The sequence below is a fragment of the Monodelphis domestica genome, chromosome 5 (genome assembly GCF_027887165.1).
Source record: "Monodelphis domestica isolate mMonDom1 chromosome 5, mMonDom1.pri, whole genome shotgun sequence".
Taxonomy (NCBI): Eukaryota; Metazoa; Chordata; class Mammalia; order Didelphimorphia; family Didelphidae; genus Monodelphis; species Monodelphis domestica.
The window spans coordinates 86352883-86482630 of record NC_077231.1 but is presented as its reverse complement, the minus strand read 5'-3'; the positions used below and the strand labels follow the sequence as shown (position 1 = coordinate 86482630).

General features: G+C 39.2%; 1 protein-coding gene and 1 long non-coding RNA gene across 7 annotated transcripts; both read right to left on the bottom strand.

Moving 5' to 3' along the window:
- Nucleotides 1-14257: 14257 nt before the first annotated feature.
- LOC107650069 (uncharacterized) lies at nt 14258-33685 on the bottom strand. The gene is made up of 3 exons (XR_008912129.1): nt 30123-33685; nt 21372-21489; nt 14258-21243 (listed from the first exon to the last, which is right to left on the bottom strand). It is a non-coding gene; the product is annotated as an uncharacterized LOC107650069 (long non-coding RNA).
- A 143-nt stretch (nt 33686-33828) lies between these two features.
- Nucleotides 33829-69108, bottom strand: LOC100020001 (protein kinase C zeta type-like). 6 transcript variants are annotated; one of them, XM_056798705.1, is made up of 9 exons: nt 68344-69108; nt 67057-67155; nt 64165-65723; nt 62547-62660; nt 42896-43020; nt 42705-42772; nt 41446-41618; nt 40712-40747; nt 33829-37027 (listed from the first exon to the last, which is right to left on the bottom strand). In XM_056798705.1, exons 3-9 carry the CDS (start codon nt 64805-64807, stop codon nt 35583-35585), a joined length of 2604 nt encoding a protein of 867 aa, XP_056654683.1. In that variant the 5' UTR covers nt 64808-65723; nt 67057-67155; nt 68344-69108; the 3' UTR covers nt 33829-35582. The 6 variants fall into 6 exon arrangements, with proteins under 6 accessions (XP_056654683.1, XP_056654681.1, XP_056654679.1 ...); XM_056798703.1 differs by having other exon boundaries at nt 64165-66326; nt 67057-69108; XM_056798701.1 differs by having other exon boundaries at nt 67057-69108.
- Nucleotides 69109-129748: the final 60640 nt, after the last annotated feature.

The following is a 129748-nucleotide window of genomic DNA, read 5'->3' as shown; positions in this document are numbered from 1 at the left end:
TTTTACTGTTATAAAAATTCAAAGATTTTGATTCTGTTTGAGAAAAGATCTTCAAGAAAGAAGCTTGAAACTTTCATATCCAGAGAATGAACTGTTGCAGAAAGATGCTGAAAACCTCCACTTCATCAAGAAGATCAAGAAGGGGGGCAGCTGGGTAGCTCAGTGGATTGAGAGCCAGGCCTAGAGATGGGAGGTCCTAGGTTCAAATCTGGCCTCAGACACTTCCCAGCTGTGTTACCCTGGGCAAGTCACTTGACCCTCATTGCCTAACCCTTACCACTCTTCTGCCTTGGAGCCAATACATAGTATTGACTCCAGGAAGGAAGGTAAGGGTTATTAAAACAAAAAAAAAGAAGATCAAGAATTAACTTTGGATATGATTTGATTGGACTGGACTTTTGATTGAATATTTATTGTAATTGTACACATTTATGCCAAAGGGGACTGCCCCTAATTTGGCTTTCTGTCAATAGGCCTAGTTTTGCTTTCTTTTCTTTTCTATTTCCTCTCTCACTATTCTAATTTGTTTTAGAAAATTGAATATTGTGTATATCTTTAGTTAGAAGTGAATTTAGAACTACAAAATGATTATGTTAAATGATCAATGGGGAGACTAGTCTCCCAATAATCATCAGGGGGGGGGGTTGTAAACCTTAAAATTTCTTAGACTTATAAATGTTGGAAATTTCACCATTGGGAAATTTCATACTTGGAAAATTTCATACTGATAGTGGGAACTCTATTGGAATGTGAACCCCATTGGCAAGGGAGGTTCCTCCTCCTCCCTTCTTAAGATTACTTTAGGACAGGAACCTTTTGCTGAACAATGGAAAGGGCTGCAGCATAGATCAAAATTTAATTATTCCAATCTCCACCCTACTCAGGGTAACAGGATTTAGGAAGGGCTGCAGCAAAGGATCAAGATTTAATTATTTGAGAATATGACCTTCAACAGACATGTGCAAAGCCACAGACCTCTGGGTGTTCCTGGGTTAAGGTAGAGCCTCCATTGGCACAGGGAAGACATGGACAGTGATTGGTAAATGTGAGAACTGAGGGGAGGGAACTTGGATGGTTTCCTTAAAGATAGCGGGGTCTGAGGACTAGGAGTGGTTGGCTGGAGAGGTTGTGCTCTGAGAAGCTTGCTCTGAAGGAAGCTGGAGGTGGAGGCCCCTGAGACTCTTTCTCCATTTTGGTTACGTGAGTGATAGGGACTGATCTCTTTTCTTTGCCTCAGCTATCTAAGGGCTTGGGCCTTTGGCCCAGCCTAAACAGAAGGGGTATTTAAGCCCATTCCCTTCTCCCCTTTCTCTCTCCCTCTCTCTCTCTATCTCTAATTCCTTTCTTCCTCCTGTTTGTAATTAAACTCCTTAAAAGGTTGACTGCTGACTTGAGTTTTCATTTAGGAATTACATAGCTGAATTCCTTGGTGACCTAAAATTAATATATATGAGTCTTTTAAAGTGATTTCCTTGTCACAGTATCTACTAACCTGTATGGTTAAGGTCATGTTTTTAACCCTTACATTCTTCTGCCTTGGAAACAATACATACTATATGTACAAAAGAGTGGTAAGGACTAGGCGATGAGGGTTAAATGCCTTGTACAGGGTCACACAGTCAGGAGACATCTGAGGCCAGATTAGAACTGAGGGTGGCTGAGTGCTAGAAAGCTGTTTGTCAGTTGCTACAGGACCTTCTGCTGCTCTTGGGTTTAGCATTTGTGTGGTGCACACCACATCAGCTACTTTGTCTGCAGGAAGGAATGAGGGAGGGGTCCAGGGATCTGTCATGATTAACTCATAGTGTGCAAGGTAGCAAATGCATGGTACTCACTTCACAGCCTAAGATTGTATGCATTCTGTTATTAATATTTATTCTGACTCCAGGGAAAATCCAATTACAAAACTATATCTCAGATTTGGATATCCCAGGACCAATAGGACTATTCCGTTTTCACCAACAAGCAGTGGAGCCACACAGACCACTTAGGCAGGCTACCCTCCTATATAGTGATCTGAGGGAGACAAGACTGATTTAAGAGACATAACTTGGAAATCCAAGCTCCAAAGTAGCCCAAAATAGGCACCCAGAGAGGAAAAAGCCAGGGGAGAGATTTCACCCAGGAGACAACATGGTAAAATGGAAGGAGCTCAAGAAATAGAAGGTACTGTATACCTGGGTTCAATTCCTAACTTGGATACTTACTCCTGCTGTGACTTTGGGCAAACCTCATCTGTAAAATGGGGTCTTTGAACTAAATAATCTTGATATTCCCCTCCAGACTTATATATTTTCTAACCCTCTGATGTTCTGCAATGTATTATCTCCTGAAGGGCATTACAGAGTTAATATATATTTTAATTATATTATATAGTAATATAATATACATATAAATTATATATATATATAAAATATAGAGCTAATAATGATGTTTCAATAACACTGTATGACAACTACTGTGCTTTTAAAGACTACTATTACTTGATTATTTCATCTTATTTTTTCAGAAATTAACCCTAGGAAATATGTGCTATCCCCATATTATAGATGAGGAAACTGAGGCAGGCAGCAATTAAGGACCATTGATTTGATCAGGGTCATGCAGCTCTAATAAGAGTTTGAGGCTGAATGGAATACATTGCCTATAATAAGTAAATTTGTTTGTGCTCAAACTGATGCCAATAAACAGGTGGTATTCTGGTTGAAAACTCAAGTTATTATCCCAGGGGAAAATATAGAAAAGATATTCAATATTGATGTAATGGAAAAGAAATGGATACTCAAGGAATAGCAGGTAGATCCAACACACCAGTTGGAGAAGTAATCATCTATTCCGATGATCAAAAAACCCTTAGTGATGGATGAGCTACGATGTTGAATTCAAATATTAAGAGTCTTACTACAAAGCCTATACAGAGCATATACTGAAGAAGGCTTCTGAGAAAAACAAACTGTTTGTAATCTTCTTCCAGTGAACTCCGGTCCCTGTGATTAAAACTTTTAACAACCTTCTTCTTCTATCTATTTCATTCTAACATTTTGAAAAATAAAGAGACTTCAGACCACAAATTTTTCCTCCTACTATCTTCATTCAACTGTATCAACCATGTAATTAATATGAGATGAAGGAAAAGCAGTACAAATAATGGTGAAATGGAAAGCCCTTAAAAGAGGAAGGATGACCTGGGAGGAAAGAATTTCTGTCAAACAGAGAAGGCAAAAAGGAGGCTTCTACTGACCTGAAGTATTGTTGGCAGTCATTGTGGACACCAAGGAGTCATCTGATGGGGCGATGGTACCATCAGGCAAAGATGTGTCAAATTTTTTTCTTCCAGAAGCTAGTCTTCTGTTTAACTCTGTGGGAAAAGGAAGTCAGTCAGAAAGTCAATCAAATAACACTTATTAACATTTATTGACTTGAGTACCGTTATGAGGAAGGCAAAGTACAAAAATTACTTAGAAAGATTCAAAATTCAAAATATACTGCCTGTGTCTTCTCTCTCTCTCCTTTACTTCCTTATATTGGCCCCACAGGTCCTTCTTTCTCAAAGTCCATCGAATCACTTAAATCAATTGCCCAAAATAATGACAGTCAATTTGAGCCAATAGGAAGGGAGGAGTGGAGAAGGAGAAAAGATAAGACGAAAAAAGTAAGGAGGGGAAGAAGTTATTTTGAGTGCCAAATGACTCCCTTCCAGACAGTCTGAAAGGGAACTGGAGTGACCATGACAGAATATCGTAAAACCCCTGAAGTCAGGTCCACCAATACAGATTATGAAAGGAGAGAGTCAGGAGTGATTCCCATGGACTAACAAAATCCCCAGCAGGAGTTGATGCTTCCTTGTGAATCCACTGGAGGTGGTGGGAACAAGACCTGTCTGCAATGTGCTCTTACTCCCTCCTGGGCTCTAAAGACCACTTCCTCAAATCCTCTTCCTTTGAATGACTCCCCTTGGCAGACTAGTAAATGTCATCTACTGACAAATGTTCACTCTCCTCAAATAGCTTCCTAGACAAGCAGCCGGCAAACTCTTGTTTCTCCTACATCTTCCAAAGGATAAAAAGGCCATCTACTTTCAATCAAGAAAAATACTTAGGAGAAAGCTCCAAAGAGAGAAACTGAGGAAGAAAGAACAAAAATGTTCCCAGAAATGGAAATTCAAATGCAAATCACCAAGAACCAAGAATAGCACTGTAAATATCCATGAGATGGAGAACTCTCAGAAAGAGGAAACAGAAACTGGGTCCCATGTACATTTGTCCAGCAGAGTCAGCAGAGATTGACTCTTACAAACCTGAAGTACTAGCACTGGTAATGGGCACCAGGGACTCACTGGCTGGAGATATGGTATCTTCCTGTAAGGTTAGGTCTGCCAATGGCAGTGTTGAGACCTAGGCTGTTGCTCATACTTTTAAAAAAGAGAAGTCAGTCAAACCCTTATTCAGCACATACTTATTGAGAATTACTGTATACCAGGCAGAGCCCATTCAGATAAGGATGTTCTAAAGAAGTCCATACAAAAAATCTGAGTATAGTTGATCAATCTATCCCTTTTCTTAACTGCCCCAAGGCACTTACCACAGCCCAATTTTAACTCCTATGGAAAGGCTTTGACCAAAGTGAGGAAAGGAAGGATCATTTGAGGCTCAAGGAAGACAAGATGACATTGAAGAAGAGTAGGAGAAACTAAAGTGACCATTAGAATCCAAAATTCTCCAGGGGAGGCTCTATCAGAGAATGGAATGTCTTCATGTTAAATATATATAGTTTCTTCCTACCTTAAAGCAGAAAGTAATCAACCTCCCCAACTCAAACATGACCCTGATCTTCCAGAGAAGAAAAAGAGTTCATGAAGGACCATGAACTGAACCAAAGACGTTACCTGCTTTTTTCTTTTTCCTATGCATATGGGTGCACATTGCACCCATTGTTCAGGGGAGAAAATGAAAAAGGTTAAGGGTTGATGGGGACCTTAGTCCAAGGTAGCCCAACTGAGCTGAGTAAATCTTTTTATAGGGGCCTTCATTGTGATGTCACAATCAACTGAATGTGATGCCTTTGAAATGGGAACATTGCTCATAGAGACTGAGTCAGATGAAAATAGTAAATGTTCAGCTAATGCCTTTCCCTGAAGAAGAGATCTTTTTGTGGAAGCTGTTGAATGGACTAGTTTCAGGATATCTGGTAGTGTTAGGTTCCCACCCTGAAGTTGTGGCTTCACTAGGGGTGCCCATGGGGGAAAGAAAAAAGAGATCCCTTTTGGGCTGATGTCTGAGGAAGGATCAGAGTCTAGCATACCATTAGACTCAACTGATTTGGAATGATGTGGGAGAAAGTTAGTGTCCATAGACTCTCTTGAAGAAGCTTCAGTAGTTCTGGGGATGGGGTGGTCCTTAAAGAAAAGAAATGATTGTTTGGGGGTGCCTCTGGACATTGTATCCCTGTAGCACAATTCATAGTGGGAATTGGTAGACTGAGCAGAGAGCATTGTGAAATGTGAAATGGGGGTAATTTTGAGTGCATTAATTTGAAAAGATTTGGTAGAAATAAAATAAATTCTGTCAATATTAGAAGGAAAGCAGAAAATTGGGAAGACATTTTTATACACTTAAAATGTCAAACATATAGAGATCTTTGCTGTGTTTGTAAGAAAAACAGCCATCCCCAAATTGATAAATGGCCCAAAGTTATAAATAGACAAGTTTTAGATGGAGAAATCAAAGCCATATATAGTTATATCAAAAAAGTGCTCCAAGTCACTAGTTATTAGAGAAATGCCAACTTCTGAGATATTCTTTCATACACATCAGATTGGCTAAACTGACCAAAGGGCAATTATTGGAGGGGATGTGGGAGAAAAGAACAACTACATTGTTGGTGGAACTGTAAACCAGCCAATCCATCCATTGTGAAGAGTTATTCAGACCTACACATATAGTCATAAAATTGTATAGACTCAGGAATCCCATAACTGTGTCTGTTTTCCAAGATGATCAGAGGAAAGGGAAAAGAACTCATATGTTCTAAAAGATTTAAAGTAGCTCACTTTGTGGGGTCAAAGAATTGGCAACTGAAGGGATGCCCATTAATTGGGAATTGGCTATACCAATTGTGGTACATGATTGTGGTTGAACAGTACTATGCTGTAAGTAGTGATGAACCGGGAAATTTTTAAGGAACTGGGAAAGAACTACACAGGCTAATGAATAGTGAAATGAGTAGAACCAAGAGAACACTCTACACAATGACAGAATTAATACTAGAAGAATAAAATGTGAATGTTACCTCCAGCATGTAAACTGAAAGGTAAAAACATTAAAGATTTAAATTGTATAAACATACTGGTCTCCCATATAATACTTTCTTTGATGTAAATAGGGTGGGGAGGAGGAAGGATACTTGTGTTCAGAATTTATTATTTATATGTGAAGAAAAGTAAGTTAAACATAGCAGAGATTTGTAACTTCATTTATGTACAATCTTGTTCATTGTGTATAGATATGTTTGTTTTATTGAGTTTTTTAAACTATTGAATAAAATTTAAAAAAGAAAAGCAATGGGCAAAATATTGCTTCCCCTAATTCTTCCAAAGGAAGTGTCCGAATTCAAAATCACAAAGAATAGAAATTGGAAAAGGTTTTAAATAGAGAAATCGAGGAAGATAGAATTAAATTTTGTGAGGAATAAAAGTCTCTAAGGCCCAAGAATTATCCATGAAATCTAGACCTTCCAAAAAGAAAGAAAGAGAAACCAAACATTCATGAAGATTTAGCCAGTACATGGGGGACAGGAGAGACTTTTCCTAACTTGAAACACTGACAGTAGTGGTGGACACTAGGGCTGGCTGGCTGTTAACTTGGTATGTTCCTGTAAGGTTGACCCTGTAATGGGGGTGCCAGCACCCAAATTCTCATTGATGCTCGCAAAAAAGGGAATTGCTCAATCTATCCATCAGTATATATTTTCTGACTATTTGCTGTATGCCAGGCAGGGAGTCCCCTCAGATATGAAGCATCATAAAAAGACCTATGATCTCCCATAGGTTCATGCATAATCTCTGTGTCTTTGGTTATTTTGAAGTAAAGGAAAAAGTGCACAGGACCTCCAACCAATCTGATAAATTGCAAACATTTCAGCAGATAGCTGACCGTAGAGTGTTTCAGGACTGTTACAATATTTCAGAGAAATAACTAGCCATAAAGAGCTCTAGGATTTAAACAATCATCCAGGCTAAGTAATATTGTGAGGTATATTTGTAGGGTCCCAACTCTGGGAGGACAGAACTGCTTTGCTGAGCTTTCCCCTAGCATGCTAGTGATAGTGTGCTAGTAATAAAGGCTTTTCCTTGCTTGAATTGCATTGTCTTTGTGTGTTCCTTGGGTGGTCTGCAACTTGGACCCTAACATTTGGGGGCTCATCCCGGTGACCCCCTGAGGACCACCGTGACAAGGGAAGCTCTTTTTCCAGGCCCTGTGAAAATTCTCAAGAGGTGAGACTGGGGAAGTGTGAATGGTTGTATGAATGTGTATAGGGGGATTTGGACTCTGGTTGGACATAAGGCTTAGTGGACAAGAGATCCTGTACCCCCGGATTGTAGGGGTTGTCCTATGCCAAGCCCCCAGGGAAAAAATCCTAATCCTCTTGTTTCTGAGTGTGTACCACCAAGTATATGAATTTCCTGTTTTTCCACGAGGAACTACATAGGGAACGGTGGGAAGTGATTGCGGTGAGATGGATGGGGAGAATTGTCCGGTGTCTTGAAATCTCATCCTGAACATAAGGGGGTTTGAGTCCCTCTGCCCTGACATTGTGTCGGGGCACCAGGGTTCAAGTCTCTGGTGGTCCAGGGTGCAAGTCCCTGAGACTGGGGTTTGAGTCCCCAACAAAGTAAGTCTCCTAGTGGACGCACTAGGGCACAGATTAAGTGAATGGGCACTGTGCACTGCAGGCACAGGACAAGTAAAAGGAGGGAGTTGAAAGAGAATTCTTCATTGTCTGTTTGTCTCTTTTTCTGTCTTGTTCTCTTTGTTACTGAGCCACAGAAAAATCCTCTGTTTGGCACTCTGCTTAACCTTCTCTGTCTTGTTCTCTTCCTCTTCTTTTTTTGCCCTTGACCCTTTCCTCCATCCCAGTCATGGGCCAGGGGCAGTCAGTCCCCCTGGACTTGGTTCTGAGCCATTATCTGGACTTCAAAGCCCTTGTCCATAAATTGGGAATGAAGGTAAGGTGGGGAATGTAGTGGCTGTTCCTCCACTTCCCACACCTGCATCTCAATGGGCTAGGTTATGGGGGAGGGGCTGTGCTTGCTCTGGCAGCAAGCTCCTAAGCAGGAGAGAGAATCTGAATAGGAGGGGATTTAAAAGTTCCTTCCTTGAGAAAATCGAGCAGACTCAGGAAACAGCTCACTTCCAGCTCAACTGGCCAGATACTCCAAGAGCATTTTGTTAAGAAATCTCAGTCAAAAAGAGTCAGTTTTTTTTTATATAAGATCAGTTCAGAGAGAGAGAGGAAACAAGAAAGTCAGATCAGCCAATCAGATGGCTTAGCTCATCACAGCTTCCCCAAGTATGCTGAAACTATTTTAATGAATTTTTCTCCCTGCAAATATTTTTTTCTTAAGAATGGATCGTAAAAAGGCCTATTTTTTCCTCTCAAAGCATGCTTGTCACACCTTTGTATGTTACTGTTTTTCTTTGTCTTTTTCACTGTCTCTTCTCTATGTGAAAAGAAGGGTGGAGTTGCATGCTTGAGCTTTCCACTGTCAAAATTCCTTAGCAGAGGACAAAAGCAAATACGTGTTCAATTATATTTCCCTCTTTCTTCCCTTGGATGGTCCCCCAAAGGTGCGAAAGAGAGAAATTCTGAGCAGAAAAGGGAGATTTTTTACTCCACAGTTAGCAATTTGCATTTAAAATCAATTCTCAACTTGGGAGGATTGCTAATGATTTTGATATGGTGCAAATATAGTGTATTGTGGTGTTTGTCAGTACATGTGAAATGTTAGCCAGATTTTTTATTGAGCACAAAAAACTCATGGTTAGAGGGTTGTTTTGTTAGATATTGCAATGCATAATGGTTTCGGTGAATTTTTGAGGATTGTCCAAATGTGATTGCCTGACACAGAGAAGAAATGTTTTATTCTATGAGGACAGAAATCGTATGGCTACTTTATAGATGTAAAAGTCATCCAGAAGAAACTGTTATGTTGTTGAGAAGAACTTATTCTAGGATTTAAAATTGGGGATCTTTCAGATCAGTTTTATTTTAATGCATGTGCTGTAAGAACTAGAAATCATGTAACACAAGAAGTTTTCAAAGTGGGTAATCTGTGCTTAGGATGTAATAATACTAATACTGAGCTAAACAGTATTTTATTTGACTATGGTTATATGAATTATTTTAAAATGCATAGAAAGGAATTTCTGATCTAGAGATGAACATGTATTCAGCAAAAAATATGTGTGCATTTGTACTGTATTTGTTCCACCTAAAAAGGTTAAGGGCTTATGATATGCAAACTGTATGTCCTTAACAAGACAAATTTAAGCAGCCCTGAAATTGAGAGGGCTTGTCATGAGGATTAAATACAGTCTAGTTTCTTTCCTCTACTTACAATAATGGTACAGAAGAGAAGCCAGAAGAAATAATGAAGTAGTCTCCCAATAAGAGAAGACAATTAAATTGAAGTAGAAAAAGTAGATCTATCCCTTCCTACATTCTTCTCAGGAAACAAACCCATTCCCCTTCCCCCCCACCCCCAGGAGGTCAAGCAGGTTAGGCAGGCCAGGGAATGGACTATAATTAGCCAAAGGATAAGAATTAGGAGGGTCGGGGGGAAAAAAAGGAATTTCAGGAATATCAAAGAGGTCAGGCTGGAATGCCAGGTAACATGCAGCTAACTAGAGGAGAAGTGATTAAGTACATGTGAAAGTAACCAACCCCTGAGGACAAACCTAAGGACTGTCCACTCCTCACTTACCTCTAAGCATAACTACGTCTGTGATAAGGTTTGCTTGCTTGCCAAATAAGAACCTGTATGTGAAAGGAAATAACTTTATGTCTTATAACCTATCTATATAAGTTCATAATTGAATTTTGGGGGTGTCTGGATTCATTTTATGAAGTGCTCCACTTCAATAAGAGTAATGAATAGAGATACTAACTGATACTATGAATTCTGGTATGAAATAGATATAATTGGAATAATATTGATGGAATTTAATTAGGAATGCAGCAATATTTTGAGTTAAAAGAAAACTAAATTGAAGGTTCTATTCTACTTTGGACAGGTTTGAGAGAAGTACAGGAAAATGCTTCGCACTTCAGTCTGGTTACACTGAAACATCGCTAAAGGACATAATCAGAGTTATTTGGAAGTTGTGGGGTTCAAACTGAAATCTATTGAGAGTGAATCATTATGAAAAGGGGTTCAATGCATTCAAACTTTTAAATTATAGTGAGCTCACTGGCAAAGAAGGATGGGACAAGGTAGCTAAGTAATAAAATCTAAATCAAGCCAAACAGCCTTAGGATCAATTGCTCAGAAGCTATTAACCCCTTCCTTGCTCACAGGAAAGAGAAAGAGGTTCTTATAATAGTTCCACACTGATACTTAGGGCCTGAAATAGGGACGTCAAAAGGTTGACAATCACTGGTTGATAGAACTTGAAGATGAGTACATTTTAATTGTACATTTTGGAGGTTTTCAGGTGCTCCAGCAAGTGAATGTTGTCAGCCCTGTCTGACCAAGATGCTTGCTTGAAGCTGTGGGATGTTAATGCAAACATTCCATGTCCAGAGTGATAAAATGAGTTGGGTGATATGTAATTGGTGTTACCTCACACAAGTTTTGGGGATTTTTTGGCTGACATCTTGATTACATTTTTGATCTGTATAAAGACATTTGTGGCACATAGTAGCCAAAGAGTGGATAGGATGTTGAAAATGACATATATGTGAAAATGCTTGCTCAGAATTTTACAATTGTTATGGGAGTTGCTGCTAAAATATGTATTTTAAGTATTGTTTGGATGTAAACAAAAGCTCATTGTAAACCTGTGCCACAGATTTTGTTCAATACTCAGTGGTTACCTCAGTTTACCAATTTGTACTATGAACTGAAGTTTATAATGGATGAGCACTATGCTACAGACAGTGTTTCCATGATGTAATCCTTTAAATCAGAATTCGTTTGGGGTACTGATTAGAAATTGAAGTAATACCACCAATGTTTGTTTGATATGAGTTAGTCAGAGAAGGTGGGATAGTGTGTTGGATTTGAATTTAGAAGGAAGGGACTTTGATCTAAAGTCCATAAAGCTTCCTTAGAGAAATTCCTGACTGATCTTGTCTTAATTTCTTCAGATGGCCTAAGGTCAGGATTGGATCTGGCCCTGACTTGTGTTTACTGTAGAGCTCATGAGTTCAACATTCCTGTTCAGGTTTTGTGACTAAATTGTGATAAATTGATCATTGCCAAAATATACAAGAATAATTGCTATGTAGACTCATAGGCTTCAGGGAATCCTTAGAGAGGGCAAATGGTCAGAAAAGCTTGTTTGAAGGTATGGAAATTTGTTTCTGGACTGCGGATAAGCAGCAATTCTATGAAGCTGTAATGGGGTCAGACTTGTCCTTTCAGGAGAACAGAAGAAGGCTCCTGGGATCCAATGGCAAGTGCTCTAAGGAGAAAGACAGTCCTAGGATGGTTAGAGAAGGCAGCCCAAAGCTGACCTTGGACTGGACTTTCCTGACCATCTAGACTGCCAATTGAGTGAAACAATAATGGCAGTGACAGCCTTGCTTGGTACATGAAGTCACTCACTGTGTCCTTTGTGACATGAGGAGATATTTTCCCTTTTTGGGCCTTCTACCTTTGTGACATTCCCATAATCAGCACATAATACAAATTGGAAAATTAAAGTTTCCATTTCCCCAAACAACCTATTAGGTTAATACTTGAACATTCTCAAATTGTTAGGGAACATACTTTGAGAAGTAGGTGAAGTTTATTCATAGATGACTTGTATTTGAAGTCTTAATTTTACCACAGTTGAGGTTTGGATCTTGAGTTTGGAAATATAGCTCAAAGCTTTCTTGAATTTCCCCCGGAATCTGAGGTAAAGGAATACATCTGTAAAGTGTTGTTACTCAAGTGTTTATAGAGGTTATAGTTAATGAGTGTTTTGCAAAAGGATATTCTTTTAACAAAGACATCACATACAAGCTCTGCAAACAACTCAGGAATCCCATTTCCTAAAGGGATCTATTCCTGTCAGAAGATGATTTCTGAAAAAGTCTGTTGGCTAAGATCCGCAAAGACAAATGTGTAATCTCTGTTTCTCTCTGGTGTTCTAGTGTTTGCCCAGATTCCAATCTACCTAGGACCCAGGCACTCACTGAGGACATGTCCCTAAGACCCTGTGCCCACAGCCTTTCCCTCTCTGCAATCTTAACCCCTTTTACTTTAGCCTCTAACTTCGTGGCCATAACTATTTCTTTCCTTCAATTTTGGGTCTTTTTCTATGTTTTAAATCATGCATGCCCAGCCAGCTGGACATATAATTCTCTGATTCAGCTTGGAGAAGCAGCAGCCAAAGTGGGTCCCTCTAACTGTTGGGTCTCTATGTAGCACCCCCAAAGTGGAGAGAACCCCAGGCCTCTAGCCCAAGGTCTTAGTGCCTCTGAGGTATATTCAAGACCTGAGGCCTTAAGGAGATTAGCAACCACTCCATTTTTGTCTACTCCTCTGTGGGGAATGTGGACTTTGTATTTGTAACCCTGTCATCTCCCTAGTTGCTTCTAGGGTAAAAGCACTCATGGGAGTCACCCCAATGCCAGATGCCACCCTAACCAAGGCCACCATCCCAGCCTGAAGCTCTGGACGTGGCCTACAGTCAATACCTCTCTCTCTCCTAACATAGGCAGGGAATACTCTATGCCCATTCTCAGCTGTGAAGAAGTTACAGAAGACAGAGACCGCCATCCCTTTACCCTTACATATTAGGAGAGGGGGGAGATGACATGGGCATTGTACCCCAAGAAACTGGGGCTGACTATTGTCAGGGAAATTCCTTTGCTCCCTTACATCCTCGTGACTCTTAGCAACAGTAAATACCTTCTCCCACCCAAAGGCGCCCAATGGTTGTGCGCATCCTCAGGTTTGACCTCCTGTGTAGATAAAGACTCCATAGACTCAAAGGTCTTAACTGGAGAGGGCTAGATCTTCTATTCTCTGTGCTGCCCTTAGGGAGGGGTGTTGCTTCTACACAGACCATATTGGAGAGTTCCTGGCAGAACTTCAGAAGAGCCTACGTTCCTGCGACCAGGCTCTGTCCGAATCTGAGGCGTGGTACCTGCAAGTTTTTCAGACATCCCCCAGGCTCACGACTTTGATCTCAGCATTTGTAGGCCCCCTCCTAGTACTTCTCTTCCTCTTAACCTTTGGGCCCTGGATCTACCCATGGCTACAGAAGAGGGTTCCCCCGGGATGAGGCCTTTCCCATGAGGATGATTCCTCATGGCGGTCCCTGAAAAAAGTGAGGAATGAAGTAAAGGAAAAGGGACACAGGACCTCCAACCCATTTGATAAACACATCCTCCAGCTATGCTGCCCAGTTGCAAACATTTCAGCAGATAGCTGACGGTAGGGTGTTTCAGAACTGTTGCAACATTTCAGAGAAATAACTAGCCATAAAGTGCTCTAGGGTTTAAACAATCCTCCAGGTTAAGTAATATTGTGAGGTATATATGTAGAGTCCCAACTCTGGGAGGATGGAACTGCTTTGCTGAGCTGTGCCCTAGCATGGTAGTGATAGTGTGCTAGTAATAAAGGCTTTTCCTTGCTTGAATTGCATTGTCTTCGCGTGCTCCTTGGGTGGTCTGCCTCTCTGACCCTAACAATTTCATCCCTTCCTTAAAGAACCTTTAGGATTATACACATTGCACAGTCCAAATCTGTATCACATCAAAAGTATTTGATAAGAATGGAAAAGTGCAATTTTTACCCAATGGAGAGGGTCATTTTAACCCCAAAGACCACAAGGCTACTCTCATGACCAGTGTGGGGAACTAGAGGGCTCAACAGAGGTCAGGGATCTTGAGTGGATGGAAATAGAGAGCCTGAGGGGGAACTATCAAGGAGGGACATGGTTTCCTGTTAAAGACACAGGGATTCATCAAACATCAAGACACAAATGAATCCACCTCCCCCACCTCAAATCTGACCCTCCAGAAAGGAGGGGAGAGGGCACAAATACTCATGAATAGGGTTGAAATGAAAGCATCAAAGCCTGAAGCAGAGATTAGGGAGGGATGTCTGCTTGTGAGTGTGGACCCTGAGGGGGAAGAGGCAGATGTCCACTGGGTCTCCTTGTCAATTGAGGATGATGTAAATAACTAATTTCCTTTGTTCTCCTATCTCCCTTGTTCTGCTATCTATCCTTTGTTCTGCTCTGAGCCAGTGTGGGTAAAAAATGTTGTTGGGGCCCCAGAGAATGGGGTCATTCCAGGAGAAGAGGTGCTACTCTAGGATGTGGAGTGTGTGACAAGGAAATCACTTTAAAAGACTGATATATATTAATTTAAGGTCGCCAAGGAATTCAGCTATGTAATTCCTAAATGACTCAAGTCAGCCGTCAACCTTTTATAGAGTTTAATTACAAACAGGAGGAAGAAAGGAATTAGAGATAGAGAGAGAGAGGGAGAGAGAAAGGGGAGAGAAGGGAATAGGGCTTAAATACCCCTTCTCTTTAGGCTGGGCCAAAAGGCCCAAGCCCTTAGATAGCTGGGGCAAAGAAAGGAGATCAGTCCCTATTACTCACGTGACCAAAGTGGAGAAATAGTCTCAGAGGCCTCCAACTCCAGCTTCCTTCAGAGCAAGCTTCTCAGAGCACCTCTCCAACCACTCCCCTTCATCCTCAGACCCCTCTATCTTTAAGGAAACCATCCAAGTTCCCTCTCCTCAGTTCTCACATCTACCAATCACTGTCCATCATTTTCCCTGTGCCAATGGGGGCTCTAGAGGTCTGTGGCTTTGCACATGTCTGTTGAAGGTCATATTCTCAAATAATTAAATCTTGATCTTTTGCTACAGCCCTTCCTAAATCCTGTTACCCTGAGTAGGGTAGAGATTGGAATAATTAAATTTTGATCTATGCTGCAGCCCTTCCTAAATCCTGTTAGGACTGAGTAGGGTGGAGATTGCAATTTCCAAGACCTGGTTCTGTCATTCCAAGTATCTCCATTGTATCAATTCTAAAATCAATCATGACTCAAAGAAATTCCTGTTCTATGCTTAAGCATAGGTCACAGCCTTTTCCATTGTTCAGCAAAAGGTTTCTGTCCTAAAGTAATCTTAAGAAGGGAGGAGGAGGAACCTCCCATGCCAATGGGGTTCACATTCCAATAGAGTTCCACTATCAATAGGAAATTTTTCAAGTATGAAATTTCCCAATAGTGAAATTTCCAACAATTATAAGTTTAAGAAATTTTAAGGTTTACAATCCCCCCTGATGATCATTTTGAGACTAGTCTCCCCATTGATCATTTAACATAATCATTTTGTAGTTCTAAATTCACTTCTAACTAAAGATATACACAATATTCAATTTTCTAAGACAAATTAGAATAGTGAGAGAGGAAATAGAAAAGAAAAGAAAGCAAAACCAATGTTTGCTAGGCGCATTGACAGAAAGCCAAATTAGGGGCAGTCCCATTTGGCATAAATGTGTACAATTACAATAAATGTTCAATCAAAATTTCAGTCCAATCAATCACATCCAAAGTTCATTCTTGATCTTCTTGATGAAGTGTAGGTTTTCTGCATCTTTCTGCAACAGTTCATTCTCTGGATATAAAAATTTCAAGCTTTTTTCTTGAAGATCTTTTCTCTAACAGAATCAAAATCTTTGATTTTTATAACAGTAAAATCTTAAACAAAATTCAAAATTCTTGGGTTTTTATAAAAATACAATCTCAAACAAACAAAAAAAATTCAAAAAAAAAATTCTTAGATTTTAAATTAAAATACAATCCCCCTGAAGTAAGTATTTAAAAAAATATCAAGTTTAGCTCAGAATGCAATGTTCAGTTTTGGGGGTGTATGTGTCAATTATCAAAAGAATAGAAAAATAATCAAAAACATAAGAAAAATTCAAAATAGGTCTTGTATAGGTCCATTTTAAAGTAATTTTTATCCCACAAGTATGTAGGACAGAATGCAGTAATATTTCACTTAGCCATTTGTAATAAAGACTACAGGAAGTTGCCATAATATAAGAAGAAAAGAATTAGAATTCTATTTTGATGGGGAAATGTCATTCCCTTGTCTGATTTTTTCCATTCAGGGATATAGGGAGCCAGCATGATACTCAAGCTTTGTACTTGTTTGAGTACTTCATAAAGAGTGTAGATACAAGGAAGTCCTACGACTTAAACATAAGTTAAGCTTCGCAACCTCGAGTCTCACTTTAATATTTCTTGTGTGCTCTATTGGCACTATTCAGGTTTAGTCTGTGCTCATTGTTTTTATCCCTTTTCCTGGAATCAGACACAAACATTAATCACAGTCCTATAATATTTTGTCAATAAATGGCAGGTTCCTATAGTTTAAAGCTTTTAGGCATATATTGATATTATAGCAAGAGTATATATATTAACTTATATTACTGCAGGGAAAAATAATATTACTATTAATTATGTGTACCTTCAGTACAAAAAAATGAGAAAAAAAATCAAATATTCTGATCAAAAAATAAAAGAAAAGAAATAATAAAAATAAGAGAAAAAATCAGCAATTCAATATATTCTTGAAAAAAAAACAGCATCCATTTGTCTATGGATTATTATCTCCAATTCATATGATAAGATAGAGTCACAATTCATATGATAGGATGCAGTCAATCAGTCTCAGCAGAAGATGCTTTCTTCACATGTGAGCAGTGAATCCAAGAGTCCCTTTCTCCAATCTTTATAGATGTTGGAGTAGTTAATAATATTTGGAATGGTCCTTCCCATGAAGGTTGAGTTGCTCCAGTTTGCTTGAAATTCTTGATATAAACTTTATCTCCTGGGTTCAGGTCATGCAGAGAAAAGTCTAATGGTCCAGCTTGTACTGCAGCTCTGGATTCATGAAGTTCACGTAGTTTGTGCTGTAACTCCTGTATATAGGAAGCAATAGTAATATCTCCCCCTAATAGCGATGTATAAGCCGGGGAGAAAGGCTTAGCCTGTATAGGCGGATGTCCAAAAAGCATCTCAAATGGTGAAATATGTAAGTCTCCTCTAGGCCTGCTACTAAGATAAAATAGGGCCAGAGGGAGAATTTCAGGCCATTTTAAATGGGTCTCAGTGCATAATTTGCCAATCATAGTTTTAAGTTCTTTGTTCATTCTTTCCTACTATTTGGAGAGGAGAAAAAAAAACTGAAAAAGGTTAATTAATATCAACAAAATCAATACAATCTAAGAAGAATCATCTTCATTATATTAGGAAGTTCCTTGGGCACCCTCCTGAAGGGCACCTCTCTGAGGGTCATTAGCACCTCGAGTATGTTTTGGACAAGCTCCATTTCTCATATATTTTTGTGGAGTATTATCATTTTCTTCATTTTTAGCAATGTCATTATTTTCCCAATTCCTATTTCTATAATTCTGGTTTCTAAAATTCTTTGGAGTCTGAGGTCCCAGATCCAGCTTTTGCAGCTTTCCCCTGATGTCAGGGGCAGACTGCCCTATAAAGTGGAGCCTTAAATTAAGCGCCCCCTCATCAGTGTCTGGGTGGATGTTGGTATATTGCTTCCTGGTTTCCCCTAATCGGACAGGAAGAGGGCTGGATTCTCCTCCTTTCCCTGAGTGATTTCTTTGAACTTAGTGCAATTCACTCGCTTTTTAATCCCTTTCTGCATGGCCTCAAGGAGACAGTCTATCATATGGTCTCTCCTAAGTCTGTCCCTTTCATTCATATAGTCCCACCCAGGATCTTGCCCTGGGACTGTGGCGACACCAGGAACTCCTGCCCATGTGCCGGCTAGGGCCTTCTCATCACCTATTTCTACAGCCAAGTCCCAGATCCTTTTTTTCTCATCTGGGCTGCAACAGGTGGAGATAATATGCAGATCTGCCCAGGACAGGTCAAACTGCAGGGTCAGGGATTTAAAACCCTCAATGAATTTGGTATGGTTCTGAGTAGCGACCCAATTTCTCCTTCATCTGGGCTAGATCAGTCATAGAAAAGGGAACATGTACCTGAGCCAGCCCATCTGACGAGGGGACCTCTCTCATAGGGAGGAGGTGGGCCCAGTCGCCATAGCTCAGTCCGCTCCTGGTGTGGAGTGGGCTTGGTTGAGGAATGGGTGAGGTAACATTATCCTCAGGCAGTGGCGGGTACAAACGGATAAGTTGGGAGTAGAGAGAGGAGTGGTCTCTGGCTCTGAACCCCGAGAGTAAGGCAGAGGGTTTGGAGCCCAGGGTTGGGGAGAGGAACCAGGAGGATCTGGAGGGAATTCTGTAGTAGAGGTTAGTTTGGGGGAGGGGAAGGTCTTGACTGCTCCGCAGTCAGTGTAGGAGATGTTATCTCCCCACCCCTCACAGAAGCTAAATTGCTTGGGAGAGCTAGGTCATCCAGAACATCCTGTTGGGGACTTTCCCCAGAAGGGCTCAGTAAGGAGGTGGCAAGGCACATGCGACATAATCGTCTTAGCTCAGGATTCTGGCTGAGTTTAATGAAAGCGGAAATGTAGGGAATGGCTGTCCATTTCCCTACCTTCTGCAGAATAAATCCAATTGTCTGATGGTATCATAATGTAGGGTACCATGGATAGGCCATGATTCTTGATTACCAAGGATGTAACGTAGGCAGAAAACTTTACAAAAAGAAATTAATTGCTTTTTATTTAAGCTGTTTAGTGCCAATTTTTTCCAATTATTAAGTATACATCCCAAAGGGGAATCTCGTGGTAAGCTCTGCCCCATTTAGATGCAAAAGTGGACAATTCCACACTGAGGGTCAGCAACTGTGCGTCCACAGGTTGCCCAACCAAGCACTCAGTTCTAGCACTTAGGCAAGCACTCAGCTGAACACTGAGGCAGGAAGACGTTCCCACACAACTAAAACGTCTTCTAGTATACTGGGAAGCCGACAGATAGACCCGAAACTCCAGGGGCCAGGTTGACCTGGGGCCGATGGGAGAGAGAGCACGAAGGAGTTCCCACAGAGATATCACCCAAAAGATGGGGTTTCAGGAGTCAAAGAAAAGCTCCTTCCTACCTGAGAAGCTGTGTACTCGTGGATGATCTAGGGTACAAGCGTAGCTTTCAGGAGAGCCAAAAAACCATGTTGGAGCCAAAAATGTTATGGGCAGGAAGGATACCCTTTTTCAGGAAGGATGCCTTTGGCAAGCATGCAGTGACTCCAAAACTTAGCTGACAAACAAAAAGAGATTTATTAATTTGGAAATTAATGTTGAGAGTGGCCAGGAAGATAGCAATGTAAAACAGCAAAATGGGGAGCAGTTCCTTGGGAGGACAGCATAGAAGGAAAGGCTCTTTCCCCAGATGACGCCAGTTCTGGGGATTTTATACTTTTTTCACAACAGTTAGTCACTTAGGCATGAGGTGGGGTGATCATACTTGGGTCTTCCCGGGGACATAAAGATTCCTTAGTTTTAGGGGACAAACAGATGTCTGATAGGATCAAGGTGTGGCTTGAAGGTGCATCTTTCTGTCCATCTAGAGGACGATCAAAGGAAGATAGTCATCTCAGGATCCTAAAGGGGTCATTGGGTGTTTTAAATCTCAGAGTCAGGAAAAAAAACAAGCAAGTTACCCTGATAATAGTTTGCCTGGGTTTCTGGGGTACAGTGCCCATGTCACCTTTTGAGGTTGACAGCAATAGTTTAGTTAGTGAAATTTAGTTATTCAGAGAATATTTCATGAGAGAAGTGGCCTACTTTGAAAAAAAGGTTTGGAAAGAATTATAGATTTAGAGTTGAAAAGGACATGGAAGCCATCAGAACTAACCTTCCCATTTTAAAGATGAAGAAATTGAGGCTAAAGGCAGTTATGTGACTTGCTGAGAATCATACAACTGGTAAGTGTCTGAGAGAGAATTTTTAAATTAATTTTTATTTTAAAATATTTTTCACTGTTTCCATGCTTCATTTTCTTTCCCTCCCTTCTTCAATCTCCCCTCCCAGAGCCTACAAACCATTCCACTGGTTTGTACAAATTGTTATCACTTGATGCAGAAATTGTTATCACTTGATACCAATTTCCATGTTTTTCTTTTGCATTTCGACTTCCATAGTTCTTTTTCTCAATGTGGTTAGCATTCTTTCCCACAAGTCCTTCAAGAGTGTCCTGGATTCTTGAATTGCTACTAGTAGCAAAATCTATTACTCTGAATTGTTGCACAATGGTTTACTTTCTGTATACAATGTTCTCTTGGCTCTGCTCATTTCACTCTGCATCAGTTCATTGAGGTTGAGAGAATTTGCACTCAGGTCTTCCTGTTGGCAAGCCTAGCTCTCTCATCAGACACAGTGGAATTGGCAGGGCTGGGTGAATTCACTCATATCTATGTTTAGAAGTGTGTATGGGGTCTGATTATTTTCAGTAATTTCTTTAGAGTAGTGGAAAGATCATTGGATTTAAAGGCAAAGGGCCTGTGTTAAAATTCTGGATTTCACAGTATCTTTGACTCTAGAAAAGTCACTGGAAAAGTCACCCACTCCTTGGGTCTTCATTTTTCATCTGTAAATGAAGAAAGTCATCCAGATGACCTTGAAAGTCCCTTCCAACTTACAATCTATAATTCTCTGATTCTAGAGAAAAGTAATGTTGATATTTTCTAAGTAGTCCTTTACTAAGCACCACTTGGTTCTTCCTAAGGTATTCCTTGTATGTGGAATATAAAGAAAATGAAAAAAAAACAGTTGCAACATTGTCTTTGGAAAAGTTGTGGGGAAAGGAGTTTTTTTTTACAATTGAAAAAGGCTATAAGGAGCCCAAAATATTTCTGAATGCTTATTGGTTGGGGTATTTTACCCACCTCAGTTTGGGAAAGAAGGAATTACAACAGGGAAGTGGAGGAAGAACCAACCTGGACACCATCTAAGTCAGATGGGAATGTGCTAGTTCCTACTATTTGAACCATCAGCTCCCACGACTCTCACCTTAACAAAGTCAGCCTGCATCCAAAATAGTGAGGGCCAAAGCTGCTTTTTCTAAACAAGGAGTTGATCTAGAAAGAAAAGGAAAGGAAGAAACTGCTGAGTACATGGCTAATTAAATAGCAAGCCTGGATACCCAGGACTAAGGAAGAAAGCTTGGGAGAGAGGAGGTAGAGGACGAGTGGAGGTAGAGTCTCACAAGGGGTTGCAGGACATCCTCAGTGGAGTTGAATTTGCTGGAGCCATGTCTGTTGTGTAGAACAGGTTGATGGTGGTGAAGTTGAGCTTGAAAACCTTCAAGTAGGAACTCCCTGATGCTGTACAGGAGAGAAAGAGAATCCCATGTCTGAGCCTCAGAAATGTTACATGAATGAGATAAAATGCTTTGTTAACCTTCAAATTTGATTCAAATGTTGATTGTTATAATCATTATCATTATCATTACTCTGGCACTATAAAGAACTTGTGAATTTGGAGTCAGAAAACCTGGCTTCAAATCCTTACCCTCCCATGTCCTACTTTGAGCCTTAGTTTCCTCACATGTAAAATGAAGAGATTTGTCCACCTTCAAGGGTAAGAACACATTATTTGAAAAAAATTTCAAAGAAATCTGAAAATTAATCGGACAAATCTAGGGATGAACCGACATCTTGCCTGACTTAGAGAAATGAACTTCAAATTAGTAAGATATAAAGGGTGAAATGCTAAAAAAATGAGAGTAATGAGGAAAATGTTAACTTTCAAATTTATCAACAGGTGGACAGTTTATGATCACATGAGGGATAGAGGATAGATAGCAAGATAAAATGGACTATGTTGTTAAGATGAAATTTAAAATTCCCTCTCTCCCAAACAAAACAGCTTAGGTAAAAGAATTAGAAGGAATGAGGTAATAGGGTGGACCTTTGCTTTCAATTCTTCTGAAAAGTGTCTTCTTTCCAGGTTCCAGCAATTCAGATTTGTAAGAGGAAAAGCATAGCTTGGAGACAAGGTGATGGAGAAGGTTCAAATTCTCATATGATCTCTATCAAATTACCCTTCACAAAACTGATATAATACAAGTCATTTTCCATTTGAGGAATGGTCAAAGGATATGTAAAGGGAATTCTCAGGCAAACTAATTAAAGCTCTCTTTAGACATGTAACTCTAGATATGCAAAAATACTCTAAATCACTATTATTTAGAGAAATTCAAAGTACAACAAACCTGAAGTACCACCTTACAACCTATGAGATTTGCTCTTATGATAGAAAAGTAAAATGACAAAACATGGAGAGGATATGGAAAAGTTGAGACATTAATGCCTCATTGTGGGAGTTGTGAACTGATTCAACCATTCCAAAGAGTAGCTTGGTCTATGTCCAAAGGCCTATAACAGCACATACTCTTTGAGCTAGTAATGCAATTATTTGGTTATTATATCAAGGAGAAAAAAAAAGGGGGGGGGAAGTATTTGCATATACAAAAAATTTTAAACAGCTCTTTTGTGGGGGAAGGCAAAGAATTAGGAAGTGAGGGAATGGGGAAGAGTAAAGATGGTGTCTTAGAAGCAGCAAAAGTCAAATCCTCTATGAAAATCCATCCACAGCAATGAAAGACAAAGCTCTTTGAGGTGGTCAGAAAACCAAATACAACAACAGGACAGAGTTATGGTACCCTCCTACTTGATTCAACTTAAAAGGTACACAGAGAAGGTTGAATTCTTAGTTTAAGGAATAGAAAAAGGAAATTTCCAGGTCCCTTACACCACCTACTCTGCTGAGAAGGAGGTGGTTGCTGAGATCCCAGAGCAAGGGCTCCAGCTACCACTGCTACCCTAGGCTCAGGGTTATTACCACAGCTGGCAGAGAGGCAGTGCTGGAGGAGAAGGGCAGAGAGGAGGGAAGCCTGGTCATTGCCTTCCTTCACTCCTCCATCTGGGGCCCCTGCTTGACCTCAGAGCTCACTGAGCTCTGTAGGTCATCTAAACTGGCTTTATCCAATCTATAGATAATGAAGGAAAAAACTCCAGGAGACAGAAAAGCTCAACCTCCAACACTACTCCTCCACCACTCAGCACCTATTGTGCTGAGACCAGCAGTAAGAATCCTGCAGCTGGGGATCCCAAGGAGAAGGCTACAACCATGACAGAGTACCTTTGTACCACCACAGGAAGCTCAGGATTCTGACCAGGCAGCTGGAAGAAAGGAAGTGAGAAGGACAAGGATAACTACCTTCAGCCTCCACAGCTTCAATTTCACCTTCAGATTATGCTAGCAGCAGGGGAAGATCTGCTCTCAGGGATCATTAATACAACAGGTTAATTCCATCAGCCTAATCCAGTTAATCAGAAGATCAGAGGAGTCATCCCTTCATGGCAGAAAAGCCCAAACTCATAGATCCAGGAAATGAAGATAGCAGCAAGAATATAGCCAATAAGGAGTCAGAAAGAAGGAAAAAATAGAAGTGAAAAAGAAAAAAGTAATTACAAACAACAACTTCTATTCAGGTAATGAAGAAAGAACAAATGGAACAGAGGAGGACAAAAGAACATCAAGCAAAACCTCAGGAATTCCAGCAAATTGGACTCATGCTTTCAAAGAACTCAAAAAATAATTAAGAGGGGCTGAAGAAAATTTGGGGAAAAACCTTAAAAAGCAGAATAGACCATCTGGAAAGAGGCACATGAACTGAAACAAGAAAATAACAATCCTAAAAGTCATAATTAATCAGCTTGAAAACAAGGCAAAGAAAGTGAAAGGTGACCTATAAAAAAATAGATGAAACAGAAAAGGATGATAAAAAATTTAGGGATTAAATATAGTCTTTAAAAATAACCATTGAAAAACTGGAATCAAAATATTTCACAAGGCAGCAAGATTCTATAAAACAAAATCAAAAGAATGAAAAAAATTGAGGAAAATATGATACCATGCCTCATTGATAAAACAACAGACCAGGAAACAGATCCAGGAGAGACAATTTAAGAATTATTGGATTACTGGAAAATCAAGACAAAAGGAAAATTATCCAAGAAAACTTCCCTGATATTCTTAAACAAGAGAGTAAATTAGAGCCTGAAAATTCCACAGATCCACTCCTGCATTAAATCCTCAACTGACAACATCCAGAAATGGTATAGTCATGGAACATGATTTTCAGAAAGGTAATAGAGCTGGGTCTTCAACCAAGAATCAGCTATCCAGCAAAACTGACTATATACTTCCAAGGGAAAGTATGGGCATTCAACAAAATAGAAGATTTCCAACTTTTTGCAAAGAAAAGACCAGAGCTCTTTGGAAAGTTCGATATTGAAAAACAAAGAGCATAGAATACCTGAAAAGGTAAAGATGATGGAAAGGGAAAAGGAGAAAATTGTTATCTTTTCATTTATTCAAACTCTCTTCTATAAGGACTATATTTATATCAATCTATATATATATTAATATATGGAAAATGTAATGTGAAAATAGGGGGAAAAGAAAAATCAAATAGAATAATCTTTCTCACAAAAAGATTCACACGGGAAGGGGAGGGGAAGAAAAGTCCTATAAGAAGGAGAGGAAGAGAGTTTTTACTTAAACCTTACTCTCAGGGAAATCAACTCTGAGAGGGAAAAACATCCAGATCCATTGGGATCTTGAATTCTATCTTACCCAACAAGGGGAGGGAGAAGGGAAAACCAAGGGGGGGAGGGAAAAAAAAGGGGAGGGAAGGAGAGGGGGAAGGGGGAGGGAACAAAAAGGGAGGGGGTTGAAAGGGAAACATATCAAGGGAGGTGACAAGGGGGACTGTTTTAAAGTAAATCACTGGATTAAAAGGTTACAGCTAAAGAAGAAAGGTTAGAATTAGGGAAGGATATCAAAATGCCAGAGAATTCAAAATTCACAAGCATAACTTTGAATGTGAATGGGATGAACTCACCCATAAAATGTAGACAAATCGCAGAATGGGTTAGATTCCAAAACCCTACCATATGTTGTCTTCAAGAAACACACATGAGGCGGGTAGACACCCACAAGGTCAGAATTAAAGGATGGAGTAAGACCTTCTGGGCCTCAACTGATAGAAAGAAGGCAGGAGTTGCAATCATGATATCTGATAAAGCCAAAGCAAAAATAGACCTGATTAAAAGGGATAGGGAAGGTAATTATATTTTGTTAAAAGAGACTTTAGATAATGAGGAAATATCACTAATCAACATGTATGCACCAAATAATATAGCACCCAAATTTCTAATGGAGAAACTAGGAGAATTGAAGGAAGAAATAGACAGCAAAACAATATTAGTGGGAGATTTGAACCAACCATTATCAAAATTAGATAAATCAAATCAAAAAATAAATAAGAAAGAGGTAAAAGAAGTGAATGGAATCTTAGAAAAATTAGAGTTCATAGACATATGGAGAAAAGTAAATAGGGACAAAAAGGAATACACCTTCTTCTCAGCACCATGTGGCACATTCACAAAGATTGACCATACAGTAGGTCATAGAAACATGGCATACAAATGCGGAAAAGCAGAAATAATAAATGCAGCCTTTTCAGATTACAAGGCAATAAAAATAATGATCAATAACAGTATGTGGAAAACCAAATCAAAAATTAATTGGAAATTAAACAATATGATACTCTAAAATTGTTTAGTTAGAGAAGAAATCACAGAAACAATTAATAATTTCATCTAGGAAAATGACAAAGGAGAGACATCCTTTCAAATTTTTTGGGATGCAGCCAAAGTGGTAATCTGAGGTAAATTCCTATCCCTGAGTGCATATATTGTTATAATTAAAATGTTTGTGAGCCAGGGAAATATATAACAATTATGACCTCTGAAATATGTTTCCTACAGTGTCTTGTTTTAATTAATATAAGATGGTCACCAGGGAATATATTACCAAATTATGAATATGTCCAAGCCAACTGGGTTTTATAGAGAAATTTAATTCATAATACACTGATTAATCAATAGAAAAAGAGAGAAAGTAAGAAAGGAATAAGTATGAAGGGCCTCAAGCCAATAAGGCCTAGACCTCAGTCCTAAGAGAGAAATCAGTCAGTTTGTTTTATCACTCACCCAAGATCTGTCTAGGTAAAGGTTCTAATGACACCAGGCCAGTGTCCTTCCTCAAAGAGAGAGTCTCCCCAAATCCTTCTCCCAAGACCAACAGAGTCTCCAAGAGCTCCTCCAAGAAACTTCAAGCGAGCCTCCTTCCAGAGAATCTCCTCCTGACTCCTCCTGAGTTCTCCTTCCAGCCTCTCTCCTTCCAGCCTCTCTCCCTGAGTTCTCTGTCAAGCTCCTCCAGAGAAAGACTCCTTCAAGCCTCCCCCTCCTGGCTCAGACCCTGCTATCTTTAAAGGAAAAATCTAAGTTCCCTCCCCTCAGTTCTCACATCTACTAATCACTGTAGATATTTAAAAAAGACAGCCCATTTGAATTCACAGCTGAGTAGATTCAGTCTCTTCAATTGATCTGAACCCTAGAAAACATTCTTGGGTTGTCTTAATTTCATCAAGAGGAAGACTCTGATTAAATCTTTTCCTTTTTTGGTTTAAGCAAGTTTACAAGTTGCCCCACCTTTATAGATACTTAGTATCCCATTGTATCAATCATGACTCAAAAAACTTCCTGTTCTATCCATAAGCATAGGTCAAAGACCTTTCCATTGTTTAGCAAAAGGTTTCTGTCCTAAAGTAGTCTAAAGTAGGGAGGAGAAGAATCCTCCCATATCAAGGAGTTTCACATTCCAATAGAGTTCTTACTATCAGTAGGTAATTTTTCAAGTATAAGATTCCCCAATGGGGGAAATTTCCAACATTCATAAGTCTAAGAAATTTTAAGGTTTACAATATTAACAAACTAGGGAGAACAGAAATCAATCAATTGGAAATGCAAATAAAAAAACTCGAAAGCGATCAAATTTAAACCCCCCAGCAGAAAACCAAACTAGAAATCTGAAAAATTAAGGGAGAAATTAATAAAATAGAATGTGATAGAACTATTGATTTAATAAATAAGACTAGAAGCTGGTATTTTGAAAAAACAAACAAAATCGACAAAGTACTGGTCAATCTAATTTAAAAAAGGAAAGAAGAAAAGCAAATTAACAGGATCTAAGATGAAAAGGGGGACCTCACCTCCAATGAAGAGGAAATCAAGGCAATCATTAAAAATTACTTTACTCAATTATATGGCAATAAATACAGCAATCTATGTGATATGGATGAATATATACAAAAATACAAACTGCCTAGACTAACAGAAGAAGAAATAGAATTCTTAAATAATCCCATATCAGAAAATGAAATCCAACAGGCCATCAAAGAACTCCCTAAGAAAAAATCCTGAGGGCCCGACGGATTCACAAGTGAATTCTATCAAACATTCAGAGAACAGTTAACCCCAATATTATACAAACTATTTGACATAATAAGCAAAGAGGAAATTCTACTAAATTCCTTTTGTGACACAAACATGGTACTGATTCCAAAACCAGGCAGGTCAAAAACAGAGAAAGAAAATTATAGATCAATCTCCCTAATGAATATAGATGCAAAAATCTTAAAGAGGATACTAGTAAAAAGACTCCAGCAAGAGATCAGAAGGGTCATCCACCATGATCAAGTAGGATTTATACCAGGGATGCAGGGCTGGTTCAATATTAGGAAAACCATCCACATAATCGACCATATCAACAAGCAAACCAACAAAAATCACATGATTATTTCAATAGACGCAGAAAAAGCCTTTGATAAAATCCAACATCCATTCCTATTGAAAACACTAGAAAGCATAGGAAAAGGAGGGTTGTTCCTAAAAATAATAAACAGTATATATCTAAAACCATCAGCCAATATCATCTGCAATGGGGATAAACTAAATGCATTCCCAATAAGATCAGGAGTGAAACAAGGATGCCCATTATCACCTCTACTATTTGACATTGTACTAGAAACACTAGCAGAAGTAATTAGAGAAGATAAAGAAATGGAAGGCATCAAAATAGGCAAGGAGGAGACTAAGCTATCGCTCTTTGCAGATGACATGATGGTCTACATAAAGAATCCTAGAGATTCAACCAAAAAGCTAATTGAAATAATCAACACTTTTAGCAAATTTGCAGGATACATAATAAACCCACATAAGTCATCAGCATTTCTATACATCTCCAACATAGTTCAGCAGCAAAAACTAGAAAGAGAAATCCCATTCAAAATCACCTTAGACAAAATAAAATACCTAGGTATCTATCTCCCGAGACAAACAGAGGAATGATAGGAACACAACTACAAAACACTCTCCACACAATTAAAACTAGACTTGAGCAATTGGAAAAACATGAACTGCTCATGGGTAGGAGGAGCGAATATAGTAAAAATGACCATCCTACCCAAACTTATCTATCTATTTAGTGCCATACCCATAGAACTTCCAAAAAATTTCTTTCCTGATTTAGAAAAAACCATAATAAAGTTCATTTGGAAGAAAAAAGGATCAATGATATCCAGGGAAATAATGAAAAAAAAATACAAAGAAAAGGGGCCTTGCAGTCCCAGATCTCAAACTATATTACATAGCAGTAGTCATCAAAACAATTTGGTACCGGCTAAGAGACAGAAAGGAGGATCAGTAGAATAGACTTGGGGCAAGTGACCTCAGCAAGACAATATATGATAAACCCAAAGATCCCAGCTTTTGGGTCAAAAATCCACTACTCGATAAAAACTGTTGGGATAACTGGAAGACAGTGTGGGAGAGATTACGATTAGATCAACACCTCACACCCTACACCAAGATAAATTCAAAATGGGTGACTGACATGAACATAAAGGAGGACACTATAAGTAAATTAGGTAAATACAGAATAGTATAAATGTCAGACCTTTGGGAAGGGAAAGACTTTAAAACCAAGAAAGACATAGAAAGAGTCACAAAATGTAAAATAAATAATTTTGACTACATCAAATTAAAAACCTTTTGTAAAACCAAAACCAATGTAACTAAAATTAGAAGGGTAGCAACAAAGTGTGAAACAATCTTCATAGAAACCTCTGACAAAGGTTTAATTACTCATATTTATAATGAGATATATCAATTGTACAAAAAATCAAGCCATTCTCCAATTGATAAATGGGCAATGGAAATGGATAGGCAGTTCTCAGATAAAGAAATCAAAACTATTAACACCACATGAAGAAGTGCTCTAAATCTCTTATAATCAGAGAGATGCAAATCAAAACAACTCTGAGGTATCACCTCACACCTAGCAGATTGGCTAACATGACAGCTATGGAAAGTAATGACTGCTGGACGGGATGCGGCAAAGTAGGGACACTAATTCATTGCTGGTGGAGTTGTGAATTGATCCAACCATTCTGGAGGGCAATTTGGAATTATGTCCAAAGGGCGATAAAAGACTTTCTGCCCATGACCTTGGGTTGGTGTGATTGGCACCACAACAGCATCACCACTTACAGGAAGAGAAGAGGGGACAATACAGAGTTCAGTCAAATCATTATTAGTGGACTCTCAAAGGAAAGTACATTGTTACCACTAACTGCTGAGACCAAAAATACATGGCTTCTCTGACTTTCCCCCACAGGATGAATAAAAAAAAATTCCCCTTCAAAGCACTGACTCAGTGATGGATAATCCCTACATAAGTTAGACTGAGTGGAATCAGAATCCCATCAATAAGAAGAGGAGAATCACTTTAACACAAGGATTGTGAATCTGCCCTTGCAAGGAGAAAAAAAAAAGCCTAGAGAGAGGACACTAATTCAATAGATATGGCAGTAATGATAGGTCCCTCCAGTAGTTCAATGGAAGGTAAAAGAGAGGAAGGACCTGGGAGGAGTCCCTTCACCTTAGAAAGACACAAACCAATCCTCCCTGGACAGATATTCCCCATTTCCTCCAATGCCATACCCCAGTTCCCTCCCTGGGAAGCTTATTTAAAATATGCTTACTTGGGAAGAGGCTGGAAGTGGAAGGTACTCGATCAGAAACAGAGGCTGTCCCCACCTTGACACTGCTGCCCTCTGTGGTTGTGTCAGTAGCACTGGGAGATGCTGTTGTGCAAACTTCTTGTGTGCTGGCTGGAGGCAGGATGATAGCTGGAGTTGGTGTTTCCTCTGGGTTTCTCTATGACTCTGGAGTGTAACAGTTAAAATTTAGGAATTTGAGGCAGGTAGAAATTAGTTTCTCTCTGCAAGGAGTATTATATTTTATGAGGTTTATTAAAGATTAAGGATTAAAAAAAATACAGGATAAGAAAACACATGTCTAGGCCTCTTGCCTAGACACCTCACCTACATTATGAAAAGAGCCACCTCTGCTCCAAAAAGGAAGTCCAAAAGACCCCTCAGTAGGCAGAGAACTCCTTTAAATAATCAATTGTATTCTCAACAAGGCGAGAATTCAGTGTGATTACAAAGCACTCTGGGGAAGTCGAGCAAAGGATTCTAGGGAAAGGAGTCCTGAATTTGAGTCTATTTTTACATACCCCCATTTGATTGTCATTGGGGAGAGAAGTTTCCCCAAAAAGGATCGTGAAAACATAATCAACTTAAACATTACAGTAATTTGAGGATAAGAGAAAAAAAACAAAATCAATAATTGCTGGATGCATTGCCAATGAGGGGGCAGTCGAGTTAGTTAGGGGACAGTCCCCTTTGGCATGAAAGTATACATACAAATAAATGTTCAATCAACCACACCCAAAGTTCAATTTTGTGCAGTTTGTGGTCTGGAGGCTTCTTCATTGTGTTTTCTCCAATAGTTCAGTTCTGGATTCAGAGAGGTAGCATCTTTCCTTACCTAAAATTCTTCTCAAAAGGAATTTAAAATTTGCAATTTAAATAATGATTTTTTTTACATTCCCCCCATTAAGAGGGTGATTAAAAAAAAAAAACAGGATCACTTAGGGATGCATGGTTGAGGTATCAGGTATATGAACCAATTGGTAAGAGATATTTAAAAGATATCAGAAAATCCAAATTAAAAATAAAAAATTCTGGGTGAAAATATAGATTATCAAAATCTTATGTGAAAAAATTCTACGTAAAAGAAAAATAAATCTATAACAGTTCCTTGAATCAGGGCCCAATCAAAATGATCTAAGCAATGATGCATTTACCCAGTCAGTAGCCAGGACTACAGAAAGGTACCACACTATGAGAGGCAGAAAAGGGCACCAGATTATCAGAGCCAAGGTTTTGAGGATACTTGTCTGTGAGTATCTTCAGAGTGAGTGTGGACACAAGGAAGGCCTACATCTTAACATGAGTCAAGTGTCGCACCCCCAAGTATCACACTAGGTTAAAAACCTTTGTATTGGCCTAGAAGTGCATCTATCCATCCTGGATTGGCTTTTCTTTGGCCCTTTGCAATGGCTCTCGTGTGTATCTCTTTTCCTGGAATCAGACAGAATCATTAAGCAAAGTCACATCATTTATTTAAATAATTAGTGGCATTGTTTTTATAGTCACAAGCTTTTTAAGGCATGCATTAGCTAATGTATCTTAAACTTATAGTACTGAAAAATCAAAAGGTTAAAGAAAATCTTAATACTGGTGACATGTGCTTCAAATATAAAGAAGAGAGAAAAAAATAAAAAAAACTGAAAAAAATAAAAGAGTTTTAAAAAAATTAAAAAATGTAGCTTATAATCATTGACACGGTGTCAGAAAAGAAAATATATAATACAAGGCTTTCTCAGCAAAAATGAGATCAATTTCCTCTTTATATCTGGCCATGTTCCACTTTGAGTATAAGGCAAATGAATTGAACAAGGTAACATTTTTTTAAAATAAAGAATAGTAGTATAAGTATGTAGATATCAATATCCCCAAAATTCTCAATAGCCCAATTAATTACAATAGTAAACAAACACACTTTCCTATTTCACATAAGTTACTGTATGGCATTTTAAAACCTATGAACTGATGGATATTTGTCACAAGTTTTTACAAAAGTAGCAATCTTTCAACCTTGGTAATAAACATATTTTTAAACAAAGTAAAACTCATCTTGGGTTAAGAACATAATCAAGAAATCTATATATCATTCTGGTGGAAGTAAAGTAGTGAGCTGAAGAGTATAAATGAGAGGTGCTCCTTTTTTGGAGGCTTTTTAGGGGTACAAATTCCCTGAGATTAACTGCCCCTACTTCCATTCACATATTTAGAAATGCGGAAAGATTGGGGGTTATAAAATGTATTTCACTTCAGCTACTAGAAGGGGCCTTACCTCATGGTAGGGGCAGGCAAAAATGACCAGAGATTGTTAAGAAAAATTCCAAAAATCATGTTTAAAAAATCCCTTAAAATCAGTTGAGATATTTAGCACATTAAATTTTCCAAAGGTTCTTATACAATTATAACCAGTTCTGCTGAAGTCTATCTATCCTCTATATGACAATTTGCAAAGGCAAAAATAGAAAAAAAACTTTTTTTCACATATCGGCTTATTCAATAATATTTGTTTAGCACAGTTATAGGGGGAAAACAACAGAATATAACAGTAGTCAAAACTCAGTACATTAAATGAACAGTATAACAATAATATTGACTCCAGTAATATATGAACTTAAAATCACCAAGTTAAACCTTAAACAAAAAATGCAATAGAATAGAGATTTTTATAAATCATTGGAGAGTCTGAAATGCCTTAAAACATAGCCTTTAGTCTCTTCAAAGTTCTTTGGTATTTAGTTGGTATTTGATGTAGACACCCAGGTCTAGATACATCACAGCATGTTGTAATACTTGGGTGAAAAATAGGTTGAATAGTTAGGAGCAAGGACACAGCCTTGTTTCACGCCATTGGAGATGTTGAAGCGATTGGAAGTCTCTCCACCAGATAGGACTTCCCCTGTCATGTAGACATGAAAGAGCTGGATCAGTTTGACGAATTTTGCTGGGCAACTGAGCTTGCTAAGGATCACCCACAATGCTTCCCTGAAAACACCCAGGAATGTTATAGCCAAATTCAAAAACTATCATACCAAAGACAGTATATTACAAGCTGCCAAGAAGAAGTCATTCAGATACCATGGAACCACAGTGAGGATAATGCAGGATCTGGCTGCATCTACACTGAAGTACCGAAAGGCATGGAATATGATATTCTGGACAGCAAGGGAACTAGGTCTACAACCAAGAATCAATTACCCAGCAAAACTGACTATATTCTTACAGGGGAAAGTATCATCATTCAAAAAAATAGAAGAATTCCAAGAATTTTCAAAGAAAAGACCAGACCTGAACAGAAAATTTGATGTCCAAGCACAGAACTCAAGAGTATCATCAAAATATAATTAAAAAAGAGGGAAAAAGAAAAACAAAACAGAACAACAACAAAAAACCCCTGTTTTAAGAGACTCAATGAGTTAAAATGATATATATATCCCTATAAGACAAGAGGTCATTGGTAATCTTAAAAAGTGTTGTTATCTACTTGGAAGCTAGATGAACTACACTTTGAGGGAACAGTGACAAACTGTATAGGATGAAATAACAAGATATAAATAGGTATATATATATATATATATACATAAATACATATACATGTGTATATATATATACAAAATTATAGCTAAAAAGAGATTAATAATAAAAAAAATTGGAAAAGAAACAAAAGGGAATAAACTTATTTGTCACAAAGAAGCTCATGGTGGGAGAAGGGAAAACATCAACACACTAGAAAGGTAAAAATGTTGGTGATAGAAAATACTCAAATCTCACGTGCATTGAAATTGACCTAAAGAGGGAAGAACAATCCAATCCATTGGGCCAGAGAATAGATTCGTGCCCTATAGGGGCATAGAAGGGCAACAAATGGACTGGTTGGGAGGGAAGCAGTATAAGGAAGGGAGAGGGTGAGAGATAATTTTAAAAATACTGTAATGAAAATAAGGGGGGAATAAGAAGGGAGGGGGGTAGAAAGGGAAGTATATTAAGGGTGGGAACTAATGGGACTAATTAAAAAAAAAGATTGGTGTAGAAGGAAATAGTGAATGAAGAAAAGGCAGAGCTAGAAGTAGAAATCAAAATGCTGGGAAATACACAGCTGATTATCATACCTCTGAATGTGAATGGAATGAACTCACCCATAAAACACAAGCTAATAGCAGAGTGGATAATAATCCAAAACGCTACCATATGCTGTCTCCAAGAAATACTCATGAAGAAAGTAGATTCACATAGGGTGAAAGTAAGAGGATGGATCCAAATCTATTGGGCATCAACTGATAAAAAGAAGGCAGGAGTCGCAATCATAATATCTGACAAAGCCAAAGTAAGAATAAATTAAATCTAGTTAAAAGAGATAGGGAAGGTACTTACTTTCTGATAAAGGGAATGTAGATAATGAGGAAAATATCAATACTCAACATGTATGCACCAAATTGCACAGTATCCAAATTTCTAAAGGAGAAACTAGTGGAGCTCAAGGATGAAATAGATAGAAAAACTATACTAGTGGGAGACCTGAACCATCCTCTATCAGAACTAGATGAATCAAACCAAAAAATAAATAAGAAAGAGGTAAGAGAAATAAATGAAATCTGTAGATGTGTGGAGAAAAATAAATAGGGACAAAAAATACACCTTCTTTTCAGCAGCACATGGTACATTAACAAAAATTGACCATGTATTAGGGAATAAAAACATTGTAAACAAGTGCAAAAGAGCAGAAATAATAAATGGAACCTTCTCAGATCACAATGCAATGAAGATAATAATTAGTAAGGGTACATGGAGAGGTAAATAAAAAATTAATTGGAAATTAAACAATATGATTCTCCAAAACTGATTAGTCAAAGAACAAATCATAGAAACAATAATTTCAGTGAAGAAAATGACAATGATGAGACATCCTTTCAAAACCTATGGGATGCAGCCAAAGCAGTACTCAGGGGGAAATGTATATCCTTGAGTTCATACATTAACAAATTAGTAAGAGCAGAGATCAATGAATTGGACATGCAAATTAAAATTAATTTTTTTTGAGGTTCAACACCACTGTAACATTTTATTCTTTAGGATATTACACAAATTTTCTTGAAATTGTTGGCCATTGCATCAAGTTTTGTTCTGCAGAAAGTGTGCACCTTCAAAGTCGTTTGAACATTCCTTTCCCGAGGATGTAACAAACATGAGATTCTTCGGGGAAGCAAGCACATGTGCACATTCCCTCAGAAAAGAAGCCAATCATGTCAGTGCCCCAAACTGAAAACTAGTATTACGTAGAGGAAGATACCCACCAAAATCTATTCTCTTCTTTGATTTTCAGCAGCAATTTTTTAAAAAATCATTGGTCTCCACTCAAAACCTTACAGTTCCCCAGCCTTGCATGCATATACTGTAGTTATGGATAAATTTAATAGTTCATTCACATTATTTATCCACAGTGGAGATGCCATTTCTTCACACTGACTCTTCTGTAGAAAGCAACAGAGGATTGATGTATTCAAATCCTTCAAATCCTGACTGGTCTATTCTTTTTATTACATTCTCATCATCTGGGGTTAGCTGCACAGGTTTGCTGGTGAACTGTGTATCGAAGTTATCCAGACCATAATCATCAGTTATCTGAGGCTGAAATGGAGGGAGGGCTTGCTTCTTCTCCAGCAGATCCCAGTCTATGCTACGGAAGAACGTATGAGATTTGATATCTGAAAATCCCGTTTGTGGTTGGCAACCAAGCCTCCCTTTGGGATCCTTATTTAAAAATCCTTTTAAAACATGGGAAGCTTTGACAGAGAGAAATCTGGGGATTTGAATAGGCTTCTCAAGGATAACTTGGAAGAGGTCATCTTCAGTGTCCATGTCCAATTTGTCTGTGATTATATCAAATGGCGATCTTCCTACCATCATCTCAAACATCAGGACACCAAGAGCCCACCAGTCCACACTGAACCCGTATTCTTCTCCCCTTAGGATTTCTGGGGCAATATAATTTGGTGTCCCACAGAAAGTCCTTGTTGTGTCACCTGGGCCCAAACCTTCCTTGCAAATGCCATAATCTGTTAATTTGATGTGACCTTCAGAATCTAGGAGGACATTATCTAGTTTTAAGTCCCTGTAGATAATTCCTCGTTCGTGGAGAAAGTTTAGAGCAATACATATTTCAGCAGCATAAAACCTGGTTTGTTCCTCCGGAAGCTTATTTTTCCTTTGCATATGAAACAGAAGATCCCCTCCATTCACATACTCGATGACAAGGAATAAGTGACTTCTTGTTTGGAAGCAGGAGTGCAGGCCAACAAGGAAAGGGTTACTGGAGGCCTGTTCAAATACATGCTTCTCTGTCTGCACCCAGTTGGTGTTTTCATGATCATGGACGAACTTCTTTTTGACTACCTTCATGGCATAAATCTGGTCATTCTTTTTCAATCGCACTAAGAGAACTTTGGCATAACTCCCCCGTCCAATAACTCTGATTAAATCAAAGTCCTGTAGCCCGAGCCCCTGAGATATTTTAATTCCATCCATCCCATCGATAACTGGCTTAATGTCCCCAGAATCATCTTTAAGGCTGTCATGTTTCCAGGTTGAGGGAACATAAGCGAGTCCATCATTTTCTTCGGAGGGAAGGTCAACTTTATCATTTTTATCCTCTACTTGAGGTTCTTGGGATGGCATCACCAAATTCATATGCCTTTTGCAGGTCCGTGGTACAAGAATATGACAACCTTTATGGACCAGTAATTTGCACTTGATACACTTGTAGCCTTGCCTTCCGAGACACCATATCCTTTCACTGCACTGGCCACAGTAGGCTCTTCTGTTAAAACATTTGGATTGAAACAGATGCCCATTCATTCGGTAGAGTTTCCTCCATCTTCTGGTCCCATGGTGGTAGACTGATTCTAGAAAGGATATAAAGACAGAAAGGAGGATCAGTGGAATAGAGTAGAGGAAAATAACCTCAGCAAAACAATCTATGATAAGCCCAAAGATCCCAGTTTTGGGGACGAAAACCCACTATTTGATAAAACTACTGGGCAAATTGGAAGACAGTATGGGAGAGATTAGGTTTGGATCAACATCTCACACCCTACACCAAGATAAACTCAGAATGGGTGAATGACCTGAATGTAAAGAAGGAAACTATAAGCAAATTAGGTGAAGACACAGTAGTATACTTCTCAGAACTTTGGGAAAGGAAAGACTTTTAAAACCAAGCAAGAGCTAGAAAAAATCACAAAATGTAAAATCAATCATTTTGATTACCTCAAATTACAGTTTTTATGCAAACAAAGCGAATGCAACCAAAATTAGAAGGGAAGCAACTAATTGGGAAACAATCTTCATTACAAAAACCTCTGACAAAGGTCTAATTACACAAAGTTATTTTTTATTATTTTTAACATCATTTTATTTGGTCATTTCCAAACATTATTCATTGGAAACAAAGATCATTTTCTTTTCTTCCCTCCCCCACCCTCCCATCACCTCTCCCATAGCCGACGCATGATTCCACTGGGTATTTACATGTGTTCTTGATTCGAACCCATTTCCATGTTGGTATTTGCATTAGAGTGTTCATTTAGAGTCTCTCCTCAGTCATATCCCCTCCACCACTATAGTCAAGCAGTTGTTTTTCATCGCTGTTTTTACTCCCACAGTTTATCCTCTGCTTGAGGATAGTGTTTTTTAGATCCCTGCAGATTGTTCAGAGACATTGCATTGACACTAATGGAGAAGTCCATTACCTTCGATTGTACCACAGTGTATCAGTCTCTGTGTACAATGTTTTCCTGGTTCTGCTCCTTTCGCTCTGCATCACTACCTGGAGGTTGTTCCAGTCCCCGTAGAATTCCTCCACTTTATTATTCCTTTTAGCACAATAGCATTCCATCACCAACATATACCACAATTTGTTCAGCCATTCCCCAATTGAAGGGCATCCCCTCATTTTCCAATTTTGGCCACCACAAAGAGTGCTGCTATGAATATTCTTGTACAAGTCTTTTTCCTTATAATCTCTTTGGGGTACAAACCCAGCAGTGCCATGGCTGGATCAAGGGCAGACAGACTTTTATCGCCCTTTGAGCATAGTTCCAAATTGCCCTCCAGAATGGTTGGATCAATTCACAACTCCACCAGCAATGAATTAGTGTCCCTACTTTGCCACATCCCCTCCAGCATTCATTACTTTCCATAGCTGTCATGTTAGCCAATCTGCTAGGTGTGAGATGATACCTCAGAGTTGTTTTGATTTGCATCTCTCTGATTATAAGAGATGTAGAACACTTTTTCATGTGTTTATTAATAGTTCTGATTTCTTTGGCTGAGAACTACCTGTTCATGTCCCTTGCCCATTTATCAGTTGGAGAATGGCTTGATTTTTTGTACAATTGATTTAGCTCTTTGTAAATTTGAGTAATTAAACCTTTGTCAGAAGTTTTTATGAAGATTGTCTCCCAATTTGTTGCTTCCCTTCTGAATTTAGTTACACTGGTTTTGTTTGTACAAAAACTTTTTAATTTGATATAGTCAAAATTATTTATTTTATATTTTGTGACTCTTTCTAAGTCTTGCTTGGTTTTAAAGTCTTTCCCTTCCCAAAGGTCTGACATGTATACTATTCTGTGTTCACCTAATTTACTTATAGTTTCCTTCTTTATGTTCAAGTCATTCACCCATTCTGAATATGAGGTGTTGATCCAAACCTAATCTCTCCCACACTGTCTCTCAATTTTCCCAGCAGTTTTTATCAAATAGTGGATTTTTGTCCCAAAAGCTGGGGACTTTGGGTTTGTTATAAACTGTCTTGATGAGATCATTTATGCCAAGTCTATTCCACTGATCCTCCTTTCTGTCTCTTAGCCAGTAGCAAATTGTTTTGATAACCACTGCTTTATAGTATAGTTTGAGATCTGGGACTGCAAGTCCTCCTTCCTTTGCATTTTCTTTTCATGATTTCCCTGCATCTTTTGTTCTTCCAAATGAAATTAGTTATGTTTTTTTCTAATTCAGTATAGAAGTTTTTGGTAGTTCAATGGGTATGGCACTAAATAAGTGCCATAAATGCCAAATTAATTTGGGTAGGATTGTCATTTTTATTATGTTAGTTCATCCCACCCATTAGCAATCAAAGTTTTTCCAAGTGTTTAGATCGAGTTTTAACTTTGTGGAAAGTGTTTCGTAGTTGTGTTCATAGAGTTCCTGTGTTTGTCTAATTACACAAATTTATAAAGAGCTAAACCAATCATACAAAAAATCAAGCCATTCTCCAATTGATAAATGGGCAAGGGATATGAATAGGCAGTTCTCAGCCAAAGAAATCAAAACTATTAATAAACACATGAAAAAGTGCTTTAAATCTCTAATAATCAGAGAAATGCAAATCAAAACAACTCTCAAGGTATCACCTCACACCTAGCAGATTGGCTAACATGACAGCTGGAGGAGGTGTTGGCAAAGAATGGATATTATTGCATTGCTGGTGAAGTTGTGAATTGATCCAACCATTCTGGAGTGCAATTTGGAACTATGCCCACAAAGGGCACTTTCTGCCCTTGGATCCACCCATAGCACTGCTGTGTTTGTATCCCAAAGTGATAATAAGGAAAAAGGCTTGTACAAGAATATTCATAGCAGCGCTCTTTGTGGTGGCCAAAATTGGAAAATGAGGGGATGCCCTTCAATTGGGGAATGGCTGAAGAAATTATGGCATATGTTGGTGATGGAATACTATTGTGCTCAAAGGAATAACAATAAAGTTGAAGAATTCCATGGGGACTGGAACAACTTCCAGGAATTGATGCAGAATGAGAGGAGCAGAAACAGGAAAATATTGTACACAGAGCCTGACACTGTGGTACAATCAAATGTAATGGACTACTCCATTAGTGTCAATTCAATGGCCCTGAACAACTCTGAGGAACCTACGAGGAAAACCAGTATCCAGATTCAGAGGAAACACTGTGGGAGTAAAAACACGAAAGAAAAAGAACTGCTTTAAATACATGGGTCGAAGGGATATGGTTGGGGATGTAGAATCTAAATGAACATCCTAATGCAAACAAGGACATGGAAATAAGTTCTGATCAAGGACACAAGTAATACCGAATGAAATTGCAATTCGGCTGCTGGAAAAGGGTGGTTGGAGGGAGGGAGGGAAATAAAGTGAGTATTGCAACAACAAAAAAATTGAATTAAATAAAAAAAAAGAAAACCATTGGCCAACATTACTGAATGAAGATCATAGAGGACGGGCACAAGTCTCCCTGAAATACTTGAAGATGCCTTCTTTGTACCAGGGTTACCAAGACCACAAGGTTTAACTAAATATTGAATGAGAAGGGGATGGGGTAACCTGCTTTCCACGTCCTATTGGATTAATTTTTACCCTTTTGAACAATTTGTATATGGTTTGAGTAGCAAAATAATCCACATAGATATATGAAGTAAAGAAGGGCTCTACATTGGCCATTTCTAACAGTACACTTCATTCTGAACCCCCCAAACCCATTTCCCCTCTTCCCTATTCCCCTCCTTCCAAAAGGAGGTCAAAATATAGAGAAATTAATAAATTGAAAACTCACCTTTTGTGGAGGGGGGTGGCATCTGAGGGTTATACCCTATAGTTGGGAAGGGGAGAAGAAAAAGAGGAGGAAGAAATTCAGAGGGAAGGAGAGAAGGAGAGATTCGGGGGAGGGAAGAGAAGAAGGGAGGGAAAGTAGGCAGGGAAACGGAGTTCAAAGGAGGGGAGAGGAGAGGAGAAGGGGACAAAATGGAAGAGAATTGGACAGAAGGGAAGTGAAGACAAGAGGAGAGGGGAAATACAGAAAAGAGAAGAATAAAAAAAGGGAGAAAAGATGAAGGAGAAATGAAATGAGGAGGAAAAGTAATGGTTGAGGGAAGAGGAGAGAGAGGAGCAGGGAGGATGGGAGAGAGTAAACATTAATGTTTCAGTAGGGTATCTGGGCAAACATTGAAGGAAGCAATGGAGAGATGTTCTGGGGCCCACAGGGTTGGTAAAATGGCACTTTATCATTCAAGGCACCACCTCAATCAAGAGGAACGGAGATTGATGGCATACATCTTTGTTAAAGGAGCCTAAGAAAAATCCAGCCACTTATGATCTTTAGAAGTAAACCCCCATATCTCTATATTTTGTCACCACTTTGAGGGCCAGCATCCCAGGAGGGATAGAAAAAAAAACATGAAAATAAGGGTGGTCTAAAAAGGTAAGAAGAATTTGGGGTAGGTGGGTTGTTTTCTGGAAATGGAAACACCTAGAGAAATAAAAATGTATGTCCCAATTTGGGCTACTCACCATCCACATAGAGGCTTTTCTTATCTAGAATATAATGTCCAAGCCTTGTTATTCCATTAGTCTCTTGACTCAGCTCTTGGTAAATCTTCTTCTTGTCCAAGACGGGGACAGAGAAAACTTCCTTATAAAAACATATAACCTCCACTCCTGTTGCTGCCCCATTTTTCATAGACCTAGAAATTGATGATTTAGACAAGAGATATCAAACATGGCCCTTCCTGAAAATCACTTGAACAAGACTATAGTGTAGTACTGTTCCTCTATAATTTTAATGTGTTGATGATGGAATATATAAATATGCATAATTTTCTGAGTCAACATGCAGGGGACAGGGATGTTGTTTCCTTTTGAGTTTGACACCTTTGGTTTAATTAATGAAATTTAATTATTCAGAAAACACTCTTGAAAGAAGTGACCCACTTTGAACAATGATTTGGAGAGAATAATAGTTTGAGAGTTGAAAAGGACATTGGAAGGCATCAAAACCAACCGTATCATTTTAAAGATGAAGGAATTGAGGCTAAGACAAATGATGTGACTTGCTGAGGGTCACACAGCTGCTAAGAGTCTCAGAGAGAATTTGAACTAAGGTCTTCCTGATTGCAAGGTCAGCACTCTGATCTGCTGCAATGAATTTGGCAGTGCTGTGTAAATTCACTCACATCTATGTTTACAAGTGTGTATGGGATCAGATTATTTTCAGTAGTTTCTTTAGAGTAGTAGAAAGACCACTGGATTTAAAATCAAATGGCCTGTGTTCAAATTCTGGATCTGACAGTATCTTTGATCTTGGAAAAGTCACTGGAATCTCTTTGGGTCTTCATTTTTTCATCTGTAAATGAAGAGAGTGGTCCATATGGCCTCTACTATCTCTTTAAGCTTCCATTCTATAATCCTATGATTCTAGAGACAGTGAATGTTGATATGTTCTAATGAATTATTTTCTAAGCACTCTATTGGTGCCTCCTATGTTATTTCTTTCACATGGAGTTATAAAGTTCAAGTGATTAAAGTTACAACCTTGTCTTTGGAAGACTTGTGGAAAAAGAAGTTTTTCTCCACCAGGGAAAAGGTAGAAGGTGCCCACAATATTTCTAATGGCTTGTTGGTTGGGGGGGTGGGGTGGTGGTGGTGAATCCATTACAGCTTGTGAAAGAAGGAATTGCTATTGGGAAGCAGCAGCAGCCTGTGTGTGATCTTTGTCAAATGGGAATGTTATGGTCCCTGCTATTTGAGCTCATGGCTTTCAAGATTCTCACCTCAGCAAGGTCACATTGCATCCACAATACTGAGAGCCAAGGCTGCTTCTTTCAAACAATACCTTGAACTGGAAACAAAAAGAGAGAAGGGAACTTCTGAGTACCTGGCTAGAGGAAGTCTGTATATCCAGGGATGAGGAAGGAAGCATGGATGCAAGGAGGAAGAGGAGTGTGGAGGGGAAGAGTCTCACCATGCGCTGCAGGAAACATTCAGGAAGACGGAATGTGCTGGAATCCCTTTGAGCCATCTTGGTTGTATAAAACATGTTGGTGATGGTGAAGTTAAGGATGAAGCTCTTCCAGTTGTATCTCCCTGCTGCTGTACAGAAGGGAAAGATACCCAATTGTCTGAGCCTTACAAATGTTATTCAAATGAGAGAAAATGCTTTGTAAATCTTAAAGATCTCTCTAAATGCTAGTTATTGTGGTGACCATTATCATGATCATGACCATTATTCTAGGTGGCACTATTCTAGTCCTTCCTCAGAGGAAAACTGAGGATACCTCTACTATACTTTTTTCTGGCAGTATTAAAAATTGTGGACTTGGGAGTCAGAAGACCTGGATTCAATTCATGGTTCTGCCATATCCTATGTTTTTGCTTTTAGTTTCCTCACACGTAAAATGAGGAGGTTAATCCAGTTTCAAGAGTAAGAACTCATTACTTAACAAAAATTGCTTGTAATACTGAAAATTAGTCCAGGAGAACTAGGGATAGACCGATATTCTTGCTTGACATAACAAAGTAAACTCAAATGGGTATATGAGCAAGCTACCTAAAAGTTGATGTAAAAAAATGAGTTATCAGGAAAATTGGATCTTTCATTTTAATGGACAGAGGGACAGTTCATGTGCACATGAGGGATAGATAGGACAGCAAGATAAGATGGAGAGTGTTGCTAACTTAAAATTGGGTTTTCCTCCAGAACAAGACCAATGTAGGTAAAATGAGAAGGGAATTGGCTAACTGGAGAGAAAAAATCTTTGCTTCATATTCTTCTGATAAGGGTCTCATTTCCAATTTCCAATAATTCAAATGTATAAGAATAGAAGCCAAGGGCAGAGTCTCACCAAGTTGGTGGAGAAGATACACATCCCCCATCTGATCTCTATCAAATTACCACCCCAAAACCTGATACAATGTCCTAAAGTGAATTCTGGAGGAGTATATCACAAAAAAAGAGAAACAAATCATTTTCCAGCACAAAACGACTTTGAAGACCTGCAGGACAGATGATGTGTACAGAGGTGGAGGTGGAAGTAAAGCAGTGTACCAGGCCAGACCCCATCATGCCAAAATGACTTGTCCACAACTGAAGCAACAGGAAAGGCTTCTGGAGCATTCATCCCCAGTCAATAAGGGGTTGAGGGATCAGAGAGTGGCTCAGAAAGAGATTACAGGAATCCCTTTGCTGACAGTGAAGGCAATTCTCCTGCTGCATTGTTCATATTCAGAAAGGGACCCTAATCTGTGGGGGAGATCTCAAGGTGGAGGAGTGCGAGCAGACAGGAGTACTTGTAGCCACGGGGGTGGGGGGTGGCAGCAGACTCTCCCTGGTTACATTTCAAAGTGGGGGGAAATGGCTGTGGTTACTCAGAAACCAGAATTTAGATCAGAAGGCCATTAAAAACACCTTTGTTTGCATGATACCACATTTGAAGAACTGAAAGAAGATAGATCCCCAGAGAGTATACTGTAGCTGCACAAAGAATCTGAAACTGAGAACAGCGCTCCATTCACCACAGGTACAGATTCCAAGTTTAACTGTCTCTTTTTATTTTTTATATTTAATTTAATTAGTTAATTTAGAATATTTTTCCCTGGTTACATGAATCACGTTCTTTCCCTCACCTCCCTCACTCCACCCCCTTACCCCCCCACCCCACGCCCCGGAGCCAGTGTGAAATTCCACTGGGTTTTATAGGTGTCCTTGATCAAAATCTATTTCCATATTATTGATGTTTATAATACTAGGGTGATAATTTAGAGTCTACATCCCCAATCATATCCCCAGTGACCCATATGGTCAAATAATTGTTTTGCTTCTGTGTTTCTGCTCCCAGAGTTTTTCCTCTGAATGTGCATAGTGTTTTTTTCTAATAAATCCCTCCGAATTGTTCTAGATCATTTCATTGCGACTAATAGAGTGGTCCATTATATTTGATTTTACCACAGTGTATCAGTCTCCTGGTTCTGTACAATGTTCTCCTGGTTCTGTTCCCATCCCTCTACATCAATCCTGGAGGCTGTACCAGTTCACATGGAATTCCTCCAGTTCACTATACCTTTGAGCACAATAGCTCATCTTCTTTGCCTTGTTTTCCAGCTGAATAATTTTGGCTTTCAAGACACTGTTTTCTGTTTCCAGATGACTTATCTTGCTATTAAAATTGTCATCAGCCTCTCTTAATTGTGTTTTGAATTGCATTTTGAGTTCTTCCAAAGCCTGTATCCAATTCGCTGGGATTTCTGATTTATCGATTGTTGATCCCTCCCCCTCTGCTCCATTCGCTGTGTAGAAGCTGTCTACTGTAATTTCTTTCTTCTTTTTCTGTTCTTTGCTCATATTCACCCCTTCTTTGCTCCCTATATTTGTCTGTGATCTTGATCCTCTCATTTTGGGGGGATTTTGGGGCTTCTGTCAGTCTCCCCTTTTGGAGCTGTGACAGAAGATCTCTTGGTGCAGTCTGTTGGGGAGGGTTGTTGGGGGTTTGAGCTTCCCTGTCCTCTGGAGGGTTTTGATTGGATTAAAGTCCAGCAGTCAATGAGGAAGGGGTGTGGAGCCTGGAATTCCCTGAATTCTGAAGACTTTTGATGGGATTAAGTTCAGATTAGTTGGGCTGGTTGTGCTCTGAGGCCAACACCTCCTGTAAGGCTGGAGCAAATATGGAGGATCTCCACAGCTCTGGCCAGGCTGCCAGCTGCCAGTTCCCTCTCTAGCTCCTTCTCTGCTGTCTGTTCATATATTAAGAAATTAAGAAGGGCAGAGGGTCAATGAATTGGGCATGCAAATTAAAAAAACTAGAAAAGCAAACAAATTAAAAATCCTCAGATGAAGACTAAATTCGAGATCCAAAAAATCAAAGCAGAAATTAATAAAATTGAAAGTCAAAGAACTATTGATTTAATAAATAAGACTAGAAGCTGGTACTTTGAAAAAAACTAATAAAATATGCAAAGTACTAGTCAGTCTAATTAAAAAAAAGGAAAGAAAAAAACCAAATTGACAGTATCCAATATGAAAAGGGAGACCTCACCACAAATGAAGAGGGGAGGGAGGGAAATAATGTGATTACTGTAACCAAGGACTAATGTTCTAAATTGACTAAATAAACTTATTCAAATGGGGGGGGGGGATCACAATAGACAAAGTGGTAAAAGTTGCATAAAAATTCAAAGAAGAGAACTCTTTTGAAAAGCAGAATTGGCTATATGGAACAAGATATACAAAAATGCACTGAAGAAGAACTTCTAGAAAGGCAAAATTGGAGCTATATAAAAAAGTGGCATAAGAACTCACTGATGAAAACAACACTTTAATTTCTTTGTATTTTCAAAAAGAATAATATCCTAGATAATTTAGCAAAAGAAATAAAAGATCTGACACTTAAGTTAAAAACTAATGAAGTGCAAGATTAAGTAGTGGAGTATTACAGACCACCTAGAATAGCATATTATAAATTCTAGAGATGTAGACGAACCCTTCACTGCTATTTTGTAATAGACCTGGTCACCTAATGAAAGTCTGTCATTTTAAGGGACAGGTTTTTAGACGGAATTCAAGAAATTATAATGGGGGAAAGCAAGGCAACAGATTTGATGGGTTCAATGGTTGTGGAAACTTTGGTTTTAAAAATGGGTTTAGCACTGGGTATTATAGTGGGTATCTGTATGCAAAACCTAATTACTCCAACCACTATGATGATAGATATTTCAATGGGTCAGCACAAGCCCCAGACTTAAGGGCAAAGCAAGATTTTATCAAAGTGGGTACACATCCTATATACTCAAAAGTTGTTGGTGATGTTTACAGAAAATTAGCAGGATCAAGAGCAATGCTACAAATCAGGAGCAGGAAATCCTGCAGGGCAGAAGAGCAAAATTCATGAACTCTGGAGAAGTGACAGGCAGTTTCTTCTTCTGGGAGGTACTGTTAAGCAGCCAGGAGAGTAATCTCTGTCTGGATTTTCTGGGGAAGACCTAGAGAGCCCTATATTCTCTATCCTGTGACTTTTTTGTGATTGTGTCTATCCCAGTGAATCCTACTGCTGCTGAGAATGATTTCCAACAGAGCTATAAAAGACTGAAAAAGACTACTGTCAGTGAGATCCTTCCTTTGAACCTTCTTCTGTTACCTTCAATTTCCTTCCCATTTTATATATTAAGTAACGGTGGTTAATTTAACTAGTTGTAGGAAGTAGATTTATAGGTAGAAATGTATAAGATACTATCAATTTACAAGGTGATTTTGATTATAGATAGTTTATTTTAAGGGAAGGGGATTGGGATATGATCTATAATTTTAATAGCTTGTATGTATATATATATATATATACATATATATATTATTTTAGGTTACTTATTTCATTGAGAACCCCACAAAAGATGTAAATGCAGAAGGGACAACATGGGGCAGCTGCATTAAGAAGCGGTGCAGAGTGAACTACAGTTGAAAATATTGTGGATGAATACAAAATAAAATCACATATGAAACATAGAAATTAGTGAATTGGCAAAATGATATAAAGGAAGTGAATGAATAAATAGTGAGTGGAGGACAGGAACAAGAATTTAGTTTTCCTGATCCTGCTGCATTAGCAGCAATTTTAGCAGTGCATTCCCCTTGGAATAGCACAGAATCCCATGTTACCCTCAAGTTGTGAGGCCATTTATGTTTGCCTACTTGACACTGGCGCTGCAAAATCTATCTCACAAAAATCCCCAGATGAGTGTGAAGCAGTGGGAACAAAAGAAGTTGTGGGAATGAAAGGAAAACCCCAAGTTGTAAAAAATGGCAACCAAGAAAGGTGTCATTGGAACCTCTTAGATTGAAACATTCCGTTTTGCTCATGCCATATTCCCCATTGAATTTAGTGGGTCCAGACCTTTTATATAAGCTCAGGGAAATTATAGTATGTACCCCTACTGGAGATATTTCACTAGAACTACCTGAAAAATCCCTAAATTTTTTCTAGTGTTGTTTCTAGATGCAATAGATTCAGAGGATAAAGGAAATCACATCAATGAAATTTCACCCGATATCCCTGAAAGTTTGTGGGCCACCAGTTCTATAGATGTAGGGTAATTGAAATCAGCAGTCCCTGTTAAGATAATAACTAAAGAAGGTTCACCACAAGAAATCCCACAATACCCACTAAGCAAAGAAGCAATTGATGACATAACCCCATAATAGAGTCCCGATTACAGCGAGGTATTACTATTACCCTGTATCTCCAAATACAACACCCCCATATTACCTGTGAAAAAGCCTAAGTTAGATGCAAATGGCAATGTGGTCTATATATTTGTTCAAGATCTGAGAGTAGTCAATGACCATATGATAAAAAACCACTGTGTTGTACCAAGTCCTGCAATGATCGTTTATGCAATTCCCACTCATGCAAAATGTTTCACAGTAGTTGATTTATGTACTGCAGTTGTCTCCATCCCAATACACAAGGAATCCCATAATATTGTTGCATTCATGTGAAAAGGAATCCAGCTGACCTCTTGCTGCCTGCCCTAACGGTTCTGTGAAAGTTCGTTATTATTTTCCCAAATTTTGATAGACCTTACAAACATGCACTATAAGGAAAGTAGATTGATATATTTTGTGCATGACTTGCTTCTAATCTCACCAACAGCCAGAGCATATCAGCTTGATAGTTAAACACCTTTTGGTAGTATTATACAAGAAGGAACACAAAATATCAAAATTGAAAGTACAATGGCTTTTGTCCAATGTGGAATATCTTGGGTTTCTGTTATCTGAGACGACAAGAAACATTTCCCCCCAAAGAAGACAGCAAACATACAGAACTCGAGTCCACCTAAGACCAAATGACTGCTCAAGGTGATCATAGGTACCATGGGATTTTGCAGACAGTAGATCCCTGGATATAAACCTCTGACACTTTTAATAAGACATACTGAGACAGAGCCACTGAAATTAAAACCAGAGAATTTGTAAGTGATTACAAAGCTGAAAAAGGGAATTTTATCAGCCTCAGCTCTAGGTATCCCTGATTATCCCAAGACATTCACACTCTGTGTATGAGCATAAGGGTGTAGCTTCAGGTGTTTTGACACAGAGTTTGGGACAGCATCACTGACCTGTAGCTTATTACTCTGGCCAAGTATATCCCATAGCTGCAGGTGCTCAGCCACGAATTGGAGTGTGGCAGAGACAGCAATGCTAATTACCAAAGATGCAGACCTGGTGCTAGGATGCCTACTCAGAATTATTTTGTCCACATGAACTCAAACACTCATGTTTTATAAAACACAGCACACAAAATCACATCATTATCCCAATACATGCAGAAAAAGTCTTTGACAAAATACAATACCCATTTCTACTTAAAAAAGTCACTAGTACATAAAGGAATAGAAGGGACTTTCCTCAAAATAATAAACAGTATTTGTTTATAACCATCAACAGGTATCATCTGAAATTGGGATAAGTTATGAGCCTTCCCAATAAATTTAGGAGTGAAGCAGGGATGCCCATCATCACCACCATTTTTTAATATCATATTAGAAAGTGCTAGCTGCATCAATTAGAGGAGAAAAAAGAAGTAAAAAGGAGTAGGCTGTGAGGAAACTAAATTATCACTCTTTGCAAATGTTATGAGGGTATACTTAGAGAACCCAAGAAAATCAATTAAAAACCCAGTGGAAATGATAATTTTAGTAAAGTTGCAGGATACGAAATAAAGCACATAAATCATCATCATTTCTTTTTATATCAAAAAATTCAGCAGTAAGAATTAGAAAGAGAAATTCTATTAAAAATCACTCTAGGACTTCTGGGTAAACATGGCTGCAATCGGGACGTGAATCACTTCCTCTCCCTGGCTCCTAACACAATAGACTACCTCAAAGAGCATAAAAATCACCTTTGGAAGAATGGAGGAACTCTCCAGTATCCCACAGAAAGCAAGGTACATGGGGTTTGAACATTTCCACACTATAAGAAGGAGGATAAGCTTGCACAAAAATGTGAACTGAGCTGCCCCCCCCATATCCCCCACCAAACCAGAGTACGGTATCAAAGTGCTCATTGGGACAATGAGTGAGTGAGGAATGTCTCTGTATGGGGGGGGGGCACACCAGGGTCCTTGGGATCTAAAGACTGCTAGGAAATGACATCTCAGGGTGGTTTCACGGGAGAATCCTGCACTGAGTAAAGGGGTGGCCACGCTGAACACAGGGGTGGTTGCGCTGAGCATAGGGGCCTGTGCTCTAAGAAACCTCAGAGGCTGGGAAGAACTAGTCTGAGGCAACCTAAATTCACAGAAAACCTGCCCATACCACCCAGACCCCAAACCAAAAAGGAAAGGGGAATAAAACCACCAAAGAAATGGCTCACACGGCCCAAAATCAAGCCTCCAAGAAGAACGGGGAAAAAATGACTATTGAAAACTTTTATGGCGGGAGTACCCAAGGAAAAGAAGAGAAAGAGTATGAAATCCAAACAAAATCAAAGCATGCCTCCCAAAATGGAAACTATCCACAAGCTCTGGAAGAACTCAAATTGGAGCTTATCCAAAACACGGAAACCTTCTGGAAAGAAAAATGGGAGAAAGAGATCAGCAGTATGATAGAGAAGACTTCACAATCAGAGAAAGAGCTGGAAGCATCTAATAGAAGGGCAGACAAAGCTGGAAAGCAAAAATCAGTCCCTAAGGACCAGAATTAAGCTACTGGAAGACAGTGAGCTTGAAAAACAGCAAGAATTAATGAAACAAAGCAAAAAAAAAATTAATTAATTAAAAGAAGACATAAAATACCTCACTGAAAAGGTTACAGACCAGGAAAACAGAGGAAGAAGAGACAACATGAGAATTATTGGTCTACCTGAAAAACCAGAGATAAACAAAAACCTAGATGCTATACTACAGGAGATTATAGAAGAAAATTTCCCACATGTTCTGGTGCAAGTGGGCAAAATAGAAATAGAAAGGGATCATAGAACACCCTCTATACCAAATCCCCACAAGACAACCCCCAGGAATGTAATCGCCAAATTCAAGAGCTTCCAAGAAAAGGAGAAAATCCTACAAGAAGCCAAGAAGAGGAGCTTCAGATATAGAGGGACCCCAATAAGGATCACACGTGACTTAGCGGCTAACACACTAAGAGACTGCAAAGAATGGAACAAGATATTTAGAAAGGCAAGAGAGCTGGGTCTCCAACCGGGAATCGACTACCCATCAAAACTGACTAAATACTTCCAGGGGAAAGTATGGGCATTCAACAATATAGAAGATTTCCAAGTATTTGCTAAGAAAAGACCAGAACTTAGTGGAAAATTTGATATCCAATCACAGAAAGCAAGAGAAACATGAAAAGGTAAATATGAAAGAAAGGGAAAAGGAGAAAAACCTCATCTTTTTCTTTAAGTCAAACTCTCTTCTATAAGGACTACACTTACATCAAATTATATATATTAATATGTGGGGAGAAGGTATTGTGTAACTCTTAAAAATTGTATGCATCATAAGAGTAGTTAGAAGAATCATGCATAGGGAAAAATTGGGGCATCAAGAAGATTTGGTGAAAGGGGGGGGCAAAGTAAGAAAAAGGGAGGGGGAATCATCAATAATACTAAGATACATTAATATACAAAAAAATGGTGGGGGGGACCTAAATAGAATAATCTTTCCCATACAAAGATACACATGGGAAGGGGAGGGGAGGAAGTCTCATATGAGAAGGAGAGGAAGAGAGCGTAAAGTGGTATTAAGTGAACCTTACTCTCAGTGAAATCAACTCTGAGAGGGAAGAACAACTAGATCCAGTGGGATCCAGAAATCTATCTTATCCAACAAAGTAAGAAAGAAAGGAAAATTAAGGAGGGGGAGGGGGAAGGGAGTATAAAAAGGAGGGAAAGAGAAGGGGTAGGGGAAGGGAGCATAAAAAGGGAGGGGCTAGAAAGGGGAGCATATCAAGGGAGGTGACTATGGGGACTGACCTAAAGTAAATCACTCGTTCAAAAGGATATAGCTAAAGAAGAAAGGTCAGAACTAGGGGAAGATATCAAAATGCCAGGGAATCCACAAGTGACAATCATAACTTTGAACATGAATGGGATGAACTCACCCATAAAACATAGACAAATAGCACATTGGATTGGAACCCAAAACCCTACCATATGTTGTCTTCAAGAAACACATATGAGGCGGGTTGATACTCACAAGGTTAGAATTAAAGGATGGAGTAAGACCTTTTGAGACTCAACTGATAGAAAGAAGGCAGGAGTTGCAATCATGATATCTGACAAAGCCAAAGCACAAATAGACCTGATCAAAAGGCGTAGGGAAGGTAAATATATTCTGTTAAAAGGGAGTATAGACAATGAGGAAATATCACTAATCAACACATATGCACCAAATGGTATAGCATCCAAATTTCTAATGGAGAAACTAGGAGAATTGAAGGAGAAAATAGACAGTAAAACCATATTTGTGGGAGACTTGAACCAAACACTATAAAATTTAGATAAATCAAACCAAAAAATGAATAAATAAGAGGTAAAAGATGTGAATGAAATCCTAGGAAAATTAGAGTTAGTAGATTTATGGAAAAAAATAAATACGGACAAAAAGGAATACACCTTCTTCTCAGCACCACATGGCACATTCACAAAAATGGATCATAGGTCACAGAAACATGGCACTCAAATGCAGAAAAGCAGAAATAATAAATGCAACCTTTTCATATCATAAAGCAATAAAAAGATTGATCAGTAAGTGTACATGGAGACCCAAATCAAAAATTAATTGGAAATTAAATAATATGATACTCTAAAATCTGTTAGAGAAGAAATCATAGAAACAATTAATAATTTCATTGAGGAAAATGACAATGGTGAGACATCCTTTCAAACCTTATGGGATGCAGCCAAAGCAGTACTTAGAGGAAAATTTATATCCTTGAGTGCATATATTAACAAATTGGGGAGGGCAGAGATAAATGAATTGGAAATGCAAATCAAAAAACTTGAGAGCAAACAAATTAAAAACCCCCAGAAGAAAACCAAACTAGAAATCCTAAAAATTAAGGGAGAAATTAATAAAATCGAAAGTGATAGAACTATTGCACTAATAAATAAGACTAGAAGCTGGTACTTTGAAAAAACAGACAAAACAAACAAAGTACTGGTCAATCTAACTAAAAAATGGAAAGAAGAAAGGCAAATTAACAGCATCAAGGATGAAAAGGGGGACCTTACCTCCAATGAAGAGGAAATTAAGGCAATCACTAAAAACTACTTTGCCCAACTATATGGCAATAAATATACCAACCTAGGTGATATGGATGAATATTTACAAAAATATAAATTGCCTAGACTAACAGAAGAAGAAATAGATTTCTTAAATAATCCCATATCAGAAATAGAAATCCAACAGGCAATCAAAGAACTTCCTAAGAAAAAATCCCCAGGGCCTGATGGATTCACCAGTGAATTCTATCAAACATTTAAAGAACAGCTAACTCCAATATTATACAAACTATTTGACATAATAAGCAAAGAGGGAGTTCTACCAAATTCCTTTTATGACACAAACATAGTACTGATTCCAAAGCCAGGCAGGCCAAAAACAGAGGAAGAAAATTATAGACCAATCTCCCTAATGAATATAGATGCAAAAATCTTAAATAGGATACTAGCAAAAAGACTCCAGCAAGTGATCAGAAGAGTCATTCACCGTGATCAAGTAGGATTTATACCAGGGATGCAGGGCTGGTTCAATATTAGGACAACCATCCACATAATTGACCACTTCAACAAGTAAACCAACAAAAGTCACATGATTATTTCAATAGACGCAAAAAAAAGCCTTTGATAAAATACAACACCCATTCCTATTAAAAACACTAGAAAGCATAGGAATAGAAGGGTCTTTCCTAAAAATAATAAACAGTATATATCTAAAACCATCAACTAATATCATCTGCAATGGGGATAAACTAGATGCATTCCCATTAAGATCAGGAGTGAAAGAAGGATGCCCATTATAACCTCTATTATTTGACATTGTACTAGAAACATAGCAGTAGCAATTAGAGAAGAAAAAGTAATTGCAGGCATTAAAACTGGCAATGAGGAGACCAAGTTATCACTCTTTGAGGATGACATGATGGTCTACTTAAAGAATCCTAGAGATTCAACCAAAAAGCTAATCGAAATAATCAACAACTTTAGCAAAGTTGCAGGATACAAAATAAACCCACATAAGTCATCAGCATTTCTACATATTTCCAACACAGCTCAGCAGCAAGAACTAGAAAGAGAAATCCCATTTAAAATCACCTTAGACAAAATAGAATACTTAGGAGTCTATCTCCCGAAACAAACACAGGACCTATATGAACACAACTACCAAACACTCTCCACACAACTAAAACTAGACTTGAGCATTTGGAAAAACATTAACTGCTCATGGGTAGGATGAGCCAATATAATAAAAATGACCATCCTACCCAAAATCATTTATCTATTTAGTGCCATACCCATTGAACTTGCAAATTTTTTTTTTACTGATTTAGAAAAAACTATAACAAATTTCATTTGGAAGAACAAAGGATCAAGGATATCCAAGGAAATAATGAAAAAATACAAAGGAAGGGGGCTTTGCAGTCCCAGATCTCAGACTATATTATGAAGCAGTGGTCATCAAAACAATTTGGTACTGGCTAAGAGACAGAAAGGAGGATCAGTGGAATAGACTCACGGTAAGTGACTTCAGCAGGAATGTATACGACAAATCCAGAGAACCCAGCTTTTGGGACAAAAATCCACTATTTCCTAAAAACTGCTGGGAAAATTGGAAGACAGTGTGGGAAAGATTAAGTTTAGATCAACACCTCACATCCTACACCAAGATAAATTCAAAATGGGTGAATGACTTGAACATAAAGAAGTAAACTATAAAAAAAATTAGGCGAACACAGAATAGTATACCTGTCAGACTTTTGGGAGGGGAAAGATTTTAAAACCAAGCAAGACTTAGAATGAGGCAAAAAATTCAAAATAAGTAATTTAGAATACATCAAATTAAAAAGTTTTTGTACAAACAAAACCAATGTAACTAAAATTGGAAGGAAAGCAACAAATTGGGAAGCAATCTTCATAAAAACCTCTGACAATGGTTTAATTACTCAAATTTACAAAGAGCTAATTCAATTGTACAAAAAATCAAGCCATTCTCCAATTGATAAATAGGCAAGAGACATAAATAGGCAGTTCTCAGCCAATGAAATCAAAACTATTAATAAGCACATGAAAAAGTGCTCTACATCTTTTATAATCAGAGAGATGCAAATCAAAACAACTCTGAGGTATCACCTCACACCTAGCAGATTGGCTAACATGACAGCAAAGGAAAGTAATGAATGCTGGAGCAGATGTGGCAAAGTGGGGACCCTAATTCATTTCTGGTGGAGTTGTTAATTGATCCAACCATTCTGGAGGACAATTTGGAACTATATTCAAATGGCGATAAAAGACTATCAGCCCTTTGATCCAGCCATGGCACTGCTGGGTTTGTACCCCAAAAAGGTAATTAGGAAAAAGACTTGTACAAGAATATTCATAGCTGCACTCTTTGTGGTGGCCAAAAATTGGAAAATGATGGAATGCCCTTCAATTGGAGAATGGCTGAACAAATTGTGGTATATGTTGGTGATTGAATACTATTGTGCTAAAAGGAATAATAAAGTGAAGGAATTCCATGGAGTCTGGAACAACCTCCAGGAAGTGATGCAGAGTGAAAGGAGCAGAACCAGGAAGTCATTATACACAGAGATTGATAACATTGCAGTACAATGGAAGGTAATGGACTTCTCCATTAGGGCCAATGCAATGTCTCTAAACAATCTGCAGGGATCTAAAAAACACTATCCATAAGCAGAGGATAAACTGTGGGAGTAAAAACACCGAGGAAAAGCAACTGCTTGACTACAGGGTTGGAGAGAATATGACTGAGGAGAGACTCTAAATGAACACTCTAATGCAAATACCAACAACACAGAAATGGGTTCGAATCAAGAACACATGTGATACCCAGTGGAATCATGCGTCGGCAATGGGAGAGGTGGGGGAGGAAAAAAAATGATCTTTGTTTCCAATGAATAATGTTTGCAAATAACCAAATAAAATAATGTTTTAAAAAATCACTCTAGATAATATAAAATATTTGGGAATGTATCTACCAAGATAAACTCAAGAATTAAACAAAAAACAACTAAAAAACATTTTATACACAATTAAAACTAGATCTAAACAATTGCAAAAATATTTATTGTTATAAGATAATATAGTAAAATGACTATTCCATCAAAACTAATTTACTTATTCAGTGCCATAGCTATCAATCTATCAAAAATAATTTTATAGAATCAGAAAAAATTATAACGAAGTTCATTTCTAAGAACAAAAGATCACTAATATCAAGGGAACAAATGAAAAAAATGTGAAGGATGGAGTCCTAGCAGTACCAGATCTTAAACTGTATTATAAAGTGGTGGTCATCAAATATAGTACTGCCTAAGAGATAAAAGGGGATCAATGGAATAGACTTGGGGTAAATGACCTCAGGAAAAAAGTTTTTGATGAACCCAATGATCCCAGGTTTTGAGATAAGAATACACTATTTGATAAAAAGTGCTGGGAAAATTGGAAAACAATATGAGACAGATTAGTGTGAGATGAATATCTCATACCCTATACCAAGATAATTTCCAAAAGGAAGGAAATTATAAGTAAATTAGGTGAACACCAAATAGTATATCTGTTAGATCTGTGAGAACGTGAATTTAAGACCAAGCAAAACATAGAGAACATTACAAAATGTAAAATGAATAATTTTGATTACTTCAAATTAAAAAGATTTTGTACAAATAAAACCAATTCAAACAAAATTAAAAGGGAAGCTATAAATTTGGGGGGAATTTTACAACAAAATTCTCTGACAATAGTCTAATTTCTTAAAGTTATGAGGAGCTAAGTCAATTGTAAAAAAAGAAAAAAAAGTCATTCCTCAATTGACAAATGGTCAAGTGACACAAATAGATTTAAGATAAAGAAGTCAAAACTATCAATAAATACATGGAAAAGAGTTTATAATCCCACATAATTAGAGAAATGCAAATCAAAACAATGATGAGGTATGTCATACCTAACAGTTTGGCCAATATGACAGTAAAGGAAAATGTTAAATGTTGGTGGGGATGTGGCAAAATTGGGACATTAATGCACTGCTGGTAGAGTTGTGAATTGATCAAACCATTCTAGAAAGCAATTTAGCAATACACACTACTAGAATCGTACCCTAAAGAGATAATAATGAAAAATATTTGTGCAAAAGTATTCATAGTTGTGCTCTTTGTGGTGGCAAATAATTGTAAAATGGGGGATAACGTGTCCCTCAGTTGGGAAATGGCTGAACAAATTGTGGTTTATGATGGTGATAGAATACTACACTGTACTGTAAGGAATGGTGAACCAAAGGAATTCTATATCAACTGGAAGAACTCCAGGAACTGATGCAGAGTGAAGTGAACTGAATCAAAAGAACATTATACACAGAAAGTGAAACATTGTGAAATAATCCAATATAAAGGGCTTTGCTATTACAAGACAATCCCAATTCCCCTCTACATCAAGAGAAAGTACTGTGGGAGTAGAAACCCAGAAAAAAAAAACAAATGACAATCATTTGTTTATATAGATATATGATTGGAGGTTTGTATTTTAAAAGAGTACTTTATTCCAAAAATGAATAATATGGAAGTGGTATCAGTGATAACATATATATAATCCAGTAGAAGTGCTTATTGGATTTGGGATGGGGAAAGGAAGAGGGGAAGGAAAGAAAATGAAATATGTAAACAGGGAAATATTTTTAAAATAAAATTAATTTGAAAAATTGAAAAAGTATCTACTTATAACTAAAAATGATTTTTATAAATTAAAGTTTATGGCAGGAACTAGGTATTGCCCAATATCTTACATCCTATAGCAAGATAAGATCCAATGAGTATATATGATTTATATATAATGAGTGATACCATAACTAAATTCGGGGAACATAGAATAGGTTATCTTCCAGATCTATGAAGAAGATAAGAATTTAAGACTGTAAGAGTAACTTGCAAAGGATGAGAAATGGAATGTTGAAGAAGACATGATTGATGGGTAAAGACAGTTGAAAGCAGAGGAGCATGGCTGTAGAACAGGAACAGGGAAGAATGCCAGGGAAAGAATGGGGTTTTTGAGACTTGATCTTGAGGTGAGAAGAGGTTTTCTTGCCTTGCTGGAGATCAGCCAAGAGCCAGGTAAAAGATATCCAGGAGTATCAGCCTTGGGACTTCTCAAGAAGAAATTTATACCTGCCTGACAGCTGAAGAGAGATTCAGATCCCATTGGACCTGTAGGGGCCTCAGACTCAACAGCCCCCCCCCCCCCCCGCCCCACAGTTTAATAGCACCTGCCTTATCTTGCCTTAATCCCAAGATATTCTATCCCAAGACACTGGGAAGGGGAGGTGAATTTCTGGTTTGCCCAAGGCATCCGTAAAGAAGGACCATTTGGGCTTTAGATATAGGGACACCACTAATCTAAACCTGGACTGTCCACTTCCAGATATCTTGTGTTTATTAAACCAATTTAAACCACAGTCATAATTGAAGAAAGGGATTTATTCAAGGATCCTGGAGGAAGCTAATTCACTGAGGTTAGTGATCAGCCATTGCAAAAAAAAATGCTGGTCAGGACTCCCCACTGAGTCATGAACTGAGGAGAGGCTTACAATTCTAAAAGACTGTGCCTATTAATTCTGGGGTAACCCTCCTATCACTCAATAGGGAAAACCTTCCCCTAACTTACACTACCCACATCACTCTGGATCACCATTTCCCAGAGATATTCCTCAACTATCATAGACCAGGAGAAGAGAGTGAGAGAGTACAACAAGAGCCATTCCACCTTGACTACTACCTTTCCTCACTCATCTATCTTTAACAGCTCTCTTCAGATCAATAATTACTAAGCAGACAATAACCATGATAAGACCAAACAAGAAACAGCGAGTACTATAAGATATAACATGAATAATTTTGAATTGAATTTAAAGGGGAGCATGCTTTGATCTGCTTTTGATCAACTGTGAAAATTGTAGCTACTCTCAGAAAGACAGCAATCTGGAACAGTTCTGAAGGACTTTTGACCAAGAATGTTTTATGCCTCTAGAGAAAGAAATGTGGAGTCAGCTGCAGATCAAAGCATATTCTCTTTCACATTATTTTATGTAGTTTATGTGGCTCTGGTTTTATGTGAGCATTCTCTTTTTTTTTTCCTTTTTAAACCCTTACCTTCCATCTTGGAGTCAATACTGTGTATTGGCTCCAAGGCAGAAGACTGGTAAGGACTAGGCAATGGAGGTCAAGTGACTTGCCCAGGGTCACACAGCTGGGAAGTGTCTGAGGCCAGATTTGAACCTAGGACCTCCCGTCTCTAGGGCTGGTTCTCAATCCACTGAGCTACCCAGCTGCCCCCTTTGAGCATTCTCTTATAAAAATGACCAATATGGAATTATGTTTTACATGAAAATACATGTATAATCCATTTCAAATTACTTACCATCTCTCCAAGAGGGGGACAGAAGGGAAGGGGGAAGACAATTTACAATTTGGACCTAATAATTTCAGAAAGCATATATTGAAAATTGTTACTAGATTTAATTGGGAAAATATAATATCTTTACATAAAATTATTTTAATTAAAGTCAAATTTTAAAAGATAAAAAGCATCAGAGACTATTAAGCAACATGCTAATCAGATATGGTTTGATTTCTCATCAGCTATGCTGAATGACATACAGCTTCTCTAATAGCATAGGTAATTTTCTATTGGAAATAGATGTCTGAACAAGGATTATTAACAAAAGCAATAAATAGAGAGGAATATCAGTCACAATTTAATAAAAGGATGCTTTAGGGATTTTATGGTACATGGGACACACTCCCCTTCCTTGAAGTTTCTTATCCAGAAAATGGCTTGATGGTCTGCCTCCAATCCTCACCTAAAATCATCTAGAGCAGTGGTTCTCTACCTTTCTAATGCCATGACCCCTCAATATAATTCCTCATGTTGCAGTGACCCCAAACCAAAAAATTACTTTGGTGGCTACTTCAAAACTGTAATTTTGCTACAGTTATGATTCAGAATGCAAATACCTGATATGCATTATGTATTCTCATTGCTACATATTGAGAGGTTGAGAACCACTGATCTAGAGACACATGTCTCCTCATCTTCATCTCCATCACACCTAGAACTCCAAACTTGACCTTATCCACCAGGCTGATGGGCTGCCAGGAGCCATGTGGAGACAATGACATCAGAGAGGTCCAGTTTTTCAGTTCTGACCTCTGACCAATTCTAGGATCTCCTGGCTACAGAAGTTCCTGGAAACACTCAGAGGCCATAGTAGAGTAGGACCAGGTCACAGGAATCACAGAGCTAATGTGTAGGAATCAATCCATAAACTAGTGACCAAGAGGCATCCCTGGTTGAAGAACAATGTAGTAGTCCACCCCTAGCTATGGGCAAGGGGAACAGTTGGTATGTACAGATTGCCTTAGAAGAGATCATGCTCAGTCTTGAGCATGTTCAGTATTGCACATGGCTGGGAAAGCCTCTGACCCTTGACCCCAGCTTCCCCCAGGTTAGGCAGGAACACAGGTTTCTTTGTGCTCACCTGGTTAAGAGAAATCACACCTATACCTTGTCATTAACCAATGAGAATCATCCCTATGTACTGTGTATATTTGAATATCAAAGATTATATATGGCCCAGCAAGCTCCGCCTCTCTCTCTCTCTCTCTCTCTCTCTCTCTCTCTCTCTCTCTCTCTCTCTCTCTCTCTCTCTCTCTCTTTCAGGCTAACTGATGGCTGTCCTTGCTGGAGCCTGGTCTTAGGCCAGGCTCCATTTCTAATCTTTCTCTTTCATCTCTCCGACCTGTGTGGTATTAAATGTGGGTCTCTGGACTGGTAAAAGCCTTCGGAAGGGTCCTTTGATCAGAGCTTGGCTGTGGCTTATTGATAATTAATAAAGACTCATTCCTGCCACCCCATATCTCTAATTTGACTCCTTCATCCCCCTCATGGTATCTAAAACTTCTATCCTGTCTCTATCTTCCTACCTTAAAGCTTCTCTCCCCTCTGAGGAAGCTTTAAATAATGTCTCAGAAAGGACAAAACTTAGAGGCAAATTCTTGGGATTCAGTATTAAATGGGTGGGCCAAGTGCAATCAATCACCAAAGGTCCAAGTGAATTATTAAGCTAAGATTAGGGAGGTGGTAATGAAATCATACCTAAAAGGGAAGGTCCCAGAACCATTCTTTTCCTCTTTGGCAAGTCAAGGCTGATAGAAATAAAGTGATTTGCCCATATCTGCATCATTCACCTTCCCCAAGTTCACTGCTAAAGAGCAGAGCTTTTGGATCTGTCTCCATTCCTGACTCTTGAAACCGAAAACTCTGTGGCTCGGACCATAGAAGTAATTAGGTGGCATAGTGGAGATAGTGCTGAGCCTGGAGTCAGGAAGACCTGAGTTCAAATCTGACCTAAGAACTCATTAGCTGTATGACCCTGGGAAAGTCAAGCAGTCATTGCTTGCCTGTTTTTCTCATCTGAAAAATGGAGCTAACTATAAAACCCAATACGTAGGGTTGTTATGTGGATCAAATGAGATACTATTTCTATAAAAAATGCTTAGTCACAGTGCCTGGCACATAGTAGGCATTATATAATTGCTTATTCCATTCCCCTTCACTTTTCCATAGGCAAGTTCAATACGTAGGTGTATAAGATACGTATTGAAGACAATTTTTTTTAATAAACTGAATCTCACAAATCTACACATTAGATCAAAGCAATCAATTAGTTGCCATTGACTAAGTGTTTATTATGTGTTCAGCCCTATCCTAAATACTGAAGATGTAAATAAAAATTTAAAAACACATTCTCTACCCTTGGAGAGTTCAAAGAAGGAACATTCCCCAAAGTGGAAGCCATTCAATGTGAGGTAAAAGGGCTAACTTCTCCTCTTGACCTTGAAATACAGCATAATAGAGTCCTGCGTTCAAATCTCACCTCTGATGCTTTCTACTTTTGTGTCATAGGGCATGTCACTTAACTTCTCTCCACCCCAATTTTCCAATATGTAAAAAGATGGGATCCAGCTAGATGATCTTTAAGGGTCCCTCTTCCAGTCATATCCAGTCACCCTGAGCTAATTACTTTATTTCTCTAAACCTCAGTATCCACATCAGTAAAATGAGAGGCTATCCATAATACCTGATAGTTCAAAGTTTCCTTCCAACTTTATACCTATGGTTGATTATATAAAAGACCTTAGCAGTGGGAATCTCACTCCTACCTCTAAAACTCTTCTTCTCCAGGCTGTACATAGAAAGGAATCAGAGGTTCAGAAGAGTTCTTGAGGATTGATCTCTAAAATAATTTCATGTTTCCTCTGTAAGATTGGGAAACAAGGCCCTAAAAAGGATAAACCTCCAACACAGAGACAGAGAGGAGGTACCTACTTACCTGAGGGAATAATAGTAGACACAGGGGTCAGGGGGCTCCTTATTGGTGTTACTGTGCTTCCTGGTACATCATGGCCTTGGGCATGTGTGACTGGCACCACACCAGCATCACCTCCTACAGGATGAGAGGAGGGGAGAAACCAGAGCTCAGTCAAGTCTTTATTAGTGGACTCCCAAAGGAAAGTACATTGTTGCTACTAACTGCTGAGATCAAAAATACATGGCTTCTCTGACTTTTCCCCACAGGATAAATAATCAAATTTTCCCCTTCAAAGCATGGACTCACTGATGGACAATCCCCATCTATGTTAATTCATGAGGTTCCACTAAATCAAGTGGAATCAGAATCCCATCAATAAGAAGAGGAGAATCACTTTAGCACAGGGACTGTGAAATTATCCTTGCATGGAGTTGAGGAAGCCTGGAGAGATGACACTAATTCAACAGATATGGAACCAAGAAAATGTCCCTACAGTGGCTCAATGGAAGGTGTAAACCTCAAAATTTCTTAGACTTATAAATGTTGGAAATTTCACCATGGGGAAATTTCATACTTGAAAAATTTCCTATTGATAGTGGGTCTTGACTATTGGAATGTGAACCCCATTGGCATGGGAGGATCCTCCTCCTCCCTTCTTAAGATTACTTTAGGACAGAAACCTTTTGCTGAACAATGGAAAGGACTTTGACCTATGCTTACGCATAGAACAGGAAGTTCTTTGAGTCATGATTGATTTTAGAATTGATACAATGGAGATACTTGGAATCAATCTCCACCCTATTCAGTCCTAACAGGATTGAGTAAGGGCTACAACCTAGATCAAAATTTAATTATTCCAATCTCTACCCTACTCAGGTTAACAGGATTTAGAAAGGGCTGTAGCAAAGGATCAAAGATTTAATTATTTGAAAATATGACCTTCAACAGACATGTGCAAAGCCAGAGACCTCTGGGCAGTCCTGGGTTAAGCTAGAGCCTCCATTGGCACAGGGAAATTGATGGAGAGTGATTGGTAGATATGAGAACTGAGGAGAGGGAACTTGGATGGTTTCCTTAAAGAGAGAGGGGTCTGAAGACTCAGAGGTGGTGGAGGAGTTTGTCGGAGTGGTTGCGGTGTGCTCTGAGAAGCTTGCACTGAAGGAAGCTGAAGGTGGGGGCCCCGGAGACTGTTTCTCCATTTTTGGTCACGTGAGTAATAGGGACTGATCTCCTTTCATTGCCCCAGCTATCTAAGGGCTTGGGCCTTTTGGCCCAGCCTAAACAGAAGGGGTATTTAAGCCCTATTCCCTTCTCTCCCCTTTCTCTCTTCCTCTATCTCTCTATCTCTAATTCCTTTCTTCCTCCTGTTTGTAATTAAAACTCCATAAAAGGTTGACGGCTGACTTGAGTTTTCATTAAGGAATTACATAGCTGAATTCCTTGGCGACCTTAAATTAATATATATCAGTCTTTTAAAAGTGATTTCCTTGTCACAAAGGCTAAAGAGAGGAAGGACCTGGGAGGAAGACCCTTCCCCTTAGAAAGGCACAAACTAACCCTCCCTGGACAGACACTCTCCATTCCCTCCAAGACCACACCCCAATTCCCTCCCTGGGAAGTTTATTTAAAATATGCTTACTTGGGAAGAGGCTGGAAGTGGAAGGCACCTGATCAGAAACAGAGGCTGTCCCTGCCTGGACACTGCTGCCCTCTGTGTTTGTGTCAGGAGGACTGGGAGATGCTGTTGTGCAAACTTCCTGTGTGCTGGCTGGAGGCAGGGTGATAGCTGGAGTTGGTGTTGCCTGTGGGTTTCTCTCAGTCTCTGGAGTCAGGCAGGCTGGCCCTTGGTCCTCCAATGAAGTAGCAGGCTCAAGGGAAGCTGTTCTTGTGCAGGCTGTGGGAGTACTTAAGGCAGGAAAGGAGCCTGTTCTTGGGCTCAGAGATTCGTGGATGGCATTGTGAGGTTCTGTTCCCAGAGAGGGTTCATCTCCTGTGGTGGCAACCAGATTAGGAGGACTGACTTCTACTTGTGATGAGGAGCTGGCTGTCCAGGAAGCTAATCCTGACACCATTTCTGTGTCTTCATCCATGCTGCTAGAAGCAATGGTGCTCAGTAGTGGAGAGTTAAAGGTCACAGCAGAGGCCAAGCTAGTCTGTAAAAGTCCACTTTCCCTGCTGCTAAATTCAGGCACTGGTCCAACACAGAGTGAACCCTCAGCAGGGGTGGGCTTCTTGGGCTCCGGAGTGAGAGGTTCAGCTGGGCTTGTCCAGACTCCAATCATGGCAGTGGTTTTCCTCCTTTCTAAAGAGGGTGAGGGGACAGTTCTGGAGTAACTGGTCCCTTCACGAAAATTGGGCAGAGAAGTAGAGGCCCTGCCAGGTTGAAAAGTTACTCCAGGACCTCTGAAGAAGTGCTCCCGTTGAGTGATACCAGGGGTGTCTGCATTTGCTGGGAAGGTGCTGGACACTGTTTTATCTTCTGTTGGTCCTTCTATAGACAACAATGGGGTGTTTGTGTCTTCTCCAGACGGTGTTGGAATGATGTGGGGAGCAGTGAAAGTTAGGGCAGCTGAGCCTGGCTCTAGTGTGGTAGGTCTCACTGACAAATCTGGATTTGGTATGGTTTCTGTGGCACTTGAGGCTCTTGGAATTGATGATAGAGGCACAATGGAGGTTATTTCAGTTCCTGGGGCTGAGACAGCAATAGTCAAAAAATCAACTGGAGTGGGCCATGGAGACAGGGGGATACTGGAACTCTCTCCAATAGTTATTTCAGCTACAGGTATGTCTGCAAGGGGTATAAAAAAATTGTCCCCAATAGGCTGATGTTTAAGGGAGCACTGGAGCCGGGGCTAGCTGTGATTTCTACTGGAGTCATGGAGAGTGAGGTCCTTGCAATGGCAATGGTGACTCCAGAGGATATCTCAGATGGAGCTGAGGTTTCGGTGGGAGAGGACACAGTTCTCCTGTGCATCCCAGGGATGAGGTCACCTGTTCCAGTGGGCACAGTGAGAAGTGGGTCTTGAGTGGCTGTGGCTCTTGGAGTTGTCTCCATGACACGTATGTCCGTTTCAGTGTCAGCAATGGAATCTCTCCCGATAAAGCCAGTCATAGGGATACTGGTGGAGTCTGTTGGTTCTCTTCCCTGGTCAGATCCACTCACTTTCTTCAGTGTCCCTGAAGTCTCAGTGGAGAATCCTGTGACCAAAGCAGTTAGTTGAAGTATGCCTAAGGGTTGATGGGGGAAGTTTGGAGCCATTTGGACAGAGATCCCCAGAGCCTGTGAGGATTTTGAACTTCCTGAGAAGAGCAACCAATCCCCAACCCCTCACATTAGCACCTTCTCCCTGACAAGCCCTTTCAAAACAAAAAAGTCGGTGACAGAGATTAAGATCTACTGCTCTAGGGTGCATGGCCACCATGAGAAAGTATTAAATAAGAAGAGACTGATATCTACATATCATCATCTACATGGATCTGTCCTGTCATCTTACCCTCAGATGAGATAGGGATCCTGGCTCAGACAAACTGCCTGATAGATATCTGCTCAGGTTAAATGGAAAATGAAGCAGTAATCATTTGTTAAGAATCAGGTACCCCATTCAGGGTTTTAGGTGCTGGGCATAGAAAAGCCTGTCCTCCAGTAGCTGACTTTTATCCTAGTAAATTATATGTATACACACAAACTAACACAAGAAATGGACAAGCCAGTCATAGGGATACTGGTGGAGTTTGTTGGTTCTCTTCCCTGGTCAGATCCACTCACTTTCTTCAGTGTCCCTGAAGTCTCAGTAGAGAATCCTGTGACCAAAGCAGTTAGTTGAAGTGTGCCTAAGGGTTGATGGGGGAAGTTTGGAGTCATTTGGACAGAGATCCCCAGAGCCTGTGAGGATTTTGAACTTCCTGAGAAGAGCAACCAATCCCCAACCCCTCACATTAGCACCTTCTCCCTGACAAGCACTTTCAAAACAAAAAGACTGTGACAGGAATTAGGATCTACTTGTGCTCTAGGGTGCATGGCCACCATGAGAAAGTATTAAATAAGCTGAGACTGATATATAGATGGATCTGTCCTGTCATCTTGCCCTCAGATGAGATAAGGCGCGTGGCTCAGATAAACTTCCTGATAGATATCTCTGCTCAGGTTAAATGGAAAATGAAGCAGTAATCATTTGTTAAGAATCAGGTACCCCATTCAGGGTTTTAGGTGCTGGGCATAGAAAAGCCTGTCCTCCAGTAGCTGACTTTTATCCTAGTAAATTATATATATACACACAAACTAACACAAGAAATGGACAAAATCCTCCATGAGCTCTTCATCCAAAGGCTGGCATCACAGTATACATCTGGGCAGACAGTAATGGGACAGAGGAAGTTGCCAGGTCTTACAACCTAATCACAAACTCCCCCATCAGTGAGCCTCCTGTTCTCAGACTATGAAGATGAGTCCATATCATATCTCAAACCTGGAAAACAAGGGCCCAGAGCAAGGATGAATACCAATATAATAGAAAAAGAAATCTTTTCTTACCCATGGCACATACAGTAGATTCACTGGTCACTGATGTCATGTCTCCTGCTGCTCCATGGTCTGGGATATGGGTGAAGGGCCCTACACCAATCTCACTCACTAGAAGAATAAATGAGAACATAAATCTCAGCCACAGGACTTGGGGTAGAAAGGACAATATGTTGTTCCCTTATATTTTGAAGGAACCTCCAAAATATGTGCTCTTTTTTCTTCATCATTCATCGAGCAGAGAATCTCTCTAGTATTCCCATTGTTTCATTTTGTTTTCAAACTCTCCTCATCTACTGGCAGCTTTCCTTCAACCCCAAATGAAAAACAGCCTTCATTTTATCCATCTATCCCTGATAGCTATCATTTCCTATCTCTCTCTTCCCTTTGGGATTGAAATTTTTGAAAATGCTATCTATAAAAGGTGCTTCTACTTCCCTTCTTCCTACTCTTTTTTTTGAACTACAGTCTGGTTTTCAACTTCATCATTCAAATGAAATTGCAAAAATCTCTTAATGGCCTTCTTCTTAATCCTCATTCTTCTTAAGATCTCTGCACTCCTTGATACCCAAATTCTCTAATTTTCATAACAAAACTCTCCTGGTTGTCCTAGGACTTCTCTGATTATCCTGTTTTAGTCTCCTTTGCTGGATTCTTACTTAATTAAGTCCTTCATGTAGGTGCCCTACAAGGTTTTGAACTAGGCTCTTCTTCTCTTCTTATATGGGATTTCACTCAGTGCTCATAAACTCACATAAATTTATCTATCATCTCTTTTCTGATGAGTCTCAAATCTGAGAGCAACCGAGCAAGACACTGGTTTGAGAGAGTGTAGTTATTGAAGGAGCAGAGAATAAAAACATTATTAATGAAAATTATTGGGCAACTTTGGTGAATGAAGAATATAAGGGAGAGCCACAAGTCTCTCTGGAATGTTGGGAGATCCCCTCAATGTATCAGAAGATTACAAAGACTACAAGGTCTGACTCTTAATTTTGAACAAGAAAGAGATAGGGACAGCCTGCTTTCCCAGGCCCATGGGATAATTTTCCCTTTTGAACTATTTATATATATTTTGAGTAGCAAAAAGAGAATAGACAAATGAGTAAATGAAGTCTAAACTTTGGCCATATCTAATAGTGTATCTAATTCTAAGAATCCCTAACACCACTTTTAATCCTCTGCCCTACATTAATCCCTTCCAAAAAGATAAAAAAAAAATCTTTCATTGTAGTGTCTCATTAAAGAAAATGATATAAATATAGATACAAACAGACAATAAAGAAATCTAAAACTTACTCTTTGTGGATCTGATTCCTGGCAGCTTATGTTGATACCCTGTAGTTTGAGAAGGGAAAAGAAAAGAAGAAAAATTCAGAGGGAACAAGTTTTGGAGAGAAGGTGAGGGCAGGGAAGGACGAGGCAAGGGACAGCAGATGAAAGGAGGGAAGACAAGAAGAGAATAGCGGAGGAAAAAAAGAGAATGGGACAGAAGAGACATAAACACAAGATTTTGGGAAAGGTACAGAAAAGAAGGCCAAAAAAGAAAGAGAAAAGAGAGGGAGAAAAGATAGAAGAAATAAAGAAAGTTGAGAGACAGAGAGATAGAGAGAGACAGAGAGACAGAGAGAGAGAGAGAGAGAGAGAGAGAGAGAGAGAGAGAGAGAGAGAGAGAGAGAGAGAGAGAAGGAGAGAGAGTAAGAAGTAGAGAGAAGGATCATTTGAGGCTCAAGGAAGACAAGATGACATTGAAGAAGAGTAGGAGAAACTAAAGTGACCATTAGAATCCAAAATTCTCCAGGGGAGGCTCTATCAGAGAATGGAATGTCTTCATGTTAAATATATATAGTTTCTTCCTACCTTAAAGCAGAAAGTAATCAACCTCCCCAACTCAAACATGACCCTGATCTTCCAGAGAAGAAAAAGAGTTCATGAAGGACCATGAACTGAACCAAAGACTTTACCTGCTTTTTTCTTTTTCCTATGCATATGGGTGCACATTGCACCCATTGTTCAGGGGAGAAAATGAAAAAGGTAAGGGTTGATGGGGACCTTAGTCCAAGGTAGCCCAACTGAGCTGAGTAAATCTTTTTATAAGGGCCTTTATTGTGATGTCACAATCAACTGAATGTGATGCCTTTGAAATGGGAACATTGCTCATAGAGACTGAGTCAGATGAAAATAGTAAATGTTCAGCTAATGCCTTTCCCTGAAGAAGAGATCTTTTTGTGGAAGCAGTTGAATGGACTAGTTTCAGGATATCTGCTAGTGATAGGTTCCCACCCTGAAGTTGTGGCTTCACTAGGGGTGCCCATGGGGGAAAGAAAAAAGAGATCCCTTTTGGGCTGATGTCTGAGGAAGGATCAGAGTCTAGCATACCTTTAGACTCAACTGATGTGTAATGATGTGGGAGAAAGTTAGTGTCCATAGACTCTCTTGAAGAAGATTCAGTAGTTCTGGGGATGGGGTGGTCCTTAAAGAAAAGAAATTATTGTTTGGGGTGCCGCTGGACATTGTTTCCCTGTAGCACAATTCATAGTGGGAGTTGGTGGACTGAGGAGAGAGCATTGTGAAATATGAGATGGGTAATTTTGAGTACATTAATTTGAAAAGATTTTGTAGAAATAAAATAAATTCTGTCAAGATTAGAAGGAAAGCAGAAAATTGGGAAGACATTTTTATACACTCAAATGTCAAACATATAGAGATCTTTGCTGTGTGTTTATAAGAAAAACAGCCATCCCCAAATTGATAAATGGCCCAAAGTTATAAATAGACAGTGTTTTAGATGGAGAAATCAAAGCCATATATAGTTATATGAAAAAAGTGCTCCAAGTCACTAGTGATTAGAGAAATGCCAACTTCTGAGATATTATTTCATATTCATCAGATTGGCTAAACTGACCAAAGGGCAATTATTGGAGGGGATGTAGAAAAAAAGAACACAAATACACTGTTGGTGGAGCTGTAAACCAGCCAATCCATCCATCGTGAAGAGTTATTCCTGACCTACACATACAGAGTTATAAAATTGTATAGACTCAGGAATCCCATAACTGTGTCTGTTTTCCAAGATGATCAGAGGAAAGGGAAAAGAATTCATATATTCTAAAAGATTTATAGTAGCTCACTTTGTGGTGTCAAAGAATCGGCAACTGTAGGGATGCCCATTAATTGGGAATTGGCTATAGCATTTGTGGTACATGAGTATGATTGAACACTTCTATGCTGTAAGTAGTGATGAACTGGCAAACTTCTAAGGAACTGGGAAAGAACTACACAGGCTAATGAACAGTGAAATGAGTATGTAGAACCAAGAGAACACTATACACAACGACAGAATTAATACTAGAGGAATAAATTGTGAATGTTACCTCCAGTGTGTAAACTGAAATGTGAAAACATTAAAGAATTAAATTGTATGGACATACTGGTCTCCCATATAATATTTTCTGTGATACAGATAGGGTGGGGAAGAGCAGGGATACTTGTATTCAGAATTTATTATTTAGATGTGAAGCAAAGTAAGTTAAACATAGCAGAGATTTGTAACTTCGTTTATGTGCAATCTTGTTCGTTGTGTATAGATATGTTTGTTTTATTGAGTTTTTTAGACTATTGAAATAAAATTTAAAAAAGAAAAACAATGGGCAAAATATTGCTTCTTCTGCATCTTCCAAAGGAAGAGTCCAAATTCACAATCTCAAAGGAATAGAAATTGGAAAAGGTTTCAAATAGAGAAATCGAGGAAGACAGAATTAAATATTGTGAGGAATAAATTTTCCGAAGGCCCAAGAATCATCCATGAAATTGAGACGTTCCAAAAGAAGGAAAGAGAAACCAAGCCTTCATGAAGATTTGTCCAGTACAGGGCGGGACAGAAGAGACTTTTCCTAACTCGAAACACTGACAGTAGTGGAGGGCACTAGGGCTGATTGGCTGTTAACTTGGTATCTTCATGTAAAGTTAAGCCTGTAATGGGCGTGCCAGCACCCAACTTCTAATTGATGCTCCCAAAAAAGGGATTTGCTCAATCCATCCATCAGTATATATTTTCTGAGTATTTACTGTATGCCAGGCAGGGAGTCCTCTCAGATATGAAGCAGCATAAAACGACCTATGATCTCCCACAGGTTCATGCATAATCTCTGTGTCTTTGGTTATTTCATCCCTTCCCAAAAGAACCTCCAGGATTACACTCATTACACAGTCCAATTCTACATCTCACCAAAGTATTTGACCAGAATGTAAAATTGCAATTTCTGCCCAAAGGAGAGGGTCATTTTTAACCCCAAAGACCAAAGGCTACTCTCATGACCAGTGTGGGGAACTAGAGTGCTCAACAGAGGTCAGGGATCTTGAATGGATGGAAATACAGGGCCTGAGGGGGAACTATCAAGGAAGGACATGGTTTCCTGTTAAAGACACAGGGATTCTTCAAACCTCAAGACAGAAATGAATCAACCTCCCCCATCTCAAATCTGACCCTCCAGAAAGGATGGGGGAGGTCACAAATACTCATGAATAGGGCTGAAATGGAAGCATCAAGGCCTGAAGCAGAGATGAGGGAGGGAAGCCTGCTTGTGAGTGTGGACCCTGAGGGGGAAGAGGCAGATGTCCACTGGGTCTCCTTGTCAATTGAGGATGATGTAAATAACTAATTTCCTTTGTTCTCCTATCTCCCTTGTTCTGCTTTCTATCCTTTGTTCTGCTCTGAGCCAGTGTGGGTAAAAAATGTTGTTGGGGCCCCAGAGAATGGGGTCATCCCAGGAGAAGAGGTGCTACTCTAGGATGTGGAGTGGTTGAACATAGGAGAAGAGTCTAAGGTGAGGTTGGACAGCAAATGCAGATTGCCAGAGGTACCTGCCTCTAGGGAATAAACAAAGAAAAGGCTAGCTGCCTTAGTCAAGGTGGTGACCAGGATGAGAATGCTGTTGTCTGATGTCATTAGATACCTGAGCATAAATCTAGATAAACTTGTTCATGAGTCAGTATGTGTGTGGAAGAAAACTAGAGTCTCTTGACAGGGGAGAGCTGAAGGGCAGGCCAGTGACTGATGGTTGTCCTCTAGCCTTGGGGCGTCTGCCTCAGTAGCTGAGCCAATGAAGTTTGGCAGTCTGGTGGGCAGAGGGGCAGTTGACCTGGAATCAATTTCCCATTTGCTCTTCCCTGGGAAGGTGAACACAACACTCTGAACTGGTGGTGGACCTAGAGATTGAGACATCTGTCCTGAGATTCATGGGGCCTGGAGATATGGTCTTGTGAGAAGATCCACTTTGCTTCTCAGATGTAAGCATGGGGAAAATGAAAGAAGAGCTGACCCCCATCCCTGGGGAAAGAGTAGAATCTGACCTGGCATCTCCTATTCTGACTGTAGGAATTAAATATTAATACTTTGACTAAAACATATGAAAATTATAAATAATATAGTGGTCACCAATTTAAAGTAGTATTGCTCAAAGTTGAAATGACTTTTAATAGCTTTTATTCACAAAAGAGGTTGAGTGAAAGTAAAGAAATACAGAAAGGTAGAGAAGACATTTAGCCTATCTATCTGAATATTACTCCAGTGTTTGACTCAGCCAGGACTTGTTGACCTTTGGCTGGGATAAAACCCTCTCCAGAAGGCAGGAAATGAAAACCAGCTATTCACTCACCCAAGTTCCCTCCAAGAAGAGGGTCAAGACCAAGAAATGAACAAAATCTCCACTATTGTCCTAATAGTGTTTACTGCTGGTTCTAAGAAGACAGGAGACAGGGAGATCTTATTCTTCCTTCGGACAATGGATGGTCACATTTTTCCAAGTGTAATGTCACTTCTGAGAGAGCCAAGACAATCTCAAGGCTCCATTAAGGGAGCTTGTATGCTACAAGGTCAGAACTCAAAAGGGAGAAAAGTTTTGGGGAGGCAGCAGACTTGGGGATTCCTGCTCTTGGAGGAAGGTCAGGCTAGTCAGCATATGGACCTCCTTCTAATTCTTCCCATTCAGTTCCCATCTCAGAATGAGAGCCCAGATCTATATCCACAAGCAGAGAAGGTAGTTACATTAGGTCAACTTAGGTGGTGAGAGGTTCCATTCTTTCCTTTGCTCTAGTGGGAAATGAACTCTGGGTTTAGAGCTGGAAGGGGCATTGTGGTTTATCTAGTTAAACTCTCTCATTTGATAGAATAAGAAACTAAGGATGTGAGTAAATAACATTCCCAAGTTCACTTAGGTAGTAAGAGAGTCAAGATATGAATCCATTTCTTCTGATTCTAAATACAATATTCCTTACACTCCCCTTGTAATTCCAGTTTCTCAATTCTACTGTCACAGTGTTCAGAATCAGTTTCATGAATGCTTAAGGTCTTCCTTGAGTCCATCCCATAACAAGAGTCCTTTCCCCATCTTGGTTCGCTTATCACCATGCCCAGCTTCCTGTGAGAGGGACCTGGTTACTTTTCTCCTATTTGTGCTTTGTGCAAATTTGTAACTAAATACAGTTCTTTAGTTCTACAAATATGGCTCTCTGTCTCATTCCAACAGTTAAACTATGGTCCAGCAGAACTGAACTTATGTCTAGAAGAAGGGTTTTTAACACAGTCCATTGGGTTTAAGGGGTCTATTGACCCTTATATAGATTTCAGGCAGGCAAGAATATCAACTTGAATGGGAAAAAAATAAAAAAAAAATTTATTACTATGTAATCTCTTGGCTTTTGAGAATCCTTTGGTAATGGTATTTTTTTTCTTTTATGCACTTAAAAACATTATTCTGTTTGAATGCTAGAAGGGTCTATAACACAAAAAAGGTGAGGAGTAGAAATAGCCTCTCATATCCAGTATTGTGAATACAAGTATTTAACAAATGATTGTTGAGCAAATAAATACGTTAAGTAAAGCTTCCTCCCCTCTCCAGCAACTAGAAAGTATTCTCCATTACTTAAAAGTTGGACTAGATGCCTTCTGAGTTCCCTTTCATTTTTATTATTCTTTGTGAACTGGGACTTGGAGTTAGAGACCCCATAATCTATTTCTGACATTTGCTAGCTGAGTGATCTTGAAAGTAAGTCCTTCCCCTATTTGAGTCTCAGTTTGTTCTCTGAGAAATTTAATAGGTCCCTTCTGAAGGTCCCTACCAATTCAAAGCACTGTAGACTGCCACTTGGCCAGGAATTTCCAAAAGAGAAAACTTTAACTAAACTTCCTAACAGTAGATCCTTGGCAATCAGCTGATGCAGAGGATAAGACTGCTAGACTGGTAGTCAGGGAAACCTGTGATCAAATCCTGTTTCCCTGGGATAAATACTTAAATTTTCTCACTTTCCTCATCTGTAAAATATATATAACAGCCCCTGCAGTGAACATCTTTATGGGAATTGAACAAACTAAATTAGAGATTTTTGATGAGCTGACAAGTGGTCAAGAATGGATTCTGGGATACAGGGCTTATGCCTGTTGGGCATCCTGTCTTTAAAGAAGATATGAGGTCGAGATGGCGGCCTAGAAGGAGCAGAAGTTCAGACTTCTGTATACCCTTCCTGACCAATCACAAACTGAATGCTCCCAGAGGACTGAAAACCTAACCTAACCTAACAACAAGACAGAGCCACGAAACCCTCCTGCTGGACTTAATTCAAAAGGTACACCCCCCAAAAAAAAAAACAGAATCTGAGAACACTTGGGTTTAAGGGGAAGACAGAAGGAAGGTCCCAGGACCCATCCACCCTCCCACGCAGACCACTGAGATTCCAGTGGCAGCGGGAACTTCTGGGCGGTCAAAGGTGCTGGTCTGGAGGGCATACCCTGTGAGCAGGGCTGTACCAAGTTCAGAGCGTCCAACACAGACAATGGAGAAGGAGCTAGAGAGGGAGCACAGACCTGGCAGCCTGGCCAGAGCTGTGGAGATCCTCCAGGAAATTTTGGACTCAGAGCACACCCAGCCCAACTAAGCTGAACTTAATCCCATCAAAAGTCTCCAGAACTCAGGGAAGCCCAGGATCCACACCCATCCTCATTGACTGCTGGACTTTAATCTAATCAAAAGCCTCCAGAGGACAGGGAAGCTCAAATCCCAATAAATGTCCACCAGAGACTACACCAAGAGATCTCCTGTTAAAGGTCCAAGAGGGGAGATAGACAGAAGCCCCCAAAACTAAAAAAAATGAGAGGAACAAGTGCACAAACAAATATGGGGAGTAAAGAAGGGATGAATTTTAGCAAACAACAGAAAAGGAAGAAAGAAACTATAATAGACAGCTTCTACTCAGCAAATGGAACAGAGGAGGAGAGATCAGCAAATGATAAATCAGAAATCCCAGCAAATTGGATACAGGCTGTGAAGAACTCAAAACACAAGTAAGGGAGCCTGAAGACAATTGGGAAAAGAACTTAAAAATTAAGACGAGTAATCAGGAAACAGAGGCACTTGAACTAAAACAAGAAAATTGTGTCTTGAAAGCCAAAATCAACCAGCTGGAAAATGAGGCAAAGGAGATGAGAGATGAGGTAAAGAGGATGACAGATGACCTTTAAAGAAAGTCAGACCAGAAGGAAAAGGATGTCCAAAAAAACCAGGGATGACATCCAGTCTTTAAGAACCAGAATACAAAAACTGGAATTAAGTGACCTCACAAGGCAGCAGGGCACTATAAAACAAAACTAAAAGAATTACAAAATTGAGAAAAACATGAAGCATCTCATTCACAAAACAGATGATTTAGAAAATCATTCAAGAAGATACAATTTAAGAATAATTGTTCTACCAGAAGACCATGACAAAAGAAAAAGCCTGGACATAATACTACAGGAAATTATTCAGGAAAACAGCCCCAATATCCTAGAACAAGAGGGGAAAGTGGAGATTGCAAGAATGCACAGATCACCTCCTGTATTTAATCCTCAACTGATAACACCCAGGAATATTATAGCCAAATTCAAAAACTATCAGACCAAAGACAAAATATTACAAGCTGCCAAGAAGAACCCATTCAGATACCATGGAAACACAGTGAGGATAACACAGGATCTGCCTGCATATGCACAGAAGGACCGAAAGGCAAGGGATATGATATTCTGGAATGAAAGGGACCTAGGTCTACAACCATGAATCAAATACCCATCAAAACTGACTATATTCTTACAGGGGAAAGTATTGCCATTCAACACAATAGAAGAATTCCAAGCATTTGTAAAGAAAAGGCCAGACCTGAACAGAAAATTTGATGTCCAAGCACAGAACTCAAGAGAATCATCAAAAGGTAATTAAAAAAGAGGGGGAAAAGAAAAACAAAACAAAACAACAACAAAAAATTTTAAGAGACTCAATAAGTAAAAATGATATGTAGCTCTATCAGAAAAAAAGGTCATTGGTAACTCTTAAAAACTGTTGCTATCAACTGGGCAGCTAGAAGAATTACACTTAGAGGGAACAGTGACAAACTGTATAGGATGAAAGGACAAGACATAAATAGGTATATAGATATATGCATGCATAAATACATATGCATGTGTCTGTGCATACATATATATACAACCAGAGCTGAAAAAAAAGGTTAATACTAAAAGAAATGGGAAAAGAAATAATTGGAGGAAAATTTATATGTCACAAAGAAGCTCATGGCGGGAGGGGGAGAACATCGATACACTAGAAGGGTAAAGAGGTTGAAGATAGGAAATACTCAACTCTTATGTGCTTTGAAACTGACCCAAAGAGCGAAGAACAATCCAATCCATTGGGGCAGAGAATAGATTTGCACCCTATAGAGGAGTAGAAGGGTAAAAAATGGACTTATGGGGATGGAAGCAGTACTAGGGAGGGAGAAGTTGGGGGGGAACTTTAGAAAGAACAGAGGGGAAAATAAAGGGGGGAATAAGAAGGGATGGGGTAGAAAGGGAAGTAAAATAAGGGAGAGAACTAGGGGGACTGATTATAAACAAACATTGGTGTAGAAGGAAATAGTGAAAGAAGAAAAGGCAGGACCACACAGCTAGTAATCATAACTCTGAATGTGAATGGAATGAACTCACCCATAAAAAGCAAGCGAATAGCAGAGTGCATTAGAATCCAAAACCCTACCATATGCTGTCTGCAAGAAACACAAGTAAAGAAGAAGATAGATACACATAGAGTGAAAGTAAGAGGATGGAACCAAATCTATTAGGCATCAACTGATAAAAAGAAGGCAGGAGTCACAATCATGATATCTGACAAAGCCAAAGTAAAAATAAATCTAGTTAAAAGAGATAGGGAAGGTAATTACATCCTGATAAAAGGCAGTATAGACAATGAGGAAATATCTGTACTCAATATATATGCACCAAATGGCATGGCATCCAAATTTCTGAAGGAGAAACTAGAGGAGCTCAAGGATGAAATAGATAGAAAAACTATTCTAGTGGGAGATCTGAACCTTCCTCATTCAGAACTAGATAAATCAAACCAAAATATAAATAAGAAAGAGGTGAGAGAAGCGAATGGCTCCAGCTCCTGGCCCTGCTGCTTGACTGCATTCCTGTCCCAGCCCTGCTCACCCCTGTGTTCTCTCTCGCCCACCCAGTCCCACCCAGATTTCGACCACCTGGTGACCTGTCTGCCCAACAAACTCTAGCCTTGAAGCAGATCCGCTCATCACTCAAGACTCATTTCTTCCAGCTGGTAACAAATGGGTATTGGCTCCTCGTGGGTGGATTGGGCTCCACATGGGCGGATCAGAGTGTAGGAGGGAGAGAGACAAGAGGGACAGAAGAAAGGTTTTTGCAAGCAGGAACTTAAAAACATGGCTATTTTACAAGGATGCCTTTTGATTGCATTGATCCTTTTATTGACTTCATCTGTGTGTCAGAAAAAAATATTTAGCTCCCTACAACCATTTAGCTAACTATGGGGAAAAAACTCTGTGACTCAGAGAACTGAAAGTCAGGCCTAGAGATGGGAGGTTCTCAGTTAAAGTCTGGCCCAAGACACTTCATGGCCATGTGGCCCTGGGCATATTGCTTGGACCTCATTGCTTACCCCTGATCAATTTGCCTTCGGACAATAGACATTTAAATGGATAATTAATAATTTAAAAAAACACACCTTAGGAACTTTAAAGACTGGAGGTTATATATTTTAAGGCATTTCAGACTCCAATGGTTTATAAAAAAAAATAACTCTGTATTTCTATTGCATTTTCCTGATTGTTTTGTTTAAGATATACCTTTGTGATTTTAAGTTCATATATTACTGGATTCAATATTATTCTGTTATATTGTTCATTTAATGTACTGAGTTTTAAAATTCTGTTGCTTTTCCTCTATAACCATATATTGAAAAATATCATTGGAATTAAGCCCATAAGTGAAAAAAACAGCCTTTCTATTTTTGCCTGTGTAAATTGTCACATAGACGATAGATGGACTTCATCAGAACTGGTTACAATTGCTATAACAATCTTTGGAGAATTTAATGTGCTAAATATCTCAAAAGATTTTAAGGGTTTTTTAAACATGATTTTTGGAATTTTTTTTAAAAACCTCTGGTTATTTTTGCCTGCCCTTACCATGAGGTAAGGCCCATTCCAGTAGCTGAAGTGAAATACAATTATAACCCCCAACCTTCCCACATTTCTAAATATGTAAATGGAAGTTGGGACAGTTAATCTCAGGGAATTTGTACCCCTAAAAAAGCCTCCAAAAAAGGAGCATCTCTCATTTATACTCTTCAGCTCACTATTTTACTTCCACCAGAATGATATATAGATTTCTTGATTATGTTCTTAACCCAAGATGAGTTTTTCTTTGTTTCAAAATTTTGTTTATTACCAAGGTTGAAAGATTGCTATGTTTGTAAAAAAAAAACTTGTGACAAATATCCATCAATTCATAGGCTTTTTAAAAATGCCATACAACAACTTATGTGAAATATGATAGTGTGTTTGTTTGCTATTGTAATTAATTGGGCTATTGAGAATTTTGGGGATATTGATAACTACATCTTTGTAATACTGTTCTTTAAAAATGAAAAATGTTACCTTGTTCAATTCATTTCCCTTCTACTCACAGTGGATCATGGCCAGACATGAAGAGGAAATGGATCTCATTTTTGGTGAGAAAGACTTGCATTCTATATTTTCTTAGCTGACACAGAGTGTAAATGATTATAAGCTACATTTTTATTTTTAAAGCTCTCTTATTATTATATTTTTCTTGCATGTGCAATATACTATTTCAGTATATTTGAAGCATGTCACCAGCATTATGATTTTCTTTAACTTTTTGATTTTGCAGTAATATAAGTTTAAGATACATTTGCTAATGCATGCCCAAAAGCTAGAAGACTATAAAAATGATGCCACTAATTATTTTTAAAAAATTATGGGACTTTGCTTAATGATTCTGTCTGATTCCAAGACAAGATATACATACAAGAGCCATTTCACAGAGCCAAAGAAAAGCCAATCCAGGATGGATTGATGCCCTTCTAAGCCAATACAAAGGTCTTGAATCTAGTGTGAAGGTTACTGTGTTTAACATTTGTTACGACATAGGCTTTCCTTGTGTCCACACTCACTCTGAAAATACTCACAGATGAGTATCCCCAAAACCTTGGCTCATATAATCTGGTCCCTTTTCTGTCTTTCATAGTGTGGTACCTTTCTGTAGTCCTGGCTACTGACTGGGTAAATGCATCATTGCTTCAGTCGTTTTAATTGGGCCCTGATTCAAGGACCTGTTATAGATTTATTTTTCTTTTTACTTGGAATTTTTACACATAAGACTTTTATAGTCTATATTTTCATCCAGAAAATTTTCTTTTTATTTGGATTTTTCTGATGTCTTTTTAATTTCTCTTACCAATTGATTCATATACCTCATACCTCTGCCATGCATCACTAAGTGATCCTGTGTTTTTTCAATCACCCTCTTAACAGGGGAATGTAAAAAATATCATTATTTAAATTGCAAAATTTAAATTTCCTTTTGAGAAGAATTTTAGGTAAAGAAAGATGATACCTCTCTTAATCCAGAAACTGAACTGTTGGAGAAGACAACATGAAGATGCCTCCAGATCACAAGCTGCACAAAAAAGAAATCCAAATTGAACTTTGGGTGTAGTTGATTGAACATTTATTTGTATGTATACTTTCATGCCAAAGGGGACTGCCCCCTAATTGGATTTTTGTCAATTATTGTTTTGGGTGGTTTTTTCCCCCTCATCCTCAAATTGTTCTAATCTTTAAATTGATTATGTTTTTATGATCCTTTGGTGAAGTCCTTTTTCCTAGAGGATCAAATGAGGGTATGTAAAAATAGACTTGAATCCAGGATTCAATCTCCAGAAGTCCTTGTTCCACTTCCCCAGAATGCTCTGTAATCTCACTGAATTCTCACCTGGACCAAGAGCAAAATCATTATTTAAAGGGTCTCTGTCCATGGCAGGGTCTCTTCTCTTTCTGGCTCCACTGTCAAAGAGACACGTCTCATGATGTGAGTGAAATTTGGGTGAGCCTTATGGCCCACCTAGCACGTGCTTCTCTTGCTTGTATTTTTTTTAACCCTTGACCTTTAATAAACTTCATAAAAATAATACTCCTTGCAGAGAGAAACTAATTTCTATCGTGCCTCAGATTCCCCAAAATTTTAATCTTTACATATATCAAATTAAAAAGTTTTTGTACAAACAAAACCAATATAACTAAAATTAGAAGGGAAGCAACAAATTGGGAAACAATCTTCATAACAGAAAACTCTAACAAAGGTCTAATTACTCAAATTTATAATGAGCTAAACCATTTGTACAAAAAAATCGAGCCATTCTCCAATTGATAAATGGGCAAGGGACATGAATAGGCAGTTTTCAGATAAAGAAATCAAAACTATTAATAAGCACATGAAAAAGTGTTCTAAATCTCTTATAATCAGAGAGATGCAAATCAAAACAACTCTGAGGTATCACCTCACCCTAGCAGATTGGCCAACATGACAGCAAAGGAAAGTAATGAATGCTGGAGGGGATGTGGCAAAGTGGGGACACTTGACAATGAATATGAATGACAATGAATATTACTGATGGAGTTGTGAATTGATCCAACCATTCTGGATGGCAATCTGGAACTATACTCAAATGGTAATAAAAGATTGTCTGCCCTTTGATCCAGCCATAGCACTGCTGGATTTGTACCCCAAAGAGATAATAAGGAAAAAGACTTGTACAAGAATATTCATAGCTGCCCTCTTTGTGGTGGTCAAAAATTGGAAAATGAAACCTCCAGGAAGTGATGCAGAGCGAAAGGAGCAGAACCAGGAAAACATTGTACACAGAGACTGATACACTGTGGTACAATCGAAGGTAATGGACTTCTCCATTAGGGTCAATGCAATGTCCCTGAATAATCTGCAGGGATCTAAAAAAAATACTATCCACAAGCAGAGGATAAACTGTGGGAGTAAAAACACCGATGAAAAGCAACTGCTTGACTACAGGGGTTGAGGGAATATGACTGAGGAGAGACTCTAAATGAACACTCTAATGCAAATACCAACAACAGGGAAATGGGTTCGAGTCAAGAACACATGTGATAACCAGTGGAATCATACATCAGCTATGGGAGAGGAAAGGTGGGGGTGGGTGGGGAGGAAAAGAAAATGATCTTTGTTTCCAGTAAATAATGTTTGGAAATGACCAAATAAAATAATGTTTAAAATTTAAAAAAAAAATGGAAAATGAAGGGATTCCCTTCAATTGGGGAATGGCTGAACAAATTATGGTAAATATTGGTGATGGAATACTATTGTGCTCAAAGGAATAATAAAGTGGAGGAATTCCATGGAGACTGGAACAACCTCCAAGAAGTGATGCAGAATGAAAGGAGCAGACCAGGAGAACATTGTACACAGAGACTGAGGCACTGTGATACAATCGAACATAATGGACTTCTCCATTAATGGCAATGCAATGTCCCTGAACAATCTGCAGGGATCTATGAGAAAAAAAAAAAACACTAATCTCAAGCAGAGGACAAAATGTGGGAGTAAAAACACGGAGGAAAAGCAACAACTTGACTACAGGGGTGGAGGGGATATGATTGAGGAGAGACTCTAAATGAGCACCCTAATGCAAATACCAACAACAAGGAAATGGGTTCGGAGCAAGGATACATGTGATACCCAGTGGAATCACGTGTCGGCTAGGGGAGGGGTGGCAGGGGGTGGGGGATGAAAAGAAAGTTATTTCTGTTTCCAATGAATAATGTATGAAAATCACCAAATAAAATAATGCTTAAAAATTAAAAAAATAATAAAGGAGACAAGAATCTCTCCCAGGTTGGTGCTGGGTGAGTCTCTTAACCTAATTTAACTTCCTAGTGCAATAAGATTTTTGGTGTGCCCTATATAAGCTAGACATCTCCAAACCACCCAGGAGAATGATCATAAAGAAGGCTCCTGCTTCTCCATAGTGCTTACTTGTGGATACCCAGAAGCTTCTAGATGCCACCTGGTATGGAATGTGGGTGACAGTCACCACACTAGCATCAATGCCTGAAAAGAAGGTTAAAAGATAGACCTGTGTCTCAGTCATGTCAGAAGCAGAAAGAGGGCAACAAGTCAGAGGTACACCATACTCACTCCTTTGATTCAGAACAGTGATAGGGTATTGCCTTGGGAATCAGTATCAGTGGATTTCTCTCATATTCTTCTTCCTCCTGAACCTCTGTCTCTCCACAGAGTCATCTGTTCTCCCTACTTGCCAGAGCTAGAAATGGTCAACACCCCTAGCCACCTTCCAGAAGGATTGCTTCTACCTCATCCCTGTCCCATAGCTCCTCATTTCGGGCTTTGGATGTCAGCTGCGTAGAACATGTCCAAATCACTTGTCCTTAATGATTACACAGAAGGAATTACTTCCAAACATACTGATATAAAAGAGGCTGCCAACTATCTTAGGAGGGGTCCTAGGAGGCTCCCAAAGTCCAGGGCCCATACCTAATCAATAGACAAAGCACATCTTCACAGAAGAAAAAAAAAGGCTATTAGTTAACATTTATTAAGTACTATGTAGCAGTACTATGTAGTGGGGTGTATGGGGTGCTCAGGGAGGGGTAATATCTCTGGTATGGAGGGCTTGTCGTGCCCTCCTAGGGCAGCTCTCCAGCCTCTGACCCTCACCTGACACCCAGCTCTCACTTGTGGCTCCCAGTAGCTGCTAGCATGTGGCAGCAGCCACACCCCAGGCAACGGCTTCAACAGGCCGGCCAACCTTGTGAGGGTAGCCATCGGGTCATCGACCCCTGGTGAACCAGGGTCTTGTTCACCCAGCATGTGAAGACTATTTCAGCTGAACGGACGGAAGAAACCAATAAGAAGGTTCAACAGCTGAGAGGGTGATGCAGCAAGGCACTGTGCAGTGCTTAGGGCATGTTGGAGCACAAAGGACAACACAGCCATCCAATGCAGCTGAGGAAGTCTCCAGGTGTAACGACTTTTCGTGCCACTGGACCCAGGCTTCCAATGCTGAGAGAGTGGGACTGTCTCTGTGCATCGACTTTTCCACTTGAATCTCCTTCACGTACAAGTGTCTTTGTGCACACTCATCTATACTAGATGAAAATGCAAAGACAATCGTCATCCTCGGTTACCGAGAGACTACTGCCATGTAGCAGGCACTATACCAGGCACTGGAGGTATAAAGCCAAAAAGACAGTGCCTAACATCAAGGAGGCTACATTTAAGCAGGATAGAACACAAGTGAGTAGAAAGTATGGGTAAGAAGTAAAAAAGAACAGTCCAAGAAGTGAGAATTAAGTTGTTAGAAATTATGGTGTAAGAAATGTGTAACTGAAGAGGCAATCTTCCAAAATTTTAAGAAATGGCTTTTGCCCTAGAGAAGGGGAAGAAAAGTTTTAGGCAGGCCGAGTACCCATCCAGCTGAGAAAGGGGGAAAGGGAGTTTCTGCTTCCTCCAGTACTGATGGTGGCCATCTACTCTCTGTGGGGGTTGGGGTTCCTACAGGTGATGCAGGAGCAGGAATATTCTTGGTGGGTACCAGAATGAAGGAGAGGGAGGGAAGTTGGGATCATTCTTGTCAGATGGCTAAAGGCAATGATGGAGAACCCACTGTAGTCAAAGGTTCCAACTGGGCAGCTAGCACTTTTGTCACTCAAAAGTTCCCTGTCACAAACTATGAGCCAGAGTTCACCCCTGATGCTGAAAGACACTGCTATGAGAGAGGGAGTCTATCAAGAGACTCCTACTGAGCCCTCCTCAATATGCTCTCAGTCACTTTTCAACCCTACAGACCATTTCCTCAGATTCACTTCCTCTGGAGGACCCCCTGGTAGACCTGGAGATGTCATCTGCTCAGAAGTGTGGATGGGCTTATAACAGACCCCCACACAACCAGTATACAAGTCCCGGTGTGCCTTACCCCATCCAAAAGAAATGAGCTTATTTTTGATCATCTAGAAACTGAGGGAAAGACTTGCAAGGAGAAATCAATGAAGGCAAAGTGAAAATGTTGCCCAAATGGGAAGCCCTGTGGGAAATGGCCCAGACCGAAGAATCAGGAAGCAAATACCTAGGAGATGGAGAGCTCCGGAAAGCAGCACACAGAACCCGAGGAGGCATGAAGGTTTGTCCTGCAGAACAAGGTAAGGTGACTCTTACTGGCCTGAAGCACGTACATCTCAAGCACTCGCCTCTGTCAGCTCCCGCAGCAGCTTGGCGCCTCCAGCATCAGTGTCCTGCACAAGCAGGGCAGCAAGGTAGCAGGAGCACTTGCTGCCGTGCTCACTCCAGCCATCTTGGCGGCTGGTGATGAGGGCTTGCGCTCTACAATTCGCTGCGGGTAAGATGGCTTCCAGTGGGCTTAGCCGTTGAATTGGCTCAACAGCGTGCTGGGTATCCGGGTCCCCTGCCGTCCCCTCTGCCTCGTCATTTACGTCGTTGTCGTCGCCATAGCTGTCTGGCTCTGACCATGGCGTGAACAGCACGGGAGGCTGAGACTCTTCAGGGCCTCAGATGGGCAGGTGGTTCCCCAGCATGGCTGCAGCTGACCGCTGTTCTCTCCAGTCCCTTCACTCCCTTTTTTTCTTTAATATTTAGAAATTTGCCCTCACTCAGCTCGCACGGATCCAGCAGATGCCTTCAGTGTCTTTCAGTGGTGGGTAGACAAATGGCTTCCAATGAAGCTGTCGGAGCACTGCGGGACATGGTGACGCTGTCTTACTTGTTGCTTTCCTGGGATACAGCTTCTCCCCAGTGTCTGAGACAAGCTGTCCAGAGTACCACCATGATGCACCTCCTCTAGCATCACCTGGCCTCTCCTGAAGGCAAATGTTTCATTAAGAATCTATTCAAGTGGTGAGGAAAAAGCCTCAAGTCCTCATCCACAGGATGGAAGAGGGTCTCCTGGGCATCCTCTTCATTGGCACAGCTGTGGATAATCATGTCCCAGCAAGGCTGGCACCCTCCATTCTGGGACATGGTAGCCAGTAGTCCTCAAGAGGTAGCTCTACCTGCAGGTCTTCCCAGTACAGGAACTCCACCTGAAAGAGCAGGGAGGAGTCTTTCAGGTACTTGTGGAAAAGTACTCTCAGGAACTTTCAGCCTCCTGAGAGAACCCCAAATAGGACACAACTTTGGACAGCTTCCTGTGCCCATGTCCTGGCTTAGCACTAGGGAATAGGTACTTTTCTCGACCAAATATGATCATCTTCTTGATGGAACCGTGACAGTCACACCTGAGGTGGTAGACAAAATCATGCAGCCTGGGCTGAAGCAATAACATCATACTATTGGTCAGGGTGACTATTTCTGAACTTCTGCTTTTCCCCAGGTATTGACCACTTGGCTCTTGTTTTGTTAACAGCTGATAACCCACAGCTCTGGTCTGGCAGCTGGAATCTGGAGGACTCCAGGGGGGTGGAACAAGTCACCTGAAGTACTCACGTATGCCTGACTGTGTCTAGGTCCCAACCTGCTATGTTGGCTACACTAAGGGTGGCTTTGGGGGAAAAGAAGAGCACCAAATCCAAAGCAAACCCTTTCATCCCTCAAAGTAGCTTTCCCCAGAAAATGAGTCAGACCTCACTTTGCATGCGGAAATATACTACTGTAGAGAGGGGAGAGACTGAGAATCTATCAATAGGCTTATCTTGACCCCTCTTCAGTATGATCTCAGGCATTTCTCAGCTCCACAGTTAACATCCTCAAATCCACAACCTCTCAAAGATCCTCAGCAAGCTGGCAGATAATACCTACTTGAATGTGTGAACTCTACTAAAATAGACTCCTAGACAAACCATGGGGAAATCTTTGTTTCCCATATGAGTCTGTATTTTCAATCCCAAAGAAATAGAACCTGAGGGAAAGACTTTAAAGAGAGAAAACAAGGAAGACAGAATTTAAATGTTTCCAACAATGGAAAAAACATATGGGAAGTCCCCCAAACCCAAGAATACCATGTCAAACATGCACCATATGTAGAGTTCCCCAAACCAGGAAACTGAAAAAAAATAAGAAAAGCACAGCAAAATACTTCTATGGAATAGGAAGTGGAGGGGGAAGACTCTTTTACCTGAAGTGCTGACAGTGGTGGTAGCCACTAGGGATTTGCTGGCTGGAGATGTGGTGCCTTCATGTGAAGCGAGGTCTGCAATAGGGGTGCTGGCACTTGGGCTCTTGCTAATGCCTGTGAAAAAGGAAAGTCAGTCAATCTCTCAGTCAGCCACTTGGATTGAGGCTTTACTGCACACCAGGCAGAGAGTCTTCTCAGAGACGAACAAGTATGAAAAGACTAAGCATGAACAGACTAAAAAAAAGATTAAGTTCTCCTTGAACTTCATACAAATAATCTGTATGTCTTTTGTCACTCCATGCCTTCCCTACCCAGACTCCAGAGTTCCCATTTGCCATAACCCAAGTCTGCAACACATCTAAAGCGTTTGACCAGAATGTGGACATGCAAAGAGTGCTGGAAGGGTCATTTCATCTCCAAGGATGACAAGACTGTCAGCAACGACAATGTGGGATATGAGAGGGACAACCAGAACTCAAGGCTCTACAGTGTACAGAAATAGAGGCCCTGAAGGGTCACTATCTTGGCAGGGAATGCCTTTCAGTTGAAGATATTTGAGTTTTACAAACCTTTATGCTTGATGCCCTCCATTCAAACATAACCCTCCAGAGAGGGAGAAAGAGTTCTCACTTAATTGTGAGCAGGGCTCAAGTGGAAAACCAGGACCTGAACCAAAGACTTTACCTGATGGGGAAGGAATGTCTCTTGTAAATGCGAACCCTGAGGGGGAAAGGCAGATGTCTTTTTCTATGATAATGGAAGAAGGCAAGAATATCCTTTTTCTTGTATGTTCTTCTCTGACTCAGTTATAGTAGATAACATTGGTGGAGATGCAGAGTATGGTGCCATCCCAGGGAAAAATGTGTTGGTCCACAATGTGGAATGGGTGACCACAGGCAAGGGGACTGGGTTGAGGTTTGACAGCCCATGGAGCTTGATAGGAGTAGCTATGTAGTCAATGTTGAGCCAATAAGAAGTGATGGGTAGGAAGGAGAAGAGAAAAGAATAAAGTTGCCAAAACCTAAGAATAATACCACAAATATTCATGAGATGAAGAACTCCTAGAAAAAGTAAACAGGGAGTGAGTGCACATGTAGGTTTGTCCAGGAGAGGAAGCAGAGGGGAGATTCTTACAGACCAGAAGCACTAACACTGGTAGAGGGCAGGAAGGGTTCCCTGTCTGGAGATATAGTTCCATCATGCCAGGATAGGTGTACAGTGGTAGTGCTGAGACTCAGGTTCCTGCTGATGCCTCACAAAAAGGAAAGTCAGTCAATCTCGTATTCATCATGCATTTATTGAGCATTTATTGCACATCAGGCAGAGAGTCTTTTCACATAAGAAGCAACATGTAAAGATGTAAGGTCTCCCAGAAGTTAATCTTTGGTATCCCCTTCCCTTTTTTAACTGCCTCAAAGGTTTCCACTTGCCACAGTCCAATTTTACTACATACCTAAAGCATCTGACCATGATAAGGAAAGGAAGGGTCATTTCAGTCCCAAGGATGACAAGGCTACTCTCAAGAAGATTGTGGGAAACTAAAGAGACTGTGAAAATCGGAGTCTCCAGAAGACAGAAACAGAGACCATGAGGGGCAATTGCTAGAGAATGGAATGTCTTCATGTTAAATACATATGATTCCTTCCCATCTTAAAGCAGAAATGAATCAACCTCCCTGACTCAAACATGACTCATCTTCCAGAGAAGAAAAAGCGTTCATGAAGGACCATGGACTGAACTAAAAACAGTACCTGGTTTTTTTCCTTTTTTATGAGGATGGGTATACTTTGCCTCCATGATGGGGGAACAAATGAGAAGAAGAGGGCTATGGTAAAATGGGACCTTATTTCAAGATAGCCCAGCTGAGATAGGTTCATTCCTTTTATATGGGCTTTCATTGAATTGGCAGGATCCACTGTGTGTGTTGTCATGGAAATGGGAACTTTGCTAGTAGAGATTGAGTCAGATGAAGACAGCAAATGGTGGGCTGATGACTTCCTCTGAAGGAAATAACCCTAGTATGAAAAGACTTACCTGGACTTGTTTCAGGATGTCTAGTAGTATTATATTCCCGCCCTGTTGTTGTGCCTTCTCTAATTGCTGCCATGTGGGAAAAGGGGAAAAAGGTCCCTTTGGAGCTGATGTCTAAGAAAGAAGTAGAGTCTAGCATGCCCTTGGACTCAACTGTTGTGGAACCATGTGGGAGAGAGCCAGTGCCCATAGATACTCTTGAAGAAACTTTGGTTGGAGTAGGAGGGAGGGTCATTCCAGAGAAGAAATGGTTGTCTGAGTTGTCTCTGGACATTGTTTCCCTGCAGCAGAATTCACAGGCAGGACTGATCAGAGCCTAGGCCATAAGAGGTCTCTTCTAGTATCTTTAAACTGGGAGGTTCCAAATCTATGTATCCAACTTCAAAAAGACTGGTTGGCCATGCCCTCTCAGCTAGCCAGGGATAGACCCCTGGGAACTGTTATCTTTGTGTACTTGCTGGATAATCCTGTGTCTAAAAGAGATGATTTGAGGTAGAGCTAAGATGGTGGAATAGAAGCAGGGAAAGCTCCAATTGCTCTGAGAATCCTCTCCAACCACTCTAAATAACACTTCAAAATGAATTTTGGAGTGATTAAATATCGAAATTCACCTGGAAGAACAAAAGAGTAAGAATTTTAATGAAGGGAATTAATGACAAAATGAAGGAATATGGCCTAGCAGTACCAGATCTCAAACTGACCTATAAAGCTGAATCATCAAAACAATATAGTCCTGGCTAAAAAGTGACAAGATTCAAGCTTTGGGGATAAGAACTCACTGTTGAATAAAAACTGCTGTGTAAACTGTTAAACAATGTGGCAGAAATGAGTTAGAGACCAATATCTCATACCTTATGCCAAGATAAAGTCAAAATGGGTATATGGTTTAGAAATAAAGGGTGATGCTATAATATAACAAGGGAGGGTAGAATGGTTTCTTGTCAGGTCTATGCAAAAGAAATTTATGACCAAACAAGAGATAGAAAACATTACAAAATAGAAAATGAATAATTTTGATTTCATTAATTTTTGTGTACATTAATCCAATATAACCAAGACTAGAAGTGAAACAATAAAATGGGGGGGGTATAAAAATTTCTCTAATAAAGGTCTTGTTTATCAAATTTGTAGAGAACTAAGTCAACTTTATAAGAATACAAGCCATTCCCAAATTGACAAATGGTCAAAGGATATAAACTAGCAGTTTTCAGATGAAGGAATTAAAGGTATAAATAATTTTATTAAAAAGGTCTAAATTAATCTTCATTAGACTTATAGCAGTACACCCCTAGCTATGGGCAAGTTGGTATGTACAGATTGCCTTAGAAGAGAGCATGCTCAGTCTTGAGCAGGCTCAATATTGCACATGGCTAGGAAAGCCTCTGACCCTTGACCCCAGCTTCCCCCAGGTTAGGCGGGAACACAGGTTTCTTTGTGCTCACCTGGTTAAGAGAAACCACACCTATACCTTGTCATTAACCAATGAGAATCATCCCTATGTACTGTGTATATTTGCATATCAAAGATTATATATAGCCCAGCAAGCTCCGCCACTACCTCTCTCTCTTTCAGGCTAGCTGATGGCTGTCCTTCCTGGAGCCTGGCCTTGGGCCAGGCTCCATTTCTAATCTTTCTCTATCATCTCACTGACCTGTGTGGTATTAAATGTGGATCTCTGGACTGGTAAAAGCCTTCGGAAGGGTCCTTTGATCAGAGCTTAGCTGTGGCTCATGGAAAATTAATAAAGACTCATTCCTGCCACCTCATATCTCTAATTTGACTCCATCGTCCCCCTCGTGGTATCTAAAACTTCTATCCTGTCTCTATCTTCCTACCTTAAAGCTTCTCTCCCCTCTGGGGATGTTTTATATGGTGCCTCAACATGACTAGGACTCACACCTGGCACTTTCTCATGGCATTCAACCCTTTTATTTCGCACAGCTGGTGAGAGGACACGTCCCTTCACATGAGGGTGAGTAGGCTTGGTGATGGCGACAGTCTGAGGGAGTTTTCCGGTTCTCTTGGCCAAGAACAGTAAGTCTTCCTCTGCTCGAGGTGGTTGATTGGTTCCTCTAAACCCTGCTTGACTCTTAATGTCGTTGCTTGACGGGGGAGGAAGGGAAGTCTCAAGAGCTTAACTGCCTGAGACTAAGATTGGAAAAATATCAGGATGAGGAAAGCACGTGGTCAGTCAGAGCATGATTCTCAAACTATCTCTGAGGGGAAGTGCCGTTTCCCTCCTCCACTGGGGCCTGCTGGTACAATGCTATGCCGTGGCTGCCTCTCCCCTACCTGGATTTCCGGATGTTAAGAGAAAACTTGAGGAGAGGTCTGAGGGGGAGGGGGAGATCAAAAATCTCTCACCAGGGGAGATTGGTAACTTGGGAAATCTCGGTCTGAAATAGACAGTTGCTAGAGCATAGTGAATTTCAAAAGGAGCAACTGGGAAAAGAAGAAGCAGGAGTTAAGATTTCACCAGGAAAGTGCAAAGTCAAATTTACTGGCTTCTGAGACAAAAGCTTGGAGAGCCAGGCTTCTATTCATAGGCAAAAACAGGCAGTTTAGCCCAAGTGGGAAAAACTAGTGAAAAGAAGCAAGGAGCAAGTTAATCTTCACAGGAAAATCCCTGTGCCTTTTCAGAAGAGGTCTAACTTGGATGCATTTGAAAGGCTTAGCAGGAAGTGGTTGCTTTGACTCAAAGCAGGGCACTTAAAGGATTGGAATCACTTGGCAAAAGGGATAATTAAAAAAAAACTTTTTCTAATAAAACCACAGGTCTCAGCAAAATTAATGAATCAAGGTAATAATCCTGAATTAGGTTAAATTCAGAACAGCCTACGTTGTAAAGCTATATTGCCATTCTGTAACCAAAGGGCAGAAGATTAAAAAAAAAAAAGCAAGCCTCTACACTTGTTTAGCATTTGAAAAAGGTCCTAGGAACTCTTTTGTTTGAGGTCAGGCCAGGTAAATGCAGGCTTTACCTGGGTGATTGCAAATGACAAGAAGTACAGTGAGGTGAGATCTGGGAATTTGAATCATTTTAATTTGGGTTGGATATAAGCAAAATTATAAAGGAATGTCTGCTTATATTTCTTGATAGAGGAACTTAAAAAAGAGAATTAAAAATCTTTCTCTGACTTTGTTATATGCCACAGAATATCAGGACTAGAAATGTTTTATCTGTAGAGAAATTTTGGTATAAATCACGAGGTAATTAAAGTGCAAACAGAAAAATTTTAAGGTTTGGGCTTACGTCTGAAGCTGCATGAATTTTTTCTCTCTGCCGGCCACGTGGCTTGAGCCATGTGGAAGATAGCATCATAGCAACTGAGGTTCCAAGTTTTATCACTAATGCTGTAATTGGCTAGAAGGAAAATTTAATACTAAGATATAATAAGCATGAATTGGAATATGATTTAAAGGAATTTCTAAGGCTTTCTAATTTTAACTATGGAGGAAGTATTAACACTTTTCTAAGCAGGACATAAAGCAACAAGATAAATATTGAGCAGAGATTATTCAAACAGCCTGTATGCAGTTCAGAAACTTTTTAGTAGGCATATTAATATACCTGTTTCCAGAAAGCAAATGATTTATAACTAGAATAGCTTTTACTATGGAAAAATAAGACACGTGCTCAGCAGAGTAAAAGAATGGTTAGAAGGATTCAATCTGTTTACCAGTGGTTAATTATTAAAGTTATCAAGTACTTTATTAATTCAGTACAGTGATTTATTAAGGATTTGAAAGAGGCAATACTATCATTTATTCAAATTACAGATATTGAAGCTGATCATGACATTGAAAAGGGACCTATGATAATAATGCAAATTCAAAGATTACTGGCACAATTTGATTTATTTCTGCAGGGAAGATTTGCAGGATTAGCAGATGAAAGTAATGATTTTAGTCACAGTATTAAGATCTTTTCAGTTATGAAGTTAATTGCAGTAGTTCAGAAATAACAACTCCTGTGCAACTGTTTGATAATTCTGTGCATATTTTTACAGCATAAGACAATACTATAATTTTAATAACTGCACAATTTGAATTTTTTCAAAAAGCAAAAATTGTGTGAAGGCAGATAAAGGCTTGAGATACCAGCACACATGGGTCAAATCATAAGTGATTTATGGTATGATGTTTTTATGATTATGGGTTTGAAAAAGCACATATTTAAGCATCTATACATGCTGTTTTGCAAAGTCAAAGGTAAAACTGCTATTTTGAGCAAACAGCTGCTGGCATTCTCTGCTCTAGCAGAGGGCCAAATCTATTCTATATCTATATCCTGTACAAGCATGTGATATTGCTTATCAATGCTAACTGTTGTGGATTAATTTCACCCCTGATAGATATCCACTGTATATTTTGGAGCAAAGGATGCATTTCAACATGCTCCTGGCATAAAGGTTGAACTATGAAAAGTGATGGGAGATACTTATTCTCCTGGTTTATGGGTTCAAGCTCAAATGAAGAAGTGAGCAAAGTGATTACAGATTCTATAAATAACTGTGCACTACTGTCTATTCCAAACAGCTTGGAATAGCAGGGCTTTTAACAGCAATGCAAGGGCTAAATTGCATAGCCCATGGCTTACATGCAAGCTATGGTGAATAGAGCTCAAAGGAATTCATGAGCCCCAAGGTTCAAAAAATGGAGGTATATATGTTCTGTCACTTTCTAACTTTCTAAGACCCAATGAGGCTTTCATTTGGGGTCAAGGATTTCTGTTTATTTTCTCAGATACATGAAGTCCATGGAAGATGACCAAGAGCATCTGAGGGCAAGAAAATCTGCCCAGAAGAAGGACAGATGGCAGAGGTGTCTGGCACAGGACACCAGAAATGCAGCACATGCACTGTAAAGGCAATAACATAGCCTTATAGGCAGGTCTGACACACTATCCACACAAATGTACTTGTATGAAAAACAATTTACATGCAGAAGAATATCATTAAGTCACTGACAGATATTCTGTTCCATGAATATATGGGTATTTGGTAAAAGATCTAACTTTATTACATGCCTGAAAATTTTGAATGATATTGGTACAATATATAACTTGCAATCATTTTATTTGAATTGTTCCATGTTAGCCAAATTTGATCAAATACCAAAGGGTACAACTGGGAATGTTATGACAGTATAAGGAATGCTGTCCACTTGCAGCACAAAAGGGTATTACTATCCAAAATGTAATTATGATTATTGGCTTAAGGGGTACATTATATTTGCAAACAACATGTCTTTATGAGAATCAGACTTATCTAGAAGTCAATTTTGTTAAGCTGTGACTGTTCCACTTTCATAAGAAAAAAAGGGTGGATATGGTATCACTAATCATCTATCTCTTCTACACCCCAGAAGGAATATAAGTTGAAAGCTATGCAATAATCAGTATTGAATGTAATGATAAAGATTACATGGTATGATATACTTGAATTGGGTTGAATATCATCAAGATATTAAGACTGTAAGGGACCCAAGGGGATGATAACGTTGGGTTGAGGTCTTGTTTGTATGTTCACAGATAATGAAAACATCTGGTCATCCACGTCATGCTTCATGCCAGCTGATACAGACCAGGAAGAGAAGCAGATGGACGGTGATGGTATCAGCTATCTACATGCCATCCACAATCCAGGCACGCTAGAAGGACACTTCTTTTGATGACTAATATCACTCTAGAACAATGACATTACACTATTAGAGACATTTGCTATTACACCACTGATGGACACTTGCCATGCTGACATCCATTGAGATGTGGTACCCAGAGCAACATCAAGTATGCTAACTCAGAAGGACTAAATCACACTTGTGTCTGTACAAGACATCAAATATATCCCACACTCCACACAAAGACTTTACTATGGGATTGAAATGAAATAGCTACAATTGCCTAGCTACTAATGTATACCTTGTATTTTGTATATGATACTGTCAAAAGGAATGTATATTGTATGCATTGTAAATCTACCACTTGTATTGTAAGAAATGCTACTATCACCGAGGGTATAGACATTGGTATGACTCTCCAAAGAATAGGAGACAGACAACTTTCATTCATGGCATAGATCTGATACCTCTGACAACAAACATGAGGTGCTAAGCAGAAAATGCTGCACAGGCATGTCTAATGGACAGATGATACTGATGTTACTCTCAAGAAAGGATGAGAGATCAGGGAAAAGACACTATGAAATCTTTAATCAGGAACCTGAGTTATTGTAAGAGATCATTGACATCCAGGCAAAGATTATGTTCCTGACAATACCAGGATGGACATTACGTACTGACTACCATAGATGTAGTTAAGTGTTACTATCATTGTTGACCATTACTCCTGATACCCTGTCTTTGTGGGTAATATCTTAATAGGAAAAATTTCTTGCTCTCTCCCAACAGTCCCAGAATTCAGATGGCCGCTGGATTCGGGGTCTATTGGCTTCCCTTTCATATACTGGAAGACGTTCTGGTATATGGAAGTAAGACCTCAGGAGCAAACTGAGGACTCTAGGTTTGACAATTTCTGTGGACGCGCAGCCATTGTCTCTCCTAGGTGGAAAAAATTATTACACAAATGCATGGAGCAAGGGCAAATTATAATCTAAGTTCCACCGTTTTGGAGTATGGATTGAAAACATGACACAATAGGCACAGATAAGCTTGTAGAAAAAGCACATTGAATATTATACACTGACAACTAGGAATGAAAAAGCTATGTCAAATTCTATAGGTACAAGAAACTGTAGACATTGTTTCTACGTGAAAAACAACTTCTATTTACCCAAACATTGGTTTGGTAGAATGAATTTTGCAAATATTGGTAATGGTATATGCTTGGTTATCATATTGATGGGTTTCTTTGTACAAACAGAGATTTAAATAAGGATGAGATAAGAAATATGCAGTCAGAACTTGAAATATTACTTCATTATCACCATCATGGTTATTTAAGCTACAAATCAGAATGTAAAGTGAATGGGAATATTGGTATTTGTTAAAAATTTCACTATGATGTATTGATATTTTTGCAAGGCCTGTAATGGCGCAAAATTAGGTTCATATACAAGGCAAATTTTGATCTATTTAGATCAGGAATTAGAAATCATTTGGAATATAAGTTCTGATATTTCACATTGGCTCAGTTTCAAAGATATCACATAGACAGTGAGCCAAGAGAATTTTGTATTAATTTTGGGATCAGGTTCCCAGGATCATTTTCTAAGATCATTTGACATGTGATAACATGATCCTCCAGAATTGTTCAGAGAGGATGTTTTTCTTTGAAGGGATCTCTCCCAACACACAAACAAAAAGAAAAGGGAGAGGAATCTTATAGATATCAGTATGTTCATTTTAGAGAACACTTTTGACTAAGACTGTTGCATTGATCTTGAAATGCAGACAGGCAGATAGAAAGATCAGTTTGGGATTTTTAAGATTGATCACTGAATCAGTTTATGCGGATGTCCACACATCATATTTATGCATCATGAACCTGGACAATTCTCTTTATTTCTGTATGCCTCAGTTTTCTCATCTTAAATTCAACATATCCAAAGACAAATTCATCCATTCCCCTAACCAATGCTCTTCTAATTTTCCTGTTATTTTAGGAAGAAATAACCTCTTAGTCTCTCAGGCTAACAATTGTGAGTATTTTTCTCATTCTGTATTAGTTCCTATGAATTAGAATTGCTTATTCCTCTGGGATCTGGGTCAGAGATATCATCTAGTCTAATTTTTACATTTTTTGTGTCCTAATGAATCCCAAGGAATATATTCTTTCTAATAGAATTTGGTTAATGTGTGACTTAGCCTAACTGACTCACCACCTGTGGGGATAAAAATGGTGAATAGATTAGTCTATCACTTCTTAATGAGCTCTTAACCAGTTTAAGATATCTTGGGATGGTCAATGGATAGGCTGAGAATGAGCTCCTAAAAATCTATTAGATTGAGACAACTCAGGTCTTCCCATGGTAGTGAGAGAACCCTAGAAACATTATTGGCTATGATGCTGACCTAATGAAAAAAAGGATATAATTCTTAGCCCAGAATAAACCTATGAAAGAATTTTAAATCGGAACAGTTGTGGTAGCTACTGAATTCCCGTTTTGCTTACCAGGTAAGTTTCAAATACTGGGCCCATGTGGGAGCTTTTCTTCCACAAAGCAATGCTTTTTCCAATGAGTATAAGGTAGAGCAAATTCATCTCTAATACTTAAAATTGGTTGCCAAATATAATAGCTAAAAATTTGGTTTGACAAAAATAATGGTTAAAAAGGATTGTTGTGGTTGCCATTTATTAAAGGTAAAGACAAACTATGAGTCAATAGGCTATTAGTAGCTCTTAGAAATTTAATATAAATATAGTAAAAGGAGGGAAATGTATGAGGGAAGTAGAACATATTTCCTAGCCTAGCACCCTAAAGCTCCTATCTGAAGAAATTCAGCTTGCTCGCTGACAAAGTTCTCATCTCCAGGTTGAAGTCAGGTAGCCTCTTCAACAAGGGTCTCCTAAGCATAAGCTTCTTCCTTCACCTTGAGTTACATTGCCAGATCTATGTAGCACAAAATGATTCTTCAGCCAAACTCACCAATGATGAATATCAATACAATACTGAGACAATACAATACAATACAGTGGTGATGGAGTTGTGAACTGATCCAACCATTCTGGATGGAAATTTGGAACTATACCCAAAGGGATAGAAAACTGTACATACCTTTGATCCTGCAATAGTACTACTCAGTATTCATCCCAAAGAGAACATTTTAATGAGGGAAAGGACCTATTTTTACAAAAATACTTAAAGCAGCTCTTCTTGTGATGGTAAAGAATTGGAAAATGAGCATTTCCAACAGTTGGGGAATGGCTGAACAAATTATGCTACACATTGGTGAAGGAATACTATTGTGCTATAAGAAATAATAAACAAGATGATTTCAGAAAAAGCTGGAAAGATCAGCATGAACTGATGCAGGGCAAAATATATACTTACTCCCACAGTACAAGCAATATTCTAGGATCATCGATTGTGAAAAACTTGGCTACTCTCAGCAATTCAATGATCTGGGACAACCCTAAAAGGCGTATAACCTGGAATATGAGCTGCATCCAAAGAAAGAATTGTTATAATCAGAGGAGACTATGCTGCTGAAGCCTGTAGGACAGAACTGTGAAAATTGCTGAATGAGACTTTTGAACCAAACTTTTTTCCTGGGAACACTGCTGAAATACATCTCAAAGTTTATGTTAACTGTTGTCTGTTTTTGTAACTGTGTTGTGATGTATGTGCCTCAAGGGAGGTAGGGAAGAAGCAACTATGTGATTGGCGAGGTAACGTTATCTCTCCCCCATTATTCTCTTTTCTTATTTTTTTAGAGTTGAAAATTTTTATTTCATTAATTTAGAATATTTTTTCCATGGTTATAATTCATATTCTTTAACTCCCCTTCCTCTGGCCCTCCGATAACCAATGAGTAATGCTACTGGGTTTTACATATGTCATGGATCAATAATAATAATATTTGCATTAGAGTGATTGCTTAGAGTGTACATCCCCAATCGTGTCCCCATAGAACAATATGATCAAGCAGTTGTTTTTCTTCTGTGTTTCAACTTACACAGTTCTTTCTCTGGAGGTGAATAGCGTTCTTTCTCATAAGTCCCTCAGAATTATCCTGGATTTTTGCATTACTGCTACTAGAGAAGTCCATTATATTCGATTGTGCCACAGTGTATCACTCTCTGTGTATGTGTGTGTGTGTGTGTGTGTGTGTGTGTGTGTGTGTGTGTGTCTGTGTCTGTGTATAGTTCCCCTGGTTCTGCTCATTTCACTCTCCATCAATTCCTGGAGGTCATTCCAGTTCACATGGAATTCCTCCAGTTCATTATTCCTTAGAGTACAATAGTATTCCATCACCAACAGATACAACAATTTATTCAGTCATTCCCCAATCAAAGGGCTTCTCCTTATTTTCCAATTTTTTGCCACCACAAAGAGCATGGCTACAAATGTTTTTTTTTTTTTTTTTACAAATCTTTTTCCTTATGATCTCTTTGGGGTATAAACCCAGCAGTGGTATGGCTGGATTAAAGGGCAGACAGTCTTTGGATTCACTTTAAGCATTGTTCCAAACTGTCATCCGGAATGGTTGAATAAATTCACAACTCCACCAGCAATGTAGTAATATACAAATTTTGCAACAACCCCTCCAATATTTATTATTTTCCTTTGATGTCATGTTAACCAATCTGTTAGGTGTGAGGTGATACCTCAGAATTGTTTTGATTTGCATTTCTCTAACTTTAAGATACTTAGAACACTTTTTCACATGCTTATTGATAGTTTTATTTGTTTATCTGAAAATTGCCTAAACATATCCCGTGTCCATTTATCAATTGGGGAATGGCTTGATTTTTTGCACAATTTTGTACAATTTGTACAATTTTGTACAGTTTATCTTATCGCCTTATATATTTAAGTAATTAGATCTTTGTCAGACTTTTTTGTTATAAAGATTTTTTACCAATTAGTTGCTTCCCTTGGAATTTTGGTTGCATTGGTTTTGTTTGTACAAAAACTTTTTAATTTAGTGTAATCAAAATTATTTATTTTGTACTTTATAATTTTTTTCTAACCCTTGATTGGTATCTTTCCTTTCCCAAAAATCTAACAAGTATACTACTCTGTGTTCACCTAATTTACTTATAGTTTCCTTCTTTATATTCAAGTCATTCACCCATTCTGAATTTATCTTGGTGTAGGGCATTGATCTAAACCTAATCTCTCCCATGCTTTTTTTCCTATTTTCCCAGCAGTTTTTGTCAAATAGTGGGTTTTTGTCCCAAAAGCCTGTGGGTTTATATACACTGTCTTGCTGACATTATTTTCCCCTAGTCTATTCCACTGACCTTCCCTTCTGTCTCTTAACCAGTACCAAATTGTTTTGATGACCACTGTTTTATAGTACAATTTTAGATCTCCTATTACTAGCCCCCCATCCTTCACATTTTTTTTCATTTTTCCTTTCATATTCTTGATCTTTTATTCTTCCAAATGAACTTTCTTATAATTTTTTTTCTAATTCAGTAAAAAAGGTTCCTTGTAGTTTGATAGGTATTCCACTGAATAAGTAAATTAATTTGGTAGGATTTTCATTTTTATTACATAAGCTCATCCTACCCATTAGCAATTAATATTTTTCCAATTGTTTAGATCTAGTTTTAATTGTGTGGAAAGTGATTAGTTCTTGTATTGATACAATACTTGTGTTTGTCTGGGCAGATAGAATCCCAAGTATTTTATATTGTCTAGGGTAATTTTAAATGGCATTTCTCTTTCTAACTTTTGCTACCAGGTTGTGATAGAAATATTTAGGAATGTTGATGATTTAAGTGTTTTTATTTTGCATCCTGCAACTTTGCTAAAGTTGTTGATTATTCCCACTAGCTTTTTAGTGGATTCTCTAGGATTCTTTAAGTAGAACATCATATCATAGGTAAAGAGTGATAGCTTGGTCTCCTCACTGCCTATTTTAATACCTTCAATTTCTTTTTCTTCTCTAACTGCTACTGCTAGTGCTTCTATTACAATGTTCAAAGATAGAGGTGATAATGGGCACATCCTTACTTCACTTTTCTTTACTATTGGTAATGCTTCTAATTGATCTCCTTTGCAGACGATGCTGGCTGATGGTTTTAAATGTATAATCTTTGTTATTTTTAGGAAAGGCTCTTCTATTCCTATACTTTCTTATGTTTTTAATAGGAATAAGTATTATATTTTGTCAAAGGCTTTTTCTGCATCTATTGAGATAATCATGTGATTTTTGTTGGTTTGCTTGTTGATATGGTCAGTTATGTGAATTGTTTCCTAATATTGAACCATCCTTGCATTCCTGGTGTAAATGCTACCATATCATAATGAACAACACTCATAATCACTTTTGGAGTTTTTTTCTAGTATTCTATTTAAGATTTTTACTTCTAGTTCATTATGGAGATTAGTCTGTAGTTTTCTTCCTCTGATTTTGGTCTATATAACTTTGGAATCAGTACCATATTTGTGTCATAAAAGGAATTTTGTAGAACTTCTTTGCTTATTCTGTCAAATAGTTTCTATAGTATTGGGATTAATTGTTCTTTGAATGTATCATAGAATTTACTTATGAATCTATCTAGTCCTGCTTATTTTTTCTTAGGGAGTTTTTGATGGCTTGTTCAATTTCTTTTTCTGATATTGGATTATTTAAGTATTCTATTTCTTCTTCTCTTAAACTAGGCAATTTATATTTTGTAAATATTCATCCATATCACCTAGATTGCCATATTTATTGCCGTATTATTTGGAAAAACACTTTTTAGTGATAGCCTTAATTTCCTCTCCATCAGAGGTGACATCTCCCTTTTCATTTTTATTATTGTTGATTTGGTTTTCTTCTTTCCTTTTTTTTACTAACTTGACCAGTACTTTATCAATTTTATTTGTTTTGTCAGAGTACCAGCTTCTAGTCTTCTTTATTAATTCAATAGTTCTTTTACTTTCATTTTGATTAATTTCTCATTTAATTTTTAGGATCTCTAATTTAGTTTTCATCTGGGTATTTTTCATTTGTTCACTTTTTAGTTTTTTATTTTGCCTGCCTAATTCATGGACCTCTGCCCTCCCAAATTTGCACAAACATGCACTCAAGGATATAAATTTCCTCCTGAGCACTACTTTGGCTGCATCCCATAGATTTTTAAAGTATGTCTCATCATTGTCATTCTCTTCAATGAAAGTATTAATTGTTTCTATGATATTTTCTTTAACCAATTTTAGAGAATCCTATTATTTAATTTCCACTTAATTTTTCATTTGCATCTCCATGTACTCTTAATAATTATTATTTTTTGTTGCTTTTTGATCTGAAAAGCTGGCATTTATTATTTCTGCTCTTTTGCACTTGTTTGTCATGTGTGTTTGTTTTTTTTTGCCCTAGTACATGGCAAATCTTTCTGAATGTACCATGTGCTGATGAAAAGAAGGCTTATTTATCTTTGTCCCTATTTTTCTCCACATAACTATTAACTCTAACTTTTCTAAGATTTCATTCACATCTCTTACCTCTTTCTCATTTATTTTTTGGTTTGATTTATCTAGATCTGATAGAAGAAGGTTCAGGTCTCCCATTAGTATAATTTTACTATCTATTTCCTCTTTGAGCTCCACCAATATCTCCTTTAGAAATGTGGATGCTATACTATTTGATGCACACCTGTTGAGCACTGCTATCACCTCATTGTCTAACCTGCCTTTTATCAGGATGTAATTGCATTCCCTATGTCTTTTAACTAGATCTATGTTTAATTTGGCTTTGTCAGATATCATGAATGTTGCCCATTGCTTCTTTTCCTCAGTGGTTGCCCAATAGATTTTGCTCCAGTCTTTTAACTTTACTCTGTGTGTGTCTACATGTCTTATGTGCATTTCTTGTAGAAAACATATGGTAGGATTTTGGTTTCTAATCCATGTAATGTAATGTAATGTATTCCATTCCATTTAATGGATGAGTTCAAACCAATCTAGTCAGCATTATGATTACTACCTGTATATTCCCCATTTTTATTTCATCTGCTTCTCCTGCCATTTCTTCCATTCACTCTTTCCTTCTGTACAATTGTTTTGTTTTTATTCAGTCCCCATAATCCTCAACCTTATTTTAGTTCCTTTTCTTTACCTCCCTTCTTATTCCCTCTTCAATTTTCTTCAGAGTATTTTAAAGGTACCCCCACACACACTCTTCCACCTTAGTATTGATTCCTTCCCAAATTTCTCTTTCCCTCCCTTTTTATTCCCCTTTTATATTTTAGAGTCTATTAAATTCCCTCCTTCCTCTCTTTCCCTCCCTACTCTACTCCCTACCTCTCTCCCCCACCTAGTTTTCCCCCTCTCAACTTCCATATAGGGGAAGATAGACTTTGATCCTCCAATAGATCTAGATGCTCTTCCCTCTCAGAATTGATTCCACTGAGAGTAAGGTTTGAGTGTTAACCTATTAGCACTTCTGGGTTTTGTCTTTTGAGGATTTAAAATAGAGGGTGATCTATGGACTCTTCAATGTCTATTTTGCTCTCTTATTGAAGAACATCAGGGCAGTTTTCTTGGAAATTTTTTGTAGTAAAATGTCAAGTTTCCTGTTTATTTACATGGTTTAAGGGAGACCTATAATTCTCAAATTTTCTCTCCTAGGTCTCTGTTCCAAGTCAAAAACCATCTCGAGATATTTTGTTTCCTTCTAATCTGTCAGTCTTTTGACTTTGCTTTATTAATTCTTGCTGTCTTGTGAGATCATTGGTTTCTACTTGCCCAATTCTAGTTTTTAATGACTGGCTTTCAGCTAAGATCTTTTGATTTTTCTTATCAGTTTGACCTATCCTGCTTTTCATGGATTCCACCAGGTCATTTCTGGTCTTCAGTTTACTTATTATTTCCTTTGATTTCTGGGCTTCATTTTCCAAGTGGGATATTAATTGCCTTTTAAATTGTTATTTTCTTTTTGAATTATTTCCCACTTTTCTTGTCAAAACTTTTTCATCTTTATCATAATCTCAGGTTTGAACTCTTCAAGAACTTGTGACTGATTTCTATTTTTTTTTTTGGAGGGTTTGGGCGTATTTTCTTGTTTGTCTTCTTCCAACATCTCCACTTTAGTCAGTATTTTTCTGCATGAATATTATCAAGAGTTGAGTGTTTTCTTTCTTTTGTTCTTTCTTTCTTCCTTTTTTTTTTGGTGGTTGTGGATTGTAGTTCTTGGGAATTGGTGGCCATTTCTCGGTTCCCTCCTGTTCAGAATTCTAATTGAGAAAGGTGGGCAATCTTTGTATTGAGCTCCAGAGAGGTTGTTTCCCTGAGGCTATTTTTCAAGTTTCTGCAGCAGTGTCTGCTATAAGCAGCTCTGTGCAATCTCTTTTCCCAAGCTCAGTATTCCTCAGCCTCCTGGGGACCTAGGTCTCAATGCTTTTAGGGGAACATCTAGCCCCTGACAACTTAAAAACTGCCTCATAGACATCTGGGTGTGGAGTGTAGACAATTCTCTATATTGAGTTGTGGAATGGTTTTTACCCAGAGGCTTTTCTTAGAATCTCTGCAGGGTCTGCTATGAGCCACCCCTTCTCTGCCCAGCCTCCATTCCCTATCTCCACTTTTTCTCAGCCTTCTGGGGTCCCAAGTCTCATTTCTCTTATGGGTACGTCTGTGTTGACCTCAACCAGTCACCCTCTGTGAACCCAGAAGTTTCCCAGTGCCGGCTCCAACTCTGGTGCCGTAGGTAGAATGGGGTAGGAGTGATGAATTCATCCCTTGGGGGGAGTGAATTTTCCCCCTTTTAGTGAGGAAATGCCCACATTTTGCCTTCCGTCTGTTCTGTACCCTATGGTGGAGCTCCTTCACTTGTCTGACTTTGGTTTTCTCCTTTCGAGGTTCTGTATCTTGGTTGGGGGTGAGGAGAAGAAGAGCCATGCTTCTACTCTGGGACCATCTTAACCTGGAAATCCTCTCCCCAATTATTCTTGAACATGAGGAAGTTGAAAGATAAGAGAATGAGTTAAAAGATTCAAGAAGAAGGCACTTAGATGTGAATTTTGATTTTCTTGAATTCAAAGTTAGCTTAACTAAGTGACAAGGGATTTTGCCCTACAACTGGAAAAAGATCTGTCAGATGCTTCCTCCTTTCCTCTATGCTGGACACAGAAGGGGAAGGTGGAAGGACATAAAATGATATTGGATCTCCATTAGATTTTTAAGTAGAGTTAATTTCAAGGTCGATGTATGCACTCTTGGAAAAATCACAAGTGATCCTGAAATAGGCTCATGGAACCGAGTGAAAAGAATATAAAGGTGATTTATTGTTGAGAATTGTCTGTTCTCACTGAGATTTAAAGGGAGCAATGGTTCAATGATGTAAATTGGGAATTGATTAATGTCAATGTAATAAGTAAGGAGTCTGATGGGCAGATGGAGTTTTCTTTTAAGAAAGAGATGAGAAGCAAACTCCTAGAAACTGCTGGCTGTTGTTTAATGAAGTGTATGAGAATTTAATACCAGCTTTTTAGAAGATGTGATGAAACACTAAGATTTTGTATAATCTGAGCTTTAGTGCTCATAAGTGAAAATGTTATATGCAGTGAAGAAGTTTTAATCTGTAAATATGAAATGAAATATGTATCAAGATTTTGGAATATTGTTAAATAATATATGATATATGAATTTTACCAAAATATGTACTTTGGGCAAGAATGGCTAAATCCCACAAAGCCAAGACTAATTTGTATTAGAGTAAGGTGACATTGAGACCCAAAATCCCATTTCTGATAATCTCCATAGCTGCCACTAGGTAATATTAATCAAGAAGGGATGGTGAATTAGGGGAATAGGTATGAGTAGAGTCTATCTTACTCAGTTGGCTAAACAAGAGAAGGATGAGAGAAAAATTTCTAGAGGAAACCAGGGCCTGCATAGAGTGAAGACAAGAAGTTAAAGATGACAATATTAGGATTGTACAAAGATGGGTTGGAGGAAAGACAAGAATGGTTCACCACCAGAGCAGGGTTACTCACCATTGAGGTAGAGACTATTCTTGTCCAAGGTCCAGGGGTCAAGCTTAGAAATAACTTTTGTCAGGTTGCTCAGCTCCCAGTAAACCCTTTTTCTTCCCCAAATGGGGATACTATGTTGTCTCCAGTGGAGGCATACAGCTTCCACTCCTTTTGCCAGTCCTTCTTTCTTGGAACTAAGAAATGTTGATAGAGATCTCTGAGATAGCTGCAGGGACATCTAGTGGATTTCACAGATATGAAGGCAATGAAATAGGCATGCCTCATGCACCATGCGAAAAGGTGGCAGTGTCCCTGGGAGGACTGATGAGCTTCCATATCTACAGTAGGGATAGGAATGCTGAGCAACCACAGAACTTCATCAAAGAGCACTAGAGAATTTGTTCTAAATCAAGTTTTAGGAGAATCATTGTTACAAGTACCCAAACCAGAGTGGTGGAGATGAAGAAATTTGGGGAACTGGAAAATGGAAGAAGTATGTGGATAAGTTGCCTTTGTTGTCTGGTCAACTTCTACTGTTTGACTGGAATTCAAGAATATGTACCCTCAACCAAACAACTATCAGCCCCTGGAGTCTCACCCCAAAGATATCACTCTGCATCCAGAATAGAGAGAGCAAATACTGCTTTTTCTGAGTAGAGGTTCAAGCTGATAAAGGAAAGAAAAGGGGACAATAATTAGAGTCAATACTTTAAGGTGGAAAAGTACTGAACATTATCTCATTCTTGCTCACAACAACCCTATGAAATCAGTACTGTCTGAGAAAAGCTGAATGACTTGACCAAAGTCACATATCTAGTATCTAAAGTGGGATTTTAACTTTGCTCTTCCTGCCTCAAAGTCAAACACTCTATTTAGACTGAAGCAACTAGGTGATTCCAGTGGAGACAGGCTAGGATCTGGCAACAAGAAGGCCTGAGTTCAACTACAACCTCAGAAATTTATTAGCCGTGTGATCCTGGACAAGTCATTTCTCATCTGTCTTCAACTACTTAATCTATAAAATAGGGATGATAATAACAGCACTTACCTCTTAGGGTTATTGTGAAGATCAAATGAGAATACATGTATAGTGCCTTGCAAATTTTAAAGTGCTATATAAATGCTAGCTCGTTTAGCTATTATCCTTTAAGACAACTTTATATTATATATATTGTTAATTTAAAATTAGTTTCTCTGCTAAAAGTATTATATCTTTATGAGGTTTATTAAAGATTTAAGAAATAAAAAAATACAAAATAGGAAAGCACGTGCCTAGGCACAGAGCCCATTCACAACCACTTACTCTACATCTTGCCTGCTATGTAGAAAGCTGCATATGCTTTCTAAGTGGAGGCAGAGAGACCAAGTAGACAGTACAGTCAGTTTAAATACCCATTTTGTTCTGGGCCCATGTGAGCACTCAGGTGAGATTTTAGGGAATTCTAGGAACTACCAAGGACTTCTGTGAATTGAAGTCTGGGGTTCAAATCTCCATTTTTAAATACCCCCATTTGATTCTATTGGGAAGAGTTCCCTCAAAAAGATCATGAAAACATAATCAACTTAAAGATTACAATAATTTGAGGTTAAGAGGAAAAAAGAACAAAACCAATAATTGCTAGACGCATTGACAAAAAGCCAATAAGGGGGCAGTTTCCTTTGGCATGAAAGTATAGGTACAAATAAATGTTCAATCGACCACACCCAAAGTTCATTCTTGATCTTCTCATGCAGCTTGTGATCTCAAGGCATCTTCTCCAAACAGTTCAGTTTCTGGATTCAGAAAGGTAGCATATTCCTAACCTAAAATTCTTCTCAAAAGGAATTTAAACTTTGCAATTTAAAATAATAATATTTTTACATTCCCCCTTGAAGAGGGTGATTGAAAAACTCAGGGATCATTTAGGGTTGCATAGCTGAGTTATGAGGTATATGAATCAATTGGCAAGAGAAATTAAAAAGACATCAGAAAATCCAAATAAAAAATCAAATTTCTGGATGAAAATATAGACTATCAAAGTCTTATGTGTAAAAATACCAAGTAAAGGAAAAATAAATCTATAACATGTCCTTGAATTATGGACCAATTAAAATCATCTAAGCCCCACTTGTGGGGCTTCCAGGCCTAATGGTCCTAAAGAGGTTGCAGATGAGGAGGCAGTCACTGATCCTAGAGCTGTTGAAATAAATGTCACAAGAGAACCTGGTGGACCACAGGAAAGTATAAGGAATGTGAATATGGATTGTGGCCACATTTGAATGAATTCAGGGCTTTGTACCTAGGTGGTGCCCAATCTTTACTCAACAGATAACTGAAAGTATATAATTACATTTCTCTGATGGCTACCCTCAAATAGGATCCTATCACATGATTACCAGGGAAGGTGTACTATCAGTGAATATTTTATGTGTATGTCAGGAGAAGGAAAAGGAAATTCAGGACTTCATGGTATAACCCATGCTTTGGAAACGATATTCTCTCCCACAGATTTGAAACCTCGTAGTCTTCTTGACCTCCCTATTTGGAAAGCTTGACTAGTAACCATTTTCTAATATATGAGCAAGGGATTTGAGAGTAGAGATCATGATTTGGGGTCTCTTAGGCTTTTCCCTTCCAAAGTCCTGAGACTTCAAATTTTGAAGGGCTCTCAGAGGACACCTGATCTAAAGAAAACATCTACAGCATCCCAGATAAGAGGTCACAGAGCCTCTATTTGATGATCTCCAAGAGATGGGGCACTTACTACTTCTACACATAGTCATTCCACTGCAGAGATATATTTCTCATTGTGCCTCAGGGTCCCATTAAGTCAAGTACTGTAATAAATATAAGCATCTTACAGAACTTCTTTGGAGCTCTTATGCTAGGGAGCCAGTATCAAGATTGCAAGATAATCTAGAACTCAAAGGGAATTTGGATGCTCCAAAGCTTATTAGTATTGTCTTGAACTAAAATGTGTTCATCCTAACCTAGAAAACCAGAACATGGAAAATGAAGGGAAAGAGCTCACTCTCCAAAGAGAGAAGGATGAGATATGATTTGAGAAGTTAAGAGTGAGGAGGATGGCTGAGTTCAAATGCCTCAATTTGAGGTCTCATGACACCTGAAGCATGGGCTGCTTGAAGGGGGAGAGAGGAGAATTTTCCTATTCTCTTCCCAGCTCTTTTTCATGAGGACCAAGGTTGGAGGCTAAATGAAGGAAACTTACAACTGTTAGCAGGGACATTCAGGGTGGTGAAAACTGAATGTAGATCTTGAATGAATACCCATTTGCCATACCTTGGTCTTAGGAAACATAGCAGAGAGCAAACTCTGCTTCATAATCCTGGTTTGCCTCTAGGCTCCTATTCTCAGCCCTTCAGTTTACAGAAGTATTCAGCACACTAAGAGCAGGGAAAACCTGGAATGTTGTCTTTTCTCTTTCTCCCAGTTTCTTCTCTCCCACTCAGGAATGTCCATGTCTTCATCTATAAAATGGAGCTAATATTAGCACCTACCTCCCACAATTGTTTTGAAGATCAAATGAAATACCATTTGTAAAATGCTTGTTAAAATTTTAAAGTGTTACATAAGAATATGTGCATTGGCAGTCTAGCCACTATTCCAGAGCCTGGGATCAATCACAATGCAGTTGTTTGTTGGGACAAAGAGAGAAAAACCTGACTCTCTCTGCTGACTCTCCTCGTGGGATTTTCTCAATCCCAAACTATAGGGACTGGCATTCGGTCACAGGAAAAGGAGAAAAGGACTTGGATATAGAGGATGCTTAGACTGTAAGCTGCTTAGACTGTAAGTGGCTCCATTCAATCAATTATAAACTCCTTTTAAGTAGGCATTGCTACATTCTTTATATTTTTCCCAAGATTTTAGAATGGTGCCTGTTATATATAACAACTATAACAATACTGTACATGGATTTGTTTGTTGACGATTAACAGTCCATCAAACCTATTTTCCTTGGACCATTCTTTTGAGGGGGCCACTCTTCTTTCCAATTTGCATGGAGATTAGTTTTAAGGAAGGACCCACTTATTCCTATGTTTTCTAGTGTTTTTAATAGGAATCATGTTGTAAATTCTCAAAGGATTTTTCTGCATCTTTTGAGATGATCATGTGATTTGTTAGTTTAATTATTGATATGGTCAATCATGCCAACAGTTTTCTTCATATTAAACCAGTTCTTCATGCCTGTTGTAAATCCCATGTGCTCAGAGTAAATGAGGCTTGTGATATATTGCTGTATTCTCCTTACTAGTATGTTATTTAAAATGTTTTCATTTATATTCATTAATGAAATCAGACTATAATTTTTCTCTGTTTTTGTTGTTCCTGGCTTAGGTAAGAGTACCATATTGGGAAAAAAGAATTTGGTAGGATTCCTTCTCTGCCTATTTTCCCAAATAGTTTATATATTATTGGAATTAATTGTTCCTTTAGTATTCGATAGAATTCATTTGTAAATCCATCTGGCCCCAGGGGTTTTAACTTAGGAAGTTCATTGATGATTTGTTCCTTTTTCTGATATGGGATTGTTTGTAGAGAATGCAAAAGGTTATGTTCTCTTTGCCTTGTTCCTGTTCCCTCTGGCATTCTTGAGCTAGATCAGACTGGGAGTACTATCTCAGAGAAAAGAGCAAGTTTTGAGACAGAGAGACTGAGCCCAACAAGGACATTACTCCAGGTGTCTGGTTACTGCTGGAGGAAAGACAAGGAGTTCCCAGAATTCTGAGGAGATAACATTTCTCTGGATCTACTTTGGTGACTGTCTCATTTCTTATGCTAGGTAGGCTTGACTTTTCCATCAGTAAAAACTATAACTTGTATACTATAGCAATTGGTGGTACTTAATTTATTAGAGAGTGTGTGGATTAAAGATGGACCACTGAACATCAGAGGCATGATTTTGTCATATCTCACCCTATTCTTTCCAGAACCCCTGCAGCACTCCACGCTCCCTCCTATCAACATGGAATCTAGGAATGCCAAACTTGTGGCCTAATGGGATCTGATGACCCCCAAGTTTCAGGACTAGCTTATATGTTGGAGACCTCAAAGTTTGTCCTGGTTCCCTGTTCCCTTGGGAATCTACTCTGAAGAAAAACCCAAGCTAGCACTTTTAGACTGAGTGGGGGACTCTCAGGGAAATGACAATCCTAGTTGAGTGGGACTGAGCATATGCTAAGGACCCTCTTTATTTTAGGTAGTCTCCCCTATTGTATCAGACCCTTTCCCAAGAAGACCCACTCCTGGGCAGGAACCATCCTTTAGTATCCATTGTAAGTAGCCCCCTCTCTTACACACTAGCCTCTAGCTATGATTCTTTTCCCAAGCTTGATTATATCCTGTCTGTGTAGTTTGAACACTTCCATTTTCCTTAAAGCTATAACAATGTTAATCATCTTTCCCTGCCCTTGAATTCCCCAAATGCTATATAGGTTCCTCAAATTCTTTTGTACCCTGGAGTCGTCATCCAGCATGGTGGCATTCCCCAGGGTCAGTGACCAGAGTGGCCAGAGTTCAATCCTTGGACTCTGTGCAGTCGTGTGTGGCTCTCAGCTCTTTTGTCGAGGCCTACTAGTGCTGAACCCCTCTTTGCCCTTGATTACAGAATGATTTTGACTATTTAATAGTTCTGTGTTTTTTCCCAGTCAACATTTTGGAGGCCCCAGCGAGATCCGAGGTCCCAGCTGCCTGAGCCTCCCTGCTAACGAGGACCCATAGACTTGAGGTACCCACACAACCCATTTGGGGTTGAGTCAGGAGTCTGATTAGCAGATGGGCCAGGTAAGTGACTCAGAGGAAGGACTCCTGTCTCGTGTATTTGGGGGTGACTCTTTAATTTAGGGATTGTTAAGTGGGAGTCTGTGGGGTACACAGAGAGCCTAATAGTCCAGAACTACCCAGATGCTACTGAATATGGGGAACAGCATGTCTGTGATCCCTAAAATTGATGTGGGAGCAGCTGGCAGCCTGAGGAACCACCTAATGTTATGGCTTTTTTTAAGGTTTGGGCCTGATGCAGGGAAAGGATAGAGAAAATGAGATGAGAAGATTAGACTCTGGTCTCAGTGCATATTGGGCACAATGGAGTCTAGCTGAACTTGGCTACAATCTCTGAGTTTAATTAGATTTTGCGGAGGTCAGGGGAAGAGGGTGTTAGGGTCTGTGTGAGTGCAACAGTGTCTCAGTGTCTATGCTAGAGGTAAGGGCAAGGAGAACAGTTCAGAGGAGTGAATTGTTGGTTGAAAGCTTTGAATGGGAAACTTGAGTTGAAGTGAGAGAGCCTGAGTATTCAATTGAAGTTCTGAGTAACTGCTTTAAGTTGATTAAAATAGAGAAAGTTTCTTCATGAATTTAAATGCTGTGGCATACGGTTTAAATGGTTATAAAGTTTTGTGAAAGAGCTTCTCAGAGAAGCTTAAGAACTTAAGTTCTGGATTTCTTATCCATTTTCTGTGGGGTGTCAACATGGAATCTAGGAATCCCAAATGTGTTACCTAGTGAGATCTGATGAACCCTAATTTTCTTGATTAGCTTATAGATTGGAGACCTCAAAGGCTGTACTTGTTCCCTGTTCCCATGGGAATCTACCCTGAAAGGAATCCCAGGCTAGCAGTTTCAGACTGAGTGGGAGACCCTCAGGGAAATGACAATCCTGGTTGGGTGAGATAAGCCTATGCTAAGGACTCTCTTTGTTTTAGTATTAGAACCTTTCCCAAGAAGATCCACACCTGAGCAGGAACCATCATTTAGTATCTATTGTTATTGGCCTCTTCTCTTACACCCTCCCCTCTAGTTATGATTCCTTTCCCCAGTTTGATTGTATCCTGTCAGTGTAGTTTGAACACTCCCATTTTCTTTGTAATTATAGTGATGTCAATCATCTTTCCCTGCCCCTGGATTTCCCAAATGGTATATAAGTTCCCCAAATTTTTTTGTCCCTCAAGTCATCATTTAGCATTGTGACATTTCCTAGGGAAAACATCCCCTGAGTCCAGGATTTATACCCTGAAAAAGTTGTGGCACCAAACTTTGTGTAAAGGGCCAAATTGGACTTATCCCTATCCTAAGTAAAGACTTAGTTTTTTCTGACTATTTCATAGTTGTGTGTTATTTCCAAGTTAACAGGGGCTTTGCTTATATTCTGTCTAATGTATTTCTTAGGTGGAGACTTCACCAATAATTTCAAATGCTTGTGATTTAAAGGTTAGAAAATAATGTCTGAAAGTTGTGTTAACAATTAATTCCTCTTAAATATTGAAGAGGCAAGAACAGGAACTGGTGGTCTGGATATGGGAATGAAGTTGGACACTTCACAAGTGAGTTCAAACACCCAGAATTTCAATTATTGGTACCACAATTTATTTGTAAAAGAACAAATAAAGAATCTACCAGCTGAGACAGTCCTCCCTAGTGGAAGACTGTCTGTTTAACATTAAGAGACAGTTTGTATAGGGTTACAAGATACAGAGTTGTTTCTTTTTACACATAGGTTCTTAATCAAACACACCTTATCACTGAAGACACAGGAATGTAGGGTCTGGGTTGGAGTTGAAGAGATAATCCTCAGATTTATGTGGGGGCTGTTATTTAGGGCTATTTACTTTCACATCCATTAAGTCACTTAGCTGGCCATGTTACTTTGCTGAGCTTTTTGATATTCCTGAAATTCCTTTGTCTTCCTGCCCTTTCTAATTCTTACTCCCAAGCAAAGTAGAGACTGGTCTACTGTCTGCATAAACAGCTGGACTTCCTGGGGGAGGGAAGCCAGGTCTGTTCCCTGAAAAATGCTGATGGGGGGCCTTTCTGCTTCATATACTTTTAACTTTTATATCTTTGCCATTTTGGGGGCTTCTTCAGGAATATCCGGCAGGAGACAAAAGGAGGTTCAGAAATTCTTAACTTTAAAGTCTAATTTTTCTTCCCAAAGTTTGGGTATGGTTAATGTGTGAAATATTTCGTTCCAAGTGCAGTTAATATTGGTAATAAGATAGATTTATTCTAGGTATTATTCTAGGAGTAACAAAATTTCATTCTAGGATGGTCAACTACAGGCCTGACTGGTCATTGAATTGTTGTAAATGACAAGAAATGTTGGGGAAAAGTCATTTCATTAAATGGTAAGGAAACCCTGAACGTTTTTAAAGTGACCAACAAATTTCCTCTCTAGGAGCAGCTTTAGCCTCAGACCAAAGTGGTTTGAGGCTAGGCTAAGAGAAAGGCAAATTTGCAGACAAAAGTAAATTAGAGTAAAAAGAGAGAGAGAGAGAGAGAGAGAGAGAGAGAGAGAGAGAGAGAGAGAGAGAGAGAGAGAGAGAGAGAGAGAGAGAGAGAGAGAGAGAGAGAGAGAGAGAGAGAGAGAGAGATGTCAGCATGGAAATATAGAGATCCCCAGTTTATTTAGTTTGAGTGTAGAAACCCCAGGTTTTGACCTTGTCACAGGAGAGGTTTCCCTCTGAGGGAAGGTCCCTCTTTACCAGACAGTGAACTTCCTGGTAGTTTGGGTGGGAATAGCTAATCCCATCCAATAATAAGCATCCCTTTTGTCCTAATGGTTTCTCCCCCTAGGCTAAGGTCCATTACCAAGGTGGCCCAGCCCTGGGTTTGGTCTTTCCCTTTTGTGTCCATTGCAGGGCATCAGCCCCTCACTGTTATTCCTGTCTAGAACTCCTCATTTTCCTTTCTTACCATTGTAAAGTCTGTCAACTGTCCCTCTCCAAGCCCCCAGGTCATCTAGAGTGGTATATAGGTTCCCCAAGTTCTTTTGTTCCTTGGAGTCCATCCTGAGTCAGTGGCACTCCCAGGAGTCAGTGACCAGGGTGTCCAGACTCTGTGCAGTCTCGGGAAGAAGCTCTGTTGTTGCTCTGTTGTCGTACCTAGTAGCGCTAACCCCTTTTCCCTTGATTAAAGAGTGATTTTGACTATTTAATAGTTCTGCATTTTTTCTAGTTGACAGAGAGAAGGGAATTGTGGAGGTATTCAGAGTTAAAGGTTATTTTTAAGCTTTTCCTTAGTAACCCCAAGTTTTTATGTTTTGGAAAAAAAAAATTTTTTTAAGTTAAAGGATCATGGAATATAACCTGATTTTTGAAATTTTTAAGGTCAATTTCCAGAGTGCAACCATTACAATAAATTTTTGTTTAAAAGACCAGTGAATACTGATAGTTAATTTTCCTTTTTAAGTAGAGAGAAGTAATGGTTTGTGAGCATTATTTCTGATGATCATTGGCACAAGATTGCTAATTGAGAAAGGAATTTCCCATCTGCAAAACTCCTAAGAAATGTCTAGGAATGCCTTGTATTTTACCACCCCAGCTCTGGAGTGTGGGTGATGTGAATAAAACTTATTGAAGTTAAGTTTTACCTCAAGATGGTTCTTAGGAGCCAAAAGACTGGACAAGATTTTCTTTCAGCCCAGAATCTGAAGAATTCCTGAAGAAGAAATCTCCATGAGAAATCCAACAGATTCCTCCCAAGAGACTGAATCCGGATAAGTTTTGTTTCTCATCATTTTGATTGACTTTAGAAATATTTCTGTAGTAGACATAAACTGGCCATTTTATTCCCCCTGAGAATTTTATTTACCCTGCGCAAAGTCCCTTTAAGTAGAGAACCTAGAAAGGACAGAGGTATTCCCCAAATTTAGTTGAAGTAGGAAAGTCTAAAATAGGAGCATTTTACCTTTTTAAGAGATTTGAAAGTAACATCTATTAATTTGAGGATTTCCAGCAGAGATTCCAGAGTGCTAGTTTGTCTCAAATTAGTATCAGAAGAAATTTGGAAAGAAATGATGGAGTCTAGAAATAATTGTTAGTAATAGAAGATAAATTTATTTTAAATCCTGAGCATGGTTAGAGAGAATTGCCATCTAAGGGTGAATTGTATGAGAAGATAATTTGGAAAAAAAATGCTTGGGAGGAAATTGGTTATTGATACAGTCACAAGGGCGAATGGAAGGGCAAAGTTTCTGTCAAGTTCCCCAGGTGACTGCTGATCATTGCCAATTTTTTTTTTAAATATATTTTATTTGATCATTTCCAAGCATTATTCGTTAAAGACATAGATCATTTTCTTTTCCTCCCCCCCACCCCCCATAGCCGACGCGTAAGTCCACTGGGCATTAGATGTTTTCTTTCTTTTTTTTTTTAAATATATTTTATTTGATCATTTCCAAGCATTATTCGTTAAAGACATAGATCATTTTCTTTTCCTCCCCCCCACCCCCCATAGCCGACGCGTAAGTCCACTGGGCATTAGATGTTTTCTTGATTTGAACCCATTGCTTTGTTGATAGTATTTGCATTAGAGTGTTCATTTAAAGTCTATCCTCTGTCATGTCCCCTCAACCTCTGTATTCAGGCAGTTGCTTTTTCTCGGTGTTTCCACTCCCATAGTTTATCCTTTGCTTATGAATGGTGTTTTTTTTCTCCTGGATCCCTGAAAGTTGTTCAGGGACACTACACTGCCCCTAATGGAGAAGTCCATTACGTTCGATTATACCACAGTGTATTAGTCTCTGTGTACAATGTTCTCCTGGTTCTGCTCCTCTCGCTCTGCATCACTTCCTGGAGGTTGTTCCAGTCTCCATGGAACTTCTCCACTTTATTATTCCTTTGAGCACAATAGTATTCCATCACCAACATATACCACAGTTTGTTCAGCCATTCCCCAATTGATGGGCATCCCCTCGTTTTCCAGTTTTGGGCCACCACAAAGAGCGCAGCTATGAATATTTTTGTACAAGTCTTTGTGTCCATTATCTCTTTGGGGTACAGACCCAGCAGTGCTATGGCTGGGTCAAAGGGTAGATATTCTTTTGTCGCCCTTTGGGCATAGTTCCAAATTGCCCTCCAGAATGGTTGGATCAGTTCACAACTCCACCAGCAATGAATTAATGTCCCTACTTTGCCACATCCCCTCCAGCATTCATTACTTTCCTTTGCTGTTATGTTAGCCAATCTGCTAGGTGTGAGGTGATACCTCAGAGTTGTTTTGATTTGCATCTCTCTGATTATAAGAGATGTAGAACACTTCTTCATGTGCTTGTTAATAGTTTTGATTTCTTTATCTGAGAACTGCCTATCCATTTCCCTTGCCCATTTATCAATTGGAGAATGGCTTGATTTTTTGTACAATTGATTTAGCTCATTATAAATATGAGTAATTAAACCTTTGTCAGAGGTTTCTATGAAGATTTTTTCCCAATTTGTTGTTTCCCTTCTGATTTTAGTTATATTGGTTTTGTTTGTACAAAAGCTTTTTAGTTTGATGTAGTCAAAATTATTTATTTTACATTTTGTGATTCTTTCTATATCTTGCTTGGTTTTAAAGCCTTTCCCCTCCCAAAGGTCTGACATGTATACTATTCTGTGTTTACCCAATTTACTTATGGTTTCCTTCTTTATGTTTAAGTCACTCACCCATTTTGAATTTATCTTGGTGTAGGGTGTGAGGTGTTGATCTATTCCTAGTCTCTCCCACACTGTCTTCCAATTTTCCCAGCAGTTTTTATCGAATAGTGGATTTTTGTCCCAAAAGCTGGGATCTTTGGGTTTATCGTATACTGTCTTGCTGAGGTCGTTTTCCCCCAGTCTATTCCACTGATCTTCCTTTCTGTTTCTTAGCCAGTACCAAATTGTTTTGATGACTGCTGCTTTGTAATATAGTTTGAGGTCTGGGACTGCAAGGCCCCCATCATATGTGTTTTTTTTTCATTATTTCCCTGGATATCGTTGATCTTTTGTTCTTCCAAATGAACTTTGTTATGGTTTTTTCTAAATCAGTGAAGAAGTATTTTGGTAGTTCAATGGGTATGGCACTAAATAGATAAATAAGTTTGGGTAGGATGGTCATTTTTATTATATTGGCTCGTCCTATCCATGAGCAGTTAATGTTTTTCCAATTGTTCAAGTCTAGTTTTAGTTGTGTGGCGAGTGTTTTGTAGTTGTGTTCATATAGTTCCTGTGTTTGTCTTGGGAGATAGATTCCTAGGTATTTTATTTTGTCTAAGGTGATTTTGAATGGGATTTCTCTTTCTAGTTCTTGCTGCTGAGCTGTGTTGGAGATATATAGAAAAGCTGATGATTTATGTGGGTTTATTTTGTATCCTGCAACTTTGCTAAAGTTGTTGATTATTTCAATTAGCTTTTTGGTTGAATCTCTAGGATTCTTTAAGTAGACCATCATGTCATCCGCAAAGAGTGATAACTTGGTCTCCTCCTTGCCTATTCTGATACCTTCAATTTCTTTATCTTCTCTAATTGCTACTGCTAGTGTTTCTAGTACAATGTCAAATAGTAGAGGTGATAATGGGCATCCTTGTTTCACTCCTGATCTTATTGGGAATGCATCTAGTTTATCCCCATTGCAGATGATATTAGCTGTTGGTTTTAGATATATACTGTTTATTATTTTTAGGAATGACCCTTCTATTCCTATGCTTTCTAGTGTTTTTAATAGGAATGGGTGTTGTATTTTATCAAAGGCTTTTTCTGCATCTATTGAGATAATCATGTGGTTCTTGCTAGTTTGCTTGTTGATGTGGTCAATTATGTGGATGGTTTTCCTAATGTTGAACCAGCCCTGCATCCCTGGTATGAATCCTACTTGATCATGGTGAATGATCTTTCTGATCACTTGCTGGAGTCTTTTTGCTAGTATCCTATTTAAAATTTTTGCATCTATATTCATTAGGGAGATTGGCCTATAGTTTTCTTTCTCTGTTTTTGACCTGCCTGGTTTTGGAATCAGTACCATGTTTGTGTCGTAAAAGGAGTTTGGTAGAACTCCCTCTTTGCTTATTATGTCAAATAGTTTGTATAGTATTGGGGTTAACTGTTCTCTGAATGTTTGATAGAATTCACAGGTGAATCCATCAGGCCCTGGGGATTTTTTCTTAGGAAGTTCTTTGATGGCTTGATGGATTTCAATTTCTGATATGGGATTATTTAAGAATTCTATTTCCTCTTCTGTTAGTCTAGGCAGTTTGTATTTTTGTATATATTCATCCATTTCTCCTAAATTGGTGTATTTATTGCCATATAATTGGGCAAAGTAATTTCTAATGATTGCCTTAATTTCCTCCTCATTGGAGGTGCTGTCCCCCTTTTCATCTTTAATGCTGTGAATTTGCTTTTCTTCCTTCCTTTTTTTAATTAGATTGACCAGTACTTTGTCTATTTTGTTTGTTTTTTCAAAGTACCAGCTTCTTGTCTTATTTATTAAATCAATAGTTCTATCACTTTCGATTTTATTAATTTCTCCCTTAATTTTTAGGATTTCTAATTTGGTTTTCTGCTGGGGGTTTTTAATTTGATCACTTTCGAGTTTTTTCAGTTGCATTTCCAATTGATTGATCTCTGCTCTCCCTTGTTTGTTAATATGAGCTTTCAGGGATATGAATTTGCCTCTGATTACCGCTTTGGCTGCATCCCAAAAGGTTTGAAAGGATGTTTCGCCATTGTCATTTTCCTAGATGAAATTATTAATTGTTTCTATGATTTCTTCTTTAGCTAAACGGTTTTGGAGTATCATATTGTTTAATTTCCAATTGGTTTTAGATTTGGTTTTCCATGTACCATTACTAATCATTATTTTTATTGCCTTGTGATCTGAGAAGGCTGCATTCATTATTTCTGCTTTTTTGCATTTGTGTGCTATGTTTCTGTGACCTAATGTATGGTCAATTTTTGTGAATGTGCCATGTGGTGCTGAGAAGAAGGTGTATTCCTTTTTATCCCTATTTATTTTTCTCCATATGTCTATTAATTCTAATTTTTCTAAGATTTCATTCACTTCTTTTACCTCTTTCTTATTTATTTTTTGATTTGATTTATCTAAATTTGATAATGGTTGGTTTAAGTCTCCCACTAGTATGGTTTTATTGTCTATTTCTTCCTTCAATTCTCCTAGTTTCTCCATTAGAAATTTGGGTGCTATATTATTTGGTGCATACATGTTGATTAATGATATTTCCTCATTGTCTAGAGTCCCTTTTAACAAAATATAATTACCTTCCCTATCCCTTTTGATCAGGTCTATTTTTGCATTGGCTTTATCAGATATCATGATTACCACTCCTGCCTTCTTTCTATCAGTTGAGGCCCAGAAGGTCTTACTCCATCCTTTAATTCTGACCTTGTGGGTGTCAACCCGCCTCATGTGTGTTTCTTGAAGACAACATATGGTAGGGTTTTGGATTCTAATCCATTCTGCTATTCGTCTACGTTTTATGGGTAAGTTCATCCCATTCACGTTCAAAGTTATGATTGTCATTTGTGGACTCCCTGGCATTTTGATTGCCTTCCCTAATTCTAACCTTTTCTTCTTCGGCTCTACCTTTTAGTCCAGTGATTTACTTTGAATCAGTCCCCCTTGTCCCCTCCCTTGATGTTTCCCTTTTTAGTCCCTCCCTTTTGTTCCCTCCCCCTCCCCCCTCTCTTTCCCTCCCTTTTTGTTCTCCCTCTCCCCCTCCCCCCCTTGGTTTTCCCTTCTCCTTACCCTTGTTGGGTAAGATAGAATTCAAGATCCCAATGGATCTGGATGTTTTTCCCTCTCAGAGTTGATTTCCCTGAGATTGAGGTTTAAGTAACCCCCCCCCTCTCTTCCTCTCCTTCTTATAGGAGTTTTCTTCCCCTCCCCTTCCCCTGTGAATCTTTGTGTGAGAACCATTATTCTATTTGGTCTTTCTTTACTCCCTATTTATACATTACATCTTCCCCACATATTAGTATACATAGGTTGATATAAATGTAGTCCTTATAGAAGAGAGTTTGAGTAAAAGAAGATAACATTTTTCCCCTTTCCTTAATATTTACCTTTTCAGGTATTCCTTGCTCTTTGATTTTCGGTATCAAACTTTCCACAGAGCTCTGGTCTTTTCTTTGCAAAAAGTTGGAAGTCTTCTATTTTGTTGAATGCCCATACTTTCCCTTGGAAGTATATAGTCAGTTTTGCTGGGTAGCTGATTCTTGGTTGGAGACCCAGCTCTCTTGCCTTTCTGAAGATCATGTTCCATGACTTACGATCATTCAGCGTAGAACTTGCAAGGTCTTGTGTGACCCTGATTGGCATTCCTTTATATCTAAATTGTCTTTTTCTGGCTTCCTGTAGGATTTTTTCTTTTGTTTGATAGCTTTGGAATTTGGCAATTACATTCCTGGGAGTTGTCTTTTGGGGGTTTAGTGTAGAAGGTGTTCTGTGAGCTCTGTCAGTGGATGTATTGCCCCCTTGTTCTAGAATCTCTGGGCAATTTTCTTTGATTATATCTTGTATCACCATGTCCAGTTTGGTGTTTATTTCTGGCTTTTCTGGGAGTCCAATTATTCTTAAATTTTCTCTTCTCCCCCTGTTTTCCAGATCTATCACCTTGTCGGTGAGATATTTTATGTTCTCTTCTAATTTCTTGGTGTTTTGGCTTTGCTTTATTAGTTCTTGCTTTAAAGCCTGGTTTTCTTTTACAGTTTGGTCAAACTGGTTTTGTAGATGCGTGAATTTCTTTTGCATCATTTCCCACTTTTCCTCCCAGAGGGCTTCCATCTTTTTGGTCCTTTCTGATTCAAATTCTTTATGGGTTTGTGGAGAGTTTCTATTTCCTTTGGGAGATTTTGGAGAATTTTCTTGTATATCTTCTTCTATCTGCTCTGTATTTTGTATTTTGGCTCCATAGAATGTGTCCAAAGTCGCCCCATTCTTCTTATTTTTCTTGGTATTTTGGGGCTTCTGTGCTTCTGTGGAATTTGCCATCTCTGAATGTGGAGGATTAGCTTTTCTTATCTCTGTCTGGTGTTCAGAGGCTTTAGTCCTGGGCAGATGTTGGTTCTATGAGCTTTCCCTGGGTTAAACTGAATATGCCTCACTGGAAGTGGAATGGAAGGGTCGGACCACGAGGCCACACTCTCCCCCTGGCTCGATTTCCGGAAGTTGCCTTCAGAATCCCTGGCCGTGAGGCTGTTTCGTCGGCCTGCGGGGGGATGGACTGCCGCTTCCCCAAGCTCCGAGAGCACAGACTTTCACTGAGACTTGTATAGCAGGATCCAGCCCGTGAGGCTGTCTTGCCCGCCCTGAGGGTTGCTGTTGTTTTGACCAGCTCTTTGCAGCGGAGGCCCCAGGCAGTAACTTTCACCCGGACTGATACTTGGGTAGAAGACCCTGAGGGTTGTTGTTCCTCAGACCCTGCTCTCTGAGCCCGGCACGGCTGCCGCTTCCGGGAGCCTTGGACTCTGCGCTCCTACCCCTGAGGTCCGAGGGATCTCGGGTTCTGGCTTTTAAGGGGAGCCGTACCTTTTGAACCGGGTCCAGGTCCAGGAGGAGGGTTCCCAGGGTCTGTGCTGTTGATCGTTTTGAATTTCGGCGCCTTAGGAGCTTCTAGTTTGAGATCGGTCGGGAAGGGTTTTCCGGAGATCTGAACTTCAGCTTTCTCTAAGCCGCCATCTTAACCGGAAGTGGGTCGATCATTGCCAATTTACACATGGCCTTAATATTCCAATTTATGGGAGCTTTACTCCCTCATTTGAAGTTACTTCCCACTTTTCTCCTGTTAATACCAAATTTTCTGTATTCATATGATGAAGGAAGCCTCAGGAAGGCAAGGCAGAGAATATGGAAATTATGGAGGCAGATAGAAATTTTTAGCCATTATGAATGACTAAGCAAATTCAGAGAAGTCTCTTTTCTTAAAAGGAAGAGTTTAGGTCATAAGGAAAACCTGGCAAAATATCAGCGACAAAAAGGGGGGAAGCCTTGCACATAAATAATAGCTTCTAAGCAGCATTTTTAATAAACAAGGTTCTGATAGAACACTGAGTTGCTCGCCAGTACTGACATGGGCACTGTACCCCCAGAAACCCAGGCAAACTATTATCAGGGGAACTCCCTTACTCCCTTACATCCTCTAACTCTGAGCCTAAAAACACCCAATGACCCCTCTAGGGTCCTGAGATGACTATCTTCCTTTGATCCTCCTCTAGATTTAAGATGAACAGAAAGATGCACCTTCAGGCCATACCTCGATCCTATCAGACATCTGTTTGTTCCCTAAAACTAAAGAATCTTTTTATCCCCAGGCAGACCCCAGTATGATCACCCCACCTGATGCCTGGGTGACTAACACTCTGTTGTAAAAAGTTTAAAATCCCTACAACTGATGTGGCCTGGGGGAACAGCCTTTCCATTCATGCTGTCTTCCCAAGGATCTGCTCCCTATCTTGCTGTCCCACCTTGCTATCCTCCTGGCCATTCTCAACATTACCTCCTAAATTAATAAATTTCTCTTTTTGTTTTTAAGCTAAGTTTTGGAGTCTTGCATTCTTGCAAAAGGTATCCTTCCTTAACCCCAGGGGTACACATCTGCTCCCCATAACATCTTGGCACCCAATGTTTTTGGCTCTCTTGAAAGCTACTCCTGTACCCCGGATCATCCATGAGGACACAGCTTCTCAGGTTGGAAGGAGCCTTTTCTTTAATTCCTGAAACCCCCATCTTTTGGGTGATATCTTTGTGGGACCTCTTTCATGCTCTCTCTCCAATCAGCCCAAGATCAGTCTGGTCGCTGGATTTGGGGGTCTGTCTATCGGCTTCCCCTTCTGATACTGGAAGACGTTCTGGTATGTGGGAAGTCTTGCCTAAATGATAAACTGAGTGCTCTTAGTTGGGAAAACTCTGTGGAAGCACAGTTGTTGACTCTCCAGTGTGGAATTGGCCATTCTGCAGCTAAATGGGACAGAGACAGAGCATATCCAGAAATTCCCCTTTGGGGTGTATACTTACAAATTGGAAAAATTGTCAATGAACAGCTTAAAGAAAAAGCAACTAATTTCTTTTTGTAATGTTGACTGGCCATGTTACATCATTGGTAATCAAGAGAAATGGCCTATCCATGGTACTCAAATTATAATACCCTCAGACAATTGAATTTGTTTTGCTGAAGGGAAGGGGAATGGATAGCCATTCCCTATATTTCTGCTTTTATTAAACTTAGTCAGAACCCTGAGCTAAGACAATTGTCGCATGTGCCTTGCCACATCGTTACCGACCCCTTCTGGGGAAAGTCCCCAACGGGGATGTTCTGGATGACCTAGCTCTCCCAGGCAATTTAGCTTCCCTGAGGGGTAGGGAGATATCATCTCTTGCACTGACTGTGATGCAGCCAAGATCTTCCCCTCCCCCTAAATTAACTTCTATGTCAGAATCCCCTCCTCCAGATTTTCCTGGTTCCTCTCCTCAACCCTCACCTTCAAAACCTCCTCCTTACTCTCGGGGTTCAGAGCCTGAAACCACTCCTCACTCTACTCTAAACCATAATATCCTTTTGTACCCACCACTGCCTAAGGATAATTTTACCTTGCCCATTCCTCAACCAAGCCCACTCCACACCCAGAGCGAATTAAGCTATGGTGACAGGCCTCACCTCCTCCCTATGAGAGAGGTACCCTCACCAGATGGGCTGGCTTGGGTACATGTTCCCTTTTCTATGACTGATCTAGCCCAGATGAAGGAGAAGTTAGGTCGTTACTCAAAGAACCATACCAAATTCATTGAAGATTTAAAATCCCTTAACCTGCAGTTTGACCTGTCCTGGGCAGATCTGCATATTATTATCTCCACCTGTTGTACCCCAGATGAGAAAAAAAGGATCTGGGATTGGGCTGTAGAAATAGGTGATGAGAAGGCCCTAGGCAGCACGTGGGCAGAAGTTCCTGGTGCCACCACAGTCCCAGGGCAAGATCTGTATGGCATTATATGAATGAAAGGGACAGACATAGGAGAGACCATATGATAGATTGTCTCTTTGAGGCCATACAAAAAGGGATTAGAAAGCAAGGAAATTTCAACAAGCTCAAAGAAATCACTCAGGGAAAGGAGGAGAATCTAGCCCTCTTCCTGTCCCAAGTAGTAGAAGCCATGAAGCAATATACAAATGTCCACCAAGAGACTGAAGAGGGGGCACTTATCTTAAGGCTCCACTTTATAGGGCAGTCAGCACCAGACATCAGGTGAAAACTGCAAAAGCTGGATCTGGGACCTCAGACTCCAATTAACCAATTAATGGATGCTGCTTTTAAGGTTTTTCACAACAGGGACCTTGTTGAGACAGAAGGTCACAGACATGAGAAACTTCTCATTGCAACTTTTACCTCTCTGACCTAGGAGCAGAGGTCAAGGGACTCTTGCTAAACCTGCGGACAGGATGGGTACTGGTCAAAGGACTGTCCTTCGAAGGAAAGATTGCCCACGACTTCATGTCTAGCCTGTGGCCCAAAGGGACACTGGAAATGGCAGTGCCCCACCAACCAGAGACTCCTGCAACCCCAGAGGCACCTTCCTGACCTCTAATCTCCTGAGGACTCAGAATAAGGATGCCCTAGGGTTTGCTCTATGAATCTTAAAAACTACTCAGACTGTACCTTAGAAGATTTGGTTAAGCTATCCCCTTATTGTAACAATGGAGATACTTGGTCTAATAAGAATCAAGAATGTATTGAGAACTTTTAAAATTACTCCACCCTACTCAGACAGTGCCTTAGGGGAAGATAAAGCTGGAAACTCCTGATTGAACAATGAAAGTCCCTAACTCATACCTTATAGTAAAGCTAGAACCTTAAGATAGGTCTATTTTATGAAGATTGCTTCCCAATTTGTTGTTTTCCTTCTGATTTTAGTTATATTGGTTTTGTTTGTACAAAAGTTTTTTAATTTGATGTAGTCGAAATTATTTATTTTACATTTTGTGATTCTTTCTATGTCTTGCTCGGCTTTAAAGTCTTTTCCTTCCCAAAGGTCTGACATGTATACTATTCTGTGTTTGCCTAATTTACTTATAGTTTCCTTCTTCATGTTCAAGTCATTCACCCATTTTGAATTTATCTTGGTGTAGGGTGTGAGATGTTGATCCAAACCTAATCTCTCCCACATTGTCTTCCAATTTTCCCAACAGTTTTTATCAAATGGTGGGTTTTTGTCCCAAATGCTGGGATCTTTGGGTTTATCATATATTGTCTTGCTGAGATCACTTGCCCCAAGTCTATTCCACTGATCCTCCTTTCTGACTTTTAGCCAGTACCAAATTGTTTTGATGACTGCTGCTTTGTAATATAGTTTGAGATCTGGGACTGCAAGGCCCCCTTCCTTTGTATTTTTTTTTTCATTATTTCCCTGGATATCCTTGATCCTTTGTTATTCCAAATGAACTTTGTTATGTTTTTTTCTAAATCAGTAAAGACATTTTTTGGAAGTTCTATAGGTATGGCACTAAATAGATAAATGAGTTTGGGTAGGATGTTCATTTTTATTATATTGGCTCGTCCTATCCATGAGCAGTTAATGTTTTTCCAATTTTTCAAGTCTAGTTTTAGTTGTGTGGAGAGTATTTTATAGTTGTGTTCATATAGTTCCTGTGTTTGTCTCAGGAGATAAATTCCGAGGTATTTTATTTTGTCTAAGGTAATTTTGAATGGGATTTCTCTTTCTAGTTTTTGCTTCTGAGCTGTGTTGGAGATGTATAGAAATGCCAGTGCTTGTGGATGTCAACCATTGCCCTCTGATTCAAGGAATGCCTTCAGGGGCCCCTTCTCTGAAGCCCAGATGCCTTTAGATCTTCTTCTCCTTAACCCTTTGCTGCAGGATTACCACCTCCCCAGCACTATGTCTGGGTTTCTGGGGCCTTTCTGCCTCACCCACTGTGCCGGGAAGCAAAGGGGTAAGAGTGGGCTTGAGGAATATGGGCGCCGCCACACACACACCACCCCTCTTTTGAACTCTGGCTATTGAAGGACTCCAGCCCTGTCCCCGGAGGACTCTGCCTCAGAGAGATTGAAATGCTCCATCTGCATGTTCAGAGAACTGAACATGATGTGGTTCAAATTTCCAGAGGCCTGGGGACTCCAAAGCCCGGAATTCAAAGACTCCCTCCTCCACTTCTCATCTGAGAGGGAGGGGACTTCTACTCTCCTCCTCAAATACCCACCTTGGACTAATTTAGGTCCCAAAGTCCTTGGAGAGCCTTTAGGGGCTGTCCAACTTAGGGACTCTCCCTCACTACCTATGCAAACTCTAGCACTAGAGAAGCCTGGAAGTTGAAGTGATGTACAGAAGGTGGAAATAGTGTGAATTGGGGGGAAACTTCTCCACAGGAAAAAGTAGGTACCGACAGAATGAGCTTTTTAGGAGACTTCTGCCAGTTTGAAGAAATGAACTATTGAGTGAATTTTATAAGCCTGCTGGAACAGACTTACTTAGGCAACTTCTAAGACTCCAATGAGACCTGTCTCTATTCCTCAACTTCCCCTGGGAAAAGTGGAGGAAGAGCCTCATCTGCTAGGTTGTTGGAACTTTTAACTTTGCTCTCCAAAGTCTCCCTCCTGTTGTGTAAAACCCTAAACGTCTCTCCTTTTGTTCAGGGTCAATTTTATCTACCCGGCCATTTCCCAGAAAAGCTGATGCTAATTAAACCTTTTCTCTTCTAGTTTGGCCTTCTGATTTATTGACTTCAAGTCAAATTGGACAAACAGGGAGGAATTGCTCTCTAAAAGGGTCTTAGGACCTTTGGGTTGGGGAGCTCCCCAACAGTGACTTGCCTGGGATCAAGCCTTTCCAAGTTTTTTTTAATCTTAGCTTTTTCCTTCTGAGCTGATCCCCAATTTAGTGTCTAATTATCTTGTTTGTATGTGATTGTTTAGATTAGATTGTGAGTTCCTTGTTGTCTCTGTTTCTCATGTTTAGCCCAATGCTAGTGTGTGGAGTAGAATTTGGGGAGGCCTAGAACCCCCAGAAATCACTCTAATGAGCAGGCAGGAGGTTGAGATATGATGGTGACAAGAAGAGGTGTTTATCTGAAAAAAAAAAGAAAAAGCAGACATCAGGGAGCACTGCTGGGTTTCACCTCACCCATGTCCCTTGCTTACAAAAAGAATCCTGCCTGTGTCTGAGTCATTGGTTTCTTACCTGACACATACTCCTCACCCCCTTTTCGTTCCCAGCTCTCTTTAAATCATGGCAGTATTTCTCAAATTAACACTTTCTCAGTTCTGGTCATAATTCAAGAATTTGTGAGGCCAGAGCCACAGTCTTTCAAAATAGGGGGGACTAATTTCCATGGGAGATTCTCATAGTGTATTTTCTAGGCTCTATGCCTCCTCATTGGATTCTTCGAACTCTAATTTTCCATGGGACTTCATTTTCTTAACCGTTGAAATGCTGGTTGCAATTCTTATGTCCAGCAATATGATTGTTCTTCTGCCTTTTGGTGCCATTACTTCTCTTTTATGTGACTGGTGTCACAAGGCTCTTTGGACTCTCAAGAGATTGATATTGAATTGATCCAAACTTGTGATCTCCTCTCATACACTACCTAGCTGCCATAATAAGTGGTAGAGTTAGGTCTCCATCCACAGCTCTGCTCCTTATCCTTCTCTTCCAAACCAGTTAATAAATATTTATTAATCATCCACTATATGCCAGGTATTATACCAATCACTGGGAATGCAAAGAGAATCAAAAGATAGTCCTTGCCCTCAAGGAGCTCATAAACTTATGGAATTGAATCTAATGGATAAATCAAGGATTCTGATTTTTTTTCTTTTTGGTGGCATTGAGCACTCTGGCAGGCTAGTGAAGGCTCTGTATCCCTTCTGAGTTAGTTTAAATAGATAAAAAAATGTATACAATTAATAACATTCATGTAGCGCTTAATTATTTGCATCTGTTATTTCATTTAGACAATGCAACTATTCTTAGAAGTATCTCTTTTTAGTTCTTATGATAATCCTGGGAAGAAGGGAGGGAGGGAGGAAGGAAAGAAACAGTAGAGGGTGAAGGATAAAAAGGAGGGAAGGAAGGGCAACAGTAAGGAAGAAATTATTGGTGATCTATGTGCCAGGCATTGTGGTAAGCACTTTAAAAATTTGCCCTAATTTTTTTGGTCATTAATGTGAAAGCTACAGAGGTGCAGCTTATTAGCCTCCCTTAACGACAATGATGCAGACAAGTGAAGTGATTGGCCCAGGGGCAGAGATCCAATAAACACCTAACTCAGTCTTTTCTGACTCCAAGTACACATGCCACCAAACCACCGGAATTACCAAGGCAACAAATTATGTTGAAATAAAGGCGCAGGAGACCACTAGTGAGGCGGCTCTGGAAGGGGTCACAGTATGTGGGCATCTTCTCCCCTAGGAGGTGGTCCTGAGGATCCAAGGTCAGCTGAGAGCCCAGAGGTCAAGCCTCCTCCACCTCTGAAGCCATGCATTCAAGTGACTTCATGGACCAATGGGACTTCACGGTGTTTGGAGCCATGCTGCTTATATCGGGTCTCATAGGCGTCTACTTCGCTTTCTTTGCAGGCCAAGAAACAGAGTTGGATTTCCTCATGGCAGGGCGCCAGATGAACGCCTTCCCTGTGTCCTTGTCACTCTCAGCCAGTTTCATGTCCTCTCTCACCCTGCTGGGCATGCCTGCTGACGTGTACCTGCATGGTGCTAAATCCATACTTGGCGTCTTTTCATTCCTCATAGTAATCTTCATCTCAGCAGAGATCTTCCTGTCCATCTTTTATTGACTCCACATCACCAGCACCTATGAGGTGGGCAGGGCCCAAGGGCTGGTCATCTAGCCAGGAAGCACTTAGTTTTTTTGACTCAAGGCTAGCATGTAGATCTCTGTGCAGACCTTGACTGGTAAGATCATAACCCTTGAGCCCCTGTCTCTAATCCAGGGACACCACTGAGATCAAAGAATGCCTTCCCTCAGACTAGCAGAGATTGTGTGCTAGACACAGGAGAGGTACAAGATGTAAAGAAAGCCAAAAATAAGTTATTTACTATAGAAGCAATTGATTATGTGCCACACTTTTAAGTTTCATCTAAAATATCAGCTTCTGCAAGACTTTCTTGAAACTGCTAGAAACTTTTATCCTATGTCCTTATTGGTTTACAGTGGTGTGTTGTCTCCCCTATTAGACTGGAAGCTTGTTGAGGGCAGGGACTATCTTTTGTCTTATGTATCCACAGTGCTTAGCATTGTGCCTGGCACATGTAGGCCCTTACATATTCTTCTTGACTGTTTTTTTTTTAAGATTTTCTTATTTTTTTCTTTCAGATTACATGCCAGAACAAAATTTTCAATAAGTTGCTGACATTTTGCAATCCATGTTCTCTCCCTCCTTCCTACCCTTCCCTATTTCCCAAGATGGCAAATAGTATGCTATAGATTGTACATATGTTATTATCTCCATGTTCATGTTATGAAAGAAGACACATATCACACTAAAGAAAAATTCATGGAAGAAAAAAATGAATAGTACACTTTAAGCTGTAGTCTGACTTGTCAGTTCCTTCTATAGTAGTGGTTAACCCTTTTGCCTCATGAATCCCTTGGAGTTGTCCTGGATCCTTGCATTGCTGTTAATGAATTGTCATTAATAGTTGATCATAGTACTTATTGGTTGTTATTATGTACAGCATTCTCCTGAATCTGTTCATTTCACTTTGCATCAGTTTATAGTCTTTCCAGGCTTTCCTGAACTCATTGTGTTCATCATTTCTTATG

What these genes read in the sequence shown, in the direction of transcription:
- LOC100020001 (XM_056798703.1), bottom strand. Translation starts at nt 64,807, where the DNA reads ATGATTGGAGTCTGGACAAGCCCAGCTGAACCTCTCACTCCGGAGCCC. An exon ending in CACTTCCAGCCTCTTCCCAA is followed by an intron (nt 62,661 to 64,164) that starts GTAAGCATATTT and finishes CTCATCCTGTAG; the next exon opens with GAGGTGATGCTGGTGTGGTG. An exon ending in AATGTTTCCTGCAGCGCATG is followed by an intron (nt 42,773 to 42,895) that starts GTGAGACTCTTC and finishes TTTTGTTTCCAG; the next exon opens with TTCAAGGTATTGTTTGAAAG.